The sequence below is a fragment of the Salmo salar genome, unplaced genomic scaffold (genome assembly GCF_905237065.1).
Source record: "Salmo salar unplaced genomic scaffold, Ssal_v3.1, whole genome shotgun sequence".
Lineage (NCBI taxonomy): Eukaryota > Metazoa > Chordata > Actinopteri > Salmoniformes > Salmonidae > Salmo > Salmo salar.
Window position 1 is genome coordinate 288,193 of NW_025550923.1, and position 144,179 is coordinate 432,371.

Here is a 144,179-nt window from a genome sequence, read left to right on the forward strand (position 1 = left end):
GGATTTTAAATAGTATCTGAACCCATGTCAGAAGGTGGGTGTAGCTGGTGCATGAAGTCAGGCGCAGGAGAGCAAAATGAGTGAGCAATGTACTTTACTCAAAAAATAAAGGCACAAGGTAACAAATACACTTGACCAATAACCAACGGTAAACATTACGCACGGTGAACACAGCACCCGTGGAAAAACCAGCCATCATGAACCGAACTGAACACAGAAACAATCACACAACAAACATGGGGGAAACAGAGGGTTAAATACATGAACATGGAATTGGATAATGAAAACCAGGTATGTAGAAAATAAAGACAAAACCAATCGAAAATGAAAGATGGATCAGCGATGGCTAGAAGACCGGTGACATCGACCGCCGAATGCCGCCAGAACAAGGAGAGGGACCGACCTCGGCGGAAGTCGTGACAACCCAGGTCTGATGGGATTTTAAATAGTATCTGAACCCATGTCTGAGGGGATTTTAAATAGTATCTGAACCCAGGTCTGAGGAGATTTTAAATAGTATCTGAACCCAGGTCTGATGGGATTTTAAATAGTATCTGAACCCAGGTCTGATGGGATTTTAAATAGTATCTGAACCCAGGTCTGAGGAGATTTTAAATAGTATCTGAACCCAGGTCTGATGGGATTTTAAATAGTATCTGAACCCAGGTCTGATGGGATTTTAAATAATATCTGAACCCAGGTCTGAGGGGATTTTAAATAGTATCTGAACCCAGGTCTGATGGGATTTTAAATAGCATCTGAACCCAGGTCTGATGGGATTTTAAATAGTATCTGAACCCAGGTCTGAGGGGATTTCAAATAGTATCTGAACCCAGGTCTGAGGGGATTTTAAATAGTATCTGAACCCAGGTCTGATGGGATTTTAAATAGTATCTGAACCCAGGTCTGAGGGGATTTTAAATAGTATCTGATCCCAGGTCTGATGGGATTTTAAATAGTATCTGAACCCAGGTCTGATGGGATTTTAAATAGTATCTGAACCCAGGTCTGAGGGGATTTTAAATAGTATCTGAACCCAGGTCTGATGGGATTTTAAATAGTATCTGATCCCAGGTCTGATGGGATTTTAAATAGTATCTGAACCCAGGTCTGAGGGGATTTTAAATAGTATCTGAACCCAGGTCTGAGGGGATTTTAAATAGTATCTGAACCCAGGTCTGATGGGATTTTAAATAGTATCTGAACCCAGGTCTGATGGGATTTTAAATAGTATCTGAACCCAGGTCTGAGGGGATTTTAAATAGTATCTGAACCCAGGTCTGATGGGATTTTAAATAGTATCTGAACCCAGGTCTGAGGGGATTTTAAATAGTATCTGAACCCAGGTCTGATGGGATTTTAAATAGTATCTGAACCCAGGTCTGATGGGATTTTAAATAGTATCTGAACCCAGGTCTGAGGGGATTTTAAATAGTATCTGAACCCAGGTCTGAGGGGATTTTAAATAGTATCTGAACCCAGGTCTGAGGGGATTTTAAATAGTATCTGAACCCAGGTCTGAGGGGATTTTAAATAGTATCTGAACCCAGGTCTGATGGGATTTTAAATAGCATCTGAACCCAGGTCTGATGGGATTTTAAATAGTATCTGAACCCAGGTCTGATGGGATTTTAAATAGCATCTGAACCCAGGTCTGATGGGATTTTAAATAGTATCTGAACCCAGGTCTGATGGGATTTTAAATAGTATCTGAACCCAGGTCTGATGGGATTTTAAATAGTATCTGAACCCAGGTCTGATGGGATTTTAAATAGCATCTGAACCCAGGTCTGATGGGATTTTAAATAGTATCTGAACCCAGGTCTGAGGGGATTTTAAATAGTATCTGAACCCAGGTCTGAGGGGATTTTAAATAGTATCTGAACCCAGGTCTGAGGGGATTTTAAATAGTATCTGAACCCAGGTCTGAGGGGATTTTAAATAGTATCTGAACCCAGGTCTGATGGGATTTTAAATAGTATCTGAACCCAGGTCTGATGGGATTTTAAATAGTATCTGAACCCAGGTCTGAGGGGATTTTAAATAGTATCTGAACCCAGGTCTGAGGGGATTTTAAATAGCATCTGAACCCAGGTCTGATGGGATTTTAAATAGTATCTGAACCCAGGTCTGAGGGGATTTTAAATAGTATCTGAACCCAGGTCTGAGGGGATTTTAAATAGTATCTGAACCCAGGTCTGATGGGATTTTAAATAGCATCTGAACCCAGGTCTGAGGAGATTTTAAATAGTATCTGAACCCAGGTCTGATGGGATTTTAAATAGTATCTGAACCCATGTCTGATGGGATTTTAAATAGTATCTGAACCCAGGTCTGAGGGGATTTTAAATAGTATCTGAACCCAGGTCTGATGGGATTTTAAATAGTATCTGAACCCAGGTCTGATGGGATTTTAAATAGTATCTGAACCCAGGTCTGATGGGATTTTAAATAGTATCTGAACCCAGGTCTGATGGGATTTTAAATAGTATCTGATCCCAGTTCTGGTGGGATTTTAAATAGTATCTGAACCCAGGTCTGATGGGATTTTAAATAATATCTGAACCCAGGTCTGAGGGGATTTTAAATAGTATCTGAACCCAGGTCTGATGGGATTTTAAATAGTATCTGAACCCATGTCTGAGGGGATTTTAAATAGTATTTGATCCCAGGTCTGTGGGCCGGTAAAGTACCAGCCTAGTAAATCCCTGTCTATGCCAACATAAGCCTGTGGGCTCACCGTGCCCAGCCTGGCCAGATCACACTGTTACTTCAGAGAGCATACACACACACATGCACACAGACACACACACATAAATATATACACACACACACACACACACACACACACACACACACACACACACACACACACACACACACACACACACACACTATTAAAGAGGTCTAGACACCAGCCCAGACCATAATATGGTATGTATTTCCTTTGTTTTGAACTGTACTAAACAAACATAGAGGCCAGAGCTGTAGAGGATGGAGCTGTAGAGGATGGAGCTGTAGTCTGTAGTGGATGGAGCTGTAGAGGATGGAGCTGTAGTGGATGGAGCTGTAGAGGATGGAGCTGTAGGGGATGGAGCTGTAGGGGATGGAGCTGTAGAGGATGGAGCTGTAGGGGATGGAGCTGTAGAGGATGGAGCTGTAGGGGATGGAGCTGTAGAGGATGGAGCTGTAGGGGATGGAGCTGTAGGGGATGGAGCTGTAGGGATGGAGCAGTGGATGGAGCTGTAGAGGATGGAGCTGTAGAGGATGGAGCTGTAGGGGATGGAGCTGTAGAGGATGGAGCTGTAGGGGATGGAGCTGTAGTGGATGGAGCTGTAGAGGATGGAGCTGTAGAGGATGGAGCTGTAGTGGATGGAGCTGTAGAGGATGGAGCTGTAGTGGATGGAGCTGTAGTGGATGGAGCTGTAGAAGATGGAGCTGTAGTGGATGAGCTGTAGGGGATGGAGCTGTAGAGGATGGAGGTGTAGTGGATGGAGCTGTAGAGGATGGAGCTGTAGGGGATGGAGCTGTAGAGGATGGAGCTGTAGAGGATGGAGCTGTAGAGGATGGAACTGTAGAGGATGGAGCTGTAGAGGATGGAGCTGTAGAGGATGGAGCTGTAGAGGATGGAGGTGTAGAGGATGGAGCTGTAGAGGATGGAGCTGTAGAGGATGGAGTTGTAGAGGATGGAGGTGTAGAGCCAGTAGATGGTAATTATAGCTACACATCAAACGGGGCGGCAGATAGCTCAGCGGTTAAGAGCGTTGGGCCAGTAGCCTAAAGGCCGACTAGGTGAAAAATATGTCTGTCTGTCTAAAGATTAGAGAATCAACAAAGTCTATATAGGTAATGTCTGTCTGTCTGTCTGTCTGTCTGTCTGTCTGTCTGTCTGTCTGTCTGTCTGTCTGTCTGTCTGTCTGTCTGTCTGTCTGTCTGTCTGTCTGTCTGTCTGTCTGTCTGTCTGTCTGTCTGTCTGTCTAAAGAGCAGAGAATCTATATAGGTAATCTGTCTGTCTGGAGGGATGGAGTGATGGAGGGATGGAAACCAGACTAAGGGGTAGAAGAGGAGTGGGTTGGATCGGGGGAGGCGGGGTGTGTGTGTGTGTGTGTGTGTGTGTGTGTGTGTGTGTGTGTGTGTGTGTGTGTGTGTGTGTGTGTGTTGAGCAATGCACAGGCACTGTACTCGAACCAGCGTATGGTGGTAACAGGATAAACACATCAGTGTATGGTGGTAACAGGTTAAACACACCAGTGTATGGTGGTAACAGGTTAAACACACCAGTGTATGGTGGTAACAGGATAAACACACCAGTGTATGGTGGTAACAGGTTAAACACACCAGTGTATGGTGGTAACAGGATAAACACACCAGTGAATGGTGGTAACAGGATAAACACACCAGTGTATGGTGGTAACAGGATAAACACACCAGTGTATGGTGGTAACAGGTTAAACACACCAGTGTATGGTGGTAACAGGATAAACACACCAGTGTATGGTGGTAACAGGATAAACACACCAGTGTATGGTGGTAACAGGATAAACACACCAGTGTATGGTGGTAACAGGATAAACACACCAGTGTATGGTGGTAACAGGATAAACACACCAGTGTATGGTGGTAACAGGATAAACACACCAGTGTATGGTGGTAACAGGATAAACACACCAGTGTATGGTGGTAACAGGATAAACACACCAGTGTATGGTGGTAACAGGATAAACACACCAGTGAATGGTGGTAACAGGATAAACACACCAGTGTATGGTGGTAACAGGATAAACACACCAGTGTATGGTGGTAACAGGATAAACACACCAGTGTATGGTGGTAACAGGATAAACACATCAGTGTATGGTGGTAACAGGATAAACACACCAGTGTATGGTGGTAACAGGTTAAACACACCAGTGTATGGTGGTAACAGGATAAACACACCAGTGTATGGTGGTAACAGGATAAACACACCAGTGAATGGTGGTAACAGGATAAACACATCAGTGTATGGTGGTAACAGGATAAACACACCAGTGTATGGTGGTAACAGGATAAACACATCAGTGTATGGTGGTAACAGGATAAACACACCAGTGTATGGTGGTAACAGGATAAACACACCAGTGTATGGTGGTAACAGGTTAAACACACCAGTGTATGGTGGTAACGTAGCTTGTCAGAGACCATTAGTAGTGATTAAAGCACAAACACACACACACACACACACACACACACACACAACACACACACACACACACACACACACACACACACACACACACACACACACACACACACACACACACACACACACACACACCCTTAATATTGTTAACGCATTATTAACTACTGCATAACACAGGACTCTCTCAGAGATCTTTAATAGGACTCTATTGGATTCTATAACATTATTTTAGACTCTTTTGGAGTCTATTGGACTCTATTGGACTCTACTGGACTCTATTAGACTCTACTGGACTCTATTAGACTCTATTGGAATCCATTGGACTCTACTGGACTCTATTGGACTCTATTGGACTCTATTGGACTCTATTGGAATCCATTGGACTCTACTGGACTCTATTGGATTCTATTGGACACTACTGGACTCTATAGGACTCTACTGGACTCTATTGGACTCCATTGGACTCTACTGGACTCTATTGGACTCTATTGGACTCTACTGGACTCTATTGGACTCTATTGGACCCTATTGGCGTCTGTTGTTCCAAGAATGACGTTTCATGTCTGACTCGTCAGAGCGCTGAACAACAGCGACCTCTTGTGATTTGTTTATGGAATGACATCGTCGTGGCATTCTGAGTGTCACTGTCGTCATGGATGGGCAGAAAGTAGTGAGTGTCGAAAATAAAACTCTTTGGTCTGTAAATTCTGATGTCAAAACCCACGTTAATTTTATTAACCAGTCAAAACAAAGCGCCCGAGCATGGTGGTTTTCTGAGTGAGTCCCTCCCTCATGCAACACAGCTTTCTGTCTTTCCTTTATTTAGTCTTTCTTGTTTTACTCAAATACTTGATCTGTATTAAGTTTAACATGTCATGTAATTCAGCTATGGGTTGAACCAAGAAGACAGTTCTACCCCAACAAAGCATTACTCAGCTATGGGCCTTTCCCAAATGTTGAATTGAATGAGTTATAGCCTAAACCTATTGTTCGTAACATTTCATTTCCCTCAATCTCATTCCACTCTCCGCAGCGCATCCATGGCTTTTCAGAGCCTCTCGAAATGGGGCGAAACTTTTAGCTAATCAGCAAGAAGTTTATCTGCCAGCAGCTGCCACCGAATATGAAGAGGATGGTCAGCCCAAGTTTCTGAATGTTGTCATAACTACACCAGGTGTGTCCCTCTCTATGTGCCTTCCATCAACCCCGTTGACAGACAGCTGTTATACACTACACTTCCTTGTGCTGTCGTTTCCTTTCCTCGTTGTCACCTAGATATAAAAGACTCTAACCAATAGTAGCATTGACATTTGCCCTGTCCCAGGCTACTATAGGCTGTTGTTTTATAAATGGTAGGCCTAGGCAACAGACAAGGAGGGTGTAGTGGCTTCCTTTCCTCTTGACCATAGCCACTGCCCTAGCCTGAAGCGGGGTCGTTTCCTACGCATACAGTCCACACTCTTTAAGTTTCCAAACAGCCAAAACATTCAATGAGATCCAGGGATATGGTGCAACAAAAAGGTTTATTCTTCTAATATCTAACAAAAAAAGGATTCTCCAATCAACTTAAATCAGAGATTACTGACATGGAAAATACATAATATGACCTGTCTGGGGGGGGGCAAAAACGAAGTTCCACTAACAACAAATGAATACATCTCAATCAGGTAAATATAAATCATAAAGGTACCTAATATTTCATCATATACATTCATATATTTACACTAATATACATGGAGCCCTGTGTGTTCTGTCTTTTATACAGATATGTCCACATGGGCTCTAACAGAGAGGAACACAACCTAAACTATTGACACTTCCCCTCAAGTTGTTGTTCGTGTCACCAGCCACACATGCGTTACTTATTTGGCATTTTACCCCTCAAAAAGTATTTTGATTGTTTCTTTCTGTGTTCCACTATTGTTTATAGTAGCCTGGGACCCAGATCCTTTTCTGATCTTGCCAACTCCTGATGGAATTGTCCTGACCAATAATTTGGCTTGGCAATGGAGTAGGCAAAAAGCACAATCAGACCTGGGACCAGTTCTGTCCAGGACTGTTGACAGACCTGGGACCAACTCTGTCCAGGAGTGTTGACAGACCTGGGACCAACTCTGTCCAGGACTGTTGACAGATATGAGACCAACTCTGTCCAGGAGTGTTGACAGATATGAGACCAACTCTGTCCAGGAATGTTGACAGATATGAGACCAACTCTGTCCAGGACTGTTGACAGATATGAGACCAACTCTGTCCAGGAATGTTGACAGATCTGGGACCAGTTCTGTCCGAGAATGTTGACAGATCTGGGACCAGTTCTGTCCATGAGTGTTGACAGATCAGGGACCAGTTCTGTCCGAGAATGTTGACAGACCTAGGACCAACTCTGTCCATGAGTGTTGACAGATCTGGGACCAGTTCTGTCCAAGAATGTTGACAGACCTGGAACCAACTCTGTCCATGAGTGTTGACAGATCTGGGACCAGTTCTGTCCAAGAATGTTGACAGACCTGGGACCAACTCTGTCCATGAGTGTTGACAGATCTGGGACCAGCTCTGTCCAGGAGTGTTGACAGATCTGGGACCAGTTCTGTCCAGGAGTGTTGACAGATGTGGGACCAGCTCTGTCCAGGAATGTTGACAGATGTGGGACAGGCTCTGTCCAGGAGTGTTGACAGATCTGGGACCAGCTCCTTCCAGGAGTTTTGACACATCTGGGACCAGCTCTATCCAGGAGTGTGTAAAAACACGTCAAGTTTCAAAGACGTCATTGTTTCTCTCTGTGTTCCAGTGTACTCTCTCCAGGAGTGTTGTCTGATGCTAATCCGTAATCTGGTAGAAGTGGAGGACTACGACAGACTGGACATCCCCGAGTCACTGAAGACAGACCTCAGACAACAGCCTGACTTACTGAAGGAGCTGGGAATAGGAGTGTTGACCTAGGATCAGTTGTATCATTTAGATCACAATGAATCAGATTACATGGACAGGGGGGGTGACCTGATCCTAGATCAGCTCTCATACTCTGAGAAGCTTTATGCATAACAGGCCACTGAATAATGGACTTTCTGTTGACCAAATGTAGCCTTTTCCCCTGCTCTGAACTCGTTGGTGGCTCTGGAACAGTGGCAGTCAAAGTCCGGTTTGGAGAACTGCAGTGGGGTCGCGAATTAAGAGTACTTATTATTATTAAGATTACATATTATTAAGATTACATATTGTATGGGACAAAAACAATTAAACATTTTAAGAAATATATATATATTTTTAATGTTTATTGAATAAATGTATTTGTTTGTTTCTTTTCATTTTGATGAGGGATGAAAACACAATGAATTTAAGGTTCTTTGGAGTGAGGTCGCAATACATTCTTGAGGAGAAAATGGGGTCCCCACTGAAACATTTTGAATACCATTGGTGACTCTAGAAGCTCAGAGCATCTGAATGGAACTTGTCCCTACCCTGAACTCATTGGTGACTCTAGAAGCTCAGAGCATCTGAATGGAACTTGTCCCTACCCTGAACTCATTGGTGACTCTAGAAGCTCAGAGCATCTGAATGGAACTTGTCCCTACCCTGAACTCATTGGTGACTCTAGAAGCTCAGAGCATCTGAATGGAACTTGGCCCTACCCTGGACTCATTGGTGACTCTAGAAGCTCAGAGCATCTGAATGGAACTTGTCCCTACCCTGAACTCATTGGTGACTCCAGAAGCTCAGAGCACTGATGGAAGCTACCTGGACTCATTGGTGACTCTAGAAGCTCAGAGCATCTGAATGGAACTTGTCCCTACCCTGGACTCATTGGTGACTCTAGAAGCTCAGTGCATCTGAATGGAACTTGTCCCTACCCTGAACTCATTGGTGACTCTAGAAGCTCAGAGCATCTGAATGGAACTTGTCCCTACCCTGAACTCATTGGTGACTCTAGAAGCTCAGAGCATCTGAATGGAACTTGTCCCTACCCTGAACTCATTGGTGACTCTAGAAGCTCAGAGCATCTGAATGGAACTTGTCCCTACCCTGAACTCATTGGTGACTCTAGAAGCTCAGAGCATCTGAATGGAACTTGTCCCTACCCTGAACTCATTGGTGACTCTAGAAGCTCAGAGCATCTGAATGGAACTTGTCCCTACCCTGGACTCATTGGTGACTCTAGAAGCTCAGAGCATCTGAATGGAACTTGTCCCTACCCTGGACTCATTGGTGACTCTAGAAGCTCAGTGCATCTGAATGGAACTTGTCCCTACCCTGAACTCATTGGTGACTCTAGAAGCTCAGAGCATCTGAATGGAACTTGTCCCTACCCTGGACTCATTGGTGACTCTAGAAGCTCAGAGCATCTGAATGGAACTTGGCCCTACCCTGGACTCATTGGTGACTCTAGAAGCTCAGAGCATCTGAATGGAACTTGTCCCTACCCTGAACTCATTGGTGACTCTAGAAGCTCAGAGCATCTGAATGGAACTTGTCCCTACCCTGATCTCATTGGTGACTCTAGAAGCTCAGAGCATCTGAATGGAACTTGTCCCTACCCTGAACTCATTGGGCACAGCGCTTTATGTCGACCAAATGTAGCCTTTTCCTAGCCTGGTCCCAGATCTATTTGTGCTGTCTTACCACCTCCTATGGCCATCAAGATGAGATGAGGCTAGCCTTTCCCATCCTCAAAACACTCAACGTTTGGAATGTATGAACAACATATTTAGGTTTAGAGCAGGTTGAATGGAACTTGTGACCAAACATTATAACAGAACCTATTAGCAACACAGTGGACCTGCTCCTACTTATCAGCCAAACATAGTTTATACCGGATGTTCAGTGCCTTGCAGAAGTATTCAGAACCCTTGGATTTAAAATTGATTAAAATAGATTTAATCATTTTTTTGTCAACAATCTACACAAAATACTCTTAAGGTCAAAGTGGAAGATTTAAAAAAAAATTTTGGGATTAATACATGTTTTTATAACTAAACTATAGTTGTTGCATAAGTATTCAGCTCCCTGAGTCAATACATGTTTGAATCACCTTTGGCATTGATTCCAGCTGTGAGTCTTTCTGGGTAAGTCTCTAAGAGCTTTACACACCTGGATTGTACATTTTACATTTTAGTCATTTAGCAGATGCTCTTATCCAGAACGACTTACAGTAGTGAATGCATACATTTCATACATTTTTTTTTCCCCCTCTCGTACTGGTCCCCCGTGGGAATCGAACCCACAAACCTGGCGTTGCAAACACCATGCTCTACCAACTGAGCCACACGGGACACAAAATTTGCCCATTATTATTAAAAAACATCTTCAAGCTCTGTCAATATGTTGGGGATCATGGCTAGACAACAATGTTCAAGTCTTGCCATGGATTCTTAAGCAGATTTAAGTCAAAACTAACTTGGTCACTCAGGAACATTCACCGTCTCCTTGGTAAGCAACTCCAGTGTAGATTTGGCTTTGTGTTGTAGGTTATTGTCCTGCTGAAAGTTGAATTCCTCTCAGTCTCTGGTGTAAAGCAGACTGAAGCAGGTTTTTTTTCCCTCTAGGATTTTGCCTGTGCTTAGCTCCATCCCGGTTCTTTTTATCCTGAAAAACTCCACAGTATTTGCCAATGGCAAGCATACCCATACCATGATGCAGACACCACCAGGCTTAAAGACAAGGAAGCAGTTGTTAACCTCCATTATTTCACACAGTGAGTCCATGTCACTTATGTGATTTGTTAAACCACATTTTACTCCTGAACTAATTTTAGGTTTGCCTAAACAAAGTGGCTGAATACTTATGCAACAATTATATTTTAGTTATGCATTTATTTTTCTTCCACTTTGACATTGCAGAGTATTTTGTGTAGATTATTGACAAAAAAATCACAAATCCATTTTAATTCCAATTTGTAACAATAAAAAGACACTGTCTAGTGGTGTCACCTGTCACTGTCACCTGGTCTAGTGGTATAACTGGTTCTATACAGGTGAGTGTTCACCTGGTCTAGTGGTATAACTGGTTCAGTAGAGGTGAGTGTTGTCTAGTGGTATAACTGGTTCTATACAGGTGAGTGTTCACCTGGTCTAATGGTATAACTGGTTCAGTATAGGTGAGTGTTCACCTGGTCTAGTGGTATAACTGGTTCAGTATAGGTGACTGTTCACCTGGTCTAGTGGTATAACTGGTTCAGTATAGGTGAGTGTTGTCTAGTGGTATAACTGGTTCTATACAGGTGAGTGTTCACCTGGTCTAGTGGTATAACTGGTTCAGTAGAGGTGAGTGTTGTCTAGTGGTATAACTGGTTCAGTATAGGTGAGTGTTGTCTAGTGGTATAACTGGTTCAGTATAGGTGAGTGTTGTCTAGTGGTATAACTGGTTCAGTATAGGTGAGTGTTGTCTAGTGGTATAACTGGTTCTATACAGGTGAGTGTTGTCTAGTGGTATAACTGGTTCTATACAGGTGAGTGTTGTCTAGTGGTATAACTGGTTCTATACAGGTGAGTGTTGTCTAGTGGTATAACTGGTTCTATACAGGTGAGTGTTGTCTAGTGGTATAACTGGTTCAGTATAGGTGAGTGTTGTCTAGTGGTATAACTGGTTCAGTATAGGTGAGTGTTGTCTAGTGGTATAACTGGTTCAGTATAGGTGAGTGTTGTCTAGTGGTATAACTGGTTCAGTATAAGGTGAGTGTTAGTCTAGTGGTATAACTGGTTCAGTATAAGGTGAGTGTACTGTCTAGTAGTATAACTGGTTCTATACAGGTGAGTGTTGTCTAGTGGTATAACTGGTTCAGTAGAGGTGAGTGTTGTCTAGTGGTATAACTGGTTCAGTATAGGTGAGTGTTGTCTAGTGGTATAACTGGTTCAGTATAGGTGAGTGTTGTCTAGTGGTATAACTGGTTCAGTATAGGTGAGTGTTGTCTAGTGGTATAACTGGTTCAGTATAGGTGAGTGTTGTCTAGTGGTATAACTGGTTCAGTATAGGTGAGTGTTCACCTGGTCTAGTGGTATAACTGGTTCAGTATAGGTGAGTGTTGTCTAGTGGTATAACTGGTTCAGTATAGGTGAGTGTTGTCTAGTGGTATAACTGGTTCAGTATAGGTGAGTGTTGTCTAGTGGTATAACTGGTTCAGTATAGGTGAGTGTTGTCTAGTGGTATAACTGGTTCAGTATAGGTGAGTGTTGTCTAGTGCTATAACTGGTTCAGTATAGGTGAGTGTTGTCTAGTGGTATAACTGGTTCAGTATAGGTGAGTGTTGTCTAGTGGTATAACTGGTTCAGTATAGGTGAGTGTTCACCTGGTCTAGTGGTATAACTGGTTCTATACAGGTGAGTGTTGTCTAGTGGTATAACTGGTTCAGTAGAGGTGAGTGTTGTCTAGTGGTATAACTGGTTCTATACAGGTGAGTGTTCACCTGGTCTAGTGGTATAACTGGTTCTATAGAGGTGAGTGTTGTCTAGTGGTATAACTGGTTCAGTATAGGTGAGTGTTGTCTAGTGGTATAACTGGTTCAGTATAGGTGAGTGTTCACCTGGTCTAGTAGTATAACTGGTTCAGTATAGGTGAGTGTTGTCTAGTGATATTACTGGTTCAGTATAGGTGAGTGTTGTCTAGTGGTATTACTGGTTCAACTGAGTTAGCGGGAGCAGACATACATGAAAATGTAAAACACTCAACTTTACAATTTAATCAAGAAATCAAAGCATATACAATTGATGGTGCATTCACAGTTCACCAAATAGATGTGCAACTATTTTACTTTCCACATGACAATTTGTATTGCACTTGCAGGTTTGTTAATAAATGAATGACTGAGGAAACAGAATATAGAGCCTAGTAAAATCCCTTCATAGTATTTACATGATCTCAACCTCTTGGTATTCAAATCTGTAGTGTTCTTCAGATTCCCTTTCCTGACAACTGATGTGGTATTATTCTACTGTACATTGTTCTGCCCACCAGGTAACTGGTTGAACATGTTTCCTGGTCCCAGAGCATCCCTCTGTTTGCTGGCATATCAAATCTCTGTCCCAAATGACCCATAGGGCTTTGGTCAAAAGTAGGGCACTATATAGGGAATGGGGTCCCATTTGGGACACGGCCTCTGGTCAAAAGTAGTGCACTATATAGGGAATGGGGGTCCCATTTGGGACAAGACCTCTGGTCAAAAGTAGTGCACTATATAGGGAATAGGTTGCTATGTGATACATTTTCTCAGGTGTCCTGGTTAAGTCAATAGTGGAGAATAGTGTATTTTATAAAACTTTACTGTGACTACTATTCAAGTCTTTCTAGAATGATCAGATCTCTACATTCAGTGGCCAGTTTATAAGGTACACCACCCCCGTTCACGAAAATGGTTCGTTCCTACAGTCAGTGAGTCACGTGGCCTTGGGCTTGTTATATAAAGCAGGCAGACAGGCATCAAGGCATTCAGTTACTGTTTGATTAAACGTTAGAATGGGCAAAACCAGTGACCTAAGTGAATTTGAGCGTGGTATGATCATCGTTGCCAGGCGAGCCGGTTCCAGTACCTCAGAAACAGCCGGCCACCCTGGCCTTTTCACGCACGACATTGCCTAGGGTTTACAGAGAATGGTGCGACAAACAAAAAACATCCAGTCAGCGGCAGTGCTGTGGATGAAAACAGCTCGTTGATGAGAGATGTCCAAGGAGGATGGCAAGAAATGTGCAAGCTAACAGGTGGAACACAAACAGGAAAATAACGGCGCAGAACAACGGCGTCTCGAAACCCACAACTCGTCGGTCCTTGTCACGGATTGGCTATTGCAGCAGACGACCACCCTGGGTTCCTATCAGCTAAAAACAAGAAGAAGATGCTCCAGTGGGCAGGCCATCACCAACACTGGGTTCCTATCAGCTAAAAACAAGAAGAAGATGCTCCAGTGGGCAGGCCATCACCAACACTGGGTTCCTATCAGCTAAAAACAAGAAGAAGAGGCTCCAGTGGGCAGGCCATCACCAACACTGGGTTCCTATCAGCTAAAAACAAGAAGAAGATGCTCCAGTGGGCAGGCCATCACCAACACTGGACAATTGAGGAGTGGAAAAACAAGAAGAATCGATGCTCCAGTGGGCAGGCCATCACCAACACTGGGTTCCTATCAGCGTAAAAACAAGGAGCATGAGTCATGGTCCCAGTGCCTGGCAGGCCATCAACGGTACAGGCTGATGGTGGAGCAGGATTTGAGTGTAAGAAGCATGTGCATGGTCCGACGAATCCCGATTCCTGTTGCGTCGCGTTGATGCCAGAGTCAGGATTTGGCGTAAGCAGCATGAGTCCATGGTCCCATCCTGCCTGGCGTCAACGGTACAGGCTGATGGTAGAGTCAGGATTTGGTGTAAGCAGCATGAGTCCATGGTCCCATCCTGCCTGGCGTCAACGGTACAGGCTGATGGAAGAGTCAGGATTTGGCGTAAGCAGCATGAGTCCATGGTCCCATCCTGCCTGGCGTCAACGGTACAGGCTGGGGGCGTTAGGTCCCTTGACATCAATTGTTTCCTTGCCTTAAAGAACTCAGACTGTTCTGGAGGCAAAGGGTGTCCGACCCGGTACCAGATGGACCTAATACACTGGCCACTGAGTTGATTTTTCTATTCCTACGGACAGTAACTAAGGGATGTTTTCATGCGTTGAAATTCAGAATACCAGCAAGCTAGGGGATGGAAGTTAGGAAAGTAGTTAATTCTACTTTAGTCTAAAAAATGTGTTATGCTATTTTACACCATCACCCAAAAACAACCTTACATAATCCGTATGCTTCAATATTCAGAAAGGATTCATTCATTGAGCGAGCAACCCAAAATTAAATATATATATTTTTTGTTTACATTAAGAATAATAAACAGTATAGAACAAAACAGCATAAGTCCAAAACACAACCAGTTCCAATGGCACAGGTTATAATATAATATTATCTCCGGGGTTAAACTTAGACGATGAGTTAACGTTTCACAATCACTGGTAGGATCTACAGCAGGGTTGTCTATCAGAGACTGGGGGCAAATCAGTTTTCAATTCAGGAGGTGAATCGATAAATGCCCATTTTTCTTTTCTATGAGGATTTTCTAAATAATTCCAAGAAAATGTTACTGAATTTAGAACTGAATCGATCCCAAGTCACCCTGTGAGCTAAGCAGCAGATCACTAATCGCCTGAGTCCCAAACCACACACTGTTCCCTTCACGGTGCACTACGTTCATACAGAGCCCTATGGGCCCTGGTCAAAACGTAGTGCACTAAATAGGGAATAGTGTGTAGTGCACTAAATAGGGAATAGAAGCTCAGTTTTTCTTCATGGAGTCCAGCATGCGGAGGATGTGCAGGAAGAGGTTAACGATGTCCAGGTACAGGTTAATGGAGGCCAGGACGTGTTCCTCAGGGGACAGCTGGTGCATCAGGAGGTGGGTGTCATAGATGATGAAGCCACAGAACAACAGAGCTCCTGCACCAGCAAATACCAGCTCCACTGTGTCGTTCTGGAAGAAGAGCTGGGAGGGGGAGAAGAGGAGGATGGGGAGAGGAGACTCAGATTAAACGCTGGATAGATGGATTGACTGACGGATAGATTAAGGATGTCTGAATGGACGGCTGATAGATGGATGACTGACTGACAAGGCATTAATGAGGAATGACTACTTAGAAGAAGAAAAAATGGATAATGAAGGGATAATGGATGTTGAAAAGAGTGGTAATGACCTACCTCTACTGTAGTAACCACTACCTGAAGGAAACCACCTCTACTGTAGTAACCACTACCTGAAACCACCTCTACTGTAGTAACCACTACCTGAAACCGCCTCTACTGTAGTAACCACTACCTGAAGGAAACCGCCTCTACTGTAGTAACCACTACCTGAAACCGCCTCTACTGTAGTAACCACTACCTGAAACCACCTCTACTGTAGTAACCACTACCTGAAGGAAACCACTTCTACTGCAGTAACCACTACCTGAAACCACCTCTACTGTAGTAACCACTACCTGAAACCACCTCTACTGTAGTAACCACTACCTGAAACCACCTCTACTGTAGTAACCACTACCTGAAACCACCTCTACTGTAGTAACCACTACCTGAAACCACCTCTACTGTAGTAACCACTACCTGAAACCACCTCTACTGTAGTAACCACTACCTGAAACCACCTCTACTGTAGTAACCACTACCTGAAACCGCCTCTACTGTAGTAACCACTACCTGAAACCGCCTCTACTGTAGTAACCACTACCTGAAACCGCCTCTACTGTAGTAACCACTACCTGGAAACCGCCTCTACTGTAGTAACCACTACCTGGGAAACCGCCTCTACTGTAGTAACCACTACCTGGAAACCGCCTCTACTGTAGTAACCACTACCTGAGAAACCGCCTCTACTGTAGTAACCACTACCTGAAACCGCCTCTACTGTAGTAACCACTACCTGAAACCGCCTCTACTGTAGTAACCACTACCTGAAACCGCCTCTACTGTAGTAACCACTACCTGAAACCACCTCTACTGTAGTAACCACTACCTGAAGGAAACCACCTCTACTGTAGTAACCACTACCTGAAACCACCTCTACTGTAGTAACCACTACCTGAAACCACCTCTACTGTAGTAACCACTACCTGAAACCACCTCTACTGTAGTAACCACTACCTGAAGGAAACCACCTCTACTGTAGTAACCACTACCTGAAGGAAACCACCTCTACTGTAGTAACCACTACCTGAAGGAAACCACCTCTACTGTAGTAACCACTACCTGAGAAACCACCTCTACTGTAGTAACCACTACCTGAGAAACCACCTCTACTGTAGTAACCACTACCTGGAAACCACCTCTACTGTAGTAACCACTACCTGAAACCACCTCTACTGTAGTAACCACTACCTGAAACCACCTCTACTGTAGTAACCACTACCTGAAACCACCTCTACTGTAGTAACCACTACCTGAAACCACCTCTACTGTAGTAACCACTACCTGAAACCACCTCTACTGTAGTAACCACTACCTGGAAACCACCTCTACTGTAGTAACCACTACCTGAAACCACCTCTACTGTAGTAACCACTACCTGAAACCACCTCTACTGTAGTAACCACTACCTGAAACCACCTCTACTGTAGTAACCACTACCTGAAACCACCTCTACTGTAGTAACCACTACCTGAAACCGCCTCTACTGTAGTAACCACTACCTGAAACCGCCTCTACTGTAGTAACCACTACCTGAAACCACCTCTACTGTAGTAACCACTACCTGAAACCGCCTCTACTGTAGTAACCACTACCTGAAACCGCCTCTACTGTAGTAACCACTACCTGAAACCACCTCTACTGTAGTAACCACTACCTGAAACCGCCTCTACTGTAGTAACCACTACCTGAAACCGCCTCTACTGTAGTAACCACTACCTGAAACCACCTCTACTGTAGTAACCACTACCTGAAGGAAACCACCTCTACTGTAGTAACCACTACCTGAAACCACCTCTACTGTAGTAACCACTACCTGAAACCGCCTCTACTGTAGTAACCACTACCTGAAACCGCCTCTACTGTAGTAACCACTACCTGAAACCGCCTCTACTGTAGTAACCACTACCTGAAACCGCCTCTACTGTAGTAACCACTACCTGAAACCGCCTCTACTGTAGTAACCACTACCTGAAACCGCCTCTACTGTAGTAACCACTACCTGAAACCGCCTCTACTGTAGTAACCACTACCTGAAACCGCCTCTACTGTAGTAACCACTACCTGAAGGAAACCACCTCTACTGTAGTAACCACTACCTGGAAACCGCCTCTACTGTAGTAACCACTACCTGAAACCGCCTCTACTGTAGTAACCACTACCTGAAACCGCCTCTACTGTAGTAACCACTACCTGAAACCGCCTCTACTGTAGTAACCACTACCTGAAGAAACCGCCTCTACTGTAGTAACCACTACCTGAAGGAAACCGCCTCTACTGTAGTAACCACTACCTGAAACCGCCTCTACTGTAGTAACCACTACCTGGAAACCGCCTCTACTGTAGTAACCACTACCTGAAACCGCCTCTACTGTAGTAACCACTACCTGAGAAACCGCCTCTACTGTAGTAACCACTACCTGAAACCGCCTCTACTGTAGTAACCACTACCTGGAAACCGCCTCTACTGTAGTAACCACTACCTGAAACCGCCTCTACTGTAGTAACCACTACCTGAAGGAAACCGCCTCTACTGTAGTAACCACTACCTGAAACCGCCTCTACTGTAGTAACCACTACCTGGAAACCGCCTCTACTGTAGTAACCACTACCTGGAAACCGCCTCTACTGTAGTAACCACTACCTGAAACCACCTCTACTGTAGTAACCACTACCTGAAACCGCCTCTACTGTAGTAACCACTACCTGAAACCGCCTCTACTGTAGTAACCACTACCTGAAACCGCCTCTACTGTAGTAACCACTACCTGAAACCGCCTCTACTGTAGTAACCACTACCTGAAAACCGCCTCTACTGTAGTAACCACTACCTGAAACCGCCTCTACTGTAGTAACCACTACCTGAAACCACCTCTACTGTAGTAACCACTACCTGAAACCACCTCTACTGTAGTAACCACTACCTGAAACCGCCTCTACTGTAGTAACCACTACCTGAAACCACCTCTACTGTAGTAACCACTACCTGAAACCACCTCTACTGTAGTAACCACTACCTGAAACCACCTCTACTGTAGTAACCACTACCTGAAACCACCTCTACTGTAGTAACCACTACCTGAAACCACCTCTACTGTAGTAACCACTACCTGGAAACCACCTCTACTGTAGTAACCACTACCTGAAACCACCTCTACTGTAGTAACCACTACCTGGAAACCACCTCTACTGTAGTAACCACTACCTGGAAACCACCTCTACTGTAGTAACCACTACCTGAAACCACCTCTACTGTAGTAACCACTACCTGAAACCACCTCTACTGTAGTAACCACTACCTGAGGAAACCACCTCTACTGTAGTAACCACTACCTGGAAACCACCTCTACTGTAGTAACCACTACCTGAAACCACCTCTACTGTAGTAACCACTACCTGAAACCACCTCTACTGTAGTAACCACTACCTGGAAACCACCTCTACTGTAGTAACCACTACCTGAGAAACCACCTCTACTGTAGTAACCACTACCTGAAACCACCTCTACTGTAGTAACCACTACCTGGAAACCGCCTCTACTGTAGTAACCACTACCTGAGAAACCGCCTCTACTGTAGTAACCACTACCTGGGAAACCGCCTCTACTGTAGTAACCACTACCTGAGAAACCGCCTCTACTGTAGTAACCACTACCTGAAACCGCCTCTACTGTAGTAACCACTACCTGAAACCGCCTCTACTGTAGTAACCACTACCTGAGGAAACCGCCTCTACTGTAGTAACCACTACCTGGAAACCACCTCTACTGTAGTAACCACTACCTGAAGGAAACCACCTCTACTGTAGTAACCACTACCTGGAAACCGCCTCTACTGTAGTAACCACTACCTGAAGGAAACCGCCTCTACTGTAGTAACCACTACCTGAAGGAAACCGCCTCTACTGTAGTAACCACTACCTGGAAACCGCCTCTACTGTAGTAACCACTACCTGAGGAAACCGCCTCTACTGTAGTAACCACTACCTGAAACCACCTCTACTGTAGTAACCACTACCTGAGAAACCGCCTCTACTGTAGTAACCACTACCTGGAAACCGCCTCTACTGTAGTAACCACTACCTGGAAACCGCCTCTACTGTAGTAACCACTACCTGGAAACCACCTCTACTGTAGTAACCACTACCTGGAAACCGCCTCTACTGTAGTAACCACTACCTGGAAACCGCCTCTACTGTAGTAACCACTACCTGAAACCGCCTCTACTGTAGTAACCACTACCTGAAGAAACCGCCTCTACTGTAGTAACCACTACCTGAAACCGCCTCTACTGTAGTAACCACTACCTGAGAAACCGCCTCTACTGTAGTAACCACTACCTGAAACCGCCTCTACTGTAGTAACCACTACCTGAAACCGCCTCTACTGTAGTAACCACTACCTGAAACCACCTCTACTGTAGTAACCACTACCTGAAACCACCTCTACTGTAGTAACCACTACCTGAAGGAAACCGCCTCTACTGTAGTAACCACTACCTGGAAACCACCTCTACTGTAGTAACCACTACCTGGAAACCACCTCTACTGTAGTAACCACTACCTGGGAAACCACCTCTACTGTAGTAACCACTACCTGGAAACCGCCTCTACTGTAGTAACCACTACCTGAAACCGCCTCTACTGTAGTAACCACTACCTGAAACCGCCTCTACTGTAGTAACCACTACCTGGAAACCGCCTCTACTGTAGTAACCACTACCTGGAAACCGCCTCTACTGTAGTAACCACTACCTGAAACCGCCTCTACTGTAGTAACCACTACCTGAAACCGCCTCTACTGTAGTAACCACTACCTGAAACCACCTCTACTGTAGTAACCACTACCTGAAACCGCCTCTACTGTAGTAACCACTACCTGAAACCGCCTCTACTGTAGTAACCACTACCTGAAACCGCCTCTACTGTAGTAACCACTACCTGAAACCACCTCTACTGTAGTAACCACTACCTGAAACCGCCTCTACTGTAGTAACCACTACCTGAAACCGCCTCTACTGTAGTAACCACTACCTGAAACCACCTCTACTGTAGTAACCACTACCTGGAAACCACCTCTACTGTAGTAACCACTACCTGGAAACCACCTCTACTGTAGTAACCACTACCTGAAACCACCTCTACTGTAGTAACCACTACCTGAAACCACCTCTACTGTAGTAACCACTACCTGAAACCACCTCTACTGTAGTAACCACTACCTGAAACCACCTCTACTGTAGTAACCACTACCTGAAACCACCTCTACTGTAGTAACCACTACCTGAAACCACCTCTACTGTAGTAACCACTACCTGAAACCACCTCTACTGTAGTAACCACTACCTGAAACCGCCTCTACTGTAGTAACCACTACCTGGAAACCGCCTCTACTGTAGTAACCACTACCTGAAACCACCTCTACTGTAGTAACCACTACCTGAAACCGCCTCTACTGTAGTAACCACTACCTGAAACCGCCTCTACTGTAGTAACCACTACCTGAAACCGCCTCTACTGTAGTAACCACTACCTGAAACCGCCTCTACTGTAGTAACCACTACCTGAAACCGCCTCTACTGTAGTAACCACTACCTGAAACCGCCTCTACTGTAGTAACCACTACCTGAAACCGCCTCTACTGTAGTAACCACTACCTGAAACCGCCTCTACTGTAGTAACCACTACCTGAAACCGCCTCTACTGTAGTAACCACTACCTGAAACCGCCTCTACTGTAGTAACCACTACCTGAAACCGCCTCTACTGTAGTAACCACTACCTGGAAACCACCTCTACTGTAGTAACCACTACCTGAAACCGCCTCTACTGTAGTAACCACTACCTGGAAACCGCCTCTACTGTAGTAACCACTACCTGAAACCGCCTCTACTGTAGTAACCACTACCTGAAACCACCTCTACTGTAGTAACCACTACCTGAAACCGCCTCTACTGTAGTAACCACTACCTGAAACCGCCTCTACTGTAGTAACCACTACCTGAAACCGCCTCTACTGTAGTAACCACTACCTGAAACCACCTCTACTGTAGTAACCACTACCTGAAACCGCCTCTACTGTAGTAACCACTACCTGAAACCGCCTCTACTGTAGTAACCACTACCTGAAACCGCCTCTACTGTAGTAACCACTACCTGAAACCACCTCTACTGTAGTAACCACTACCTGAAACCACCTCTACTGTAGTAACCACTACCTGAAACCACCTCTACTGTAGTAACCACTACCTGGAAACCGCCTCTACTGTAGTAACCACTACCTGGAAACCACCTCTACTGTAGTAACCACTACCTGAAACCGCCTCTACTGTAGTAACCACTACCTGAAACCACCTCTACTGTAGTAACCACTACCTGAAACCGCCTCTACTGTAGTAACCACTACCTGAAACCGCCTCTACTGTAGTAACCACTACCTGAAGGAAACCGCCTCTACTGTAGTAACCACTACCTGAAACCACCTCTACTGTAGTAACCACTACCTGAAACCACCTCTACTGTAGTAACCACTACCTGAAACCACCTCTACTGTAGTAACCACTACCTGAAACCGCCTCTACTGTAGTAACCACTACCTGAAACCGCCTCTACTGTAGTAACCACTACCTGAAACCGCCTCTACTGTAGTAACCACTACCTGAAGGAAACCGCCTCTACTGTAGTAACCACTACCTGAAACCACCTCTACTGTAGTAACCACTACCTGAAACCGCCTCTACTGTAGTAACCACTACCTGAAACCACCTCTACTGTAGTAACCACTACCTGAAACCACCTCTACTGTAGTAACCACTACCTGAAACCACCTCTACTGTAGTAACCACTACCTGAAACCACCTCTACTGTAGTAACCACTACCTGAAACCACCTCTACTGTAGTAACCACTACCTGAAACCACCTCTACTGTAGTAACCACTACCTGAAACCGCCTCTACTGTAGTAACCACTACCTGAAACCACCTCTACTGTAGTAACCACTACCTGAAACCACCTCTACTGTAGTAACCACTACCTGAAACCACCTCTACTGTAGTAACCACTACCTGAAACCACCTCTACTGTAGTAACCACTACCTGAAACCACCTCTACTGTAGTAACCACTACCTGAAGGAAACCACCTCTACTGTAGTAACCACTACCTGAAGGAAACCACCTCTACTGTAGTAACCACTACCTGAAGGAAACCACCTCTACTGTAGTAACCACTACCTGAAGAAACCGCCTCTACTGTAGTAACCACTACCTGGAAACCACCTCTACTGTAGTAACCACTACCTGGGAAACCGCCTCTACTGTAGTAACCACTACCTGAAGGAAACCACCTCTACTGTAGTAACCACTACCTGAAACCGCCTCTACTGTAGTAACCACTACCTGAAACCGCCTCTACTGTAGTAACCACTACCTGAAACCGCCTCTACTGTAGTAACCACTACCTGAAACCGCCTCTACTGTAGTAACCACTACCTGAAACCGCCTCTACTGTAGTAACCACTACCTGAAACCACCTCTACTGTAGTAACCACTACCTGAAACCACCTCTACTGTAGTAACCACTACCTGAAACCGCCTCTACTGTAGTAACCACTACCTGAAACCACCTCTACTGTAGTAACCACTACCTGAAACCGCCTCTACTGTAGTAACCACTACCTGAAACCGCCTCTACTGTAGTAACCACTACCTGAAACCGCCTCTACTGTAGTAACCACTACCTGGAAACCGCCTCTACTGTAGTAACCACTACCTGAAACCACCTCTACTGTAGTAACCACTACCTGAAACCACCTCTACTGTAGTAACCACTACCTGAAACCACCTCTACTGTAGTAACCACTACCTGGAAACCACCTCTACTGTAGTAACCACTACCTGAAACCACCTCTACTGTAGTAACCACTACCTGAAACCACCTCTACTGTAGTAACCACTACCTGAAACCACCTCTACTGTAGTAACCACTACCTGAAACCACCTCTACTGTAGTAACCACTACCTGAAACCACCTCTACTGTAGTAACCACTACCTGAAACCACCTCTACTGTAGTAACCACTACCTGAAACCACCTCTACTGTAGTAACCACTACCTGAAACCGCCTCTACTGTAGTAACCACTACCTGAAACCACCTCTACTGTAGTAACCACTACCTGAAACCGCCTCTACTGTAGTAACCACTACCTGGAAACCGCCTCTACTGTAGTAACCACTACCTGGAAACCGCCTCTACTGTAGTAACCACTACCTGAAACCGCCTCTACTGTAGTAACCACTACCTGAAACCGCCTCTACTGTAGTAACCACTACCTGAAACCACCTCTACTGTAGTAACCACTACCTGGAAACCGCCTCTACTGTAGTAACCACTACCTGGAAACCGCCTCTACTGTAGTAACCACTACCTGAAACCGCCTCTACTGTAGTAACCACTACCTGAAACCGCCTCTACTGTAGTAACCACTACCTGAAACCGCCTCTACTGTAGTAACCACTACCTGAAACCACCTCTACTGTAGTAACCACTACCTGGAAACCGCCTCTACTGTAGTAACCACTACCTGGAAACCACCTCTACTGTAGTAACCACTACCTGGAAACCGCCTCTACTGTAGTAACCACTACCTGGAAACCACCTCTACTGTAGTAACCACTACCTGAAACCGCCTCTACTGTAGTAACCACTACCTGAAGGAAACCGCCTCTACTGTAGTAACCACTACCTGAAACCGCCTCTACTGTAGTAACCACTACCTGAAACCGCCTCTACTGTAGTAACCACTACCTGAAACCGCCTCTACTGTAGTAACCACTACCTGAAACCGCCTCTACTGTAGTAACCACTACCTGAAACCGCCTCTACTGTAGTAACCACTACCTGAAACCACCTCTACTGTAGTAACCACTACCTGAAACCGCCTCTACTGTAGTAACCACTACCTGGAAACCGCCTCTACTGTAGTAACCACTACCTGAAACCGCCTCTACTGTAGTAACCACTACCTGGAAACCACCTCTACTGTAGTAACCACTACCTGAAACCACCTCTACTGTAGTAACCACTACCTGAAACCGCCTCTACTGTAGTAACCACTACCTGGAAACCGCCTCTACTGTAGTAACCACTACCTGAAACCACCTCTACTGTAGTAACCACTACCTGGAAACCGCCTCTACTGTAGTAACCACTACCTGAAACCACCTCTACTGTAGTAACCACTACCTGGAAACCACCTCTACTGTAGTAACCACTACCTGAAACCACCTCTACTGTAGTAACCACTACCTGAAACCACCTCTACTGTAGTAACCACTACCTGAAACCGCCTCTACTGTAGTAACCACTACCTGAAACCGCCTCTACTGTAGTAACCACTACCTGAAACCACCTCTACTGTAGTAACCACTACCTGAAACCGCCTCTACTGTAGTAACCACTACCTGAAACCGCCTCTACTGTAGTAACCACTACCTGGGAAACCACCTCTACTGTAGTAACCACTACCTGGGAAACCACCTCTACTGTAGTAACCACTACCTGAAACCACCTCTACTGTAGTAACCACTACCTGAAACCGCCTCTACTGTAGTAACCACTACCTGAAGGAAACCACCTCTACTGTAGTAACCACTACCTGAAGGAAACCACCTCTACTGTAGTAACCACTACCTGAAGGAAACCACCTCTACTGTAGTAACCACTACCTGAAACCGCCTCTACTGTAGTAACCACTACCTGAAACCGCCTCTACTGTAGTAACCACTACCTGAAGGAAACCGCCTCTACTGTAGTAACCACTACCTGAGGAAACCACCTCTACTGTAGTAACCACTACCTGAGGAAACCGCCTCTACTGTAGTAACCACTACCTGAAGGAAACCGCCTCTACTGTAGTAACCACTACCTGGGAAACCACCTCTACTGTAGTAACCACTACCTGAAACCGCCTCTACTGTAGTAACCACTACCTGAAACCACCTCTACTGTAGTAACCACTACCTGAAACCGCCTCTACTGTAGTAACCACTACCTGGAAACCGCCTCTACTGTAGTAACCACTACCTGAAACCGCCTCTACTGTAGTAACCACTACCTGGGAAACCGCCTCTACTGTAGTAACCACTACCTGAAACCGCCTCTACTGTAGTAACCACTACCTGAAACCGCCTCTACTGTAGTAACCACTACCTGAAACCGCCTCTACTGTAGTAACCACTACCTGAAACCACCTCTACTGTAGTAACCACTACCTGAAACCGCCTCTACTGTAGTAACCACTACCTGGAAACCGCCTCTACTGTAGTAACCACTACCTGGAAACCACCTCTACTGTAGTAACCACTACCTGAAACCGCCTCTACTGTAGTAACCACTACCTGGAAACCACCTCTACTGTAGTAACCACTACCTGAAACCACCTCTACTGTAGTAACCACTACCTGAAACCACCTCTACTGTAGTAACCACTACCTGAAACCACCTCTACTGTAGTAACCACTACCTGAAACCACCTCTACTGTAGTAACCACTACCTGAAACCGCCTCTACTGTAGTAACCACTACCTGAAACCGCCTCTACTGTAGTAACCACTACCTGAAGGAAACCGCCTCTACTGTAGTAACCACTACCTGGAAACCACCTCTACTGTAGTAACCACTACCTGGGAAACCACCTCTACTGTAGTAACCACTACCTGGAAACCACCTCTACTGTAGTAACCACTACCTGGAAACCACCTCTACTGTAGTAACCACTACCTGAAACCGCCTCTACTGTAGTAACCACTACCTGAAGGAAACCGCCTCTACTGTAGTAACCACTACCTGGGAAACCGCCTCTACTGTAGTAACCACTACCTGAGGAAACCACCTCTACTGTAGTAACCACTACCTGGAAACCACCTCTACTGTAGTAACCACTACCTGGGAAACCACCTCTACTGTAGTAACCACTACCTGGAAACCACCTCTACTGTAGTAACCACTACCTGAGAACCACCTCTACTGTAGTAACCACTACCTGAAGGAACCGCCTCTACTGTAGTAACCACTACCTGGAAACCGCCTCTACTGTAGTAACCACTACCTGGAAACCGCCTCTACTGTAGTAACCACTACCTGAAACCGCCTCTACTGTAGTAACCACTACCTGAAACCGCCTCTACTGTAGTAACCACTACCTGAAACCGCCTCTACTGTAGTAACCACTACCTGAAACCGCCTCTACTGTAGTAACCACTACCTGAAACCGCCTCTACTGTAGTAACCACTACCTGAAACCGCCTCTACTGTAGTAACCACTACCTGAAACCGCCTCTACTGTAGTAACCACTACCTGAAACCGCCTCTACTGTAGTAACCACTACCTGAAACCGCCTCTACTGTAGTAACCACTACCTGAAACCGCCTCTACTGTAGTAACCACTACCTGAAACCGCCTCTACTGTAGTAACCACTACCTGGAAACCGCCTCTACTGTAGTAACCACTACCTGAAACCACCTCTACTGTAGTAACCACTACCTGAAACCGCCTCTACTGTAGTAACCACTACCTGAAACCGCCTCTACTGTAGTAACCACTACCTGAAACCGCCTCTACTGTAGTAACCACTACCTGAAACCGCCTCTACTGTAGTAACCACTACCTGAAACCGCCTCTACTGTAGTAACCACTACCTGAAACCGCCTCTACTGTAGTAACCACTACCTGAAACCACCTCTACTGTAGTAACCACTACCTGAAACCGCCTCTACTGTAGTAACCACTACCTGAAACCGCCTCTACTGTAGTAACCACTACCTGAAACCACCTCTACTGTAGTAACCACTACCTGAAACCGCCTCTACTGTAGTAACCACTACCTGGAAACCACCTCTACTGTAGTAACCACTACCTGGAAACCGCCTCTACTGTAGTAACCACTACCTGAAACCGCCTCTACTGTAGTAACCACTACCTGAAGGAAACCGCCTCTACTGTAGTAACCACTACCTGAAACCGCCTCTACTGTAGTAACCACTACCTGAAACCACCTCTACTGTAGTAACCACTACCTGGAAACCGCCTCTACTGTAGTAACCACTACCTGAGGAAACCGCCTCTACTGTAGTAACCACTACCTGGAAACCACCTCTACTGTAGTAACCACTACCTGGAAACCACCTCTACTGTAGTAACCACTACCTGGAAACCGCCTCTACTGTAGTAACCACTACCTGAAGGAAACCGCCTCTACTGTAGTAACCACTACCTGAAACCACCTCTACTGTAGTAACCACTACCTGAAACCACCTCTACTGTAGTAACCACTACCTGAAACCGCCTCTACTGTAGTAACCACTACCTGAAACCGCCTCTACTGTAGTAACCACTACCTGAAACCACCTCTACTGTAGTAACCACTACCTGAAGGAAACCACCTCTACTGTAGTAACCACTACCTGAAGGAAACCACCTCTACTGTAGTAACCACTACCTGAAGGAAACCGCCTCTACTGTAGTAACCACTACCTGAAACCACCTCTACTGTAGTAACCACTACCTGAAGGAAACCACCTCTACTGTAGTAACCACTACCTGAAGGAAACCACCTCTACTGTAGTAACCACTACCTGAAACCACCTCTACTGTAGTAACCACTACCTGAAGGAAACCACCTCTACTGTAGTAACCACTACCTGGAAACCACCTCTACTGTAGTAACCACTACCTGGAAACCGCCTCTACTGTAGTAACCACTACCTGAAACCGCCTCTACTGTAGTAACCACTACCTGAAGGAAACCGCCTCTACTGTAGTAACCACTACCTGAAGGAAACCGCCTCTACTGTAGTAACCACTACCTGAAGGAAACCACCTCTACTGTAGTAACCACTACCTGAAACCACCTCTACTGTAGTAACCACTACCTGGAAACCGCCTCTACTGTAGTAACCACTACCTGGAAACCACCTCTACTGTAGTAACCACTACCTGAAACCGCCTCTACTGTAGTAACCACTACCTGAAACCGCCTCTACTGTAGTAACCACTACCTGGAAACCGCCTCTACTGTAGTAACCACTACCTGGAAACCACCTCTACTGTAGTAACCACTACCTGGAAACCACCTCTACTGTAGTAACCACTACCTGGAAACCGCCTCTACTGTAGTAACCACTACCTGAAACCGCCTCTACTGTAGTAACCACTACCTGGAAACCGCCTCTACTGTAGTAACCACTACCTGGAAACCGCCTCTACTGTAGTAACCACTACCTGAAACCGCCTCTACTGTAGTAACCACTACCTGGAAACCGCCTCTACTGTAGTAACCACTACCTGAAACCGCCTCTACTGTAGTAACCACTACCTGAGGAAACCGCCTCTACTGTAGTAACCACTACCTGGAAACCGCCTCTACTGTAGTAACCACTACCTGAAACCGCCTCTACTGTAGTAACCACTACCTGAAACCGCCTCTACTGTAGTAACCACTACCTGAAACCGCCTCTACTGTAGTAACCACTACCTGGAAACCGCCTCTACTGTAGTAACCACTACCTGAAACCGCCTCTACTGTAGTAACCACTACCTGAAACCGCCTCTACTGTAGTAACCACTACCTGAAACCGCCTCTACTGTAGTAACCACTACCTGAAACCGCCTCTACTGTAGTAACCACTACCTGAAACCGCCTCTACTGTAGTAACCACTACCTGAAACCGCCTCTACTGTAGTAACCACTACCTGAAACCGCCTCTACTGTAGTAACCACTACCTGAAACCGCCTCTACTGTAGTAACCACTACCTGGAAACCGCCTCTACTGTAGTAACCACTACCTGGAAACCGCCTCTACTGTAGTAACCACTACCTGAAACCGCCTCTACTGTAGTAACCACTACCTGAAACCACCTCTACTGTAGTAACCACTACCTGAAACCGCCTCTACTGTAGTAACCACTACCTGGAAACCTCTACTGTAGTAACCACTACCTGAAACCGCCTCTACTGTAGTAACCACTACCTGAAACCGCCTCTACTGTAGTAACCACTACCTGAAACCGCCTCTACTGTAGTAACCACTACCTGAAACCACCTCTACTGTAGTAACCACTACCTGAAACCGCCTCTACTGTAGTAACCACTACCTGGAAACCACCTCTACTGTAGTAACCACTACCTGGAAACCACCTCTACTGTAGTAACCACTACCTGGAAACCACCTCTACTGTAGTAACCACTACCTGGAAACCGCCTCTACTGTAGTAACCACTACCTGAAACCGCCTCTACTGTAGTAACCACTACCTGAAACCGCCTCTACTGTAGTAACCACTACCTGAAACCGCCTCTACTGTAGTAACCACTACCTGGAAACCACCTCTACTGTAGTAACCACTACCTGGAAACCGCCTCTACTGTAGTAACCACTACCTGGAAACCACCTCTACTGTAGTAACCACTACCTGAAACCACCTCTACTGTAGTAACCACTACCTGAAACCGCCTCTACTGTAGTAACCACTACCTGAAACCACCTCTACTGTAGTAACCACTACCTGAAACCGCCTCTACTGTAGTAACCACTACCTGAAACCGCCTCTACTGTAGTAACCACTACCTGGAAACCGCCTCTACTGTAGTAACCACTACCTGAAACCGCCTCTACTGTAGTAACCACTACCTGGAAACCGCCTCTACTGTAGTAACCACTACCTGAAACCGCCTCTACTGTAGTAACCACTACCTGAAACCGCCTCTACTGTAGTAACCACTACCTGAAACCGCCTCTACTGTAGTAACCACTACCTGGAAACCACCTCTACTGTAGTAACCACTACCTGAAACCACCTCTACTGTAGTAACCACTACCTGAAACCACCTCTACTGTAGTAACCACTACCTGAAACCGCCTCTACTGTAGTAACCACTACCTGAAACCACCTCTACTGTAGTAACCACTACCTGAAACCACCTCTACTGTAGTAACCACTACCTGAAACCACCTCTACTGTAGTAACCACTACCTGAAGGAAACCACCTCTACTGTAGTAACCACTACCTGAAACCACCTCTACTGTAGTAACCACTACCTGAAACCACCTCTACTGTAGTAACCACTACCTGAAACCACCTCTACTGTAGTAACCACTACCTGGAAACCGCCTCTACTGTAGTAACCACTACCTGAAACCGCCTCTACTGTAGTAACCACTACCTGAAACCACCTCTACTGTAGTAACCACTACCTGGAAACCGCCTCTACTGTAGTAACCACTACCTGGAAACCACCTCTACTGTAGTAACCACTACCTGAAACCGCCTCTACTGTAGTAACCACTACCTGAAACCGCCTCTACTGTAGTAACCACTACCTGGAAACCGCCTCTACTGTAGTAACCACTACCTGAAGGAAACCACCTCTACTGTAGTAACCACTACCTGGAAACCACCTCTACTGTAGTAACCACTACCTGGAAACCACCTCTACTGTAGTAACCACTACCTGGAAACCACCTCTACTGTAGTAACCACTACCTGAAGGAAACCACCTCTACTGTAGTAACCACTACCTGAGGAAACCACCTCTACTGTAGTAACCACTACCTGGAAACCACCTCTACTGTAGTAACCACTACCTGAAACCACCTCTACTGTAGTAACCACTACCTGAGAACCACCTCTACTGTAGTAACCACTACCTGGAAACCGCCTCTACTGTAGTAACCACTACCTGGAAACCGCCTCTACTGTAGTAACCACTACCTGGAAACCACCTCTACTGTAGTAACCACTACCTGGGAAACCACCTCTACTGTAGTAACCACTACCTGGAAACCACCTCTACTGTAGTAACCACTACCTGGAAACCGCCTCTACTGTAGTAACCACTACCTGAAGGAAACCGCCTCTACTGTAGTAACCACTACCTGAGGAAACCGCCTCTACTGTAGTAACCACTACCTGAAGGAAACCGCCTCTACTGTAGTAACCACTACCTGAGAAACCGCCTCTACTGTAGTAACCACTACCTGAAACCGCCTCTACTGTAGTAACCACTACCTGGAAACCACCTCTACTGTAGTAACCACTACCTGAGGAAACCGCCTCTACTGTAGTAACCACTACCTGAGGAAACCACCTCTACTGTAGTAACCACTACCTGAAACCACCTCTACTGTAGTAACCACTACCTGAAACCGCCTCTACTGTAGTAACCACTACCTGGAAACCGCCTCTACTGTAGTAACCACTACCTGGAAACCGCCTCTACTGTAGTAACCACTACCTGAAACCGCCTCTACTGTAGTAACCACTACCTGAAACCGCCTCTACTGTAGTAACCACTACCTGGAAACCGCCTCTACTGTAGTAACCACTACCTGAAACCGCCTCTACTGTAGTAACCACTACCTGGAAACCGCCTCTACTGTAGTAACCACTACCTGAAACCACCTGCTACTGTAGTAACCACTACCTGAAACCGCCTCTACTGTAGTAACCACTACCTGAAACCGCCTCTACTGTAGTAACCACTACCTGAAACCGCCTCTACTGTAGTAACCACTACCTGAAACCGCCTCTACTGTAGTAACCACTACCTGAAACCGCCTCTACTGTAGTAACCACTACCTGAAACCGCCTCTACTGTAGTAACCACTACCTGAAACCGCCTCTACTGTAGTAACCACTACCTGGAAACCGCCTCTACTGTAGTAACCACTACCTGGAAACCACCTCTACTGTAGTAACCACTACCTGGAAACCGCCTCTACTGTAGTAACCACTACCTGAAACCGCCTCTACTGTAGTAACCACTACCTGAAACCGCCTCTACTGTAGTAACCACTACCTGGAAACCGCCTCTACTGTAGTAACCACTACCTGAAGACCGCCTCTACTGTAGTAACCACTACCTGAAACCGCCTCTACTGTAGTAACCACTACCTGAAACCGCCTCTACTGTAGTAACCACTACCTGGAAACCGCCTCTACTGTAGTAACCACTACCTGAAACCGCCTCTACTGTAGTAACCACTACCTGGAAACCACCTCTACTGTAGTAACCACTACCTGGAAACCGCCTCTACTGTAGTAACCACTACCTGGAAACCGCCTCTACTGTAGTAACCACTACCTGAAACCGCCTCTACTGTAGTAACCACTACCTGAAACCGCCTCTACTGTAGTAACCACTACCTGGAAACCGCCTCTACTGTAGTAACCACTACCTGAGAAACCACCTCTACTGTAGTAACCACTACCTGGAAACCACCTCTACTGTAGTAACCACTACCTGGAAACCACCTCTACTGTAGTAACCACTACCTGAAACCGCCTCTACTGTAGTAACCACTACCTGGAAACCGCCTCTACTGTAGTAACCACTACCTGGAAACCGCCTCTACTGTAGTAACCACTACCTGAAACCACCTCTACTGTAGTAACCACTACCTGAGAACCGCCTCTACTGTAGTAACCACTACCTGGAAACCACCTCTACTGTAGTAACCACTACCTGAAACCACCTCTACTGTAGTAACCACTACCTGGAAACCACCTCTACTGTAGTAACCACTACCTGGGAAACCACCTCTACTGTAGTAACCACTACCTGGAAACCGCCTCTACTGTAGTAACCACTACCTGAGAACCGCCTCTACTGTAGTAACCACTACCTGGAAACCACCTCTACTGTAGTAACCACTACCTGAAACCACCTCTACTGTAGTAACCACTACCTGGAAACCACCTCTACTGTAGTAACCACTACCTGAAACCGCCTCTACTGTAGTAACCACTACCTGAAGGAAACCACCTCTACTGTAGTAACCACTACCTGAGAAACCACCTCTACTGTAGTAACCACTACCTGAAACCACCTCTACTGTAGTAACCACTACCTGGAAACCACCTCTACTGTAGTAACCACTACCTGAAACCGCCTCTACTGTAGTAACCACTACCTGGAAACCACCTCTACTGTAGTAACCACTACCTGGAAACCACCTCTACTGTAGTAACCACTACCTGGAAACCGCCTCTACTGTAGTAACCACTACCTGGAAACCACCTCTACTGTAGTAACCACTACCTGGAAACCACCTCTACTGTAGTAACCACTACCTGGAAACCACCTCTACTGTAGTAACCACTACCTGAAGGAAACCACCTCTACTGTAGTAACCACTACCTGAAACCACCTCTACTGTAGTAACCACTACCTGAGGAAACCACCTCTACTGTAGTAACCACTACCTGGAGAACCGCCTCTACTGTAGTAACCACTACCTGAGAAACCACCTCTACTGTAGTAACCACTACCTGAAGAACCACCTCTACTGTAGTAACCACTACCTGAAACCACCTCTACTGTAGTAACCACTACCTGAGAACCGCCTCTACTGTAGTAACCACTACCTGAAACCACCTCTACTGTAGTAACCACTACCTGGAAACCACCTCTACTGTAGTAACCACTACCTGAAGGAAACCACCTCTACTGTAGTAACCACTACCTGAAACCGCCTCTACTGTAGTAACCACTACCTGAAACCGCCTCTACTGTAGTAACCACTACCTGAAACCGCCTCTACTGTAGTAACCACTACCTGAAACCACCTCTACTGTAGTAACCACTACCTGAAACCACCTCTACTGTAGTAACCACTACCTGAAACCACCTCTACTGTAGTAACCACTACCTGAAGGAACCGCCTCTACTGTAGTAACCACTACCTGAAACCACCTCTACTGTAGTAACCACTACCTGGAGAACCACCTCTACTGTAGTAACCACTACCTGGAGAACCACCTCTACTGTAGTAACCACTACCTGAAGGAAACCACCTCTACTGTAGTAACCACTACCTGAAACCACCTCTACTGTAGTAACCACTACCTGAAGGAAACCACCTCTACTGTAGTAACCACTACCTGAAGGAAACCACCTCTACTGTAGTAACCACTACCTGAAGGAAACCACCTCTACTGTAGTAACCACTACCTGAAGGAAACCACCTCTACTGTAGTAACCACTACCTGAGGAAACCACCTCTACTGTAGTAACCACTACCTGAAGGAAACCACCTCTACTGTAGTAACCACTACCTGAGAACCACCTCTACTGTAGTAACCACTACCTGAGGAAACCACCTCTACTGTAGTAACCACTACCTGAGGAACCACCTCTACTGTAGTAACCACTACCTGAGAACCACCTCTACTGTAGTAACCACTACCTGAAACCGCCTCTACTGTAGTAACCACTACCTGGAAACCGCCTCTACTGTAGTAACCACTACCTGGAAACCGCCTCTACTGTAGTAACCACTACCTGGGAACCGCCTCTACTGTAGTAACCACTACCTGGAAACCGCCTCTACTGTAGTAACCACTACCTGGAAACCGCCTCTACTGTAGTAACCACTACCTGAAACCGCCTCTACTGTAGTAACCACTACCTGAAACCGCCTCTACTGTAGTAACCACTACCTGAAACCGCCTCTACTGTAGTAACCACTACCTGAAACCGCCTCTACTGTAGTAACCACTACCTGAAACCGCCTCTACTGTAGTAACCACTACCTGAAAACCGCCTCTACTGTAGTAACCACTACCTGAAACCGCCTCTACTGTAGTAACCACTACCTGAAACCGCCTCTACTGTAGTAACCACTACCTGGAAACCGCCTCTACTGTAGTAACCACTACCTGAAACCGCCTCTACTGTAGTAACCACTACCTGAAACCGCCTCTACTGTAGTAACCACTACCTGAAACCACCTCTACTGTAGTAACCACTACCTGGAAACCGCCTCTACTGTAGTAACCACTACCTGAAACCACCTCTACTGTAGTAACCACTACCTGGAAACCACCTCTACTGTAGTAACCACTACCTGAAACCACCTCTACTGTAGTAACCACTACCTGGAAACCACCTCTACTGTAGTAACCACTACCTGGAAACCACCTCTACTGTAGTAACCACTACCTGGAAACCACCTCTACTGTAGTAACCACTACCTGGAAACCACCTCTACTGTAGTAACCACTACCTGAAACCACCTCTACTGTAGTAACCACTACCTGAAACCACCTCTACTGTAGTAACCACTACCTGAAACCGCCTCTACTGTAGTAACCACTACCTGAAGGAAACCACCTCTACTGTAGTAACCACTACCTGAAACCACCTCTACTGTAGTAACCACTACCTGAAGGAAACCACCTCTACTGTAGTAACCACTACCTGAAACCACCTCTACTGTAGTAACCACTACCTGAAGGAAACCACCTCTACTGTAGTAACCACTACCTGAAGGAAACCACCTCTACTGTAGTAACCACTACCTGAAGGAAACCACCTCTACTGTAGTAACCACTACCTGAAGGAAACCACCTCTACTGTAGTAACCACTACCTGAGGAAACCGCCTCTACTGTAGTAACCACTACCTGAGGAAACCGCCTCTACTGTAGTAACCACTACCTGAGAACCACCTCTACTGTAGTAACCACTACCTGGAGGAAACCACCTCTACTGTAGTAACCACTACCTGAAGGAACCACCTCTACTGTAGTAACCACTACCTGAAGGAAACCACCTCTACTGTAGTAACCACTACCTGGAAACCACCTCTACTGTAGTAACCACTACCTGAGGAAACCACCTCTACTGTAGTAACCACTACCTGGAGGAAACCACCTCTACTGTAGTAACCACTACCTGGAAACCACCTCTACTGTAGTAACCACTACCTGAAGGAAACCACCTCTACTGTAGTAACCACTACCTGAAGGAAACCGCCTCTACTGTAGTAACCACTACCTGAAGGAAACCACCTCTACTGTAGTAACCACTACCTGAAGGAAACCACCTCTACTGTAGTAACCACTACCTGAAGGAAACCGCCTCTACTGTAGTAACCACTACCTGAGAACCGCCTCTACTGTAGTAACCACTACCTGGAAACCGCCTCTACTGTAGTAACCACTACCTGAAGGAAACCGCCTCTACTGTAGTAACCACTACCTGAAGGAAACCGCCTCTACTGTAGTAACCACTACCTGAGGAAACCACCTCTACTGTAGTAACCACTACCTGAGAACCGCCTCTACTGTAGTAACCACTACCTGAAACCGCCTCTACTGTAGTAACCACTACCTGAAACCGCCTCTACTGTAGTAACCACTACCTGAAACCGCCTCTACTGTAGTAACCACTACCTGAAACCGCCTCTACTGTAGTAACCACTACCTGAAACCACCTCTACTGTAGTAACCACTACCTGGAAACCGCCTCTACTGTAGTAACCACTACCTGAAACCGCCTCTACTGTAGTAACCACTACCTGAAACCGCCTCTACTGTAGTAACCACTACCTGAAACCGCCTCTACTGTAGTAACCACTACCTGGAAACCGCCTCTACTGTAGTAACCACTACCTGAAGGACCACCTCTACTGTAGTAACCACTACCTGAGGAAACCGCCTCTACTGTAGTAACCACTACCTGAGGAAACCACCTCTACTGTAGTAACCACTACCTGAAGGAAACCGCCTCTACTGTAGTAACCACTACCTGAAGGAAACCACCTCTACTGTAGTAACCACTACCTGGAAACCACCTCTACTGTAGTAACCACTACCTGGAAACCGCCTCTACTGTAGTAACCACTACCTGGAAACCACCTCTACTGTAGTAACCACTACCTGAGAACCGCCTCTACTGTAGTAACCACTACCTGAAGGAAACCGCCTCTACTGTAGTAACCACTACCTGAAGGAAACCACCTCTACTGTAGTAACCACTACCTGAGGAAACCACCTCTACTGTAGTAACCACTACCTGGGAAACCGCCTCTACTGTAGTAACCACTACCTGGAAACCGCCTCTACTGTAGTAACCACTACCTGGAAACCGCCTCTACTGTAGTAACCACTACCTGGAAACCGCCTCTACTGTAGTAACCACTACCTGGAAACCGCCTCTACTGTAGTAACCACTACCTGAAACCGCCTCTACTGTAGTAACCACTACCTGAAACCGCCTCTACTGTAGTAACCACTACCTGAAACCGCCTCTACTGTAGTAACCACTACCTGGAAACCGCCTCTACTGTAGTAACCACTACCTGAAACCACCTCTACTGTAGTAACCACTACCTGGAAACCGCCTCTACTGTAGTAACCACTACCTGAAACCACCTCTACTGTAGTAACCACTACCTGAAACCACCTCTACTGTAGTAACCACTACCTGAAACCGCCTCTACTGTAGTAACCACTACCTGAAACCACCTCTACTGTAGTAACCACTACCTGAAACCGCCTCTACTGTAGTAACCACTACCTGAAACCGCCTCTACTGTAGTAACCACTACCTGAAACCGCCTCTACTGTAGTAACCACTACCTGAAACCGCCTCTACTGTAGTAACCACTACCTGAAACCGCCTCTACTGTAGTAACCACTACCTGAAACCGCCTCTACTGTAGTAACCACTACCTGAAACCGCCTCTACTGTAGTAACCACTACCTGAAACCGCCTCTACTGTAGTAACCACTACCTGAAACCGCCTCTACTGTAGTAACCACTACCTGAAACCGCCTCTACTGTAGTAACCACTACCTGAAACCGCCTCTACTGTAGTAACCACTACCTGAAACCGCCTCTACTGTAGTAACCACTACCTGGAAACCGCCTCTACTGTAGTAACCACTACCTGAGAACCGCCTCTACTGTAGTAACCACTACCTGAAACCGCCTCTACTGTAGTAACCACTACCTGAAACCGCCTCTACTGTAGTAACCACTACCTGGAAACCGCCTCTACTGTAGTAACCACTACCTGAAACCGCCTCTACTGTAGTAACCACTACCTGGAAACCGCCTCTACTGTAGTAACCACTACCTGGAAACCGCCTCTACTGTAGTAACCACTACCTGAAGGAAACCGCCTCTACTGTAGTAACCACTACCTGAAGAAACCACCTCTACTGTAGTAACCACTACCTGAAGAACCGCCTCTACTGTAGTAACCACTACCTGGAAACCGCCTCTACTGTAGTAACCACTACCTGAAACCGCCTCTACTGTAGTAACCACTACCTGAAACCGCCTCTACTGTAGTAACCACTACCTGAAACCGCCTCTACTGTAGTAACCACTACCTGGAAACCGCCTCTACTGTAGTAACCACTACCTGAAACCGCCTCTACTGTAGTAACCACTACCTGAAACCGCCTCTACTGTAGTAACCACTACCTGAAACCGCCTCTACTGTAGTAACCACTACCTGGAAACCGCCTCTACTGTAGTAACCACTACCTGAAGGAAACCACCTCTACTGTAGTAACCACTACCTGGGAAACCGCCTCTACTGTAGTAACCACTACCTGAAACCGCCTCTACTGTAGTAACCACTACCTGAAACCGCCTCTACTGTAGTAACCACTACCTGAAACCGCCTCTACTGTAGTAACCACTACCTGAAGAAACCGCCTCTACTGTAGTAACCACTACCTGGAAACCACCTCTACTGTAGTAACCACTACCTGAAACCGCCTCTACTGTAGTAACCACTACCTGAGGAACCGCCTCTACTGTAGTAACCACTACCTGGAAACCGCCTCTACTGTAGTAACCACTACCTGAAACCGCCTCTACTGTAGTAACCACTACCTGGAAACCACCTCTACTGTAGTAACCACTACCTGGAAACCACCTCTACTGTAGTAACCACTACCTGAAACCACCTCTACTGTAGTAACCACTACCTGAAACCGCCTCTACTGTAGTAACCACTACCTGAAACCGCCTCTACTGTAGTAACCACTACCTGGGAAACCACCTCTACTGTAGTAACCACTACCTGAAACCGCCTCTACTGTAGTAACCACTACCTGAAACCACCTCTACTGTAGTAACCACTACCTGGAAACCACCTCTACTGTAGTAACCACTACCTGAAACCACCTCTACTGTAGTAACCACTACCTGAAACCACCTCTACTGTAGTAACCACTACCTGAAACCACCTCTACTGTAGTAACCACTACCTGAAACCGCCTCTACTGTAGTAACCACTACCTGAGGAAACCACCTCTACTGTAGTAACCACTACCTGAGAAACCACCTCTACTGTAGTAACCACTACCTGAAACCACCTCTACTGTAGTAACCACTACCTGGAAACCACCTCTACTGTAGTAACCACTACCTGGAAACCACCTCTACTGTAGTAACCACTACCTGAGGAACCGCCTCTACTGTAGTAACCACTACCTGAGGAACCACCTCTACTGTAGTAACCACTACCTGAAGGAAACCACCTCTACTGTAGTAACCACTACCTGAAGGAAACCACCTCTACTGTAGTAACCACTACCTGAGAAACCACCTCTACTGTAGTAACCACTACCTGAAGGAAACCGCCTCTACTGTAGTAACCACTACCTGGAAACCGCCTCTACTGTAGTAACCACTACCTGAGGAACCACCTCTACTGTAGTAACCACTACCTGGAAACCGCCTCTACTGTAGTAACCACTACCTGAAGGACCACCTCTACTGTAGTAACCACTACCTGAAACCGCCTCTACTGTAGTAACCACTACCTGGAAACCGCCTCTACTGTAGTAACCACTACCTGAGAACCACCTCTACTGTAGTAACCACTACCTGAAACCGCCTCTACTGTAGTAACCACTACCTGAGGAAACCGCCTCTACTGTAGTAACCACTACCTGAAGGAACCGCCTCTACTGTAGTAACCACTACCTGAAGGAAACCACCTCTACTGTAGTAACCACTACCTGAAGGAAACCGCCTCTACTGTAGTAACCACTACCTGGAAACCGCCTCTACTGTAGTAACCACTACCTGGGAAACCGCCTCTACTGTAGTAACCACTACCTGGAAACCGCCTCTACTGTAGTAACCACTACCTGAAACCGCCTCTACTGTAGTAACCACTACCTGAAACCGCCTCTACTGTAGTAACCACTACCTGAAACCGCCTCTACTGTAGTAACCACTACCTGAAACCGCCTCTACTGTAGTAACCACTACCTGAAACCGCCTCTACTGTAGTAACCACTACCTGAAACCGCCTCTACTGTAGTAACCACTACCTGAAACCGCCTCTACTGTAGTAACCACTACCTGAAACCACCTCTACTGTAGTAACCACTACCTGAAACCGCCTCTACTGTAGTAACCACTACCTGAAACCACCTCTACTGTAGTAACCACTACCTGAAACCGCCTCTACTGTAGTAACCACTACCTGAAACCGCCTCTACTGTAGTAACCACTACCTGAAACCGCCTCTACTGTAGTAACCACTACCTGGAAACCGCCTCTACTGTAGTAACCACTACCTGAAACCGCCTCTACTGTAGTAACCACTACCTGAAACCGCCTCTACTGTAGTAACCACTACCTGAAACCGCCTCTACTGTAGTAACCACTACCTGAAACCGCCTCTACTGTAGTAACCACTACCTGAAACCGCCTCTACTGTAGTAACCACTACCTGAAACCGCCTCTACTGTAGTAACCACTACCTGAAACCGCCTCTACTGTAGTAACCACTACCTGAAACCGCCTCTACTGTAGTAACCACTACCTGAAACCGCCTCTACTGTAGTAACCACTACCTGGAAACCGCCTCTACTGTAGTAACCACTACCTGAAACCGCCTCTACTGTAGTAACCACTACCTGAAACCGCCTCTACTGTAGTAACCACTACCTGAAACCGCCTCTACTGTAGTAACCACTACCTGAAACCGCCTCTACTGTAGTAACCACTACCTGAAACCGCCTCTACTGTAGTAACCACTACCTGAAGGAAACCACCTCTACTGTAGTAACCACTACCTGAAGGAAACCACCTCTACTGTAGTAACCACTACCTGAAACCACCTCTACTGTAGTAACCACTACCTGAAACCGCCTCTACTGTAGTAACCACTACCTGAAACCGCCTCTACTGTAGTAACCACTACCTGAAACCACCTCTACTGTAGTAACCACTACCTGAAGGAAACCGCCTCTACTGTAGTAACCACTACCTGAAACCACCTCTACTGTAGTAACCACTACCTGAAACCACCTCTACTGTAGTAACCACTACCTGAAACCACCTCTACTGTAGTAACCACTACCTGAAACCACCTCTACTGTAGTAACCACTACCTGAAACCGCCTCTACTGTAGTAACCACTACCTGAAGGAAACCACCTCTACTGTAGTAACCACTACCTGAAGCCACCTCTACTGTAGTAACCACTACCTGAAACCACCTCTACTGTAGTAACCACTACCTGAAACCACCTCTACTGTAGTAACCACTACCTGAAACCACCTCTACTGTAGTAACCACTACCTGAAACCACCTCTACTGTAGTAACCACTACCTGGAAACCACCTCTACTGTAGTAACCACTACCTGAAACCGCCTCTACTGTAGTAACCACTACCTGGAAACCACCTCTACTGTAGTAACCACTACCTGGAAACCACCTCTACTGTAGTAACCACTACCTGGAAACCACCTCTACTGTAGTAACCACTACCTGGAAACCACCTCTACTGTAGTAACCACTACCTGGAAACCGCCTCTACTGTAGTAACCACTACCTGAAGGAAACCGCCTCTACTGTAGTAACCACTACCTGAAGGAAACCACCTCTACTGTAGTAACCACTACCTGAGGAAACCGCCTCTACTGTAGTAACCACTACCTGAAGGAAACCGCCTCTACTGTAGTAACCACTACCTGGAAACCACCTCTACTGTAGTAACCACTACCTGGAAACCGCCTCTACTGTAGTAACCACTACCTGGAAACCACCTCTACTGTAGTAACCACTACCTGGAAACCGCCTCTACTGTAGTAACCACTACCTGAAACCGCCTCTACTGTAGTAACCACTACCTGAAACCGCCTCTACTGTAGTAACCACTACCTGAAACCGCCTCTACTGTAGTAACCACTACCTGAAACCGCCTCTACTGTAGTAACCACTACCTGAAACCGCCTCTACTGTAGTAACCACTACCTGAAACCGCCTCTACTGTAGTAACCACTACCTGAAACCGCCTCTACTGTAGTAACCACTACCTGAAACCGCCTCTACTGTAGTAACCACTACCTGAAACCGCCTCTACTGTAGTAACCACTACCTGAAACCGCCTCTACTGTAGTAACCACTACCTGAAACCGCCTCTACTGTAGTAACCACTACCTGAAACCGCCTCTACTGTAGTAACCACTACCTGAAACCGCCTCTACTGTAGTAACCACTACCTGAAACCGCCTCTACTGTAGTAACCACTACCTGAAACCGCCTCTACTGTAGTAACCACTACCTGAAACCGCCTCTACTGTAGTAACCACTACCTGAAACCGCCTCTACTGTAGTAACCACTACCTGAAACCGCCTCTACTGTAGTAACCACTACCTGAAACCGCCTCTACTGTAGTAACCACTACCTGAAACCGCCTCTACTGTAGTAACCACTACCTGAAACCGCCTCTACTGTAGTAACCACTACCTGAAACCGCCTCTACTGTAGTAACCACTACCTGAAACCGCCTCTACTGTAGTAACCACTACCTGAAACCGCCTCTACTGTAGTAACCACTACCTGAAACCGCCTCTACTGTAGTAACCACTACCTGAAACCGCCTCTACTGTAGTAACCACTACCTGAAACCGCCTCTACTGTAGTAACCACTACCTGAAACCGCCTCTACTGTAGTAACCACTACCTGAAACCGCCTCTACTGTAGTAACCACTACCTGAAACCACCTCTACTGTAGTAACCACTACCTGAAGGAAACCACCTCTACTGTAGTAACCACTACCTGAAACCACCTCTACTGTAGTAACCACTACCTGGAAACCGCCTCTACTGTAGTAACCACTACCTGAAACCACCTCTACTGTAGTAACCACTACCTGAAACCACCTCTACTGTAGTAACCACTACCTGAAGGAAACCGCCTCTACTGTAGTAACCACTACCTGAAACCACCTCTACTGTAGTAACCACTACCTGAAACCACCTCTACTGTAGTAACCACTACCTGAAACCACCTCTACTGTAGTAACCACTACCTGAAACCGCCTCTACTGTAGTAACCACTACCTGAAACCGCCTCTACTGCAGTAACCACTACCTGAAGGAAACCACCTCTACTGTAGTAACCACTACCTGAAGCCACCTCTACTGTAGTAACCACTACCTGAAACCACCTCTACTGTAGTAACCACTACCTGAAACCACCTCTACTGTAGTAACCACTACCTGAAACCACCTCTACTGTAGTAACCACTACCTGAAACCACCTCTACTGTAGTAACCACTACCTGAAACCGCCTCTACTGTAGTAACCACTACCTGAAACCGCCTCTACTGTAGTAACCACTACCTGAAACCACCTCTACTGTAGTAACCACTACCTGAAGGAAACCACCTCTACTGTAGTAACCACTACCTGAAGGAAACCGCCTCTACTGTAGTAACCACTACCTGAAACCACCTCTACTGTAGTAACCACTACCTGAAGGAAACCACCTCTACTGTAGTAACCACTACCTGAAGGAAACCACCTCTACTGTAGTAACCACTACCTGAAGGAAACCGCCTCTACTGTAGTAACCACTACCTGAAGGAAACCGCCTCTACTGTAGTAACCACTACCTGAAGGAAACCACCTCTACTGTAGTAACCACTACCTGAAGGAAACCGCCTCTACTGTAGTAACCACTACCTGAAGGAAACCGCCTCTACTGTAGTAACCACTACCTGAAGGAAACCGCCTCTACTGTAGTAACCACTACCTGAAGGAAACCGCCTCTACTGTAGTAACCACTACCTGAAGGAAACCGCCTCTACTGTAGTAACCACTACCTGAAACCGCCTCTACTGTAGTAACCACTACCTGAAGGAAACCGCCTCTACTGTAGTAACCACTACCTGAAGGAAACCGCCTCTACTGTAGTAACCACTACCTGAAACCGCCTCTACTGTAGTAACCACTACCTGAAACCGCCTCTACTGTAGTAACCACTACCTGAAACCGCCTCTACTGTAGTAACCACTACCTGAAACCGCCTCTACTGTAGTAACCACTACCTGAAACCGCCTCTACTGTAGTAACCACTACCTGAAACCGCCTCTACTGTAGTAACCACTACCTGAAACCGCCTCTACTGTAGTAACCACTACCTGAAACCGCCTCTACTGTAGTAACCACTACCTGAAACCGCCTCTACTGTAGTAACCACTACCTGAAACCGCCTCTACTGTAGTAACCACTACCTGAAACCGCCTCTACTGTAGTAACCACTACCTGAAACCGCCTCTACTGTAGTAACCACTACCTGAAACCGCCTCTACTGTAGTAACCACTACCTGAAACCGCCTCTACTGTAGTAACCACTACCTGAAACCGCCTCTACTGTAGTAACCACTACCTGAAACCGCCTCTACTGTAGTAACCACTACCTGAAACCGCCTCTACTGTAGTGACCACTACCTGAAACCGCCTCTACTGTAGTGACCACTACCTGAAACCGCCTCTACTGTAGTGACCACTACCTGAAACCGCCTCTACTGTAGTGACCACTACCTGAAACCGCCTCTACTGTAGTAACCACTACCTGAGGAAACCACCTCTACTGTAGTAACCACTACCTGAAGGAAACCACCTCTACTGTAGTAACCACTACCTGAAACCACCTCTACTGTAGTAACCACTACCTGAAGGAAACCACCTCTACTGTAGTAACCACTACCTGAAACCACCTCTACTGTAGTAACCACTACCTGAAGGAAACCACCTCTACTGTAGTAACCACTACCTGAAGGAAACCGCCTCTACTGTAGTAACCACTACCTGAAACCACCTCTACTGTAGTAACCACTACCTGAAGGAAACCGCCTCTACTGTAGTAACCACTACCTGAAGGAAACCACCTCTACTGTAGTAACCACTACCTGAAACCGCCTCTACTGTAGTAACCACTACCTGAAACCGCCTCTACTGTAGTAACCACTACCTGGAAACCGCCTCTACTGTAGTAACCACTACCTGAAACCGCCTCTACTGTAGTAACCACTACCTGAAACCGCCTCTACTGTAGTAACCACTACCTGAAACCGCCTCTACTGTAGTAACCACTACCTGAAACCGCCTCTACTGTAGTAACCACTACCTGAAACCGCCTCTACTGTAGTAACCACTACCTGAAACCGCCTCTACTGTAGTAACCACTACCTGAAACCGCCTCTACTGTAGTAACCACTACCTGAAACCGCCTCTACTGTAGTAACCACTACCTGAAACCGCCTCTACTGTAGTAACCACTACCTGAAACCGCCTCTACTGTAGTAACCACTACCTGAAACCGCCTCTACTGTAGTAACCACTACCTGAAACCGCCTCTACTGTAGTAACCACTACCTGAAACCGCCTCTACTGTAGTAACCACTACCTGAAACCGCCTCTACTGTAGTAACCACTACCTGGAAACCGCCTCTACTGTAGTAACCACTACCTGAAGGAAACCACCTCTACTGTAGTAACCACTACCTGAAACCACCTCTACTGTAGTAACCACTACCTGGAAACCGCCTCTACTGTAGTAACCACTACCTGGAAACCACCTCTACTGTAGTAACCACTACCTGGAAACCACCTCTACTGTAGTAACCACTACCTGGAAACCACCTCTACTGTAGTAACCACTACCTGGAAACCACCTCTACTGTAGTAACCACTACCTGAAACCACCTCTACTGTAGTAACCACTACCTGAAACCACCTCTACTGTAGTAACCACTACCTGAAACCACCTCTACTGTAGTAACCACTACCTGAAACCGCCTCTACTGTAGTAACCACTACCTGAAGGAAACCACCTCTACTGTAGTAACCACTACCTGAAGGAAACCGCCTCTACTGTAGTAACCACTACCTGAAACCACCTCTACTGTAGTAACCACTACCTGAAACCACCTCTACTGTAGTAACCACTACCTGAAACCACCTCTACTGTAGTAACCACTACCTGGAAACCGCCTCTACTGTAGTAACCACTACCTGAAACCGCCTCTACTGTAGTAACCACTACCTGAAGGAAACCACCTCTACTGTAGTAACCACTACCTGAAACCACCTCTACTGTAGTAACCACTACCTGAAGGAAACCACCTCTACTGTAGTAACCACTACCTGAAACCACCTCTACTGTAGTAACCACTACCTGAAGGAAACCGCCTCTACTGTAGTAACCACTACCTGAAGGAAACCGCCTCTACTGTAGTAACCACTACCTGAAGGAAACCGCCTCTACTGTAGTAACCACTACCTGAAGGAAACCGCCTCTACTGTAGTAACCACTACCTGAAGGAAACCGCCTCTACTGTAGTAACCACTACCTGAAGGAAACCGCCTCTACTGTAGTAACCACTACCTGAAGGAAACCGCCTCTACTGTAGTAACCACTACCTGAAGGAAACCGCCTCTACTGTAGTAACCACTACCTGAAGGAAACCGCCTCTACTGTAGTAACCACTACCTGGAAACCGCCTCTACTGTAGTAACCACTACCTGGAAACCGCCTCTACTGTAGTAACCACTACCTGGAAACCGCCTCTACTGTAGTAACCACTACCTGGAAACCGCCTCTACTGTAGTAACCACTACCTGAAACCGCCTCTACTGTAGTAACCACTACCTGAAACCGCCTCTACTGTAGTAACCACTACCTGGAAACCGCCTCTACTGTAGTAACCACTACCTGAAACCGCCTCTACTGTAGTAACCACTACCTGAAACCGCCTCTACTGTAGTAACCACTACCTGAAACCGCCTCTACTGTAGTAACCACTACCTGAAACCGCCTCTACTGTAGTAACCACTACCTGAAACCGCCTCTACTGTAGTAACCACTACCTGAAACCGCCTCTACTGTAGTAACCACTACCTGAAACCGCCTCTACTGTAGTAACCACTACCTGAAACCGCCTCTACTGTAGTAACCACTACCTGAAACCGCCTCTACTGTAGTAACCACTACCTGAAACCGCCTCTACTGTAGTGACCACTACCTGAAACCGCCTCTACTGTAGTGACCACTACCTGAAACCGCCTCTACTGTAGTGACCACTACCTGAAACCGCCTCTACTGTAGTGACCACTACCTGAAACCGCCTCTACTGTAGTGACCACTACCTGAAACCGCCTCTACTGTAGTAACCACTACCTGAAACCGCCTCTACTGTAGTGACCACTACCTGAAACCGCCTCTACTGTAGTAACCACTACCTGAAACCGCCTCTACTGTAGTAACCACTACCTGAAACCGCCTCTACTGTAGTAACCACTACCTGAAACCGCCTCTACTGTAGTAACCACTACCTGAAACCGCCTCTACTGTAGTAACCACTACCTGAAACCGCCTCTACTGTAGTAACCACTACCTGAAACCGCCTCTACTGTAGTAACCACTACCTGAAACCGCCTCTACTGTAGTAACCACTACCTGAAACCGCCTCTACTGTAGTAACCACTACCTGAAACCGCCTCTACTGTAGTAACCACTACCTGAAACCGCCTCTACTGTAGTAACCACTACCTGAAACCGCCTCTACTGTAGTAACCACTACCTGAAACCGCCTCTACTGTAGTAACCACTACCTGAAACCGCCTCTACTGTAGTAACCACTACCTGAAACCGCCTCTACTGTAGTAACCACTACCTGAAACCGCCTCTACTGTAGTAACCACTACCTGAAACCGCCTCTACTGTAGTAACCACTACCTGAAACCACCTCTACTGTAGTAACCACTACCTGAAACCACCTCTACTGTAGTAACCACTACCTGAAACCGCCTCTACTGTAGTAACCACTACCTGAAACCGCCTCTACTGTAGTAACCACTACCTGGAAACCGCCTCTACTGTAGTAACCACTACCTGAAACCGCCTCTACTGTAGTAACCACTACCTGAAACCGCCTCTACTGTAGTAACCACTACCTGGAAACCGCCTCTACTGTAGTAACCACTACCTGGAAACCGCCTCTACTGTAGTAACCACTACCTGAAACCGCCTCTACTGTAGTAACCACTACCTGAAACCGCCTCTACTGTAGTAACCACTACCTGAAACCGCCTCTACTGTAGTAACCACTACCTGAAACCGCCTCTACTGTAGTAACCACTACCTGAAACCGCCTCTACTGTAGTAACCACTACCTGAAACCGCCTCTACTGTAGTAACCACTACCTGAAACCGCCTCTACTGTAGTAACCACTACCTGGAAACCGCCTCTACTGTAGTAACCACTACCTGGAAACCGCCTCTACTGTAGTAACCACTACCTGAAACCGCCTCTACTGTAGTAACCACTACCTGAAACCGCCTCTACTGTAGTAACCACTACCTGAAACCACCTCTACTGTAGTAACCACTACCTGAAACCACCTCTACTGTAGTAACCACTACCTGGAAACCGCCTCTACTGTAGTAACCACTACCTGAAACCGCCTCTACTGTAGTAACCACTACCTGAAGGAAACCGCCTCTACTGTAGTAACCACTACCTGAAGGAAACCACCTCTACTGTAGTAACCACTACCTGAAACCACCTCTACTGTAGTAACCACTACCTGAAACCGCCTCTACTGTAGTAACCACTACCTGAAACCACCTCTACTGTAGTAACCACTACCTGAAACCGCCTCTACTGTAGTAACCACTACCTGAAACCACCTCTACTGTAGTAACCACTACCTGAAACCGCCTCTACTGTAGTAACCACTACCTGAAACCGCCTCTACTGTAGTAACCACTACCTGAAACCACCTCTACTGTAGTAACCACTACCTGAAACCGCCTCTACTGTAGTAACCACTACCTGAAACCGCCTCTACTGTAGTAACCACTACCTGAAACCGCCTCTACTGTAGTAACCACTACCTGAAACCACCTCTACTGTAGTAACCACTACCTGAAACCGCCTCTACTGTAGTAACCACTACCTGAAACCACCTCTACTGTAGTAACCACTACCTGAAACCACCTCTACTGTAGTAACCACTACCTGAAACCACCTCTACTGTAGTAACCACTACCTGAAACCGCCTCTACTGTAGTAACCACTACCTGGAAACCACCTCTACTGTAGTAACCACTACCTGGAAACCACCTCTACTGTAGTAACCACTACCTGAAACCACCTCTACTGTAGTAACCACTACCTGAAACCACCTCTACTGTAGTAACCACTACCTGAAACCACCTCTACTGTAGTAACCACTACCTGAAACCACCTCTACTGTAGTAACCACTACCTGAAACCACCTCTACTGTAGTAACCACTACCTGAAACCACCTCTACTGTAGTAACCACTACCTGAAACCACCTCTACTGTAGTAACCACTACCTGGAAACCACCTCTACTGTAGTAACCACTACCTGAAACCACCTCTACTGTAGTAACCACTACCTGAAACCACCTCTACTGTAGTAACCACTACCTGAAACCACCTCTACTGTAGTAACCACTACCTGAAACCACCTCTACTGTAGTAACCACTACCTGAAACCACCTCTACTGTAGTAACCACTACCTGAAACCACCTCTACTGTAGTAACCACTACCTGAAACCGCCTCTACTGTAGTAACCACTACCTGAAACCACCTCTACTGTAGTAACCACTACCTGAAACCACCTCTACTGTAGTAACCACTACCTGAAACCACCTCTACTGTAGTAACCACTACCTGAAACCACCTCTACTGTAGTAACCACTACCTGAAACCACCTCTACTGTAGTAACCACTACCTGAAACCACCTCTACTGTAGTAACCACTACCTGAAGGAAACCACCTCTACTGTAGTAACCACTACCTGAAACCACCTCTACTGTAGTAACCACTACCTGAAGGAAACCACCTCTACTGTAGTAACCACTACCTGAAACCACCTCTACTGTAGTAACCACTACCTGAAACCACCTCTACTGTAGTAACCACTACCTGAGAAACCACCTCTACTGTAGTAACCACTACCTGAAACCACCTCTACTGTAGTAACCACTACCTGAAACCACCTCTACTGTAGTAACCACTACCTGAAACCACCTCTACTGTAGTAACCACTACTTGAAGGAAAACAGATTTGAACAGTAAACAGAAACTGTAAAAAGGACGAAACTCACCTTCATGAAACCAGCGATGATCAGGATCCACAGGCCGGAGAACAGTCTGGAACACAGTGAAGATTCAGATTCTGTTCCTAGTGTTCCACCAGCGGCTACCTATTACACGTTGTCTGTAGTTGACAACCATACAGTTGTGGATACAGCTGTGTGTGAATCTTTATCAAGAAGGGGCGTTAGTGGCTCCTATGGTCGTTGTCATCAAGACAGCACTTACAAACCTGAGACCATGCTTGGTGTTTAGAAATAACCTCTAAAAATACATAGGTAATGTATCTGTAACCGTGTAGCAGCTATAATAAATAGTTCATATATCTGTAGCAGCTATAATAAATAGGTAATATATCTGTAGCAGCTATAATAAATAGTTAATATATCTGTAGCAGCTATAATAAATAGGTAATATATCTGTAGCAGCTATAATAAATAGGTAATATATCTGTAGCAGCTATAATAAATAGGTAATATATCTGTAGCAGCTATAATAAATAGTTAATATATCTGTAGCAGCTATAATAAATAGTTAATATATCTGTAGCAGCTATAATAAATAGTTAATATATCTGTAGCAGCTATAATAAATAGGTAATATATCTGTAGCAGCTATAATAAATAGTTAATATATCTGTAGCAGCTATAATAAATAGTTAATATATCTGTAGCAGCTATAATAAATAGGTAATATATCTGTAACAGTGTAACAGCTATAATAAATAGTTAATATATCTGTAACAGCTATAATAAATAGGTAATATATCTGTAACAGCTATAATAAATAGGTAATATATCTGTAACAGCTATAATAAATAGGTAATATATCTGTAGCAGCTATAATAAATAGGTAATATATCTGTAACAGTGTAACAGCTATAATAAATAGGTCATATATCTGTAGCAGCTATAATAAATAGGTAATATATCTGTAACAGCTATAATAAATAGGTAATATATCTGTAGCAGCTATAATAAATAGGTAATATATCTGTAACAGTGTAACAGCTATAATAAATAGGTCATATATCTGTAACAGCTATAATAAATAGGTAATATATCTGTAGCAGCTATAATAAATAGGTAATATATCTGTAGCAGCTATAATAAATAGGTAATATATCTGTAACAGCTATAATAAATAGGTAATATATCTGTAGCAGCTATAATAAATAGGTAATATATCTGTAACAGCTATAATAAATAGTTAATATATCTGTAGCAGCTATAATAAATAGGTAATATATCTGTAACAGTGGAACAGCTATAATAAATAGGTCATATATCTGTAGCAGCTATAATAAATAGGTAATATATCTGTAACAGCTATAATAAATAGGTAATATATCTGTAGCAGCTATAATAAATAGGTCATATATCTGTAACAGTGAGCTGCTAACAGGTACGTTTGCATCCAAAATGGAACCCTGACGCTATTCCCTACATAGTGCACTACTATTGAAAAAGAGGGTGTTATTACAGACACAGCCAGGTCTACGACAGGAGTTTAAGGCCTCTTACCCAGCTCCCAGTTTACTGAAGTCTCTCTTAGACTGGAAGGTGTAGGCAGTCAGCCCAAGGAACACAGCGGCTGTGAGGAAGAAGGCCTGGAGCACGATGGAGTACTCATAGAAGGTCACTACAGAGACAACAACACAAACACATGCCTGATTCACAATGTATAGGAGGGAACAAACAACGTGGACTGCGTCTGAAATTGAAACGTATTTCCTAAAAGGGCACTAATTAGTGCACCCTATTCCCTATAAAGGGCACTAATTAGTGCACCCTATTCCCTATAAAGGGCACTAATTAGTGCACCCTATTCCCTATAAAGGACACTAATTAGTGCACCCTATTCCCTATAAAGGACACTAATTAGTGCACCCTATTCCCTATAAAGGACACTAATTAGTGCACCCTATTCCCTATGAATAGGATGCCATGTCGGATGCAGGCAGGGAGTGTAGCCTGTGGTGTTGCTATGGAAACACTGTAGAGGGTCGATATTTCCTGAGGGGAATAATAAGCTATGAATAATCATATTACTAATGAGATCAGAGGTGTCTCACAGTAGATGAACTAATTTATTATTTATTGAGACATGAATAGAATGAATTGGATGTAATTTATATAGAGGCGGTGGATATTTTGAACTAAACATAAAATAAGTTTTCAAAAGATGAATCAACATCAATCAAAGCAGAACTCACCTGCAGTAGCAACAGACACCGACTCCAACAGAGTCTGAAAGACAGAAAGAAAACAATGTTAGGTTAAACAAATTCATTACATAGTGAACTACTTTTAACCGGGGCCACTATTCCCTATATAGTGCACTACTTTTGACCAGAACCCTATGGGCCCTGGTCAAAAGTAGTGCACTATATAGGGAATAGGGTGCCGTTTGGGACGCAACCTGTGCAAACCAGAACTTACGAATGCGGCAAGCAGGTATAGGTTAATGGGGTGTTGATGTCTGTAGAAGGCCAGGGCAATGATCAACACCAGGGAGCCAATGGCTGACATCAACACAACCGCTGGACTGTGGGGGACAGAACCAATGAGAGAGTCAGAACCAAGCCAAGCCAACCAGGCAGCGTGTTGGACAGATTATACTATTGCACATCTGGTTGGGCTCTTGTCACTTGCATAATCCATTGAAAGTTCCATAAGGAGTTGGCAAGACGGCAGACACAGACTGACACCCAGGCTGGAGAGATTAGTATAATAGTAATTTGATGTCATCGTAGCCAAAATACATGTCTCCTTACAGTATATGAATACATGCACAATACTGGTGTATAGGGCTATTTAGGGGGTGGAGGATTGGCATACATTCATTTTCCCCCCAAAAAATGTACGCCTATTTTAATGTTTTTGGCTGTTATTTGATTTTTTTCCTGACGGTCTTCATCCATTATCGTTACAGCCCTAGTGGAGTATGCATTCAACTATCTGAATTTACTAATATCTATCATAACGATATCATTACCCAGATGGGTATCATTTACTAATATCAATCATAACAATATCATTACCCAGATGGGTATCATTAACTAATATCCATCATAACAATATCATTACCCAGATGGGTATCATTAACTAATATCCATCATAACAATATCATTACCCAGGTGGGTATCATTTCCTAATATCCATCATAACAATATCATTACCCAGGTGGGTATCATTTACTAATATCCATCATAACAATATCATTACCCAGGTGGGTATCATTTACTAATATCCATCATAACAATATCATTACCCAGGTGGGTATCATTTACTAATATCCATCATAACAATATCATTACCCAGGTGGGTATCATTTCCTAATATCCATCATAACAATATCATTACCCAGGTGGGTATCATTTACTAATATCCATCATAACAATATCATTACCCAGGTGGGTATCATTTACTAATATCCATCATAACAATATCATTACCCAGGTGGGTATCATTTGTGGAATGTTCCAACAGGAATCTGTTCCAGAAACTTTGTAAATAACAAGGATGCCAACAAACAACACATACAAAGTAGTATGATCAATTCACCTAGCTGACTAGCTGCCGAATAGGCATCAACTCACCACGTAGCTTATTCTTAATGTTTGTCCATAGGCTACCAGAGAGAGGACAGACACTTTTCCAGAATAAACGTGGTGAGTTAAAAAAGTAATGAAATAGCCCACCCTCTACCTGGTATCTTATTCTGCCGATATACCTCTTTGTATACGTTGTTTGTTGGCAACGTTTTTGAAACAGATTCCCGTTGGAACATTCCACAAATTATACCCACCCTCATTACCCTTCTACCACAGTGTTTCCCAGATATGCCCATTGAATGATGCAGGCCTACTAATAGTTCACAATTTACCTTGAATGGACAAAGTCCTTGATGGTGTCACAGAACATGAAGAGAGCAGAAGTAGCCGTGGTCAGGATGATCTGAAGAGACAGGATGGTGTACACCTTGCGCAGGAAATCTGTTCCGGGGAGAGAGAATAAATAGATAGACAGCTAAGTAGGCTTATTGAAATCATGATTTATTTAATTAAATTCTATAGCAGCAGATTTATTTGATTCTGTCATTTAGTTAGTTACCACCACAATAAATATCACATAGTTTTATTTCATTTGGCAAGGCATGATCTAGACATATTGATAAGATGGCTTGCTAGTTAGCAACCATCATCGGCTAGGCTAGCTAGCTAGGTAAATAGACTAGAACGGGTCTTCTCTTACCCATCCGGATTTGCACACTCGCAGTCGCAACGTTTGTCCCATAGTTGAAATCATCTTCAATTGAAGACCTAGGATATTTTTCAGGTGTAGTCATCTTGATCCAGCTTTAATTCAGACTAAAATACTGTGTGATGTTTTCTGTTTTGGGCCCTTGCACAGCTGTTCCTGTTGACGTGCGTCAGTTCACTCCACTTCCGGCTTCCGGCTTGGTTTGTCATGTGACATGTCTCGTGATTTCTGTGAAACCTGCAATAGCACAACACACCACCTACTGTTGACAAAGGGTCATTTTCAGGGAACTATTAAAGCGGTAGAGTAGACTATGCTCAACTTTATGCTAAAACTCAAAACAAAAACCTTAATTAAAAGAGGTATGTGTATTGTGGCCTAGGGTGGTCTAGTGGTCTATGCCGCACGTCTACGGTGTCGGCCTGGGTTCAAATCCGGCGTACTGCCTGATATAAACTATCTTTCCCCACTGTCATCCTCACTCTGTTCAATAAAATCTGAAAATACCGTATAAATACACATATATTTTTAAAGAGATACATGCATTGTTATATTGGATTAAGTAATGGTGTGTAACCATTCTAGCAACTTTTCACTGTAATGACTAATATATTTGGGCTCCCGAGTGGCGCAGCAGTCTAAAGGTACTGCATCTCAGTGCAAGAGTCCCTGGTTCGAATTAAGGCTGTATCACATCCCATAGGGCGGCGCACAATTGGTCCCAGCGTCGTCCGGGTTTGGCCGGGGTAGGCCGTCATTGTAAATAAGAATTTGTTCTTAACTGACTTGCCTAGTTAAATAAAGTTTCAATAAATACAAATTACAATTAGATCAACAGAGACACAAAATATTGAAAAGGCAAAACAACTATTCTATTCTATATTTTTTGATTCTCAAAACGGATGCCTAGGTGAAATAACATTATCTCATGACATACATGTTAAATCGAAATTGTTATTATGGTAGCTCGCCTGGATTTCAGGTTATTTCCAGACTATAGTCCTCCCCAATAAACTACCTAACCTGTGAGGCTTTCTTTAGCCTAACAACAGAAATATACCACTTTTGATTGGCTTTTAAAATAGAGAGGAGGCGGTCCTGGAGAGCATTTATACGACTATCTGCCTTACTTTCAGTTAGGTTATTTCCACAGACAGACACAGACAGACCGATCTGTCCATTATCTAGTTTAGTTGACTACGAATAATTCCGAATTAGACCAAATATGAAGTCTATTCTGTCAATCGTTGTACTTGTGCTCATTTACAGCGCGGTGGAGTCCAAAGAATGTAAGTGTCTTGTTTTATAAAGTCACCGCAACGTTTGGAAAAGCACGTCTTTATCGATTTCTTACCATCAGTTTGTTTGTACGCTATTTATATTTTAGTTGTACGTTTTTTACTAGGATATTTATTTAAATACCAAATGTATACTTTTGTTGTTTATATAACACTGTTTCTTGTAAACCCTACATTGTCATATCATGTGGGACGAAGGACACCACAACCTCCAGCCCTAGCTAAATCATTTGCATTAACCTTTTGCCATTTTTGCCAGATAATCGTTATTTCTACATCCTAATCATTGATTGTTTATGTAGGCCTGGCCTGTAACTTGTTGTGAGATGTGTGATGAGCATGTCACCTAATGTAAAGTTTTTAACGTGACCAGAATGTAACGTTAAGGGATTGTTTCAGTAGATAGGTTATAGACTACCTTGTATAGACCAACAATGACGCCACATTTTGTTATGGTTGGAAATCCCCTCCAGATTTTACTTTCACTTTTAATGAAATGGCTGCTGTCTTTGGCAGTCAGTATGGTTCCAGAGCCATAATAAATGGCTGATAACTCAGACCTTTTTCCCTAAGTGCACTTTGCTAGGAAATAACTTTGTTAAAATATATATAGCCTACCTGTGTGAAATGTAAATTAATATATTTATGTATTCCAATACCTACAAATGGCATAATTTAAACTTTAACTGATGAAAACCTATGAATCTTCCTGTGGCATTTCCTTTCGTATTTCTACCAGCTCCCCCCAAGGTGCAGGTGTACAGCCGTAACCCTGGCAACTTTGGAGATAAGAATACCCTGATCTGTCACGTGAGTGGCTTCCACCCCCCTGACATCAGCATCCAGCTCCTGAAGAATGGTGTGGAGATCCCAGACGCCAAGCAGACAGACCTGGCCTTCGAACAGGGATGGCAGTTCCACCTCACCAAGAGTGTTGGATTCACACCAGACAGCGGAGAGGAGTACACCTGCAGAGTCCGCCACCTGAAGAATCTGAAGACCTACACCTGGGGTGAGTTACTAGTGTAGTTAGTAGTTAGAGGAGTACACCTGGGGTGAGTTACTAGTGTAGTTAGAGGAGTACACCTGGGGTGAGTTACTAGTATAGTTAGTAGTTAGAGGAGTACACCTGGGGTGAGTTACTAGTATAGTTAGTAGTTAGAGGAGTACACCTGGGGTGAGTTACTAGTATAGTTAGTAGTTAGAGGAGTACACCTGGGGTGAGTTACTAGTATAGTTAGTAGTTAGAGGAGTACACCTGGGGTGAGTTACTAGTATAGTTAGTAGTTAGAGGAGTACACCTGGGGTGAGTTACTAGTATAGTTAGTAGTTAGAGGAGTACACCTGGGGTGAGTTACTAGTATAGTTAGTAGTTAGAGGAGTACACCTGGGGTGAGTTACTAGTATAGTTAGTAGTTAGAGGAGTACACCTGGGGTGAGTTACTTAGTATTTCCACCTCCTTGATTAACCCTGGCTCCTGTGTTTGTGTGACTGTCACCTGCAGAAGCCAACCACTAGACCTGGGCCCTGTACAGAAGCCCCTACTCCCTAGAGTCACTTGTGGAGAACTGAAAGGATTTGGTTTAGGTTGAACCTGTCCTTCTGATAGGCTAGGTGGAATTTTCTTGACATATTGACTACAATTCAAGTTTGTACTTTATTTGTCCCAGAGAGGGCAGTTGGTTTTGTAGCAGAGGAGCACGTGACATAAAAATCATATCAAATCTACATGGATTACAATGCTACTGAGTACAGTGGGCTAGTACATCAGTCATGAGCTGACTGGCCTATCCTCTCACATCCACAAGTTTCTAGGGAGGAAGTACAGGGGTTGTTTCTGGACAGGGCCGTGGAGAGCTAGGTGCATTATGTGGTCATTGATTTAGATACCAATTGATGAGCCATTAGTTACACTAAGAGACTGATATCATGTAGACATGTAGTTTGTGGAAATCTGTAAAACAGTAACAATGCTTTCTTTGTTGTTTTCTCCAGAGGCAGATATGTAAGGATCTGTCTGGAGCAGGACTTAATGGTAGGTATTCAGCTGAATTTATTTACATTTATTTGTTGAAACTGTATCTAATTACATTAACTGTAACTTAACTAGATTAAATCAGAATTAAAACTCATACCTTTACCCTTCTTTCTTAACAGGCGGCCATTCCATCTGGGGTTGTCCAATCCGTGCCAGCCTTAAACTAGACCTGAGATGACTAACTTGGGCTTTTGTTTTCATTTTTGGTAACACTTTGTGCGACGGTGCCAGTTTCAAGGGTTTTGAATTGAAAATCATTACTAAACACTTAGACACAAAATTATTAGATTTTGGGCAAGCTATTGTTAATTGACAAATGGCACAGCTTCTGATGAACATTCTCATTCTCTTTTAAAACAAAGGCTTTATCAAGTATTTTATTTTTAGATTAAGAAAACCTTTAATTTCCTTGAAATTGGTACCATTAGATTTGAACACTTTCTCAAAATGGAAATAAATTAACTCCATAACTTGCACTATTTGAATGTGGTTTTAGCTATAAAGTCTGATATTTGATCAGCATTTTATTTTTTTAAGTCCAAATTATTTTTAGAGGAAGCCCATGTGATATGTATTTGTGTGACCTGTAAATATCAACGTTCATTTTGGTTTGAAGTCATTTATCAATATAACATCTAATCTTCTGTCTATCCTTCAACATTCCTGTAAATGACCAATTATCAACAGTAATAAATGGGGTCTTTTTACAGGCACATTTTGCTAAGTAGAGAACTGTATTTTCATTACTTAAAAAAAAAGATATGTTCTGTCTTTCGGTGTATTATACAACACTTTTCTGTTCCGTTTGATAAAAAAATTAATGGTAAACCACTGACATCGGACAACTATTTGACTAAATATTTTTAATTTAAAGAAATACAAAATCATTGTGACCAAAAATGCACTTTTTATGATATTTCTTGATTAAATGTCTCTAACTGTAAGAACTTGTTGTGATCGACTCAGTAATGTTCAAAAGTCCATTTTGATAAGTTATATTAATCATTCAATCAGTAATGTACTTGTAATAAGCTACTCACATTAGAGGTCGACCGATTAATTGGAATGTTCGATTAATTAGGGCCGATTTCAAGTTTTCATAACAATCGGTAATCGGTATTTTTGGGCACCGATATGGCAATTTTTTTTTTTTTTATTTTTTTTTTTATTAATTATTATTTTTTGTTTTTATTTGTATTTTTTTTTTAAATTTAATATTAAACATTTTTTTTGTTTGTCTGCAAGGCAGTTAAGAACACATTCTTATTTTCAATGACGGCCTAGGAACGGTGGGTTAACTGCCTTGTTCAGGGGCAGAACGACAGATTTTTACCTTGTCAGCTGGGGTATTCAATCTTGCAACCTTACGGTTAACTAGTCCAACGCTCTAACCACCTGCTTTACATTGCACTCCACGAGGAGCCTGCCTGTTACGCGAATGCAGTAAGAAGCCAAGGTAAGTTGCTAGCTAGCATTAAACTTATCTTATAAAAAACAATCAATCAATCATAATCACTAGTTAACTACACATGGTTGATGATATTACTAGTTTATCTAGCCTGTCCTGCGTTGCATATAATCGCTTAGGTACACGTTGCTCCAACCATAAACATCAATGCCTTTCTTAAAAGCAATACACTGAAGTATATATTTTTAAACCTGCATATTAAGCTAAAAGAAATCCAGATTAGCAGGCATTATTAACCAGGTGAAATTGTGTCACTTCTCTTCCGTTCATTGCACGCAGAGTCAGGGTATATGCAACAGTTTGGGCCGCCTGGCTCGTTGCGAACTAATTTGCCAGAATTTTACGTAATTATGACATAACATTGAAGGTTGTGCAATGTAACAGGAATATTTAGATTTAGGGATGCCACCCGTTAGATAAAATATGGAACGGTTCCGTATTTCACTGAAAGAATAAACGTGATACTTTCCGGATTCGACCATATTAATGACCTAAGGCTCGTGTTTCTGTGTGTTATGTTATAATCAAGTCTATGATTTGATAGAACAGTCTGACTGAGCGATGGTAGGCACCAGCAGGCTCGTAAGCATTCATTCAAAACAGCACTTTAGTTTTGCCAGCAGCTCTTCGCTGTGCTTCAAGCATTGCGCTGTTTATGACTTCAAGCCTATAAACTCCCAAGATTAGGCTGGTTTAACCGATGTGAAATGGCTAGCTAGTTAGCCGGGTGCGCGCTAATAGAGTTTCAAATTATCACTCGCTCTGAGACTTGGAGTAGTTGTTCCCCTTGCTCTACATGGGTAACGCTGCTTCGAGGGTGGCTGTTGTCGATGTGTTCCTGGTTCAAGCCCAGGTAGGAGCGAGGAGAGGGACGGAAGCTATACTGTTACACTGGCAATACTAAAGTGCCTATAAGAACATCCAATAGTCAAAGGTATATGAAATACAAATCGTAAAGAGAGAAATAGTCCTATAATTCCTATAATAACTACAACCTAAAACTTCTTACCTGGGAATATTGAAGACTCATGTTAAAGGGAACCACCAGCTTTCATATGTTCTCATGTCCTGAGCAAGGAACTTAAACGTTAGCTTTCTTACATGGCACATAATGCACTTTTACTTTCTTCTCCAACACTTTGTTTTTGCATTATTTAAACCAAATTGAACATGTTTCATTATTTATTTGAGGCTAAATTGATTTTATTGATGTATTATATTAAGTTAAAATAAGTGTTCATTCAGTATTGTTGTAATTGTCATTATTACAAATAAATAAATAAAAATCGGCCGATTAATCGGTATCGGCCTTTTTGGTCCTCCAATAATCGGTATCGGCGTTGAAAAATCATAATCGGCCGGCCGCTAACTCACATTGCCAAGGCAGGTAGGCAATGCATGCAGAGCACAGTAGTCAACAGCATTATATTGGGTGATGATACGATGTTGACATTTCAGATCATACACTATACTTTATTACCATACCTTCTCTCAATGCAATGCATGTCCAGCATTGTAACTGGTAAAATGAAGATTGCGTCAACTTTGTAACAGACTGTCATGGCTAGAAGGGATACATACAGCTTTTGTCAAATTCAAGTCATTTAAAAAAAAAAAGTTTTGTTCTTTTGCATTTCAGCAAACCCTTTTCCAAACCTTATCCAAATTCTCCTAACCTGCTACAAAAAGTCAATTCTCACGTTCATTTCACAAAAGCTGTTTCTCTTCTAGCCCTGTAACCTTTTGGGTCTCAATTTAAGGTTAGGCACAAAGTTAACAGTGTGGTTAAGGTTGAGTTTAAATCAGATAAATTGTGGAATTGGGTGGAAATGGGTGGGGTTTAGCCATAATTATTACTTTGTGGCTGTATTAACTAGTGACGACCCTGGATCAGCCTAGAGAAACATCGAGAGGTGAAGCCTGCATAGCAACTGTGAAGTACGATTTTCAATTGGCGCATCAATCGAAGTGGGTGCGGCTTTAGTACATTTCAGGAAGAATATATATTTCACTTTCATCAGACACCATCTGCAAAGTCTGTTTTGTTCTGTTTGGCGCAGTTGTATATTTTTTCAGCCTTGGAAAGAAATCATGAAAACTGTTTTGTCCGTGATCGCTTTCTGCGTCTTCCTGGGGTTCATAAACGCCAAAGAATGTAAGTAGTTAAAGTTATCACTTTGTCATTATAATTATTGATGGGATTGTCTTTGTCACCCATGATGACGTTCGTGAAAACAATTAGATATTTCCTTTACATTGTTTTAAGTAAACAATAAACCTAGCATTAGGCAACTATTATTACTTGATAAAATATTGAATTTGATGTTTACTATTAGTGCCCAAAGATACGCATTGAATAACATATTGTTAACTGCTGTTTCATTACAATATTCTGAAATGGCAAAAAACGTCTAAAAATAAATCGTAAGGTTTGGAAGTGTTTGTTTTATATCTATATATCATTTAACCCCCCTATTTTTGTTGGAACAAAACTACCTCCATACTTCCATTCGTTTGTATGGGTTGAAGAGTCATGACACTTATTGGGGGGGGGGGTAATAGAGCAAAACGTGTTTGTGAGAGTCTCCCCTTTCCATAGAGGGGTCATAATATACTGCTCAAAAAAATAAAGGGAACACTTAAACAACACAATGTAACTACAAGTCAATCACACTTCTGTGAAAACAAACTGTCCACTTAGGAAGCAACACTGATTGACAATAAATTTCACATGCTGTTGTGCAAATGGAATAGACAACAGGTGGAAATTATAGGCAATAAGCAAGACACCCCCAATAAAGGAATGGTTCAGCAGGTGGGGACCACAGACCACTTCTCAGTTCCTATGCTTCCTGGCTGATGTTTTGGTCACTTTTGAATGCTGGCGGTGCTTTCACTCTAGTGGTAGCATGAGACGGAGTCTACAACCCACACAAGTGGCTCAGGTAGTGCAGCTCATCCAGGATGGCGCATCAATGCGAGCTGTGGCAAGAAGGTTTGCTGTGTCTGTCAGCGTAGTGTCCAGAGCATGGAGGCGCTACCAGGAGACAGTCCAGTACATCAGGAGACGTGGAGGAGGCCGTAGGAGGGCAACAACCCAGCAGCAGGACCGCTACCTCCGCCTTTGTGCAAGGAGGAGCAGGAGGAGCACTGCCAGAGCCCTGCAAAATGACCTCCAGCAGACCACAAATGTGCATGTGTCTGCTCAAATGGTCAGAAACGGACTCCATGAGGGTGGTATGAGGGCCCGATGTCCACAGGTGGGGGTTGTGCTTACAGCCCAACACCGTGCAGGACGTTTGGCATTTGCCAGAGAACACCAAGATTGGCAAATTCGCCACTGGCGCCTTGTGCTCTTCACAGATGAAAGCAGGTTCACACTGAGCCCGTGACAGACGTGACAGAGTCTGGAGACGCTGTGGAGAATGTTCTGCTGCCTGCAACATCCTCCAGCATGTCCGGTTTGGCAGTGGGTCAGTCATGGTGTGGGGTGGCATTTCTTTGGGGGGCCGCACAGCCCTCCATGTGCTCGCCAGAGGTAGCCTGACTGCCATTAGGTACCGAGATGAGATCCTCAGACCCCTTGTGAGACCATATGCTGGTGCGGTTGCCCTGGGTTCCTCCTAATGCAAGACAATGCTAGACCTCATGTGGCTGGAGTGTGTCAGCAGTTCCTGCAAGAGGAAGGCATTGATGCTATGGACTGGCCCGCCCGTTCCCCAGACCTGAATCCAATTGAGGACATCTGGGACATCATGTCTCGCTCCATCCACCAACACCACATTGCACCACAGACTGTCCAGGAGTTGGCGGATGCTTTAGTCCAGGTCTGGGTGGAGATCCCTCAGGAGACCATCCGCCACCTCATCAGGAGCATGCCCAGGCGTTGTAGAGAGGTCATACAGGCACGTGGAGGCCACACACACTACTAAGCCTCATTTTGACTTGTTTTAAGGACATTACATCAAAGTTGGATCAGCCTGTAGTGTGGTTTTCCACTTTAATTTTGAGTGTGACTCCAAATCCAGACCTCCATGGGTTGATAAATTGGATTTCCATTGATTATTTTTGTGTGATTTTGTTGTCAGCACATTCAACTATGTAAAGAAAAAAGTATTTAATAAGATTATTTCATTCATTCAGATCTAGGATGTGTTGTTTAAGTGTTCCCTTTATTTTTTTGAGCAGTGTAGTTTACAAAGGTAAAGACAGTTTCAAGTTGGATATTCGACGGATATTTGCGCTTTCAAACCTCAATAGCTTTCAAACCACTTGAGCCACAGACTCCAAATAAGTGTCATGATATTGGAAAAAATGCGCACAACATTGCACAGGTCTTATTTTCACAATTTTGACATTAATTCACTTTCCAAAGCTAATAAACATGTGGAAATGTGACTAAAATGTTGTATTCCTAGTTGAATTAGTTATGGAGCGTAAACAAAGTAAAAACTTTTTTTACATTCGAATTTCAATAGCTCCTTGGTCATGTGACCTAATGACTTCAAACAAGGTGCAGAATGTCCACTGACTACCCTTCTATATTGCATACTCTTATTTGTGTACTGTAAAATCACACGGTGTAATTGACATTTTTCATAGTTTTAAATGTCAATAACTCCTTGGTCCCTAAGAAGCGTGCATTGGATATACACCCATATTGCATAACCTCTAGTCATGTATCTTCTATATTGTTGTACATTACATTTACATTTACGTCATTTAGCAGACGCTCTTATCCAGAGCGACTTACAAATTGGTGCATTCCCATTAATATTAGTTTGACAATTAGGGGGTTCAGTCCAGTGTTGTGTTTACCCTTGTCTTTAATATTTATCTATAATAATTGATAGTTCTAAGTACTTATTTTCCCAGATTTTTATTTTTCCACAGTATTTAACAGCGGTACATAATAGGAGAGAGACAGATAATATCTCCTTTTGTCGTTAATATCAACCATAAAGGAAAATGGTAAAGTACGAGAGTCATGCTATTAATTGTCCAAAGCAGGGATAGAGAGTGAGCTAGTGAGGTAGGCTGCAGTGGGTTTGCTGGTCAATACATATACAGTGGGGGGGAAAAGTATTTGATCCCCTGCTGATTTTGTACGTTTGCCCACTGATAAAGAAAGGATCAGTCTATAATTTTAATGGTAGGTTTATTTGAACAGTGAGAGACAGAACAACAACAAAAATATCCAGAAAAACACATGTAAAAAATTATATAAATTGATTTGCATTTTAATGAGGGAATCAATAAATCATTCTCTCTACTATTATTCTGACATTTCACATTCTTAAAATAAAGTGGGGATCCTAACTGACCTAAGACAGAGAATATTTTACTAGGATTAAATGTCAGGAATTGTGAAAAACTGAGTTTAAATGTATTTGGCTAAGGTGTATGTAAACGTCCGACTTCAACTGTACCAGACATTTTTAGTATATCCTCAGCCATTTCTTTTCGCTGTTGCTCCATGTGTTTTTGTGAAGGTTTTATATCAATTTGGAATGTTGGGGATGTTCTGTGCAACTTCCTTGGCCATCTACACCAAAAAATAAAATAGAGTTTTTGACCTAATTGTCACATAACAGCTAACCATTCATTACTGAAATATAACTATCAAACCTGCATTACAAAGACCCTGCAGCTGAAGGTGTCCTGCTGCATGGTGGGAGTTATTTCCCCTCCTTTCCACTGGGTGGACACCCAGTCCTCTTTTCCATGGCAGGATCTTCTCATTTTGAAGTATTCTCTTTTTTATGTAAACATAATGGAATTCTGATTAGTTTATAGGCAAATGAATACACAGGCCAAAACTGTATGCTGTTTTCCTTATCACTATAATCTAGTAGAGGTAATTTCCTTTATGCCCCATTCCACACACAGCCTAAATTATAGCCACTGAACCATTTACAGGACAATAATAAAAGTAGCATACAGGATCCAACCCTATCACAGAGAGAATACATGTAGAGCGTTTGTAGACTTTAAGAAACAAATATTAAGTGACAGTTTCATACATTTTTTTTATTTTTTTTCGCATTGATCCATTGTGTCTTCTAAGTGTCCAAGAATAGGATCCAAAGTGTTAGGAAATATTTGTTCCCATAAATACAAAGGAGGATGTCTCTCCTCATAACACTGGCACTTTAGTCAGACTGCCAGACTGCGCACCACAGAGCCAATCAGGAGAGAATACATACAGGTCAACGGTGCCAATAGAAAGTCAAGGGGTGTGTCTGTGCCTTTTGGATTAATCTCTATTTACAGAGAACCCCTGTGGTTCAAGTCAAGAGCTACCTTTCCTCGTTCAGTCTGCTCTGCGCATGTCTGAAAGTGACAGAGCCAGCAGCCAAGAGAGTTTTTCACAGTATGTCATAAAAAATTATTACACTTATGAATGTATGTAAAATGCTTATATGTATTAGATCCAGTACAATGGAATAACTAGGACCTGAATTAGAATGCAGCGTGTTCCAATTCCTCCTTCTCTTCCTGTCCAGCAGGGTCAACCAAAAACACACAGCCTGATGGTTCATGCAGATACTGGGGAAGCAAATATAGAAATGTATTGAACCCTTAAATGATTTTACTATTAAATGACCCATATCACAACCCTCATACCTCTTCACAAAAATGTACCTAAATCAATTTAGGAAAAAAAGGATTTTACTCACAATGAACTTCCAGTGGTTCTGGTTCACATTGAAGAAACTCATGACAGCGTTGTAGTTACTGAAGTTCACCTGAAATAAATACATTCACATGCTTTCCACTAACACAAAAAAATGGATCAAGAGTTAATCCTTTAAAATTACACCAACAGATTGTATTAGTACCTCGGCAGACTTTGCTCGCTCACTAAACTTCTTTCTCCATTTAGAATGACTTGGTCTGAGTAGTGATTTAGGATGTATATCTTTGTCCCGTGACCGCAGTTTTTTGTGTTTGCTTTTGAAAGTACCATTCGATTGTCTGTATAAGGAGAGAAAGTAAAACCACAAATGCTTTGAATGTGAAGAACATTACACAAATAATTAAGCATAAACTAAAATACATAGACATTTCAGAGAATATTGGTTAGTTAGAAGGATTGTTTATTGAGATTTAAAACAAACGTAATTACATTTGCCTTTTGTTTTTATTTGTCTAATATATTCTGGCTACATGCAATTTAATGGGTCATTGTCACATACTGTATACCGTAATTTCCAGACTATTAAGCGCACCTGAATATAAGCCGCACCCACTGAATTAATTTTTTAAATATATTTTTTAACATAAATAAGCTGCACATGTCTATAAGCCGCAGGTGCCTACCGGTACATTGAAACAAATTAACTTTACACAGGCTTTAACGAAACACGGCTTGTAACAAAAAATAAATAGGCTTTAACGAAACACGGCTTGTAACAAAAAATACAAAATTAGCAGTAAACAATAGCCTACCAAGAAAGTCATTGCTCCAGACCAAGCTCCCGTGCAGCAGCTCTATTTCCTTTTCCATCAATTGCCTTCAACTTGAAAGCTGCATCATATGCATTTCTCCGTGTCTTTGCCATGATGAGGGTGACAAAATGACTACCGTAATCAGAATGATGGGAAGTTTGAGCGCACTCGATTTAATCTAAACAGTAAACAATAAAGTTGTTTGACCTTAACCCGTTCGGAAATTTTATTGGTCTAATGAAAGCTTCATGCCGGCAAAAAACTGAGCACGTCACAGAATGTATTTTTATAAAAAAAAAATGTAATTTGAAAGCGGGAAAAATCCATATATTAGCCGCGTCATTGTTTAAGCCGCGAGGTTCAAAGCCTGGGAAAAAAGTAGCGGCTTATATTCCTGAAATTACGGTATATGCTTTGTTAGGGAGATTTAAGTATCATACATAAGGTGTTATGTAGTCAAAAAACGGTGTTATTGCTGACAGTACTGTGTTTACGTGATGACACATCTTCCCCATATACTTTAAAGTGACAGAATAAAGGGCCATAAATATTCACGTGTACTTCATCAGATACATTCACCTCCAATTCCAGTTATCTACATAATGATATTACATGTCCTTAGACTTGGTTACGTGCACATCTAATGTACTTCTATGTTCATCCTTCATACTGTATGAAGACGTTTAGAATTGTGATTTAAAAAATAAATGCTTATTGTCATGTTATGGCTAGTATTTATTACCTCACTCACAAGCCATTTGTGGGGCTGCAGAGTTTTAAACTCTGAAGGATGGAGAAGGAAAGGGGACTTTTTGTCTGTAGACCTCACAACAGCAACCAACACCTCGCAATTGTTTCTTCGCCACAGAGCTGTGACCTGCAATATGCAAATGAAACACATTTAGAAGAGTTATTGTCCTCTTAAACATGAACTGAAAACAAACTATCACAATCCTTTAACATTTGGAGAGAAAAAACGTCACTTTGTGCTTGTGTGTCATCTTTCCTGTCCTCTAGAGTCTCTCTGCCTCATCTTTCCTGTCCTCTAGAGTCTCTCTGCCTCATCTTTCCTGTCCTCTAGAGTCTCTCTGCCTCGTCTTTCCTGTCCTCTAGAGTCTCTCTGCCTCGTCTTTCCTGTCCTCTAGAGTCTCTCTGCCTCGTCTTTCCTGTCCTCTAGAGTCTCTCTGCCTCGTCTTTCCTGTCCTCTAGAGTCTCTCTGCCTCGTCTTTCCTGTCCTCTAGAGTCTCTCTGCCTCATATTTCCTGTCCTCTAGAGTCTCTCTGCCTCATCTTTCCTGTCCTCTAGAGTCTCTCTGCCTCCTCTTTCCTGTGCTCTAGAGTCTCTCTGCCTCGTCTTTCCTGTCCTCTAGAGTCTCTCTGCCTCGTCTTTCCTGTCCTCTAGAGTCTCTCTGCCTCATCTTTCCTGTCCTCTAGAGTCTCTCTGCCTCCTCTTTCCTGTCCTCTAGAGTCTCTCTGCCTCATCTTTCCTGTCCTCTAGAGTCTCTCTGCCTCATCTTTCCTGTCCTCTAGAGTCTCTCTGCCTCATCTTTCCTGTCCTCTAGAGTCTCTCTGCCTCATCTTTCCTGTTCTCTAGAGTCTCTCTGCCTCCTCTTTCCTGTTCTCTAGAGTCTCTCTGCCTCATCTTTCCTGTCCTCTAGAGTCTCTCTGCCTCATCTTTCCTGTTCCCTAGAGTCTCTCTGCCTCATCTTTCCTGTCCTCTAGAGTCTCTGCCTCATCTTTCCTGTCCTCTAGAGTCTCTCTGCCTCATCTTTCCTGTCCTCTAGAGACTCTCTGCCTCCTCTTTCCTGTCCTCTAGAGTCTCTCTGCCTCCTCTTTCCTGTTCTCTAGAGTCTCTCTGCCTCGTCTTTCCTGTCCTCTAGAGTCTCTCTGCCTCATCTTTCCTGTCCTCTAGAGTCTCTCTGCCTCCTCTTTCCTGTCCTCTAGAGTCTCTCTGCCTCGTCTTTCCTGTCCTCTAGAGTCTCTCTGCCTCGTCTTTCCTGTCCTCTAGAGTCTCTCTGCCTCGTCTTTCCTGTCCTCTAGAGTCTCTCTGCCTCGTCTTTCCTGTCCTCTAGAGTCTCTCTGCCTCGTCTTTCCTGTCCTCTAGAGTCTCTCTGCCTCGTCTTTCCTGTCCTCTAGAGTCTCTCTGCCTCATCTTTCCTGTCCTCTAGAGTCTCTCTGCCTCATCTTTCCTGTCCTCTAGAGTCTCTCTGCCTCATCTGCCTCTCTGCCTCATCTTTCCTGTCCTCTAGAGTCTCTCTGCCACATCTAGCAGTTAGTAGGTCCCGTGTGGCTCAGTTGGTAGAGCATGGTGTTTGCAACGCCAGGGTTGTGGGTTCGATTCCCACGGGGGACCAGTACGGGGAAAAAATGTATGAAATGTATGCATTCACTACTGTAAGTCGCTCTGGATAAGAGCGTCTGCTAAATGACTAAAATGTAAATCTTTCCTGTCCTCTAGAGTCTCTCTGCCTCTCCTCTAGAGTCTCTCTGTTTCCTCTTTCCTGTCCTCTAGAGTCTCTCTGCCTCATCTTTCCTGTCCTCTAGAGTCTCTCTGCCTCATCTTTCCTGTCCTCTAGAGTCTCTCTGCCTCATCCTTCCTGTCCTCTAGAGTCTCTCTGCCTCATCTTTCCTGTCCTCTAGAGTCTCTCTGCCTCATCCTTCCTGTCCTCTAGAGTCTCTCTGCCTCATCCTTCCTGTCCTCTAGAGTCTCTCTGCCTCACCTTCTGTCCCTCTCTCTCTGGAGTAATGATCTAGTTGGTGTTGACTGAATTTCTGGCCGTCATCAATATTTCCATTGTCATCTTTATTTGCCGGTTTCATGACACGCTCTGTTTCTAATGTGTCGTTACCTCGATTATTTTGTTGTTGCTGTATGGTTTTCTGTAAAGACATTAAAAGTTAATTAATCACTATGTCGATACCTTTACGTCACTCAGAAATACAAAAAAAAAAACCTATCAAACTGTAAGTTGATCACTGCACAGGAAAAAAAAAACTGTAGTTGTAACGTGTAGTTGTGGTTGGAGTGTTATACATTTTGGTGTTACAACAAAAGACATAGGAATTTATTTTTCCAGTTAGAAATAGAAGGCCATGCATCAAATAACTATTTTCATCAGAAAAAGGAACCCTCAAATGCAGGCGGCTTGTTGTGAATGCACTCAAATATCAAGTCATTATCAGGTAATGTAAACGGTGTTCTAATACTCACAGTAGAAGGATTTGTCTTAATGTACAGTAATATCAAAGTGATGCTATGAAAAGGATTATTTCACGTTATCAAGCTCACTCTGACTGACAAATCCCTGCCTATTACTGTGATTAAAAATAACATATGAAACATTGTTTTTCATGAGGTCTACCTGTGCACCTTATTTTATTTTATCTTTATTTAACCAGGAAGGCTAGTTGAGAACAAGTTCTCATTTACAACTGCGACATGGCCAAGATAAAGCAAAGCAGTGCGACACAAACAACAACACAGAGTTACACATGGAGTAAAACAAACATACAGTCATTAATATAGTAGAACAAAAGTCTATATTCAGTGTGTGCAAATGATGTAGGATAAGGGAGGTAAGGCAATAAATAGGCCATGGTGGCAAAATAATTACAATATAGCAATTAAATACTGGAGTGATAGATGTGCAGAAGATGAGTGTGCAAGTAGAGATACTGGGGTGCAAAGGAGCAAGATAAAATAAAATAAATAACAGTATGGGGATGAGGTAGTTGGATGGGCTATTTACAGATGGGCTATGTACAGGTGCAGTGATCTATGAGTTGCTCTGACAGCAGGTGCTTAAAACTAGTGAGGGAGATATGTCTCCAGCTTCAGTGATTTTTGCAGTTCGTTCCAGTCATTGGCAGCAGAGAACTGGAAGGAAAGGCGGCCGAAGGAGGAATTGTCTTTGGGGGCGACCAGTGAAATATACCTGCTGGAGCGCGTGCTACGGGTGGGTGCTGCTATGGTGACCAGTGAGCTGAGATAAGGCGGGGCTTTACCTAGCAAAGACTTAGATGACCTAGAGCCAGTGGGTTTGGCGACGAGTATGAAGCGAGGGCCAGCCAACGAGAGCACACAGGTCGCAGTGTGTCACGTCCTGACCAGCAGAGGGAGTAATTGTATTAGTTTTGGTCAGGGCGTGGCAGAGGATTTGTGTTGTGTATGTATTTCTATGTTCTGTCTAGTTTAGTTTTTCTATGTTTAGGATTGGGTGTTGGACTCTCAATTGGAGGCAGGTGTTTCTAGTTGCCTCTGATTGAGAGTCCTATATAGAGGTGTGTGTTTGGTTTGGTTATTTTGTGGGTAGTTGATTTTGCACTGCTGTATGTAAGTACCTAGCCTGTAAAACTGTCGGTCTGTCGTTCTCTTTTGTTTATTGTTTTTTCGTGTTCACGTGTATTGAATAAATTATCATGATGAGCACGCAACCCGCTGCGCCTTGGTCTTCTCTCCAGTACGACAACCGTTACACAGTGGTGGGTAGTATATGGGGCTTTGGTGACAAAACAGATGGCGCTATGATAGACTGCATCCAGCTTGCTGAGTAATGTTGGAGGTTATTTTGTAAATGACATCGCTGAAGTCAAGGATCGGTAGGATGGTCAGTTTTACGAGGGTATGTTTGGCAGCATGAGTGAAGGCTGCTTTGTTGCAAAATAGGAAGCCGGTTCTAGATTTAATTTTGGATTGGAGATGCTTAATGTGAGTCTGGAAGGAGAGTTTACAGTCTAACCAGACACCTAGGTATTTGTAGTTGTTCACATATTCTAAGTCAGAACCGTCCAGAGTAGTGATGCTGGACGGGCAGGCGCTGCTATCGGTTGAAGAGCACGCATTTAGTTTTACTTGCATTTAAGAGCAGTTGGAGGCCACGGAAGGAGAGTTGTATGGCATTGAAGCTTGTCTGGAGGTTAGTTAACACAGTGTCCAAAGAGGGGCCAGAAGTATACAGAATGGTGTCATCTGCGTATAGGTGGATCAGAGAATCACCAGCAGCAAGAGCGACATCATTGATGTATACAGAGAAAAGAGTCAGCCCAAGAATTTAACCCTGTGGCACCCCCATAGAGACCGCCAGAGGCCCGGACAACAGGCCCTCCGATTTGACCCACTGAACTCTGTCTGAGAAGTAGTTGGTGAACCAGGTGAGGCAGTCATTTGAGAAACCAAGGCTGTGGAGTCTGCCGATAAGAATATGGTGATTGACAGAGTCGAAAGCCTTGGCCAGGTCGATGAATACAGCTGCACAGTATTGCCTCTTATCGATGGAGGTTAAGATATCGTTTAGGACCTTGAGCGTGGCTGAGGTGCACCCATGACCAGCTCGGAAACCAGATTGCATAGCGGAGAAGGTACGGTGGGATTCGAAATGGTCGATGATCTGTTTGTTAACTTGGTTTTCGAAGACCTTAGAAAGGCAGGGTAGGATGGATATAGGTCTGTAACAGTTTGGGTCTAGAGTGTCTCCCCCTTTGAAAAGGGGGATGACCGCGGCAGCTTTCCAATCTTTGGGGATCTCAGACGGTACGAAAGAGAGGTTAAACAGGCTAGTAGTAGGAGTTGCAAGAATTTCGGCAGATAATTTTAGAAAGAGAGGTTCCAGATTGTCTAGCCCGGCTGATTTGTGGGGCTCCAGATTTTGCAGCTCTTTCAGAACATCAGCTATCTGGATTTGGGTGAAGGAGAAATGGTGGAGGCTTGGGCAAGTTGCTGTGCGGTGTGGCCAGCCGTAGAAAAATGCTCATTGAAATTCTCAATTATCACGGATTTATCGTTGGTGACAGTGTTTCCTATCCTCTGTGCAGTGGGCAGCTGCAAGGAGGTGTTCTTATTCTCCATGGACTTTACAGTGTCCCAGAACTTTTTGGAGTTTGTGCTACAGGATGCAAATTTCTGTTTGAAAAAGCTAGCCTTTCCTTTCCTAACTGCCTGTGTATATTGGTTCCTAACTTCACTGAAAAGCTGCATATTGCGGGGGCTATTCGATGCTAATGCAGTACACCACAGGATGTTTTTGTGCTGGTCAAGGGCAGTCAGGTCTGGAGTGAACCAAGGGCTATATCTGTTCCTGGGTCTAACGGAATGAGGTCAATATCCTTCCAGGATACCCGGGCCAGGTCGATTAGAAAGGCCTGGTCGCTGAGGTGTTTTAGGGAGCGTTTGACAGTGATGAGGGGTGGTCGTTTGACCGCAGACCAATTATGGACGCAGGAAATGAGGCAGTGATCGCTGAGATCCTGGTTGAAGACAGCAGAGATGTATTTGGAGGACAGGTTGGTTAGGATGATATCTATGAGGGTGCCCGTGTTTACGGATTTGGGGTTGTACCTGGTAGGTTCATTGATAATTTGTGTGAGATTGAGGGCATCAAGATTAGATTGTAGGATGGCCGGGGTGTTAAGCATGTCCCAGTTTAGGTCACCTAACAGTACTAGCTCTGAAAATAGATGGGGGGCAATCAATTCACATATTGTGTCCAGGGCACAGCTGAGCTTAGAAGGTGGTCTATAGCAAACGGCAACGGTGAGAGACTTGTTTCTGGAAAGGTGGATTTTTAAAAGTAGAAGCTTTAAAAGTAGAAGCCTTCCTTTAAGCACCTCTGTTCGAACACCTCTCCTGTCCTTGATCCATACCACATACAGCCATTTCCAGATCTTTTCAGTGTCCATGTGAAAGATAGTTATTGTGAGGCTGGAACATTTGTTAACTTCAACAACAAAAAATAACACCCATGTAAAATGAAGGCCTGCAAATCTTACAGATGTAAGTCTAATAGCATGAGATGAAAGTAGACAAACATCAGTGTGCGATATGAAGGTATAGTCAGTGGACATTCTGAACCTTGTTTGAAGTCAGTAGGTCACATGACCAAGGAGCTATTGAAATGTAAAATTTTGAAAGATTCATGTAAAATCATGTGACCTGACTGGCTGACTGTACCATTCCCTCCTCCCCCTGTAGCTCCCCCCAAGGTGCAGGTGTACAGCCGTAACCCAGGGGAACATGGGAAGGACAACACCCTGATCTGTCACGTGAGTGGCTTCCACCCCCCTGACATCAGCATCCAGCTCCTGAAGAATGGTGTGGAGATCCCAGACGCCAAGCAGACAGACCTGGCCTTCGAACAGGGATGGCAGTTCCACCTCACCAAGAGTGTTGGATTCACACCAGACAGCGGAGAGGAGTACACCTGCAGAGTCCGCCACCTGAAGAATCTGAAGACCTACACCTGGGGTGAGTTACTAGTATAGTTAGTAGTTAGAGGAGTACACCTGGGGTGAGTTACTAGTATAGTTAGTAGTTAGAGGAGTACACCTGGGGTGAGTTACTAGTATAGTTAGTAGTTAGTAGCAGTTAGTAGTTAGAGGAGTACACCTGGGGTGAGTTACTAGTATAGTTAGTAGTTAGAGGAGTACACCTGGGGTGAGTTACTAGTATAGTTAGTAGTTAGAGGAGTACACCTGGGGTGAGTTACTAGTATAGTTAGTAGTTAGTAGCAGTTAGTAGTTAGAGGAGTACACCTGGGGTGAGTTACTAGTATAGTTAGTAGTTAGAGGAGTACACCTGGGGTGAGTTACTAGTATAGTTAGTAGTTAGTAGCAGTTAGTAGTTAGGAGTACACCTGTAGAGCCCGCCACCTGAAGAACCTTGAGATCAAACCCGGTGTGAGTTAGTTCCCCCTCCTAAATGAAATCTGGCTCCTGTGTTTATGTGTGACCATCATCACCTGCAGACAGCCAACTGTTTAGGTGATGAGCAGCTTGACCCTGTCCTTCTATTCTATGGAGCTATTTAGGTGATGAGCAGCTTGACCCTGTCCTTCTATTCTATGGAGCTATTTAGGTGATGAGCAGCTTGACCCTGTCCTTCTATTCTATGGAGCTATTTAGGTGATGAGCAGCTTGACCCTGTCCTTCTATTCTATGGAGCTATTTAGTTGATGAGCAGCTTGACCGTGTCCTTCTATTCTATGGAGCTATTTAGGTGATGAGCAGCTTGACCCTGTCCTTCTATTCTATGGAGCTATTTAGGTGATGAGCAGCTTGACCCTGTCCTTCTATTCTATGGAGCTATTTAGTTGATGAGCAGCTTGACCCTGTCCTTCTATTCTATGGAGCTATTTAGGTGATGAGCAGCTTGACCCTGTCCTTCTATTCTATGGAGCTATTTAGGTGATGAGCAGCTTGACCCTGTCCTTCTATTCTATGGGGCTATTTAGGTGATGAGCAGCTTGACCCTGTCCTTCTATTCTATGGAGCTATTTAGGTGATGAGCAGCTTGACCCTGTCCTTCTATTCTATGGAGCTATTTAGGTGATGAGCAGCTTGACCCTGTCCTTCTATTCTATGGGGCTATTTAGGTGATGAGCAGCTTGACCCTGTCCTTCTATTCTATGGAGCTATTTAGGTGATGAGCAGCTTGACCCTGTCCTTCTATTCTATGGAGCTATTTAGGTGATGAGCAGCTTGACCCTGTCCTTCTATTCTATGGAGCTATTTAGGTGATGAGCAGCTTGACCCTGTCCTTCTATTCTATGGGGCTATTTAGGTGATGAGCAGCTTGACCCTGTCCTTCTATTCTATGGAGCTATTTAGGTGATGAGCAGCTTGACCCTGTCCTTCTATTCTATGGAGCTATTTAGTTGATGAGCAGCTTGACCCTGTCCTTCTATTCTATGGGGCTATTTAGGTGATGAGCAGCTTGACCCTGTCCTTCTATTCTATGGAGCTATTTAGGTGATGAGCAGCTTGACCCTGTCCTTCTATTCTATGGAGCTATTTAGGTGATGAGCAGCTTGACTCTGTCCTTCTTTATGTTTATTTGATTGTCGGGTTAAAATACTAAATCCCATTTTACTGGCATAAACCATGGTAGGATTGTAGTTAGTGGGGAGTCTGAATGTAAAAACAATAACAATGCTTTCTGTGTTTTTGTCTCCAGAGTCAAATATGTAAGGATCTGGAGCAGGACTTAATGGTAGGTATTCAGCCAAATTTATTTATATTTATTTATAATAATAATATATGCCATTTTGCAGATGTTTTTATCCAAAGTGACTTACAGTCATGCGTGAATATACACAACCGTTCAAAAGTTTGGGGTCACTTAGAAATGTCCTTGTTTTTAAAGAAAAGCTATTTTTTTGTCCATTAAAATAACATCAAATTGATCAGAAATACAGTGTATACATTGTTAATGTTGTAGCTGGAAACAGCTGACTTAAAAAAAAAATTGAATATCTACATAGGCGTACAGAGGTCCATTATCAGCAACCATCACTCCTGTGTTCCAATGGCATGTTGTGTTAGCTAATCCAAGTTTATAATTTTAAAAGGCTAATTGATCATTAGAAAACCCTTTTGCAATTATTTTAGCACAGCTGAAAACTGTTGTTCTGATTAAAGAAGCAATAAAACTGGCCTGTAGACTATTTGAGTATCTGGAGCATCTGCATTTGTGGGTTCGATTACAGGCTCAAAATGTCCAGAAACAAATAACTTTCTTCTGAAACTCGTCAGTCTATTCTTGTTCTGAGAAATGAAGGCTATTCCATGCGAGAAATTGCCAAGAAACTGAAGATCTCGTACAACACTGTGTACTACTCCCTTCACGGAACAGCGCAATCTGGCTCGAACCAGAATAGAAAGAGGAGTGGGAGGCCCCAGTGCACAACTGAGCAAGAGGACAAGTACATTAGAGTGTCTAGTTTGAGGTGCTTCAGGAAGCATGGGGTGAAATCTTTTCAGATTACCTCAACAAATTGACAACTATAATGCCAAAGGTCTGCAAGGCTGTAAAAAGCAAAGTTTGAAGGACACAATTATTATTTCAATTAAAAATCATTATTTAAAACCTTGCCAACGTCTTGACTATATTTCCAATTCATTTTTTCAATTAATTTCATGTCTGTTTTCATGGAAAACAAGGACATTTCAAGTGACCCCAACTTTTGAACGGTAGTGTTTGTTGAAACTGTATCTAATTAGATTAACTGTAACTAGATTAAATCATAACTAAAACTCATACCTTTACCCATCTTTCTTAACAGGGGGGCGTTCCATCTGTGGCCAGCCCTACACTAGAGCTGAGATGACTGTAATTTCCCCTCTCAACATGGGCTTTCGTTTTCATTTTTGATAACACTTTGTGCCAAGGTGCCAGTTTCAAGGGTTTTGAGTTTTAGAGAATCATTACTAAACACTTAAATGATTAAAGTTGTGTAGGTGACCTCTTCTAGAAAAGCTGCCAGTATTTCTGGCTGAGAATCGCATTCTCTTCTTTAAAAACAATAATTAATGATTGATCAAGTATTTTCATTGTATTTTTTTTAGATGTGTGGGGACTCCTTGTAGTCCTTTAATATCCTTGAAGTTGGTACCATTAAGTGTGAGCACAACATTTTTACATAATTTTAAACACCTATGTTAATGTGGTTTTAGTTACAAGCACAAATTGTCAACAATGTCAAATCTGATATTTGATTAAAAATATATTTAAAAGCCCAAATAATTTGCAGAACATCCGTTGTTGTATTTGCGTGACTTGTAAATATAAATGTCCTTTTTGCTTTGGAGTAATTTTTTCATCAACACCATGAAATCAAATCTTATGTCTATCCTTCAATGTTTGTGTAAATTACCAGTTATCAACAGTCTAATAAAAGGGGATTTTTTTTTTTAAAGGAATATTGTTGATAATTAAGAACTGTATTTTTATGATGGTTTTCTTTAAAAAGCAGCGTCTGTTTTTCAATCTTTGAGTGATACTGAACCAGGGTCAGTCCCCAGGGGACTGGAGTTGCCTATCCCTGGTCTACAGTGTTGAAAGAATTTTTATTTTAGGAACGCCCATCTATGTATGTCCATACCGTTTGTAAAACACAAATTTAAGAAAAGATGGCCGTTCTGGACAAGACCAAAAGAAAGACGTTAGTGCGTTCTTACTGGGGTGTAGCCTACCATGTCCTGCAATGGAATTTTATGAATGCTCACCGTTTGTAAAACAGTTTGTTGCATTGGATGTATTGGTCCCAATTCCTGTTGACAAATCAATTTGGATACAAACTTGAAACCACTGACCATGACATTTTAAACTACTGGACAGCCGTTGTGAGTAGCCTGGTTTTCCATTTTACTATGACCTGTCCTGTTTTTAGAATATGTTTGTTAACATGTCAGCACATTTTTTTATTTTTTGATTGAGCGTGATATAGGTCAGGCTATTTGATCAGAGAAACCTGCATGATGTAAAACGTTTTCGGCTCATTGCATTGTCATACATTTTTATCTCCACTCCAGCCTGTAGGCTACAGAAAAGGCCACATACTCTTTCTACCAGATGCTATATCTGATGGAATGTGGAGCGCCGTAGCACTGCATCTCTCCAACAGCACCCTGGAGAGGCATGCTGGGAATGGACTAGATAAATATTTGGAGTCCCTGCCTTTGACTAAGTGGGCACTTCTTATCACAGGGCGGCATCAGCGCTCACCTAAAAATAAACATATGCCACTGGTTGAGAGAAGTTGTCATTGTTGTTGGTGGTGCGTCTTGGTCAGTTTACCTCAGACAATGTTTACCTCTCATCAATCTGCCGCCATAGACCTCATCCTGCCTAATGAGAGGGCCAGCCTTGCTCTCACCTCATCCTGCCTAATGAGAGGCACTGGTCTCACCTCATCCTGCCTAATGAGAGGCACTGGTCTCACCTCATCCTGCCTAATGAGAGGACCAGCCCTGGTCTCACCTCATCCTGCCTAATGAGAGGACCAGCCCTGGTCTCATCTCATCCTGCCCAATGAGAGAGTCCCTGGTCTCACCTCATCCTGCCTAATGCGAGGACCAACCCTGGTCTCACCTCATCCTGCCTAATGAGAGGACCGGCCCTGATCTCACCTCATCCTGCCTAATGAGAGGACCAGCCCTGGTCTCACCTCATCCTGCCTAATGAGAGGACCGTCCCTGGTCTCACCTCATCCTGCCTAATGAGAGGCCCTGGTCTCACCTCATCCTGCCTAATGAGAGGACCAGCCCTGGTCTCACCTCATCCTGCCTAATGAGAGGACCGTCCCTGGTCTCACCTCATCCTGCCTAATGCGAGGCCCTGGTCTCACCTCATCCAGCCTAATGAGAGGACCGTCCCTGGTCTCACCTCATCCTGCCTAATGAGAGGACCAGCCCTGGTCTCACCTCATCCTGCCCAATGAGAGGACCAGCCCTGGTCTCACCTCATCCTGCCCAATGAGAGGACCAGCCCTGGTCTCACCTCATCCTGCCTAATGAGAGGACCAGCCCTGGTCTCACCTCATCCTGCCTAATGAGAGGACCAGCCCTGGTCTCACCTCATCCTGCCTAATGAGAGGACCAGCCCTGGTCTCACCTCATCCTGCCTAATGAGAGGACCGTCCCTGGTCTCACCTCATCCTGCCCAATGAGAGGACCAGCCCTGGTCTCACCTCATCCTGCCTAATGAGAGGACCAGCCCTGGTCTCACCTCATCCTGCCTAATGAGAGGACCAGCCCTGGTCTCACCTCATCCTGCCTAATGAGAGGACCAGCCCTGGTCTCATCTCATCCTGCCCAATGAGAGGACCAGCCCTGGTCTCACCTCATCCAGCCTAATGAGAGGACCAGCCCTGGTCTCACCTCATCCTGCCCAATGAGAGGACCAGCCCTGGTCTCACCTCATCCTGCCTAATGAGAGGACCGGCCCTGGTCTCACCTCATCCTGCCTAATGAGAGGACCGTCCCTGGTCTCACCTCATCCTGCCCAATGAGAGGCCCTGGTCTCACCTCATCCAGCCTAATGAGAGGACCGTCCCTGGTCTCACCTCATCCTGCCTAATGAGAGGCACTGGTCTCACCTCATCCTGCCTAATGAGAGGCCCTGGTCTCACCTCATCCTGCCTAATGAGAGGACCAGCCCTGGTCTCACCTCATCCTGCCCAATGAGAGGACCAGCCCTGGTCTCACCTCATCCTGCCTAATGAGAGGACCGGCCCTGATCTCACCTCATCCTGCCCAATGAGAGGCCCTGGTCTCACCTCATCCTGCCTAATGAGAGGACCAGCCCTGGTCTCACCTCATCCTGCCCAATGAGAGGACCAGCCCTGGTCTCACCTCATCCTGCCTAATGAGAGGACCGTCCCTGGTCTCACCTCATCCTGCCCAATGAGAGGACCGTCCCTGGTCTCACCTCATCCTGCCCAATGAGAGGCCCTGGTCTCACCTCATCCTGCCTAATGAGAGGGCCTTGCACAGAACACTGTTCTGTTGAGTTTTATAAAAAACAAAATTGTAAACTATTGACATGACTTACTTAGTCCTTTTGGTTCTTATGTGGAACTTCGGGCTTCCAGGGAGACAGAGCCACTGCTGCTGCTCTTCTGCCTTTTGGGGAGGGGTTTCTACGACAGGACATTAATTGGCCTCTATTTGACTAAAGATTTTTTAAAGGAATCAAAAATCCTTGTGAACAAAAATGCACATGATTGATATCTCTTGATGAAATATCTCTAAAGATCTCAGTCATTGTCAACGGTCATTTTTTGAGAAGTTATATTTCTACTTTATTATCAATGAGTAAATCAGTAAAATACTTGTAATAAGCTAGTCAAATTGCCAAGGCAGGAAGGCAATGAATGCAGAGCAGTAATCTACAGCAGTGGTCACCAACATTTTTCTGAGCCCAGATCACATTCTTGAGTCAAAACGCAAGCCGATGATCTACCGCTGAGATTTCTTTTATAAACATGACTTAAAAAACATAAGCCTATTGTCGTAGGGAATTTTCTATCCTAATGATAATAATTAACAATCAATAAGCTTTGACTAATCCCCAAGGTTTGTAAGACAATGGGTTAATAATAATTAGTCAAAGACTCAGCATCTGCATAAGGTTCGTACAGTTTATTCAGAGAACGTTCTGAAGAACATTACACAAAGAGCTTCATTTTATGCCCCCTCTCGCTTACGCACACACCTACACACAAACAGTAGATATCCTACACACATACATACACACAAACAGTAGGTGAAATGTATCCCTCCCCGGACTTCTCACCACTGTTACTCACTACCCAGCGCTGTCTGTTCCTTTCCCCAGAGATTAGGGGGACCTTGAAGGTTACTCCCGGTTTTCTCCAAAGTCTCTCCAGGTTAGGTCAACCACATGTCTACAGTTCTCTTAGCTAATACACACATTTCTCTCCCTCTCCGGTCTCTACTAGACCTTATGGGACTTACGTTCAGTACTTTAATTATTCATTACACATGCTACATAACTACTAATTACTAATCAGTTACGTTTCAGGTATGGATTCTTTATTAATTTACCTTTATTATATAATTTCCTTATCACCTATGCAACATTAACCAATTAAAAACAGTTGTGTAGCAATGCGGTTTGTGCAGTAGGCTGTAGGCCCAATAAATTATCACTGCATATTGGGCTACGCTTCAATTGCCCTGCCAATGTTGTTCTTCTCAGACCATTTTAGAAATTATATTTCAACATGTCAGCTACAGTATATGTTCACACTGGTAATAGATTATTTGTTATATTGCTTCTTGTGAGGCACAGCTGAGTGAGGATAATAATTAGCGTTTTTTTTTTTTACTGGACTTGGCCTGGATCTGATGGTCAGTCTGAGGGGAGGGAGAGAGCAGTGGTGAGGCTGCCTGTCACCCGACTCACCGTCCCTCCTATCTCCCACCCTCCACTGAAAAGAAGCCCCAACAGTGTCCAGCTGTGACATCATCTCTCAGAACAGTGCATCTCTCAGGGTTTCTATGCTGCCACCTACTGTGACATCATCTCTCAGAACAGTGCATCTCTCAGGGTTTCTATGCTGCCACCTACTGTGACATCATCTCTCAGAACAGTGCATCTCTCAGGGTTTCTATGCTGCCACCTACTGTGACATCATCTCTCAGAACAGTGCATCTCTCAGGGTTTCTACGCTGCCACCTACTGTGACATCATCTCTCAGAACAGTGCATCTCTCAGGGTTTCTACGCTGCCACCTACTGTGACATCATCTCTCAGAACAGTGCATCTCTCAGGGTTTCTATGCTGCCACCTACTGTGACATCATCTCTCAGAACAGTGCATCTCTCAGGGTTTCTACGCTGCCACCTACTGTGACATCATCTCTCAGAACAGTGCATCTCTCAGGGTTTCTACGCTGCCACCTACTGTGACATCATCTCTCAGAACAGTGCATCTCTCAGGGTTTCTACGCTGCCACCTACTGTGACATCATCTCTCAGAACAGTGCATCTCTCAGGGTTTCTACGCTGCCACCTACTGTGACATCATCTCTAATAATTACAATTTAGCATTAACACTGGAGTGATAGACGTGCAGATGATGATGTGCAAGTAGAGATACTGGGGTGCAAAAGAGCAAGAGGATAAATAATAAATAACAAATAATAATATTTTTGTGACCTTTTACCCCAGCACAAGGTGCACCTGTGCAATTATCATACTGTTTTATCAGCTTCTTGATATGCCACACCTATCAGGTGGATAGATTATCTTGGCAAAGGAGAAATGCTCATCAATAGGGATGTAAACAAATGTGTGTACATCAATTGAGAGCAGTAAGCTTTTGTGCCCATGGATAATTTCTGGGATCTTTTATTTCAACTCATGAAACATGGGACCAACACTACATATTGCTTTTATATTTTTGTTCACCATACTTTATTATGGCTATACTGTACCTAGCCTTTCACCATACTTTATTATGGCTATACTGTACATGACCTACCTAGCCTTTCACCATACTTTATTATGGCTATGCTGTACGTGACCTACCTAGCCTTTCACCATACTTTATTATGACTATACTGTACCTAGCCTTTCACCATACTTTATTATGGCTATACTGTACATGACCTACCTAGCCTTTCACCATACTTTATTATGACTATACTGCCCCTAGCCTTTCACCATACTTTATTATGGCTATACTGTACATGACCTACCTAGCCTTTCACCATACTTTATTATGACTATACTGTACCTAGCCTTTCACCATACTTTATTATGACTATACTGTACATGACCTACCTAGCCTTTCACCATACTTTATTATGGCTATACTGTACATGACCTACCTAGCCTTTCACCATACTTTATTATGACTATACTGTACCTAGCCTTTCACCATACTTTATTATGGCTATACTGTACATGACCTACCTAGCCTTTCACCATACTTTATTATGACTATACTGTACCTAGCCTTTCACCATACTTTATTATGGCTATACTGTACATGACCTACCTAGCCTTTCACCATACTTTATTATGGCTATACTGTACCTAGCCTTTCACCATACTTTATTATGGCTATACTGTACATGACCTACCTAGCCTTTCACCATACTTTATTATGGCTATACTGCCCCTAGCCTTTCACCATACTTTATTATGGCTATACTGTACATGACCTACCTAGCCTTTCACCATACTTTATTATGGCTATACTGTACCTAGCCTTTCACCATACTTTATTATGGCTATACTGTACATGACCTACCTAGCCTTTAACCATACTTTATTATGACTATACTGCCCCTAGCCTTTCACCATACTTTATTATGGCTATACTGTACATGACCTACCTAGCCTTTCACCATACTTTATTATGACTATACTGCCCCTAGCCTTTCACCATACTTTATTATGGCTATACTGTACCTAGCCTTTCACCATACTTTATTATGGCTATACTGCCCCTAGCCTTTCACCATACTTTATTATGGCTATACTGTACGTGGCCTTTCTAGCCTTTATTATGACTATGCTCTACGTGACCTAACTAGCCTTTCACCATATTTTATTATGACTATACTGTACATGACCTTGCCTTTCAACATACTTTATCTCAATGTATTATGTGTGCAACATTGTAACTAATAAAATGAAGACTGCATCAACTTTGTCACTGACTGCATCAGGCTGCCTAAAGAAGCATCAAGAGGAGAAGACTGCATAGCAACTGTGAACTAGGATTTTCAATTGGTGCATAAATCGAAGAGGGTGCGGCTTTACTACATTGAGTAAAATATATATTTTACTTTCAGTTTCATTTCTTCGTTTGCGACTGTTGGTTTGGTCCAGTTTCATATATTTTTCAGCATTGGAAAGACTTGGAAAAATAAATCATGAAAACGGTTTTGTCCGTAGTTGCTTTCTGCGTCGTGTTGGTGACCATAAACGCAAAAGAATGTAAGTAATGTATAAGAATTACTTTGTAATTATGATTAGCCTATATTGATGGGATTGTGTTGTGTACGAACTTAATTTGAAAGGCCTCACCCACGACGTTCCTGAAAACAATTATATATTTCCTTATATCTTAACTTATATCTTAAGTCGACAGCAAATGTGTACTTTATATGGGTTACGCTTCTAAGCAAATGTATATTGAGCAGAGAGATTACTATTTTGTTTTTATAGTGAGAATAAGATAATCAACTTCTGTGATACTGCATATGTGTGTGCGGGCGCCTGCCTGACTGTGCCATTCCCTCCTCCCCCTGTAGCTCCCCCCAAGGTGCAGGTGTACAGCCGTAACCCAGGGGAACATGGGAAGGACAACACCCTGATCTGTCACGTGAGTGGCTTCCACCCCCCTGACATCAGCATCCAGCTCCTGAAGAATGGTGTGGAGATCCCAGACGCCAAGCAGACAGACCTGGCCTTCGAACAGGGATGGCAGTTCCACCTCACCAAGAGTGTTGGATTCACACCAGACAGCGGAGAGGAGTACACCTGCAGAGTCCGCCACCTGAAGAATCTGAAGACCTACACCTGGGGTGAGTTACTAGTATAGTTAGTAGTTAGAGGAGTACACCTGGGGTGAGTTACTAGTATAGTTAGTAGTTAGAGGAGTACACCTGGGGTGAGTTACTAGTATAGTTAGTAGTTAGAGGAGTACACCTGGGGTGAGTTACTAGTATAGTTAGTAGTTAGTAGCAGTTAGTAGTTAGAGGAGTACACCTGGGGTGAGTTACTAGTATAGTTAGTAGTTAGAGGAGTACACCTGGGGTGAGTTACTAGTATAGTTAGTAGTTAGAGGAGTACACCTGGGGTGAGTTACTAGTGTAGTTAGTAGTTAGTAGCAGTTAGTAGTTGGAGTACACCTGTAGAGCCCGCCACCTGAAGAATCTGAAGACCTACACCTGGGGTGAGTTACTAGTATAGTTAGTAGTTAGAGGAGTACACCTGGGGTGAGTTACTAGTATAGTTAGTAGTTAGAGGAGTACACCTGGGGTGAGTTACTAGTATAGTTAGTAGTTAGTAGCAGTTAGTAGTTAGAGGAGTACACCTGGGGTGAGTTACTAGTATAGTTAGTAGTTAGAGGAGTACACCTGGGGTGAGTTACTAGTATAGTTAGTAGTTAGAGGAGTACACCTGGGGTGAGTTACTAGTATAGTTAGTAGTTAGAGGAGTACACCTGGGGTGAGTTACTAGTATAGTTAGTAGTTAGTAGCAGTTAGTAGTTAGAGGAGTACACCTGGGGTGAGTTACTAGTATAGTTAGTAGTTAGAGGAGTACACCTGGGGTGAGTTACTAGTATAGTTAGTAGTTAGAGGAGTACACCTGGGGTGAGTTACTAGTATAGTTAGTAGTTAGTAGCAGTTAGTAGTTAGAGGAGTACACCTGGGGTGAGTTACTAGTATAGTTAGTAGTTAGAGGAGTACACCTGGGGTGAGTTACTAGTATAGTTAGTAGTTAGTAGCAGTTAGTAGTTAGGAGTACACCTGTAGAGCCCGCCACCTGAAGAACCTTGAGATCAAACCCGGTGTGAGTTAGTTCCCCCTCCTAAATGAAATCTGGCTCCTGTGTTTATGTGTGACCATCATCACCTGCAGACAGCCAACTGTTTAGGTGATGAGCAGCTTGACCCTGTCCTTCTATTCTATGGAGCTATTTAGGTGATGAGCAGCTTGACCCTGTCCTTCTATTCTATGGAGCTATTTAGGTGATGAGCAGCTTGACCCTGTCCTTCTATTCTATGGAGCTATTTAGGTGATGAGCAGCTTGACCCTGTCCTTCTATTCTATGGAGCTATTTAGGTGATGAGCAGCTTGACCCTGTCCTTCTATTCTATGGAGCTATTTAGGTGATGAGCAGCTTGACCCTGTCCTTCTATTCTATGGAGCTATTTAGGTGATGAGCAGCTTGACCCTGTCCTTCTATTCTATGGAGCTATTTAGTTGATGAGCAGCTTGACCCTGTCCTTCTATTCTATGGAGCTATTTAGGTGATGAGCAGCTTGACCCTGTCCTTCTATTCTATGGAGCTATTTAGGTGATGAGCAGCTTGACCCTGTCCTTCTATTCTATGGAGCTATTTAGGTGATGAGCAGCTTGACCCTGTCCTTCTATTCTATGGGGCTATTTAGGTGATGAGCAGCTTGACCCTGTCCTTCTATTCTATGGAGCTATTTAGGTGATGAGCAGCTTGACCCTGTCCTTCTATTCTATGGAGCTATTTAGGTGATGAGCAGCTTGACCCTGTCCTTCTATTCTATGGAGCTATTTAGGTGATGAGCAGCTTGACCCTGTCCTTCTATTCTATGGAGCTATTTAGGTGATGAGCAGCTTGACCCTGTCCTTCTATTCTATGGAGCTATTTAGGTGATGAGCAGCTTGACCCTGTCCTTCTATTCTATGGAGCTATTTAGGTGATGAGCAGCTTGACCCTGTCCTTCTATTCTATGGAGCTATTTAGGTGATGAGCAGCTTGACCCTGTCCTTCTATTCTATGGGGCTATTTAGGTGATGAGCAGCTTGACCCTGTCCTTCTATTCTATGGGGCTATTTAGTTGATGAGCAGCTTGACCCTGTCCTTCTATTCTATGGAGCTATTTAGGTGATGAGCAGCTTGACCCTGTCCTTCTATTCTATGGAGCTATTTAGGTGATGAGCAGCTTGACCCTGTCCTTCTATTCTATGGAGCTATTTAGTTGATGAGCAGCTTGACCCTGTCCTTCTTTATGTTTATTTGATTGTCGGGTTAAAATACTAAATCCCATTTTACTGGCATAAACCATGGTAGGATTGTAGTTAGTGGGGAGTCTGAATGTAAAAACAATAACAATGCTTTCTGTGTTTTTGTCTCCAGAGTCAAATATGTAAGGATCTGGAGCAGGACTTAATGGTAGGTATTCAGCCAAATTTATTTATATTTATTTATAATAATAATATATGCCATTTTGCAGATGTTTTTATCCAAAGTGACTTACAGTCATGCGTGAATATACACAACCGTTCAAAAGTTTGGGGTCACTTAGAAATGTCCTTGTTTTTAAAGAAAAGCTATTTTTTGTCCATTAAAATAACATCAAATTGATCAGAAATACAGTGTATACATTGTTAATGTTGTAGCTGGAAACAGCTGACTTAAAAAAAAATTGAATATCTACATAGGCGTACAGAGGTCCATTATCAGCAACCATCACTCCTGTGTTCCAATGGCATGTTGTGTTAGCTAATCCAAGTTTATAATTTTAAAAGGCTAATTGATCATTAGAAAACCCTTTTGCAATTATTTTAGCACAGCTGAAAACTGTTGTTCTGATTAAAGAAGCAATAAAACTGGCCTGTAGACTATTTGAGTATCTGGAGCATCTGCATTTGTGGGTTCGATTACAGGCTCAAAATGTCCAGAAACAAATAACTTTCTTCTGAAACTCGTCAGTCTATTCTTGTTCTGAGAAATGAAGGCTATTCCATGCGAGAAATTGCCAAGAAACTGAAGATCTCGTACAACACTGTGTACTACTCCCTTCACGGAACAGCGCAATCTGGTTCGAACCAGAATAGAAAGAGGAGTGGGAGGCCCCAGTGCACAACTGAGCAAGAGGACAAGTACATTAGAGTGTCTAGTTTGAGGTGCTTCAGGAAGCATGGGGTGAAATCTTTTCAGATTACCTCAACAAATTGACAACTATAATGCCAAAGGTCTGCAAGGCTGTAAAAAGCAAAGTTTGAAGGACACAATTATTATTTCAATTAAAAATCATTATTTAAAACCTTGCCAACGTCTTGACTATATTTCCAATTCATTTTTTCAATTAATTTCATGTCTGTTTTCATGGAAAACAAGGACATTTCGAAGTGACCCCAACTTTTGAACGGTAGTGTTTGTTGAAACTGTATCTAATTAGATTAACTGTAACTAGATTAAATCATAACTAAAACTCATACCTTTACCCATCTTTCTTAACAGGGGGGCGTTCCATCTGTGGCCAGCCCTACACTAGAGCTGAGATGACTGTAATTTCCCCTCTCAACATGGGCTTTCGTTTTCATTTTTGATAACACTTTGTGCCAAGGTGCCAGTTTCAAGGGTTTTGAGTTTTAGAGAATCATTACTAAACACTTAAATGATTAAAGTTGTGTAGGTGACCTCTTCTAGAAAAGCTGCCAGTATTTCTGGCTGAGAATCGCATTCTCTTCTTTAAAAACAATAATTAATGATTGATCAAGTATTTTCATTGTATTTTTTTTAGATGTGTGGGGACTCCTTGTAGTCCTTTAATATCCTTGAAGTTGGTACCATTAAGTGTGAGCACAACATTTTTACATAATTTTAAACACCTATGTTAATGTGGTTTTAGTTACAAGCACAAATTGTCAACAATGTCAAATCTGATATTTGATTAAAAATATATTTAAAAGCCCAAATAATTTGCAGAACATCCGTTGTTGTATTTGCGTGACTTGTAAATATAAATGTCCTTTTTGCTTTGGAGTAATTTTTTTCATCAACACCATGAAATCAAATCTTATGTCTATCCTTCAATGTTTGTGTAAATTACCAGTTATCAACAGTCTAATAAAAGGGGATTTTTTTTTTTAAAGGAATATTGTTGATAATTAAGAACTGTATTTTTATGATGGTTTTCTTTAAAAAGCAGCGTCTGTTTTTCAATCTTTGAGTGATACTGAACCAGGGTCAGTCCCCAGGGGACTGGAGTTGCCTATCCCTGGTCTACAGTGTTGAAAGAATTTTTATTTTAGGAACGCCCATCTATGTATGTCCATACCGTTTGTAAAACACAAATTTAAGAAAAGATGGCCGTTCTGGACAAGACCAAAAGAAAGACGTTAGTGCGTTCTTACTGGGGTGTAGCCTACCATGTCCTGCAATGGAATTTTATGAATGCTCACCGTTTGTAAAACAGTTTGTTGCATTGGATGTATTGGTCCCAATTCCTGTTGACAAATCAATTTGGATACAAACTTGAAACCACTGACCATGACATTTTAAACTACTGGACAGCCGTTGTGAGTAGCCTGGTTTTCCATTTTACTATGACCTGTCCTGTTTTTAGAATATGTTTGTTAACATGTCAGCACATTTTTTATTTTTTGATTGAGCGTGATATAGGTCAGGCTATTTGATCAGAGAAACCTGCATGATGTAAAACGTTTTCGGCTCATTGCATTGTCATACATTTTTATCTCCACTCCAGCCTGTAGGCTACAGAAAAGGCCACATACTCTTTCTACCAGATGCTATATCTGATGGAATGTGGAGCGCCGTAGCACTGCATCTCTCCAACAGCACCCTGGAGAGGCATGCTGGGAATGGACTAGATAAATATTTGGAGTCCCTGCCTTTGACTAAGTGGGCACTTCTTATCACAGGGCGGCATCAGCGCTCACCTAAAAATAAACATATGCCACTGGTTGAGAGAAGTTGTCATTGTTGTTGGTGGTGCGTCTTGGTCAGTTTACCTCAGACAATGTTTACCTCTCATCAATCTGCCGCCATAGACCTCATCCTGCCTAATGAGAGGGCCAGCCTTGCTCTCACCTCATCCTGCCTAATGAGAGGCACTGGTCTCACCTCATCCTGCCTAATGAGAGGCACTGGTCTCACCTCATCCTGCCTAATGAGAGGACCAGCCCTGGTCTCACCTCATCCTGCCTAATGAGAGGACCAGCCCTGGTCTCATCTCATCCTGCCCAATGAGAGAGTCCCTGGTCTCACCTCATCCTGCCTAATGCGAGGACCAACCCTGGTCTCACCTCATCCTGCCTAATGAGAGGACCGGCCCTGATCTCACCTCATCCTGCCTAATGAGAGGACCAGCCCTGGTCTCACCTCATCCTGCCTAATGAGAGGACCGTCCCTGGTCTCACCTCATCCTGCCTAATGAGAGGCCCTGGTCTCACCTCATCCTGCCTAATGAGAGGACCAGCCCTGGTCTCACCTCATCCTGCCTAATGAGAGGACCGTCCCTGGTCTCACCTCATCCTGCCTAATGCGAGGCCCTGGTCTCACCTCATCCTGCCTAATGAGAGGACCGTCCCTGGTCTCACCTCATCCTGCCTAATGAGAGGACCAGCCCTGGTCTCACCTCATCCTGCCCAATGAGAGGACCAGCCCTGGTCTCACCTCATCCTGCCCAATGAGAGGACCAGCCCTGGTCTCACCTCATCCTGCCTAATGAGAGGACCAGCCCTGGTCTCACCTCATCCTGCCTAATGAGAGGACCAGCCCTGGTCTCACCTCATCCTGCCTAATGAGAGGACCAGCCCTGGTCTCACCTCATCCTGCCTAATGAGAGGACCGTCCCTGGTCTCACCTCATCCTGCCCAATGAGAGGACCAGCCCTGGTCTCACCTCATCCTGCCTAATGAGAGGACCAGCCCTGGTCTCACCTCATCCTGCCTAATGAGAGGACCAGCCCTGGTCTCACCTCATCCTGCCTAATGAGAGGACCAGCCCTGGTCTCATCTCATCCTGCCCAATGAGAGGACCAGCCCTGGTCTCACCTCATCCAGCCTAATGAGAGGACCAGCCCTGGTCTCACCTCATCCTGCCCAATGAGAGGACCAGCCCTGGTCTCACCTCATCCTGCCTAATGAGAGGACCGGCCCTGATCTCACCTCATCCTGCCCAATGAGAGGCCCTGGTCTCACCTCATCCTGCCTAATGAGAGGACCAGCCCTGGTCTCACCTCATCCTGCCCAATGAGAGGACCAGCCCTGGTCTCACCTCATCCTGCCTAATGAGAGGACCGTCCCTGGTCTCACCTCATCCTGCCCAATGAGAGGACCGTCCCTGGTCTCACCTCATCCTGCCCAATGAGAGGCCCTGGTCTCACCTCATCCTGCCTAATGAGAGGGCCTTGCACAGAACACTGTTCTGTTGAGTTTTATAAAAAACAAAATTGTAAACTATTGACATGACTTACTTAGTCCTTTTGGTTCTTATGTGGAACTTCGGGCTTCCAGGGAGACAGAGCCACTGCTGCTGCTCTTCTGCCTTTTGGGGAGGGGTTTCTACGACAGGACATTAATTGGCCTCTATTTGACTAAAGATTTTTTAAAGGAATCAAAAATCCTTGTGAACAAAAATGCACATGATTGATATCTCTTGATGAAATATCTCTAAAGATCTCAGTCATTGTCAACGGTCATTTTTTGAGAAGTTATATTTCTACTTTATTATCAATGAGTAAATCAGTAAAATACTTGTAATAAGCTAGTCAAATTGCCAAGGCAGGAAGGCAATGAATGCAGAGCAGTAATCTACAGCAGTGGTCACCAACATTTTTCTGAGCCCAGATCACATTCTTGAGTCAAAACGCAAGCCGATGATCTACCGCTGAGATTTCTTTTATAAACATGACTTAAAAAACATAAGCCTATTGTCGTAGGAATTTTCTATCCTAATGATAATAATTAACAATCAATAAGCTTTGACTAATCCCCAAGGTTTGTAAGACAATGGGTTAATAATAATTAGTCAAAGACTCAGCATCTGCATAAGGTTCGTACAGTTTATTCAGAGAACGTTCTGAAGAACATTACACAAAGAGCTTCATTTTATGCCCCCTCTCGCTTACGCACACACCTACACACAAACAGTAGATATCCTACACACATACATACACACAAACAGTAGGTGAAATGTATCCCTCCCCGGACTTCTCACCACTGTTACTCACTACCCAGCGCTGTCTGTTCCTTTCCCCAGAGATTAGGGGGACCTTGAAGGTTACTCCCGGTTTTCTCCAAAGTCTCTCCAGGTTAGGTCAACCACATGTCTACAGTTCTCTTAGCTAATACACACATTTCTCTCCCTCTCCGGTCTCTACTAGACCTTATGGGACTTACGTTCAGTACTTTAATTATTCATTACACATGCTACATAACTACTAATTACTAATCAGTTACGTTTCAGGTATGGATTCTTTATTAATTTACCTTTATTATATAATTTCCTTATCACCTATGCAACATTAACCAATTAAAAACAGTTGTGTAGCAATGCGGTTTGTGCAGTAGGCTGTAGGCCCAATAAATTATCACTGCATATTGGGCTACGCTTCAATTGCCCTGCCAATGTTGTTCTTCTCAGACCATTTTAGAAATTATATTTCAACATGTCAGCTACAGTATATGTTCACACTGGTAATAGATTATTTGTTATATTGCTTCTTGTGAGGCACAGCTGAGTGAGGATAATAATTAGCGTTTTTTTTTTTTTACTGGACTTGGCCTGGATCTGATGGTCAGTCTGAGGGGAGGGAGAGAGCAGTGGTGAGGCTGCCTGTCACCCGACTCACCGTCCCTCCTATCTCCCACCCTCCACTGAAAAGAAGCCCCAACAGTGTCCAGCTGTGACATCATCTCTCAGAACAGTGCATCTCTCAGGGTTTCTACGCTGCCACCTACTGTGACATCATCTCTCAGAACAGTGCATCTCTCAGGGTTTCTACGCTGCCACCTACTGTGACATCATCTCTCAGAACAGTGCATCTCTCAGGGTTTCTATGCTGCCACCTACTGTGACATCATCTCTCAGAACAGTGCATCTCTCAGGGTTTCTACGCTGCCACCTACTGTGACATCATCTCTCAGAACAGTGCATCTCTCAGGGTTTCTACGCTGCCACCTACTGTGACATCATCTCTCAGAACAGTGCATCTCTCAGGGTTTCTATGCTGCCACCTACTGTGACATCATCTCTCAGAACAGTGCATCTCTCAGGGTTTCTATGCTGCCACCTACTGTGACATCATCTCTCAGAACAGTGCATCTCTCAGGGTTTCTATGCTGCCACCTACTGTGACATCATCTCTCAGAACAGTGCATCTCTCAGGGTTTCTACGCTGCCACCTACTGTGACATCATCTCTCAGAACAGTGCATCTCTCAGGGTTTCTACGCTGCCACCTACTGTGACATCATCTCTCAGAACAGTGCATCTCTCAGGGTTTCTACGCTGCCACCTACAGTGACATCATCTCTCAGAACAGTGCATCTCTCAGGGTTTCTATGCTGCCACCTACTGTGACATCATCTCTCAGAACAGTGCATCTCTCAGGGTTTCTACGCTGCCACCTACTGTGACATCATCTCTAATAATTACAATTTAGCATTAACACTGGAGTGATAGACGTGCAGATGATGATGTGCAAGTAGAGATACTGGGGTGCAAAAGAGCAAGAGGATAAATAATAAATAACAAATAATAATATTTTAGTGACCTTTTACCCCAGCACAAGGTGCACCTGTGCAATTATCATACTGTTTTATCAGCTTCTTGATATGCCACACCTATCAGGTGGATAGATTATCTTGGCAAAGGAGAAATGCTCATCAATAGGGATGTAAACAAATGTGTGTACATCAATTGAGAGCAGTAAGCTTTTTGTGCCCATGGATAATTTCTGGGATCTTTTATTTCAACTCATGAAACATGGGACCAACACTACATATTGCTTTTATATTTTTGTTCACCATACTTTATTATGGCTATGCTGTACGTGGCCTACCTAGCCTTTAACCATACTTTATTATGGCTATGCTGTACGTGACCTACCTAGCCTTTCACCATACTTTATTATGGCTATACTGTACATGACCTACCTAGCCTTTCACCATACTTTATTATGGCTATACTGTATACCTAGCCTTTCACCATACTTTATTATGGCTATACTGCATGACCTACCTAGCCTTTCACCATACTTTATTATGACTATACTGTACATGACCCCTAGCCTTTCACCATACTTTATTATGGCTATACTGTACATGACCTACCTAGCCTTTCACCATACTTTATTATGGCTATACTGTACCTAGCCTTTCACCATACTTTATTATGGCTATACTGTACATGACCTACCTAGCCTTTCACCATACTTTATTATGGCTATACTGTACCTAGCCTTTCACCATACTTTATTATGGCTATACTGTACATGACCTACCTAGCCTTTCACCATACTTTATTATGGCTATACTGTACCTAGCCTTTCACCATACTTTATTATGGCTATACTGTACCTAGCCTTTCACCATACTTTATTATGGCTATACTGTACATGACCTACCTAGCCTTTAACCATACTTTATTATGGCTATACTGCACCTAGCCTTTCACCATACTTTATTATGGCTATACTGTACCTAGCCTTTCACCATACTTTATTATGGCTATACTGTACATGACCTACCTAGCCTTTAACCATACTTTATTATGACTATACTGCCCCTAGCCTTTCACCATACTTTATTATGGCTATACTGTACATGACCTACCTAGCCTTTCACCATACTTTATTATGACTATACTGTACCTAGCCTTTCACCATACTTTATTATGGCTATACTGTACGTGGCCTTTCTAGCCTTTATTATGACTATGCTCTACGTGAACTAGCCTTTCACCATATTTTATTATGACTATACTGTACATGACCTTGCCTTTCAACATACTTTATCTCAATGTATTATGTGTGCAACATTGTAACTAATAAAATGAAGACTGCATCAACTTTGTCACTGACTGCATCAGGCTGCCTAAAGAAGCATCAAGAGGAGAAGACTGCATAGCAACTGTGAACTAGGATTTTCAATTGGTGCATAAATCGAAGAGGGTGCGGCTTTACTACATTGAGTAAAATATATATTTTACTTTCAGTTTCATTTCTTCGTTTGCGACTGTTGGTTTGGTCCAGTTTCATATATTTTTCAGCATTGGAAAGACTTGGAAAAAGAAATCATGAAAACGGTTTTGTCCGTAGTTGCTTTCTGCGTCGTGTTGGTGACCATAAACGCAAAAGAATGTAAGTAATGTATAAGAATTACTTTGTAATTATGATTAGCCTATATTGATGGGATTGTGTTGTGTACGAACTTAATTTGAAAGGCCTCACCCACGACGTTCCTGAAAACAATTATATATTTCCTTATATCTTAACTTATATCTTAAGTCGACAGCAAATGTGTACTTTATATGGGTTACGCTTCTAAGCAAATGTATATTGAGCAGAGAGATTACTATTTTGTTTTTATAGTGAGAATAAGATAATCAACTTCTGTGATACTGCATATGTGTGTGCGGGCGCCTGCCTGACTGTGCCATTCCCTCCTCCCCCTGTAGCTCCCCCCAAGGTGCAGGTGTACAGCCGTAACCCAGGGGAACATGGGAAGGACAACACCCTGATCTGTCACGTGAGTGGCTTCCACCCCCCTGACATCAGCATCCAGCTCCTGAAGAACGGTGTGGAGATCCCAGACGCCAAGCAGACAGACCTGGCCTTCGAACAGGGATGGCAGTTCCACCTCACCAAGAGTGTTGGATTCACACCAGACAGCGGAGAGGAGTACACCTGCAGAGTCCGCCACCTGAAGAATCTGAAGACCTACACCTGGGGTGAGTTACTAGTGTAGTTAGTAGTTAGAGGAGTACACCTGGGGTGAGTTACTAGTATAGTTAGTAGTTAGAGGAGTACACCTGGGGTGAGTTACTAGTGTAGTTAGTAGTTAGAGGAGTACACCTGGGGTGAGTTACTAGTGCAGTTAGTAGTTAGAGGAGTACACCTGGGGTGAGTTACTAGTGTAGTTAGTAGTTAGAGGAGTACACCTGGGGTGAGTTACTAGTGTAGTTAGTAGTTAGAGGAGTACACCTGGGGTGAGTTACTAGTATAGTTAGTAGTTAGAGGAGTACACCTGGGGTGAGTTACTAGTGTAGTTAGTAGTTAGAGGAGTACACCTGGGGTGAGTTACTACTAGTATAGGTAGTAGTTAGAGGAGTACACCTGGGGTGAGTTACTAGTGTAGTTAGTAGTTAGAGGAGTACACCTGGGGTGAGTTACTAGTATAGTTAGTAGTTAGAGGAGTACACCTGGGGTGAGTTACTAGTATAGTTAGTAGTTAGAGGAGTACACCTGGGGTGAGTTACTAGTGTAGTTAGTAGTTAGAGGAGTACACCTGGGGTGAGTTACTAGTATAGTTAGTAGTTAGAGGAGTACACCTGGGGTGAGTTACTAGTATAGTTAGTAGTTAGAGGAGTACACCTGGGGTGAGTTACTAGTATAGTTAGTAGTTAGAGGAGTACACCTGGGGTGAGTTACTAGTGTAGTTAGTAGTTAGAGGAGTACACCTGGGGTGAGTTACTAGTATAGTTAGTAGTTAGAGGAGTACACCTGGGGTGAGTTACTAGTGTAGTTAGTAGTTAGAGGAGTACACCTGGGGTGAGTTACTAGTATAGTTAGTAGTTAGAGGAGTACACCTGGGGTGAGTTACTAGTGTAGTTAGTAGTTAGAGGAGTACACCTGGGGTGAGTTACTAGTATAGATAGTAGTTAGAGGAGTACACCTGGGGTGAGTTACTAGTATAGTTAGTAGTTAGAGGAGTACACCTGGGGTGAGTTACTAGTGTAGTTAGTAGTTAGAGGAGTACACCTGGGGTGAGTTACTAGTGTAGTTAGTAGTTAGAGGAGTACACGTGGGGTGAGTTACTAGTATAGTTAGTAGTTAGAGGAGTACACCTGGGGTGAGTTACTAGTATAGTTAGTAGTTAGAGGAGTACACCTGGGGTGAGTTACTAGTGTAGTTAGTAGTTAGAGGAGTACACGTGGGGTGAGTTACTAGTATAGTTAGTAGTTAGAGGAGTACACGTGGGGTGAGTTACTAGTATAGTTAGTAGTTAGAGGAGTACACCTGGGGTGAGTTACTAGTATAGTTAGTAGTTAGAGGAGTACACCTGGGGTGAGTTATTAGTATAGTTAGTAGTTAGAGGAGTACACCTGGGGTGAGTTACTAGTGTAGTTAGTAGTTAGAGGAGTACACCTGGGGTGAGTTACTAGTGTAGTTAGTAGTTAGAGGAGTACACCTGGGGTGAGTTACTAGTGTAGTTAGTAGTTAGAGGAGTACACCTGGGGTGAGTTACTAGTGTAGTTAGTAGTTAGAGGAGTACACCTGGGGTGAGTTACAAGTATAGTTAGTAGTTAGAGGAGTACACCTGGGGTGAGTTACTGGTGTAGTTAGTAGTTAGAGGAGTACACCTGGGGTGAGTTACTAGTGTAGTTAGTAGTTAGAGGAGTACACCTGGGGTGAGTTACTAGTATAGTTAGTAGTTAGAGGAGTACACCTGGGGTGAGTTACTAGTGTAGTTAGTAGTTAGAGGAGTACACCTGGGGTGAGTTACTAGTGTAGTTAGTAGTTGAAGTACACCTGCAGAGTCCCTCACCTGAGGTGAAAACCCACACGTTGCTAAGTTCTCTTTCAGAATCTGACTTCAGGGTGGTGTGTGTGTGTGTGTGTGTGTGTGTGTGTGTGTGTGTGTGTGTGTGTGTGTGTGTGTGTGTGTGTGTGTGTGAGTTAATCATAATATATATATGCCATTGACTAACAGAAACCAACTTTTCCTATTTCCTCTACAGAACCAGATATGTAAGGCTTCGGTGCTCATCGCTGCAGGTGTGTATGTCTGATCATTTCATTTGTAGAGAAACACTCTATTTAGATGGCAGTTCTTTAGCTTTGGTCACTAACAACTGGTGGTTATTGTTATACTGTGTAGAGAACTGAATAGTGCTGGACAATATGGTAGGGCTGGGCGATATGGTAGGGCTGGACAATATGGTAGGGCTGGACAATATGGTAGGGCTGGGCGATATGGTAGGGCTGGGTGATATGGTAGGGCTGGGCGATATGGTAGGGCTGGGCGATATGGTAGGGGTGGACAATATGGTAGGGCTGGGCAATATGGTAGGGCTGGGCGATATGGTAGGGCTGGGCGATATGGTAGGGCTGGACGATATGGTAGGGCTGGACAATATGGTAGGGCTGGGCGATATGGTAGGGCTGGACAATATGGTAGGGCTGGGAGATATGGTAGGGCTGGGCGATATGGTAGGGCTGGACAATATGGCAGGGCTGGACGATATGGTAGGGCTGGACGATATGGTAGGGCTGGACAATATGGTAGGGCTGGACAATATGGTAGGGCTGGACAATATGGTAGGGCTGGGGGATATGGTAGGGCTGGACAATATGGTAGGGCTGGGAGATATGGTAGGGCTGGACAATATGGTATGGCTGGGCGATATGGTAGGGCTGGACAATATGGTAGGGCTGGGGGATATGGTAGGGCTGGGGGATATGGTAGGGCTGGGCGATATGGTAGGGCTGGACAATATGGTAGGGCTGGGCGATATGGTAGGGCTGGACAATATGGTAGGGCTGGACAATATGGTAGGGCTGGGCGATATGGTAGGGCTGGGCGATATGGTAGGGCTGGGAGATATGGTAGGGCTGGGGGATATGGTAGGGCTGGGCGATATTTAACAATAAATCAAATGATCCATGTTACATTGTTGACAGCACATTGTTTAAAGTTGTGCACTTTAAATGTAGCCTACAGCTCTGAGGACAAAGTAATTGTCTTATCTTCAAGCTAATGTTTCTCTCATGGCCTATCGGGTTGCATTTTACATGAACAGGTGTTTTACTATCATAGCATTTAGCCCTTTGGTCAGCCCTGACAATGGTATGCTGTCTTCCCCACTTCAAATAACGGTTAGCCTACAGCACCAACGGAGGGTCCACAACACTGACACAGGTCAACACAAAACACTCAACACAAAACGTTTTTTTGAAACAGAATCAGTTCTATGACTTCTTTCACTGTTGATGTTAGCCTAGGCTACTGTTAGCCAAACACTGTTGCTGTTAGCCTAGGCTACTGTTAGCCAAACACTGTTGCTGTTAGCCTAGGCTACTGTTAGCCAAACACTGTTAGCCAAACACTGTTGCTGTTAGCCTAGGCTACTGTTAGCCAAACACTGTTGCTGTTAGCCTAGGCTACTGTTAGCCAAACACTGTTGCTGTTAGCCTAGGCTACTGTTAGCCAAACACGGTTGCTGTTAGCCTAGGCTACTGTTAGCCAAACACTGTTGCTGTTAGCCTAGGCTACTGTTAGCCAAACACTGTTGCTGTTAGCCTAGGCTACTGTTAGCCAAACACGGTTGCTGTTAGCCTAGGCTACTGTTAGCCACACTGTTGCTGTTAGCCTAGGCTACTGTTAGCCAAACACTGTTGCTGTTAGCCTAGGCTACTGTTAGCCAAACACTGTTGCTGTTAGCCTAGGCTACTGTTAGCCAAACACTGTTGCTGTTAGCCTAGGCTACTGTTAGCCACACTGTTGCTGTTAGCCTAGGTTACTGCGGAATAGCATGTAATTTAACAAACCTAACATTGAAATACCTTTATAGAAGGTAAAGTAAAAACCCAAACTGGTCCATGCATCAATACCGGTATATAGTCAAATATGGTATATCGCCCAGCCCTAGTACTGCATACTGTGTAATATATAAGCTTTAATGAAGTAAGCATGAACCATTGTGGAAATGAAACGTGGATGAGATGAATGACCTCTTGTTGATGTTGTTGTTGACAACCACAGAATACACCAGCCTCCGAGAATCTCCACTCCAGATGCTGTGGATATTCCTGGGAATCATCTTCACAACACTATCCTATCAAAACTAATCTTCACAACACTATCCTATCAAAACTCATCTCCACAACACTGTCCTGTCAAAACTAATCTTCACAACACTGTCCTGTCAAAACACTGCAGGTGAAATCTGTAATGACTCTCTGCACATTGTGACTTATCATTGACATTGAACTTAAATTGTATTGTATTTGAACAGGGCTTGATTTGTGTGGTATTTGATGTGTGTAAGTAATGAAGCTCGTATCTGTGTGATTGTAAATCTGCACCAGAGGAAAACACCCTAATTGCAGCCAGGCTTGTCATGTCAACCTATACAGTAGAACCTGGGTTATGTAATGTGTCAATCTATACAGTAGGACCTGGGTTATGTAATGTGTCTATACAGTAGGACCTGGGTTATGTAATGTGTCAACCTATACAGTAGGACCTGGGTTATGTAATGTGTCTATACAGTAGGACCTGGGCTATGTGGGCTTATCTCTTAGCTATGATCTGGAAATAAGTACAACTGATCAACAATCAAGATGTGATTGATGAGAAGAAATGTAGAACTTTAATCTGTTTTTAAATAGTGTAGATTATAAAGTGCTTTCTCTTTGGTTTTTAAAATCACATCACCAAAATAAATAAAGTCTGACTTGATTGCCTTTGAACTACCAGTTACTTCCTGTTCTATTCTTGTCTAAAAAAAGCTACATGATATTTGTATGCAGTATATGTCATAGTATTCTGCTAATTTATCACTTTACTGAAACTTGATTATGTAAAAGTCATGTACCACTGTCTCACCTTGTACTGTTTAGAGCAGACCATCCAATCTAATGTTGAAGAGCGGGTTGCCTCCTCTGCTGTAGTTGAGGGCTAAATCACCATGGAGATATTTCTATATAAATCACAAGCTCTACAGCCAGGACATTAGACCAAATGCAGGATGACAATATTACTGTCGACTCTAAATGGATTCATGTTATTTCTCCTCAAGTTCCATGGTCTCTGCCCGTTTAATGATCAGACACCATTGTGTGGTCACAGTCATGTGATCAGACACACCATTGTGTGGTCACAGTCATGTGATCAGACACACCATTGTGTGGTCACAGTCATGTGATCAGACACACCATCGTGTGGTCACAGTCATGTGATCAGACACACCATTGTGTGGTCACAGTCATGTGATCAGACACACCATTGTGTGGTCACAGTCATGTGATCAGACACACCATTGTGTGGTCACAGTCATGTGATCAGGCACACCATCGTGTGGTCACAGTCATGTGATCAGACACACCATTGTGTGGTCACAGTCATGTGATCAGACACACCATCGTGTGGTCACAGTCATGTGATCAGACACACCATTGTGTGGTCACAGTCATGTGATCAGACACACCATTGTGTGGTCACAGTCATGTGATCAGACACACCATTGTTTGGTCCACTTGCAATAAGAAGCAATAAGCAAGCTGTAATTGTCACATTTATTGATTAGTCTGTCACTAGTTTTATGCATGGTTGTTTTCATTTCATGAGTTATAACAATTTCAACATGATACAGAATTCCAATGTAATAATAGTTACCACATTGTATCCATGATTAACTTTAACAAGCTACATTGTCAAAACCAAGAAAGCAGAATGATGGATCCATGAAGTAATATAATAATATACCATTTAGCAGACGCTTTTATCCAAAGAGACTTACAGTCACACTGCATAAAATATTGTTTTGTAAGTATGGGTGGTCCCAGGAATCTAACCATCCTCTACCAACTGAGCTACAAAGGACCTGAAGTTACTGGGAAGTCACCGTCTCAGAAGAGTACAAAAGTAGTGAGCCATGACTATTCAACATGACTCTTATTCCACATGATATTTTGAGACACGTTAAAGCAAAGACAAGTGATCAAAATGTAGAACAAAATAAAACCATATTTAAATTGTTACAATCTGATCTAGGTAGATGTCTTAATCTATTAAATGTTTATTTTTGCAGGGAAGGCCCACTGAGACCAAAGTTTATTTTTCAAAGGAAACCATGCTTCACAGAAATGCAGCGTACTTCATAAGGAACAGGTGATGAGAATTACAGAAAACAAAGGTGCATGAGAGATAAAACAATACAAATGATTAAAAAAACATGTACCTTTGACCTAGGACAAGTAATCTATCAATGCCCAAAAGGCACTAGTGGAATGGTTGAACAGAAATACTGACATTACAGTATTTGCAGCCTACCTCTGAATTCTAAATAGACATTGTTGTGTTGTTCCCAGGTCAACCACTGGGTGGCATTGTTGTGTTGTTCCCAGGTCAACCACTGGGTGGCGTTGTTGTGTTGTTCCCTGGACAACCACTGGGTGGAATTGTTGTGTTGTTCCCAGGACAACCACTGGGTGGCATTGTTGTGTTGTTCCCAGGACAACCACTGGGTGGCATTGTATTAGCTGTATTTGCAACAATCTCCTACGACATATCCATAGGCTCATGACCACACGTTTTGAAAAGAGCCTCAAACAGGAAGAGGTTTTTCTGTGCCTCTTCCTGAACTCTTGTCAAAACTGCCTGATTGTTGTCCTCCTTCAAACGGATGACAAAGTTCTGTAATATGGTGAACAGAGGGAGGGCGTACTCTAACACACTCTGTGTGCTCTGAGTGCGCTTATCCTTATAGTCAAAGCCACCAGTATGCATGCCAAACACTCGACCAAGGTCATCGAAGACTGGAGAGCCAGAAGATCCATGGAAGAAGGAGGTGTTATAGGTCACAAAGTCGTCCTTGTTCTCCTGCATCACGTCCTCGTGGCGCTTTTTGTTTTCTTCAACGGCATCATTTATTGTGAAGATTGCATGTCCATTTTCCCGTTTATATTTATTCGCAGCCTCCTCTCTTATTTCACTGCCAATGATGGAGGTGGGGTCCATTTGTTTCACCAGTCCACCTGGGTGTCCAATGAGGCAGGCCCCACCGCATGCTGGAACTGGGCCATATTCACGGAGGAGACCAGGAGGGACCTTTTTCTGTTGCTTGTTTTTCGGAGGTTCCATCTCCAGTATGGCATAGTCCATGTAATGTTTTCCCTGAAGTCCATGTTGAAAGTCGATCAGCAGGGTTTTTGCTTTGATCACGTTCACATCGGATCCATTTGGATTTTCATAGTTGAACTTCACAGATACGTCAACTAACAGCTGCATGTTTTTTCTTACATTTTCACCAAACAAATGTCCATTTGTTAGGATGTAGTTATCAAACAGCACGAAGCCTGTCCCCTGAACACCCTGAACACCCTCAACAATCACCTGACAAACGGAGGCACCAAGTTTAATCAATTTCTTCACTCTGTGAACCTCCGAGAACTTCTGTCTGATTTTCCCGAATTCCTGCTTCATCAGATCCAACTCTTCAGGAAGTGTCTTCTTTTGGCTGTCCTCCCTCCTACTTTCCATCTGCTTCACCAGATCATCAAACTGGTTGCGAAGGATCGTCAATATTTCACCATGGTCTGGCATGGGATTGCTTTTCCGTTTCTGCTTTCTTCTCGAAGAGGACTCCCCTACATCTGATGTTTCAGTTGTTAGCGTCGATGGAGTCATCTGTGTTCTATCTCCTTCAGAGTTTACAAGGGTTTTTATTGTGGAGTCAGATGTTTCCATCTTGGTTTCCGTTTCCTCCTTCCGTTTTGTCAGACAGATTTCAAAGTTTCGACCATTAAGTTTTTTTGCTATTTGCCCCATTGAAACCTTGCTCCCTGTTAATCGCTCAGAGAGCTGACATTTTTGTTCAAACACAATGTCAGAGAAGCGCCCATCATTTCGTAGAGCCTTCTTCACTTCCTCCTTCTGTTTTGCATAGATACATAGAGGTCGGTAGGACTGAAGTTGTTTGTTTCTAAGTATTGGTTTTGATTTGCTGTTTTTCCCTCCTGTTGTCTCAATAGAGAAAGTGACATAATTGTCTGTTTCCTCATCCGTGTCCCCTGCAGTTTCATCTGTGGCATATGTGACCATCTCAATAGTGAGAAGGTCATCCTCTTTGATCAGCCAACATGGAAAGTGCTTCACTATGTACCCCTTATAACTCTTGATGACAATGTCTTTCCCTTTCAGTGTCTTATTGTCCATTTGGTTTAACTCCTTGAATGTGTCATTAGTTTTAAGTGCTCTCAATATTGTTCCAGGTTTGGTGCAGGTGATTTCCTCTTTAGTTATTTTATGAGTTGAGCAACTGAAGGAGAACGAGTGACAGTGTTCCGTTTCTGGATAAATCTGTAAAAGAAAATCGAACATCAATATTCTCATGTTACTGGTGTTACTGAAATGGTGAGCATAAAGTATTCTGAGATACTCTGCAGTATATTTTCATCATATTGAGAAACAGTATAAATATATACACACACGATAAGATCCCTCTGTCCTTGATTGCTGATGATGCTTTTATTATGTGACCCATCAAAGTCATGCTTAAAGTAAAATAACTTCACTTACATTGCTCTCAAGCGGCTCAGACTTCACCGTGGCTGCCATTGGACCTGTGAAATGACCTGTGAAATGATTCAACATTATTAAGTCTATTGTGGTTGATAAAAGGGTCATTCCATCAATAGTGCATTTTAGGTAATTTGGTTTAAAACAACTATTTATGTCACCTAATTGTAACATTGTCATAAAGAGCACGTTCAACTTCATAAAGAAACATGTTTTCCCATCTCAAGAGGTTAAAGGTAGACTCAGTGAAATGACGTAGCAACGAGCAGCTGACTAGGTATCCCCTTTCCCCTTCCCCAGCTCACCGGCTTTTACACTATAACTATTAGATGTTTCATGTTTCTTTTGAAACATTTTTTATAAAGGAATAGTTTCACCATATTAAAATGAGAGTTCAGTTCACGTACCTAACAGGGTTTGATCTTGAAACGAGGGACAAATGTTACTTCATCACTAATGACGTTATCCTCTTAGGGCTAGGGGGCAGTATTTACACCGCCGGATAAAAAACGTACCGATTTAATCTGGTTACTACTCCTACCCAGTAACTAGGATATGCATATACTTATTAGATATGGATAGAAAACCCCCTAAAGTTTCTAAAACTGTTTGAATGGTGTCTGTGAGTATAACAGAACTCATATGGCAGGCAAAAACCTGAGAGATTCCTTTACAGGAAGTGGCCTGTCTGACCATTTATTGGCTTTCTTTGACATCTCTTTCCAAAACAAAGGATCTCTGCGGTAACGTGACACTTCCCACGGCTCCAATAGGCTCTCAGAGCCCGGGAAAAAGCTGAATGTCGTCATTCCAGCCCCAGGCTGAAACACATTATCGCCTTTGTCAAGTGGCCGATCAGGGGACAGTGGGCTTAGGCGTGTGCACTGGTCGCCCCCATCTTTCTTTTTTTTCCTCTATTTACCGAAACGCAGATTCCCGGTCGGAATATTATCGCTTTTTTACGAGATAAATTGCATAGAAATTGATTTTAAACAGCGGTTGACATGCTTCGAAGTACGGTAATGGAATATTTAGAAATTTTTTGTCACGAAATGCGCCATGCTCGTAACCCTGATTTACCATTTCGGATAGTGTCTAGAACGCACGAACAAAACGCCTGTAACGGCTGTCTTCTGTAGAAATGGACCAAGGCGCAGCAGGTATGTGAATACTCATCTTTAATTAAAATAAAGGAGTAAAGCATCCACTTAACAATGCAAACAAAGTAACAACAGCTACAGTTCTGCAGGCTAGAAACGCAGTGCAAAAAACAACCACCCACAACCCCAAAGAAAAACACACACACCTATATAGGACTTCCAATCAAAGGCAACTATACACACCTGCCTTCAATTGGAAGTCCCAATCATCCACCCAACATTTAACCAATACAAACATGCCACGTCCTGACCCCAAAACTAAAACACTAGCTCCATCTGCTGGTCAGGACGTGACAACGCCTCTGTTTGGATATAACGATGGATTATTTGGGACCAAACCAACATTTGTTATTGAAGTAGAAGTCCTGGGAGTGCATTCTGACGAAGAACAGCAAAGGTAATAACATTTTTGTTATAGTAAATCTGATTTTGGTGAAGGCTAAACTTGCTGGGTGTCTAAATAGCTAGCCCGTGATGGCTGGGCTATCTACTTAGAATATTGCAAAATGTGCTTTCACCAAAAAGCTATTTTAAAATCGGACATATCGAGTGCATAGAGGAGTTCTGTATCTATAATTCTTAAAATAATTGTTATGCTTTTTGTGAACGTTTATCGTGAGTAATTTAGTAAATTGTTAGTAAATTCCCTGGAAGTTTGCTAGTTCTGAACGTCACATGCTAATGTAAAAAGCTGTTTTTTTGATATAAATATGAACTTGATTGAACAAAACATGCATGTATTGTATAACATAATGTCCTAGGTGTGTCATCTGATGAAGATCATCAAAGGTTAGTGCTGCATTTAGCTGTGGTTTGGGTTTATGTGACATTATATGCTAGCTTGAAAAATGGGTGTCTGATTATTTCTGTCTGGGTACTCTGCTGACATAATCTAATGTTTTGCTTTCGTTGTAAAGCCTTTTTGAAATCGGACAGTGTGGTTAGATTAACGAGAGTCTTGTCTTTAAATAGCTGTAAAATAGTCATATGTTTGAGAAATTGAAGTAATAGCATTTCTAAGGTATTTGAAAATCGCGCCACAGGATTCAACTGGCTGTTACGTAGGTGGGACGATTTGGTGCCACCTAGCCCAGAGAGGTTATATAATAAAACATCTTAAAAAATGACTGTCAAAGCAACAAAGTAACTAGGCTTTACAATGATGGTCAAAACGTGGCGTAATGTTGTGGGTTAAAATCATCCTAGAAATAGAAAGAACAGAAGGATGCAAAATTGGTGCACATTTCTACTTAAAATATAAAAAGGGCAAAAGGCACTCTACTTGTGAGAACGACCGAGAACAGGTAGACGGAAGAAGAACAGGGAAGAAGACGGCCCAGAGAGGGCATTCAATAAAGACCCAAACACAAGATAAACCAGTACCTTCTCTCTTTGGCTTGTAAAATAGTCACCCTACCGGTGGTTCACAAGAACAAGCCAGATCCAATGGTACTCAATGACCAGCTAAGCTTTGATTAAATGAATCTAGAAAAATCAGTTGTGATAGTGTAGTAGCCTACTGCTATGGCAACCACGTCTAAACCAGAGACTGTTGGTGATCACTGCATACAGTATATAGGGTACTGTATATTGCATATATAGCGTACTGAGCGTAACATACCCCACCCTCAACTTCTGGAGAGGTCCTGTCTAAATCAGAGACTGTTGGTGATCACTACATATATAGGGTACTGTATAAATGCCCCACCCTCAACTTCTGGAGAGGCCCTGTCTAAATCAGAGACTGTTGGTGATCACTACATATATAGGGTACTGTATATTGCATATATAGCGTACTGAGCGTAACATACCTGCCCCACCCTCAACTTCTGGAAAGGTCCTGTCTACACCAGAGACTGTTGGTGATCACTGCATATATAGGGTACTGTATATTGCATATATAGCGTACTGAGCGTAACATACCTGCCCCACCCTCAACTTCTGGAAAGGTCCTGTCTAAACCAGACGGTAGTAATATAATAAAGCAACTGTCTTTTTGGTCAGGCTATAGAAGGTAATGGAGAGAGATATAATTATAATAACAATTAGAAAATTACCTTGTTTTACATTTTACAATTTAGTTGAGTAGACAGTCATATGTGAAAATGCCAAATGATTAGTGAAATGTGAGCCAAACAGTCTCTTATGATGACATGATTGATAAGCTTGTGTTATTACCTCCCTACTAGTACGTACAACAGGTGTGTTCAAAAGACAGTGGTCAATTATTGAAAGGTTTTGGATTGATAAACTTGTGTTATTACCACCACACTATTGTGTAACAACACAGGGTGTGTTCATAAATTCAATCTGGAGTGCCAGAGTGCACGCTGGGCGTTCGTAAATTCAGAGCTTTGTCAGTTTATCCGGTCATAAATTCAGAGCGTTTTGCTCTCAGAGGGTTCAGAGATCTCACTGGATGCTCTGGCCGTGGAGTAGGGTTGATCCGAGCGTTCTGGCTTCACAACGGCAATCAAGCTAACAGGCTAACGTTGGCTAGCTTGCAAGCTACTTCCAGACACAAATGAGAGAACACCTCACACTGATAATTTTACTCGCCCTAGCAGACCTGGTTAGGCTGTTTTCATGTTGTCCAGAGCGGTGGTGACTAACTGTGCTGCTGGTGTAACCAACTTCACATAACCCCCCCAGAAGAAAGGCACATGGACAACCACACTTCAGGTTGACTTGGTTTTTATCTGCAGTAAAAGATATCAAAGTGACGACAGGCATCGACAGGACGGTCACAGCCACATGTTCACTGCTCTCAGAATATCTCTCTCTGACTCAATCCACAAAGTGATTGTATAGTATACATGAGTTGTGTTTAAAAAATAAAATAAAAATACAGAAAAGCATACCTGCAGTAAAAGATATCAAACAGTGATGACAGGCATTGACAGGACGGTAACAGCCACACGTTCACTGGTTAGGTAGGACACAAGATATATTTTAGATAGGAGCAACAGTAATGATACATGGCCTCAATGTGAAGTGACATTAATCCATAAATACAGAGCACAAGTACAACCGTTTTTACATAAACTTTTTTTTAAGGTAGTAAGAAAATAAACATTAACTTAATATTTCAATAAATCACCTGCTAGCAGTAGCTAGCGAGACATTGTAGCGCAGTGACCGACGGTGTTAGTTAGCTCGTCATTAACATGGCAAGCTAAGCCAGCAAAAACTTGGTTAACTTACCGAAACAGGTCTTACATACATTAACGGCTAAATAAATATATACAAAGTCACATTCGCTATTGACTTTAGGATACATGAACCCGTTTTCCAAAGACACTATTGTGTTATACAGTTTAAAAAACAGTTGTTTATATACAGAGGAAGGAGACACCAACCTGTTCTCAGAAAATCTCTCTCAGACTGAGCAGCAGGCAGACCAACTTCCCAAATAGGGGAGAAGTACTCAAAACCCACTAGTTGTACATTCAAAGAAAATAAAACAAAAATGGTACGTCCGAAGACCTCTCGTATTGCCAACCTTACTACAATGGCAGCAAATTATTATTATGAATTCAACAACACATAATGAAAGGAAACTTTATTTATATCACACCTTTTCCTGAAGTGAATGGTTTCACCCACGACTCTACCCGCGAACTGCGGGGTTCTTTCTTTGACATTTAAATTGCGCGCGAAGTTGACGGAAACTCAACGTTTTCATTTTGTCACATTGGCAACAATGTAATTACGCGCTCTTTTTTGCCGCCTTTTACTGACACCGGCCATATTCACCTTTCTTAAATTCATCCGTTACGCTTCGAACACACCGACTGTGTTTTTGCGTTTCAATACACCAGAAGTACATTCATTTCCAATGGAACGCTGCGTTTGCCTTGCAGCATTGCGTTGCAGAGGCAGTTGTTGCACGTTCTGTGTGGTCAAATTGTATGTGTAGACTTGACAGAAAGTAGCAAAATGTGAATGTTGAATTTTTGTTGCACACATGGGTGTAGAATGAGTTGAGTCAGTGAAGGTAATCTGTAGTGGGCTTGTGATGTGTACTTCTTCCTCCCAGAGGGAGCTGGCGATCAATATCAGCAACTCGGGACCAGATCGGTTGTTTGCTTTGATCTTAGGAACAGGGCGCCATTTAAAGGAATGATTTACTGGGGGAGCTGGAAATGTGAAGGAGAACCAGTTGAAGGGGAAGATTCCCACCTCGTCGTTTGTTGCGATGTAGGCAGGATGGAGTGAAGGGACAGAAGAGTCACTAGCTCTATTCGGACACAATTCGTTTTACTATATTTACAATTTTTGTCATTTAGCAGAAACTCTTGTCCAGAGCGACTTACAGTAGTGAATGCATACATTTCATACAATTTCATACATATCATAAAAAAAATTCTGTGCTGGCCCCCCGTGGGAATCGAACCCACAACCCTGGTGTTGCAAACACCATGCTCTACCAACTGAGCTACAGGGAAGGCTACTGATGGGCTATTTTGAAAATATTGTAGCGACCCGCACAGACAGTTGTGGGTTATGTGTTAGGCTATTAGTGGGTTGTGTCGTACTTACCAGTGTTCGTGGGGTCATGCCAATCAACCTGCTATCTGCCAATCACGGGAATGCCTGGAATGTTAGGATACCGGGCAGAGTGGCGTGAAGGGGGGTTGGGCAGGGGGATGGAGCATTGGAAGTTAAGACCGGGTTTAGCCATTGTTCTCTCTCTTACATCTGGGCTTCACAAGAGAAGGTCACGGTTCGTTTTGTAGTGTACCTTTCATTCATTTGGCGTGGGCTACGGCCAAACAGTAGCCTGTGTTAAGTTGTGTTAATAAACCGTCCATTCGTTAACTCCATCCTCCGTCTGGACAATTGTTCCTTCATGATCTAGTCAGGTCGTTACAATATGATTATATTAAATGTATGCACAATTATTTATGATAATATTTATTTGTAGATTACAATTTTAATGGTTTGGCATTATAATAAGTAGTGTGAAAATATATTTAGAAATTTCCATGGATAACATTGGCACAATGTTTTCTGTTAGAGAGTGGAGAGGAAGGAGAGGAGGAAGACTGGATAGGAAGAAGAGAGAAAGAGAGAGAGGAGGAAAGGTAAAGATATGATTACAGAGCCTGACAATTTATTATTCCAAACAATGTTTTTGAAATAAAATACAAAAATGAGGCAAGCAATGGGAATCTGTTAACCAAAGTATTTTAATCTAATAGTGTACTATTTATTATTAAAGATTGGAGAGGAAGGAGAAGGAAAAATGAAGGGAGTAAAAAGAGTGAAGCGAGGAGATTGTAGAAGATTGAGGTGGAAATTTGAAGAGAAGGAAAGGAAGAAAGAGCAGTAAGATGAGTGGAGAAAAGAGGAGAAAGATTGGAGCGGAAGAAAAAGTTAAGAGAGTAAGAAGAGCCGAGGTACAATGGCTCTTTCCAAGAAACGGAATCAATGATATATTGACAGCAGCAAGAAATAGGTTCACTGTTCCTACCATCAAGGCCATGCTTATTGTGAAGACAAACTTCAATCTCTCCTGCCAGGAGTTCATGGAGAAGCTGGCCAAAGACAGACATTTTTTCAGAGAAATATACAGATTAGGTTGGTATGAGATATATCCCCCTGTGGCTCAGTTGGTAGAGCATGGTGTTTGCAATGCCAGGGTTGTGGGTTCGATTCCCACGGGGGGGCAGTACGGAGAAAAGAAAAAAGAAATGTATTCACGACTGTAATTCGCTATGGATAAGAGTTCTGTTGTGGATGGTCTGTGTTCTGTTAGAGATGGTTGCTGTGTTCTGTTAGAGATGGTCGCTGTGTTCTGTTGGGGATGGTCGCTGTGTTCTGTTGGGGATGGTCGCTGTGTTCTGTTGGGGATGGTCTGTGTTCTGTTAGAGATGGTCTGTGTTCTGTTGGGGATGGTCTGTGTTCTGTTGGAGATGGTCTGTGTTCTGTTGGGGATGGTGCTGTGTTCTGTTGGGGATGGTCTGTGTTCTGTTGGGGATGGTCTGTGTTCTGTTGGGGATGGTCTGTGTTCTGTTGGGGATGGTCTGTGTTCTGTTGGAGATGGTCTGTGTTCTGTTGGGGATGGTCTGTGTTCTGTTGGAGATGGTCTGTGTTCTGTTGGGGATGGTCTGTGTTCTGTTGGGGATGGTCTGTGTTCTGTTGGGGATGGTCTGTGTTCTGTTAGAGATGGTCGCTGTGTTCTGTTGGGGATGGTCTGTGTTCTGTTAGAGATGGTCGCTGTGTTCTGTTGGGGATGGTCGCTGTGTTCTGTTGGGGATGGTCTGTGTTCTGTTGGGGATGGTCTGTGTTCTGTTAGAGATGGTCTGTGTTCTGTTGGGGATGGTCTGTGTTCTGTTGGGGATGGTCTGTGTTCTGTTGGGGATGGTCTGTGTTCTGTTGGAGATGGTCTGTGTTCTGTTGGGAATGGTCTGTGTTCTGTTGGGGATGGTCTGTGTTCTGTTGGTCTGTGCTGTGATCAGTGAATCTGGAGACCAGGCTCCACAGAACACCAGGGGCTGTATGTATTAAACCTCTGAGAGTAGGGCTGATCTAGGATCAGTTTTATTGATTATATGGACAGATCCTAGATCAGCACTCCTACTCTGAGACTCTTTGTGGATGAGGGCCCAGGTCCCCCCCCCGTTCTGTAATCTTATTCATTGTGATCTTAAATGCAAAACTGATCCTAAATCAGCACTCCTTCTCTGAGACGCTTTATGACATCTGTCACGGATCCCTCCGGAACGTTCATTATGCACACCTGTCCCCTATTCCCACTGAGTAGTACTTGTATAAGTGCACCCTTTGTTACAATGTCTGTTGGTGCTGTGAGTACCTGTGCTGTGTGTTTTGGGCTTTCGTGCCATTGTGGCGTGCTCAGATGATTGCGGGTCTCATCCCGTGTGTTTATCATCGTGTGCGTGTGTTATTTATTCGAGGTACTCCTCCCTCTTTTGTTTGGGTTTCTACCCTGGGTTTTTGTATAGTGTTTGTTTGGTCTTCGTCCCCGTGCCTTTACACGGCACGCCGTAATCTGGGTACAATAAAAAAAACTATTACGCATTCCTGTGCCTGTCTCCCGAATCATTCATACCAACGTGACAACATCTCTATCGGCTGGCCTAGCTACCCTTCCTCCTAGACTTTGATTGTTGCTTTCATGATATGGTTATTTCTATTGATTTATTTATTTTAAATTCTAGTTTATCTTTTATTTCATGTACTTTGAGATTTTTTTGTGTAATGTAAAGCGCTTTTGCAAATGTAACATTTATTATTATTATTATTATTACGTAGCATATTTCTATCTGAACATTCCAAAATGTTGCTTTCCGCTGAACGCGCCCCAGAACAGCAGAGTGGAGGAGGAGAGTCAGGATGTGTTTAAGTAAAAACCATCTTCCCTCCTCTGATGGTTTCACCACCATTTTGGTGGTTGTGGACAGATTCTCTAAATCATGCCGTTTCATCCTTCTCTCTGGTCTCCCTACTGCTCTCCAGGTCTCTGAGGCACTGTTCCAGCAGGTCTTCCAGTACTATGGCCTTCTGGAGGATATACTCTCCGATCGTGGCCCCCAATTCACATCACGTGTATGGAAGGCTTTCATGGAGAAGCTGGGGGTCACGGTCAGCCTCACTTCTGGGTACCGGCTTCAATCTAACGGGCAGGTGGAGAGGATGAACCAGGAGCTGGGGAGGTTCCTGACGAGTCACTGCCAGGACCTGCAGGGGGAGTGGTCACGATTCCTTACTTGGGCTGAATACGCCCAGAATTCATTGTGACACTCCTCCACTAGCCTAACTCCCTTGCAGTGTGTTATGGGTTATCAGATGGCTCCTGGCTCCGTGGACCCAGAGCCAGACCGAAGCTCCTAGGGTGGATGAGTGGTTCAGGCTCTCTGAAAGAGGTATGGAACGATGCCCACGTGAGACTCCAACGTGCCGTCCGCCATCAGAAAGAGCAGGCTCCCGTGTTCCATCCTGGTGATCACGTCTGGCTCTCACCAGGTACCTCCCACTCCACCTGCCCTGTAAAGAAGCTGAGTCCCTGTTTGTTTGTGGGGCCGTTCAAGGTCCTCCGCAGGGTCAGCGAGGTAACTTACAGATTACAACTCCCCACTAACTACTGGATATCACCATCTTCTCATGTTTCATGTTTCTCTAATGAAATATGTTGGAGAGATATTCCTTAAACATATAACATGGACATAATATAAAGTATGAAAGGGCTTATTTTTATCATTCATCATATTTGTATATGTTTTATTATACTTTTATTGTGTACTAGATAATATGGGTTGAAGTGTTTATTGTGTACTAGATCATATGGGTTGAAGTGTTTATTGTGTACTAGATCATATGGGTTGAAGTGTTTATTGTGGACTAGATCATATGGGTTGAAGTGTTTATTGTGTACTAGATCATATGGGTTGAAGTGTTTATTGTGTACTAGATCGTATGGGTTGAAGTGTTTATTGTGTACTAGATCATATGGGTTGAAGTGTTTATTGTGTACTAGATCATATGGGTTGAAGTGTTTATTGTGTACTAGATCGTATGGGTTGAAGTGTTTATTGTGTACTAGATCATATGGGTTGAAGTGTTTATTGTGTACTAGATCATATGGGTTGAAGTGTTTATTGTGTACTAGATCATATGGGTTGAAGTGTTTATTGTGGACTAGATCATATGGGTTGAAGTGTTTATTGTGTACTAGATCATATGGGTTGAAGTGTTTATTGTGTACTAGATCATATGGGTTGAAGTGTTTATTGTGTACTAGATCGTATGGGGAAACATGTTTTTTTTCTCAGACATACAGTGTACGTGGAAAGTATTCAGACCCCTTGACTTTTTACACATTTTGTTACATTACAGCCTTATTCTAAAACAGATCAAATAGTTTTTTCCCTCATCAATCTACACACAATACCCCATAATGACAACGCAAAAACAGGTTTTTAGCAGTTAGATGTGTACGCCTGGGGTGAGTTACTAGTATAGTTAGTAGTTAGATTAGTACACCTGGGGTGAGTTACTAGTATAGTTAGTAGTTAGAGGAGTACACCTGGGGTGAGTTACTAGTATAGTTAGTAGTTAGAGGAGTACACCTGGGGTGAGTTACTAGTATAGTTAGTAGTTAGATTAGTACACCTGGGGTGAGTTACTAGTATAGTTAGTAGTTAGAGGAGTACACCTGGGGTGAGTTACTAGTATAGTTAGTAGTTAGAGGAGTACACCTGGGGTGAGTTACTAGTATAGTTAGTAGTTAGGAGTACACCTGGGGTGAGTTACTAGTAAAGTTAGTAGTTAGAGGAGTACACCTGGGGTGAGTTACTAGTATAGTTAGTAGTTAGAGGAGTACACCTGGGGTGAGTTACTAGTATAGTTAGTAGTTAGAGGAGTACACCTGGGGTGAGTTACTAGTATAGTTAGTAGTTAGAGGAGTACACCTGGGGTGAGTTACTAGTATAGTTAGTAGATAGAGGAGTACACCTGGGGTGAGTTACTAGTATAGTTAGTAGTTAGAGGAGTACACCTGGGGTGAGTTACTAGTATAGTTAGTAGTTAGAGGAGTACACCTGGGGTGAGTTACTCGTATAGTTAGTAGTTAGAGGAGTACGCCTGGGGTGAGTTACTAGTATAGTTAGTAGTTAGAGGAGTACGCCTGGGGTGAGTTACTAGTATAGTTAGTAGTTAGAGGAGTACACCTGGGGTGAGTTACTAGTATAGTTAGAAATGACCTGTGAAATGATTCCAATATCAAATCCAATTTATTGGTCACATACAGATGTTATTGTGAGTGAAGTGAAATGCTTGTGCTTCTAACTCCGACAGTGCAGTAATATCTAACAAGTAATATCTAACAGTTTCACAACATATACCCCAAAATACACGTAAATCTAAGAACCGGAGCCGCCTCCTCTGTTGGAGGATCCGCGGGATGAGAAGGTTATGTGTACTGTACCAGAGCCGCCATAGACAGTAGTTACCCACCCTACCCTCCCTTTTTTTAGGGGGGGGGGGGTTGTTGTTGTTGTTTTGTTTAGGTGCATTCGGAGTCCGCACCTTTGGGGGGGGTACTGTCACGTCCTGACTGTAGAAAGATGTTATTTTCTATGGTAGAGTAGGTCAGGGCGTGACGGGGGTTTTCTAGTTTAGTTTTTCTATGTTGTTACGTTCTAGTTTTGTATTTCTATGTTGGGTTTTGTTTGGGATGATCTCCAATTAGAGGCAGCTGGTCCTTGTTGTCTCTAATTGGAGATCATACTTAAGTAGGGTTTTTTTCTACCTGGGTTTGTGGGAGATTGTTTTTGAGTTTGAGTAAGTTGCGCGTCATGGTTTGTTGTTTCCGTTCTTTAGTTTATTTATGTATTGCATAGTTTCACAGTGAAAATAAAATGTGGAACGACACACACGCTGCACTTTGGTCCGCTCCTTCCTACGACAGCCGTGACAACTAATTTAATTTGACTGTGTAACTTTGCTCTCTCGCTCTCGTTCTCCTCGCTGAGCCCGGCCGGGTGGGCATTTCCCCTTTATATCCAGAATGTGGGCATGTAGAGTATCTGGCGAGTAAAGTAATGCTTGTAGTGATGACATAGGGATCTAACAACAACAGAGATGCTGCATTCAAAACAACTGGGAACTCTGAAATCACCGACTTCCAGAGTCAGTGCATTCAAGATAACTAAGAACTCTGGAAATAAAGAAACTGACTGGCAAAATCGTTTTGAACGGTCATCCAGCTCTGAATTAAAAGTCGGAAACTCTGGCATCTTTCTAAAGCTCCGACTTCCTGAACAGAAGATCATTGACGTCATTGTTTTACATCATTTTCCCCCTGAGTTCCCTGTTGTCTTGAAAGCACCAAAAAAAAACTCTGGTTTATAACAACAACAAGCATGGCGTCGCACAATTACGCAAGGAACACAGCATGTGAAAAGTGAAGGGTCTGTTGCAGTCTCTGTCTGCTGAAGAGAGTCTTGAAAAGTTCCATGTAATTTTGGAGTGGAAAGAAGATGGTTCCTCAATGGTAGGGAAAAGTGATTACATCGGGTGTTTGTAGTTGGTACCAAATGGGGAAGACAACAGTCCATGTGGATGGCTGGACAGGCTGTATGCCTACGAATTGTTCTCCTCCTTTTTTCAAGTGATATTTTTGTCATCCTAGGCTGCCTGTCATCTATGCATAGTCACTTCACCCCTACCTACAGGTACAAATGACCTCGACTAACCTGTACGCCCACACACTGACTCTGTACCGGTACTCACTGTATATAGCCTCGTTATTGTCATGTTAATGTTACTTTTTATTATTTTAGATGATTTAGTAAATATTTTCTTAACTCTTTCTTGAACTGCACTGTCGGTTAAGGGCTTGTAAGTAAGCGTTTCAAGGTAAGATCTACACACGTTGAATTCGGCGCATGTGACAAATAACGTTTGATTTGATTTCACATCAACTGATTTGTAAAAAAAAAGATATTTGACTGTGTAAATTCATTGGGTAGGCCTATAGGCTATTCACTGTAGTACTATTCCTTATCATTCCTCTTTAGCTCTTGGAGTCCCTGGACATCAACCACCCGAGCCACTGCCTGTTCACACCGCTACCATCCAGAAGGAGAGGTCAGTACAGGTGCATCAAAGCTGGGACCCAGAGACTGAAAAACAGCTTCTATCTCAAAGGCCATCAGACTGTTAAACAGCAATCATTAACTCAGAGAGGCTACTAGAAGCACAAGCATTTCGCTACACTTGCATAAACATCTGTATGTGACAAATACAATTTGATTTGAAAAGCTACACTAGGCATACAATAGCTTGTTGTCCACTTACTCCAGCTTGCTCTTGCTTGCTGAATGTAAAACACAGAAACCAAAGGAACTGGGGTGTATTCATTACACAGTTTCTGTTGCAAAACTGTTCTTAAAAGGAAGGAAATGGGGAGGGACCTTCCTGAATTTTTCCAATAGAAACTCTGGTTTTACTCTGTGTGCTTCCATTTGGTTATAAACGGTCAACTGTTTATGTAATGAATACGCCCCTGGCTAGTAAGGAGAGAGAGAGGCTGTATGGTACTGGTACCCTCTGTATATAGCTCCACATTGATCTGGTACTGGTACTTCCTGTATATAGCTCCACATTGATCTGGTACTGGTACTCCCTGTATATAGCTCCACATTGATCTGGTACTGGTACTTCCTGTATATAGCTCCACATTGATCTGGTACTGGTACTCCCTGTATATAGCTCCACATTGATCTGGTACTGGTACTCCCTGTATATAGCTCCACATTGATCTGGTACTGGTACTTCCTGTATATAGCTCCACATTGATCTGGTACTCCCTGTATATAGCTCCACATTGATCTGGTACTGGTTCTTCCTGTATATAGCTCCACATTGATCTGGTACTCCCTGTATATAGCTCCACATTGATCTGGTACTGGTACTCCCTGTATATAGCTCCACATTGATCTGGTACTCCCTGTATATAGCTCCACATTGATCTGGTACTCCCTGTATATAGCTCCACATTGATCTGGTACTGGTACTCCCTGTATATAGCTCCACATTGATCTGGTACTCCCTGTATATAGCTCCACATTGATCTGGTACTGGTACTCCCTGTATATAGCTCCACATTGATCTGGTGCTCCCTGTATATAGCTCCACATTGATCTGGTACTGGTACTCCCTGTATATAGCTCCACATTGATCTGGTATTCCCTGTATATAGCTCCACATTGATCTGGTACTGGTACTCCCTGTATATAGCTCCACATTGATCTGGTACTGGTACTCCCTGTATATAGCTCCACATTTATCTGGTACTGGTACTTCCTGTATATAGCTCCACATTGATCTGGTACTGGTATTCCCTGTATATAGCTCCACATTTATCTGGTACTGGTACTTCCTGTATATAGCTCCACATTGATCTGGTACTGGTACTCCCTGTATATAGCTCCACATTGATCTGGTACTGGTACTCCCTGTATATAGCTGCACATTGATCTGGTACTCCCTGTATATAGCTCCACATTGATCTGGTACTGGTACTTCCTGTATATAGCTCCACATTGATCTGGTACTGGTACTCCCTGTATATAGCTGCACATTGATCTGGTACTGGTACTCCCTGTATATAGCTCCACATTGATCTGGTACTCCCTGTATATAGCTCCACATTGATCTGGTACTTCCTGTATATAGCTCCACATTGATCTGGTGCTCCCTGTATTAAGCTCCACATTGATCTGGTACTGGTTCTCCCTGTATATAGCTACACATTGATCTGGTACTCTCTGTATATAGCTCCACATTGATCTGGTACTGGTACTCCCTGTATTAAGCTCCACATTGATCTGGTCCTCCCTGTATATAGCTCCACATTGATCTGGTACTCCCTGTATATAGCTCCACATTGATCTGGTACTGGTACTCCCTGTATATAGCTCCACATTGATCTGGTACTCCCTGTATATAGCTCCACATTGATCTGGTACTGGTACTTCCTGTATATAGCTCCACATTGATCTGGTACTCCCTGTATATAGCTCCACATTGATCTGGTACTGGTACTTCCTGTATATAGCTCCACATTGATCTGGTACTGGTACTTCCTGTATATAGCTCCACATTGATCTGGTACTTCCTGTATATAGCTCCACATTGATCTGGTACTGGTACTCCCTGTATATAGCTCCACATTGATCTGGTTCTCCCTGTATATAGCTCCACATTGATCTGGTACTGGTACTCCCTGTATATAGCTCCACATTGATCTGGTACTGGTACTTCCTGTATATAGCTCCACATTGATCTGGTACTGGTACTTCCTGTATATAGCTCCACATTGATCTGGTACTGGTACTTCCTGTATATAGCTCCACATTGATCTGGTACTGGTACTTCCTGTATATAGCTCCACATTGATCTGGTACTGGTACTTCCTGTATATAGCTCCACATTGATCTGGTACTGGTACTTCCTGTTTATAGCTCCACATTGATCTGGTACTGGTACTTCCTGTATATAGCTCCACATTGATCTGGTACTGGTACTCCCTGTATATAGCTCCACATTTATCTGGTACTGGTACTTCCTGTATATAGCTCCACATTGATCTGGTACTGGTACTTCCTGTATATAGCTCCACATTGATCTGGTACTGGTACTTCCTGTATATAGCTCCACATTGATCTGGTACTGGTACTTCCTGTATATAGCTCCACATTGATCTGGTACTGGTACTTCCTGTATATAGCTCCACATTGATCTGGTACTGGTACTTCCTGTATATAGCTCCACATTGATCTGGTACTGGTACTTCCTGTATATGCAGTACCAGTCAAATGTTTGGATACATCTACTCATTCAAGGGTTTGTTTTTCTTTTTACACAGTTGCAGCTACAGTATGCTTAACAGTTCTAATATTATGGTACAGCTAGACGGACTCTTCATCGTCATGGTGCTTTTTGATAAGGTACGTTTACAAACATTGGTTGTGGTACAGTGCCAGGACCGGCAGGGGGATTGGGCCTGAACCTTCCCTGGGAGGAACACACCCAGAACTCACTTCGTCACCCCTTCCAGTGCGTCCTAGGAACGCCGCCCACGTGTGGCCCCAGTGCGCCGTCTGCCGTCAGAAGGATCAGGTGGACTGCCACTGCAGTGAGGCTCCCGTGTTCCATACTGGTGACCGCGTCTAGCTCTCCACCAGGAACCTTCCCCCTGCCCTGTCGGAAGCTGAGCCCCTCAATGTCCTCCAGAGGGTCAATGAGGTAACCTATTGTTTAGAACTCCCCACCAACTACCGAATCTCACCCTGTTTTCATGTTTCCCTCCTCAGGCCGGTGGTTCCTGGTCCCCTGGCTGATGGCGTCCCCCACGACACCCCTCCGCCTCCCTTGGACATCAAGGGGAGCCCCGCACTGTCATGCCTACTCCTGCTCCCTCCTTCCGGCGCTCGTCTAATCACCGGTCCTGGCAACCCACATTGTACACATCTGGCAACCATCATTGCGCAGCACACCTGGTCCCCATCGTTAAGCACACCTGGACTTCATCACCACCCTGATTAGTCTCCCTTCATTTAGCCCTCAGTAGCTTCAATCATCAGGCAGTATTGGTTTTGGTTACATTCAGCACGCTGCTCCTGTTTTGTATTTTCTTCTGCACATGCTTCCTGACTCACTGCGTATACATTACAGAATACGAGAAGTTACAGAATACGAGTTTGGGGGCTAAAATTATTAAATATTAAAGCATTAAACCTCTCACTAAAAGCATCATTCATACATAAGTTATACTTAAACCCAAAATGGTTCTCCAGTCGATTATTAAGATAGGATCATCCTTTTCTCAAAAATTGCCTTTTTGCCTTTATACAGATTATAACTTCTAATTTCCGACTAATTGAAAATGAAACTTTGTTTAAAATATCTCGGATTTACATACAGAATAATACAAAATGGTCTGAGACCAGGTTGGTTCCAATGGCCCGGACCATAATGACTGAAGGCAGCCACACCCCCAAAAAAATTAAACAAATGTTTTCAAACGTTGCGTCCTGCTGTACACGCCAGAGAACGGCAGAGTGGAGGAGAAGAGTCAGGATGTTATAGGAGATTAAGTCAAAACTCAAACATGAAAATAACCATGCTCCAGGACACATGGAGGTAGAATAATGTCATGTTTTATCTGAAAAGGTTTTATATAAGAGAAATGTAAATATAATGAAATGTACAAAAAGACTTGTGTGATTTTATTGCAAACTGATTTTATTGCAAACTGATTGTAATTCTTAAGGATATTTCCATTGAGATGAATGCATTGTACACTTGTAGGCAGTGTGACAACAGATACAGAACTTTATAACTACATAACCACCCTGTTTAATTTGTTAGGAAAGACAACATAGATGAGGTAAACCAGTATCAGTATCTATAGTCAAATCAAGATGAATGCATATGAGTATATTATTTAAGCCCCTAGAGTTGATGCACCGGTGTGTCAATCTAAATTTACATAACAAAAACAATCCACATCAAAAATCATCAGTTTAACATAGAGATCTCAATCCACCGCATCTGCCAGTGTCTCACTTCCTCATCTGCCAGTGTCTCACTTCCTCATCTGCCAGTGTCTCACTTCCTCATCTGCCAGTGTCTCACTTCCTCATCTGCCAGTGTCTCACTTCCTCATCTGCCAGTGTCTCACTTCCGCATCTGTGGTGAAAGGTGGCAGAACTAGAGCGGTGTTTGTCAGACCACGAGTCATCCCGAAAATTGGAAGTACATCGGATCTATATAAATTGGATCTATATTGATTATATATATATATATCAATATAGATCCAATTTATATAGATCCCCTAAAGGGGGTCCTAAAATTCAAAATCAAATAACTAAATGATCCATAGTATGACCATCTTAAAACAAGTCCATGTCAGCTTAGTACACCCCCCCCCCAACATCTTGGACTCTAAGGAATTATAGCATGTAAGGTCAAGCAAATATTCAATAGTCAAGAATTTTGTTTAAAATAATTCAGTGGTTAATCACCAACCGCAGTAGACCGTCTCCTTTAAAGAACACCTCTAACAATAGCCTGTGGCTTTAATTTAGCCATGATAAAAATCTTCTCCAAGTCTGCCTTCACACTTTTTGCTGAATAATGTAAGAAACTTAATTTTGAAATATATATATATATATATATATAGATCTGGAGTCTCTAAGACAGTATGAAGTATTCTCTCTGACTGATTAGTTCGACCAGATTTTCCCTGACTTCCCTGAAATGCTCTCGCACCTGTATAATTTGATGATATTTTAAAATGTCATCATGCAATGCCTTTACTATTTCTCGTGGATGAGGCCAAAGGTTTGGAGGATATTTGGGAGCATAAAATGATCCACTCAAAAGAGATTGACCAATGTCTTCATCCACAATATCGCATACGAGATAGGGCAGCAAACGCGGTGATTTCCCATGGTATATTTTCCAACGATAGTCTTAGATTTAGATTCCTTGTACTTAAGGAGCAGCTGCTCCAGGTTTTTCTGGTAGATTAAGACGGCTGCTAGCGCTTGGTGGCTGTCAGCCCCCTCCTCCAGTCGAGCCAGGTGAATCAGCAACTGGACATGGAAGGCTGCTCCGTTGACCCAGATCTTGAGTGAACGAGTCTTCATGTGGTCATGTAACATGGAGTTCTTCAGAGTTGTCAGCGCAACACTAAGTCTGCGCTCCACATACACGATGCCGCTCTTCATCTTAGCCTCATTATTTATGTTCATCGTACATCTCTTGAGGGCTTCCTCCATTTCATTGTACACCGTGGACGCCTTCTCTTCTGCAAATACACGGCGCAGAATGTCTGCGCTGTTCTCTTCTGGGATCAGGTCCTTGATGGAAGCCGTGACTATGTCTATCACTATAGATATGATTAAAGCCCCGAAGCCTGATGCTTTTGGTATACGGGTGAGTCCCCCTAAGTATGTCACTAGGCTCTTAGTCCAGATTGGTATGTCGCTGACCACTTCCAGTTTTCGTCCATTGTACTGCTTGTTCAGATTATCCAGGGCGTTCGGGGTAAAGAATGTCTGGAAAGTATGGTCAATTCCCAAATCCCAGGGAGTGGTGTTGAAAATATGTGTGACTGCTGTAGATGCAGTGTTCTCTGAGCTTGTTGCTGAGTTTCCCATTGTTTCTAAGTTTCTGAATAGAGTTTTTAAGAAGTCACCTCTAAATTAGGCTACTGTGGGCTCTTCTTGATGTTGTTAGGAGAATGTGACTGTGGAAGAATGGCTGTTGCTGTCTCTTTATGTTGCTTTTCTAAATGTAATCAAAAGTAAATTCATGTAAATAGAATGTTTGAACAGGGTTGGACTTTGCAGGGTTTTACTGGAAACCTCTAAATGCCTGCTTATGTCCGCAAATGCGGCCCCGGTGTGTTTACTGACAGGGTAAGCACACACACACACGCGCACGCACGCCGCGCACACACACACACACACACACACACACAGTAACGGCTGTCTTTAGAGAGAGTGGACCAAAATGCAGCGGAGTTAGTGTTCATTATATATTTAATGATCAAACGGACACTATACAATACAAAACAATAAACAGACAACCAAAACAGTCCTGTCACGTTTAACACAGTAACAAGAACAATTACCCACAAACCCCAAAGGAAAAGTAGGCTACTTATGTGTGACTCCCAATCAGCAATAACCCTCTACAGCTGTGCCTGATTGGAAGCCACACGGCCAAAATAAAGGAAACAAACCAACCTACACACTTCTCTTCTGCCACGTCCTGACCCAACTACACCCTCTACTGGTCAGGACGTGACACACACGCACACACACAAGTGCTGTCTCCTAGGCTGCGTGCCGCCCCAAGAGCAGAACCAATCACATGCCAAGAACTATGTTTTTCCCCCCATCGAGCCACATTCAAACAGAGCAGGACAGACAGGTTCCAATCCAAGTGCCAATTCAGTTTATCTCCAGGGGTTTAGACTTGCTGGATGATTTGAAAATAGCTTTTTGTCGACACCAGTGGTGGGCTTTGTGTAGAAAGAAAGATACATATGAAGAAAAGAACCCCATACCTACTGTGAAATATGGTGGTGGATCTTTGATGTTATGCGTCTATTTTGCTTCCTCTGGGGCCCTTGTCAAGGTCAACGGCATCATGAACTTTACCCGGTACCAGTACATTTTGCCAAAAACCTGGTTGCCTTGACCGCAAGTGGATCTTCCAGCAAGGAAATTACGCCAAGCACACATCAAAGTCAACATTTTGCAATGGCCATTTCAGTGTCTGGACTTGAACCCCATTGAAATCCTGTTGGTTTGAATTAAAGGGGGCAGTCCATAAGTGCAGACAAAGGATATCAAGAATCTAGAAATGTTCTCTATGGAGGAATGGTCTTAGATCCCTCCCAATGTGTTCTCCCATTTCATTACCAGTTTTTGTTAATGAGGAAGATCAGTGTGAGAAGGGGCGAAGAGTGAGTGTGTAGGGGACGAAGAGTGTGTGTGTGTGTGTGTGTGTGTGTGTGTGTGTGTGTGTGTGTGTGTGTGTGTGTGTGTGTGTGTGTGTGTGTGTGTGTGTGTGTGTGTGTGTGTGTGTGTTTAGGGGGCGAACAGTGTGTGTGTGTGTAGGGGTGATTTTCTAATTGTTATTATAATTATATCTCTCTCCATTACCTTCTATAGCCCGACCAAAAAGACAGTTGCTTTATTAATTTACAATCATTTAGTGTAGACAGGGCCTTTCCAGAAGTTGAGGGTGGGGTATGTTACGCTCAGTACGCTATATATGCAATATACAGTACCCTATATACTGTATGCAGTGATCACCAACAGTCTCTGGTTTAGACGTGGTTGCCATAGCAGTAGGCTACTACACTATCACAACTGATTTTTCTAGATTCATTTAACCAAAGCTTAGCTGGTCATTGAGTACCATTGGATCTGGCTTGTTCTTGTGAACCACCGGTGGGGTGTCTATTGAACTGAATTCTTATTTCAATATGGTGAAACTATTCCTTTATAAAAAATGTTTCAAAAGAAACATGAAACATCTAATAGTTATAGCGTAAAAACAGGTGAGCTGGGGAAGGGGAAAGGGGATACCTAGTCAGCTGCTCGTTGCTACGTCATTTCACTGAGTCTACCTTTAACCTCTTGAGATGGGAAAACATGTTTCTTTATGAAGTTGAATGTGCTCTTTATGACAATGTTACAATTAGGTGACATAAATAGTTGTTTTAAACCAAATTACCCAAAAGGCACTATTGATGGAATGACCCTCTTATCAACCAATGGACTTCATAATAATGATATGGTGAATGAGTTTATCAGGAAGTGCATAGGAGATGTTGTACCCAATGTGACTATTAAAACCTACCCCAAGCAGAAACCATGGATAGATGGGAGCATTTGCGCAAAACTGAAAGCGCGAACCACCGCATTTAACCAGGGCAATAAGACTGGGAATATGGAAGACTACAAACAGTGTAGTTATTCCCTCCGCAGAGCAATCAAGCACGCTAAACGTTGGTATAGGGACAAAGTTGAGACTCAGTTGAAAGGCTCAGACACGAGACGTATGTAGCAGGTGTTGGGGTAGGTTCCTTGTTCCTTATCAATCATTGGCTTATTGGTGAAATCAGCAATCGGACAATATCTTCTTTAAGTAAATCAATTAAACCTTTATTAATGCAATTGCAGACAGAAGTTGACAACGGAAACACAGCAGGCATGTTTCAGAGTAAGTTCTGCAAAATAAAAAAAGGTCAAAGTTGCTTTAATACGCTTGCAGTCGAACCCCTAGTGATGTAACTGCCTACGTCAACACCTTCTACTCATGAGACCAAGCCCATGCATATACAGTTATACAAAATTGCAGGAGAGAACAATAGTTCCAGTGTTTTCTAAGGGCTCAGCAGTAATTTTACAGTGGTATGTCTGACTTGTCTCTTATCTCTTTACTCCCCTGCAGGGTTCTGTGTCTATGTATCTCTTTTGGTCTTGAGGCGCTTTCTCACAGACACCCTGTTTTGACTTCAATAACTCACACATCTCTCAGACCGTTTCTATAAAAGGCAGAGACTAGAAATGAACTGTGGAACAGTATTAAACCTTATAATGAATATATATATTGCTAATCTGTGGTCCAGGACCCTGTAAATTAAGTGGGGGAGGGGTCTTATAGCCCTTCCCCTTCTATTAATACAAAATAAGCATAATCAATTATTATAAATCATCAATCATTTGGTGCAGCCCCTATCATGACCCCAAGGTGAACCCCATCACAGGGTCTACAGACAATCACGGATTATAAAGGGAAAACTAGCGACCAGGACACCGACGTCTTGCTTCCCGGACAGGCTGAACACCTTCTGCGTTTGCTTTGAGGATAATACAGTGTCACTGACGCAGTCCGCTATCAAGGACTGTGGACTCTCCTTCTCCATGGCCGAAGTGAGTAAGACACTTAAGAGTGTTAACCCTCGCAAGGCTGCCTGCCCAGATGGTATCCCTAGCCACATCCTCAGAGCATGCGCAGACCAGCTGGCTGGTGTGTTTACAGATATATTCAATCTCTCCCTATCCCAGTCTGTTGTCCCCACATGCTTCAAAATGGCCACCATTGTCCCTGTACCTAAGAAAGCAAAGGTAATTGAACTAAACTACTATCGCCCCGTAGCACTCACCTCTGTCATCGTGAAGTGCTTTGAGAGACTAGTCAAGGATCATATCACCTCCACCTTACCTGTCACCCTAGACCCACTTCAATTTGCTTACTGCCCCAATAGATCCACAGATGATGCAATCGCCGCCACACTGCACACTGCCGTATCCCATCTGGACAAGAGGAATACCTATGTAAGAATGCTGTTCATTGACTATAGCTCAGCATTCAACACCATAGTACTCTCCAAGCTCATCATCAAGCTCTATGTCCTGGGTCTGAATCCCGCCCTGTGAAACTGGGTCCTGGACTTCCTGACAGGTCGCCCCCAGGTGGTGAAGGTAGGAAACAACACCTCGTCTTTGCTGATCCTCAACACTGGGGCCCCACAAGGGTGCGTGCTCAGCCCCCTCCTGTACTCCCTGTTCACCCATGACTGTGTGGCCAAGCACGCCTCCAACTCAATCATCAAGTTTGCAGACGACACTACAGTGGTAGGCTTGATTACCAACAACGATGAGACAGCCTACAAGGAGGAGGTGAGGGCCCTCGGAGTGTGGTGTCAGGAAAATAACTTCTCACTCAACGTCAACAAAACTAAGGAGATGATCGTGGAAACAGCAGAGGGTGCACCCCCCATCCACATAAATGGGACCGCAGTGAAGGTTGAAAGCTTCAAGTTCCTCGGCGTACACATCACTGACAAACTGAAATGGTCCACCCACACAGTCAGTGTGGTGAAAAAGGCACAACAGCGCCTCTTCAACCTCAGGAGGCTAAAGACATTTGGCTCGGCACCTAAAACCCTCACAAAATTTTACAGCTACACAATTAAGAGCATCCTGTCGGGCTGTATCACCGCCTGGTACAACAACTGCACCGCCCACAACCGCAAAGCTCTCCAGAAGGTGGTGCGGTCTGCCCAACGCATTACCGGGGACAAACTTCCCGCCCTCCAGGACACCTACAGCACCCGATGCCATAGGAAGGCCAAAAAGATCATCAAGGACATCAACCATCCGAGCCACTGCCTGTTCACCCCGCATTCATCCAGAAGGCGAAGTCAGTACAGGTGCATCAAAGCTGTGACCGAGAGACTGAAAAACAGCTTCTATCTCAAGGCCATCAGACTGCTAAACAGCCCATCATTAGCACATCAGAGGCGGCTGCCTATAGACAGACATAGAAATCACTGGCCACTTTTAGAAATGGATCATTAGCCACTTTAATAATGTTTCTGTATCTAGCATTACTCATCTCATATGTATAAACTGCACTCTACACTATTCTACGGTATCTTAGTCACTTTTAATTGTGTTTAAATATTGCATCACCCATTTCTTATGTATATACTGTATTGTATTCTATACTACACCACTGACTGTTAAACAGCATCTCCAGCACATCAGAGGCTGCTGCCTATAGACATAGATTAGAAATCACTGGCCACTTTAAGGAAATGAAACAATAGGCACTTTAATGTTTCTGTATCTTGCATTACTCATCTCATATGTATAAACTGTAATCTATACTATTCTACGGTATCTTAGTCACTTTAATTCTGTGTAAATATTGCATCACCCATCTCATATGTATATACTGTATTCTATACTATTCTACAGTATCTTAGTCACTTTAATTCTGTGTAAATATTGCATCACCCATCTCATATGTATATACTGTATTCTATACTGTGCCACTGTATCTTAGTCCAATGCTGCTCTGACATATGTATATATTCTTAATCCATTCCTTACCTAGATTTACGTGTATTTTGGGGTAAATGTTGTGAAACTGTTAGATATTACTTGTTAGATATTACTGCACTGTCGGAGTTAGAAGCACAAGCATTTCACTACACCCGCAATAACATCTGCTAAACACGTGTATGTGACCAATACATTGGATTTGAATCATTTCACAGGTCATTTCTAACTACTAACTATACTAATAACTCACCCCAGGTGTACTCCTCTAACTACTAACTATACTAGTAACTCACCCCAGGCGTACTCCTCTAACTACTAACTACACTAGTAACTCACCCCAGGTGTACTCCTCTAACTACTAACTATACTAGTAACCCACCCCAGGTGTACTCCTCTAACTACTAACTATACTAGTAACTCACCCTAGGTGTACTCCTTTAACAACTAACTATACTAGTAACTCACCCCAGGTGTACTCCTCTAACTACTAACTATACTAGTAACTCACCCCAGGTGTACTCCTCTAACTACTAACTACACTAGTAACTCACCCTAGGTGTACTCCTTTAACTACTAACTATACTAGTAACTCACCCCAGGTGTACTCCTCTAACTACCTACTAACTATACTAGTAACTCACCCCAGGTGTACTCCTAACTACTAACTATACTAGTAACTCACCCCAGGTGTACTAATCTAACTACTAACTATACTAGTAACTCACCCCAGGTTTACTCCTCTAACTACCTACTAACTATACTAGTAACTCACCCCAGGTGTACTCCTAACTACTAACTATACTAGTAACTCACCCCAGGTGTACTAATCTAACTACTAACTATACTAGAAACTCACCCCAGGTGTACACATCTAACTGCTAAAAACCTGTTTTTGCGTTGTCATTATGGGGTATTGTGTGTAGATTGATGAGGGAAAAAACAATTTAATCTGTTTTAGAATAGGGCTGTAATGTAACAAAATGTGTAAAAAGTTAAGGGGTCTGAATACTTTCCACGTACACTGTATGTCTGAGAAAAAAAACATGTTTCATCCCATATGATCTAGTCCACAATAAACACTTCAACCCATATGATCTAGTACACAATAAACACTTCAACCCATATGATCTAGTTCACAATAAACACTTCAACCCATATGATCTAGTACACAATAAACACTTCAACCCATATGATGTAGTCCACAATAAACACTTCAACCCATATGATCTAGTCCACAATAAACACTTCAACCCATATAATCTAGTACACAATAAACACTTCAACCCATATGATCTAGTACACAATAAACACTTCAACCCATACGATCTAGTCCACAATAAACACTTCAACCCATATGATCTAGTCCACAATAAACACTTCAACCCATATGATCTAGTCCACAATAAACACTTCAACCCATATGATCTAGTACACAATAAACACTTCAACCCATATTATCTAGTACACAAACACTTCAACCCATATGATCTAGTACACAATAAACACTTCAACCCATATGATCTAGTCCACAATAAACACTTCAACCCATATGATCTAGTACACAATAAACACTTCAACCCATATGATCTAGTCCACAATAAACACTTCAACCCATATGATCTAGTACACAATAAACACTTCAACCCATATGATCTAGTACACAAAAACACTTCAACCCATATGATCTAGTACACAATAAACACTTCAACCCATATGATCTAGTCCACAATAAACACTTCAACCCATATGATCTAGTCCACAATAAACACTTCAACCCATATGATCTAGTACACAAACACTTCAACCCATATGATCTAGTACACAATAAACACTTCAACCCATATGATCTAGTACACAATAAACACTTCAACCCATATGATCTAGTACACAATAAACACTTCAACCCATACGATCTAAGTATTTTCATACTTTATATTATGTCCATATATAGTTATGTTTTAGGAAAATGTACCCAAAATATTTCACCTTCTTTACGACTTTACCAAACATATCATGACATTAGTGATCGTCAAAATCTGTTACATTTGTCAATGTCTAAATCAACATTTGGGCCATTTAGACAGCGTGTGTTACTCCTATAGACAAGGGGAGAAGGGCTATGTAAAGGGTCTAAATCAACATTTGGGGTATTTAGACAGCGTGTGTCCCTGCTATAGACAAGGGGAGAAGGACTATGTAAAGGGTCTAAATCAACATTTGGGCCATTTAGACAGCGTGTGTCCCTGCTATAGACAAGGGGAGAAGGACTATGTAAAGGGTCTAAATCAACATTTGGGCCATTTAGACAGAGTGTGTCCCTGCTATAGACAAGGGGAGAAGGACTATGTAAAGGGTCTAAATCAACATTTGGGCCATTTAGACAGCGTGTGTCCCTGCTATAGACAAGGGGAGAAGGACTATGTAAAGGGTCTAAATCAACATTTGGGCCATTTAGACAGCGTGTGTCCCTGCTATAGACAAGGGGAGAAGGGCTATGTAAAGGGTCTAAATCAACATTTGGGCCATTTAGACAGTGTGTGTCCCTGCTATAGACAAGGGGAGAAGGACTATGTAAAGGGTCTAAATCAACATTTGGGCCATTTAGACAGCGTGTGTCCCTGCTATAGACAAGGGGAGAAGGGCTATGTAAAGGGTCTAAATCAACATTTGGGCCATTTAGACAGCGTGTGTTACTCCTATAGACAAGGGGAGAAGGACTATGTAAAGGGCTCCATTTTGTTGTTCTGTAGCATATGCAATGTGTCTGCCTCCAACATAAAACATTTCTTTACTTCCACACATAATTACTTCTTTATTTATTTTAGGTTTAAGGAAGTGTGTAGGTCGCATTCTTTATTGTAGAGCTATGAAAGTTATATATTTAGATTCAACTGCTCGAGACAAATTCAGCAATTGCTTTGCCGTGTCTGTGCTGTGAAGCAGTCGAGTTGGATAAATGTTTTTCTAAGGACTGCCCCAATTTGATGTGACGTCGGAGTGAAGTGATACACATTGATGTAATGATGCAGCCGACCACCAGAGGGAGGTAGATACATGTTTATCCGACAAAGGACCTTTACATGGTCCTAGAAAGGTCGATTTCAGTCTTTTGACTTAAAAAACTGCAGGGATTTTATAAAATAAGTAATGTAAACATATACATCTTTTTTTGAAGTAATCCTAGTGCCCGATTTCAGGTTGCGGTCAGCTTTTAAGGAGAAGTTCTTTCAGGTTGTTCTGGTAGGTTGAGATGGCTGCATGCGCTGAGCAGCCATCAGCCCCCACCTCCAGTCGAGCCAGCTGGATCAGCATCTGGACATGGAAGGGGTCATGTCCATGATCTGGTTGATCCAGATCTTGAGAGGACGAGTCTTCATGTGGCCATCTTCCAGCATGGAGTTCTTCAGTTGCGTCAATGGAAACACAACGTTTGCATCTCTTCATCTTTTCCACATCATGTTCATCTTCCGTCTCTTCAGGCCTTCCTCCATGACATCATCTTCAGGCCTTCCTCTATGACATCGTCTTCAGGCCTTCCTCCATGACATCGTGTTCAGGCCTTCCTCCATGACATCGTGTTCAGGCATTCCTCCATGACATCGTCTTCAGGCCTTCCTCCATGACATCATCTTCAGGCCTTCCTCTATGACATCGTCTTCAGGCCTTCCTCCATGACATCATCTTCAGGCCTTCCTCCATGACATCGTGTTCAGGCCTTCCTCCATGACATCGTGTTCAGGCATTCCTCCATGACATCGTCTTCAGTCCTTCCTCCATGACATCATCTTCAGGCCTTCCTCTATGACATCGTCTTCAGGCCTTCCTCCATGACATCGTGTTCAGGCCTTCCTCTATGACATCGTCTTCAGGCATTCCTCCATGACATTTACATTTACATTTTAGTCATTTAGCAGACGCTCTTATCCAGAGCGACTTACAGTAGTGAATGCATACATTTCATACAATTTCATACATTTTTTTTCTGTGCTGGCCCCCGTGGGAATCGAACCCACAACCCTGGTGTTGCAAACACCATGCTCTACCAACTGAGCTACAGCTACATGACATCGTGTTCAGGCCTTCCTCCATGACATCGTGTTCAGGCCTTCCTCCACGACATCGTGTTCAGGCCTTCCTCCACGACATCGTCTTCAGGCCTTCCTCCATGACATCGTGTTCAGGCCTTCCTCCATGACATCGTGTTCAGGCCTTCCTCCACGACATCGTCTTCAGTCCTTCCTCCATGACATCGTCTTCAGGCCTTCCTCCACGACATCGTGTTCAGGCCTTCCTCCACGACATCGTCTTCAGTCCTTCCTCCACGACATCGTCTTCAGGCCTTCCTCCATGACATCGTGTTCAGGCCTTTCTCTATGACATCGTCTTCAGGCCTTCCTCCATGACATCGTCTTCAGGCCTTCCTCTATGACATCATCTTCAGGCCTTCCTCTATGACATCGTCTTCAGGCCTTCCTCTATGACATCGTCTTCAGGCCTTCCTCCATGACATCGTCTTCAGGCCTTCCTCCACGACATCGTCTTCAGGCCTTCCTCTATGACATCGTCTTCAGGCCTTCCTCTATGACATCGTCTTCAGGCCTTCCTCCATGACATCGCTCACAGAGGACGCCTCATCTGCAAACACACGGTTCAGAACGTCTTCCATGCTCTCTTGAGAGGTCAGGGTCTTGAAGGCAAACGTGATTATATCTATCAGTATAGATATTGCTAAAGCCCCGAAGCCTGCTACCTCTGGTACAGTAGTGTTTGCTCTCTAGGTCCTCAGTCCAAGCTGGTATGTAGCTGCATTAATCCAGTTTCTGCTCATGGGACTGCTCGTTCACATTATCCAGTTTTGGCTTAAGAATGTCAGGAAAGTATTGTCAATAGAAACACAGACAGTAGAAACCCAGACAGTAGAAACCCAGACAGTAGAAACCCAGACAGTAGAAACACAGACAGTAGAAACCCAGGCAGTAGAAACTCAGGCAGTAGAAACACAGACAGTAGAAACCCAGACAGTAGAAACCCAGGCAGTAGAAACACAGGCAGTAGAAACACAGGCAGTAGAAACCCAGGCAGTAGAAACACAGGCAGTAGAAACACAGGCAGTAGAAACACAGACAGTAGAAACACAGACAGTAGAAACACAGGCAGTAGAAACACAGACAGTAGAAACACAGGCAGTAGAAACACAGACAGAAGACAGTAGAAACACAGACAGTAGAAACACAGACAGTAGAAACCCAGACAGTAGAAACCCAGTCAGTAGAAACACATGCAGTAGAAACACAGACAGTAGAAACACAGACAGTAGAAACACAGACAGAAGACAGTAGAAACACAGACAGTAGAAACACAGACAGTAGAAACCTAGGCAGTAGGACAAAACACATCATATTCTTCAGCGTTCAGACACCTGTTACACAGACAACCGTGGGACTGGAACCAGCAGCCATGAGAACTGCATGTGGCTACGTACCAAATGACACCCCTATACCCTATATAGTGCACTACCTTGGGTCCTGGTCAAAAGTGCACTATAAAGGGGATAGGGTGCAATTTCAGATGGAAGCCAGTAATTTAGGGCTGTGCAGCCCTTATGGTTAGCAAAAATGTATGACATAAGTCAAAATGATAAATCCAGATGTCATTGAGATTCATGCAGCACCTCTTTTGGTGGTGTTCTTAAAATCAAAGAGATTTCACTGAATTTAACCTAGTTATTCATTTAAAAAATGGAAAGAATTAGGACTTGATGGTTGTTGAACTGCCTACCAATCATTTCCTGTTCTGTTCTAGTCTAAAACGTTACACAATATCTGTATGTATCATTATTTATTGTACTTTTCTGCTTATTTATCACTTCACTGAAAGTATTGATTATGTAATAGACATGTACCACTGTCTCACCCTACACTGTTTAGTGCCAAAGAAAGGGTTGCCTCTTCTGCTGTAGTTGAGGGCTAAATCACCATGGAGATATTTCTATATAAATCACAAGCTCTACAGCCAGGACATTAGACCAAATGCAGGATGACAATATTACTGTCGACTCTAAATGGATTCATGTTATTTCTCCTCAAGTTCCATGGTCTCTGCCCGTTTAATGATCAGACACCATTGTGTGGTCACAGTCATGTGATCAGACACACCATTGTGTGGTCACAGTCATGTGATCAGACACACCATTGTGTGGTCACAGTCATGTGATCAAACACACCATTGTGTGGTCAAAGTCATGTGATCAAACACACCATTGTGTGGTCACAGTCATGTGATCAGACACCATAGTGTGGTCACAGTCATGTGATCAGACACACCATTGTGTGGTCACAGTCATGTGATCAAACACACCATTGTGTGATCACAGTCATGTGATCAGACACACCATTGTGTGGTCACAGTCATGTGATCAGACACACCATTGTGTGGTCACAGTCATGTGATCAAACACACCATTGTGTGGTCACAGTCATGTGATCAGACACACCATTGTGTGGTCACAGTCATGTGATCAGACACACCATTGTGTGGTCACAGTCATGTGATCAGACACACCATTGTGTGGTCACAGTCATGTGATCAGACACACCATTGTGTGGTCACAGTCATGTGATCAAACACACCATTGTGTGATCACAGTCATGTGATCAGACACACCATTGTGTGGTCACAGTCATGTGATCAGACACACCATTGTGTGGTCACAGTCATGTGATCAAACACACCATTGTGTGGTCACAGTCATGTGATCAAACACACCATTGTGTGGTCACAGTCATGTGATCAGACACACCATTGTGTGGTCACAGTCATGTGATCAAACACACCATTGTGTGGTCACAGTCATGTGATCAGACACACCATTGTGTGGTCACAGTCATGTGATCAGACACACCATTGTGTGGTCACAGTCATGTGATCAAACACACCATTGTGTGGTCAAAGTCATGTGATCAAACACACCATTGTGTGGTCACAGTCATGTGATCAGACACACCATTGTGTGGTCACAGTCATGTGATCAGACACACCATTGTGTGGTCACAGTCATGTGATCAAACACACCATTGTGTGGTCACAGTCATGTGATCAAACACACCATTGTGTGGTCACAGTCATGTGATCAGACACACCATTGTGTGGTCACAGTCATGTGATCAAACACACCATTGTGTGGTCACAGTCATGTGATCAGACACACCATTGTGTGGTCACAGTCATGTGATCAGACACACCATTGTGTGGTCACAGTCATGTGATCAGACACACCATTGTGTGGTCACAGTCATGTGATCAGACACACTATTGTGTGGTCACAGTCATGTGATCAGACACACCATTGTGTGGTCACAGTCATGTGATCAGACACACCATTGTTTGGTCCACTTGCAATAAGAAGCAATAAGCAAGCTGTAATTGTCACATTTATTGATTAGTCTGTCACTAGTTTTATGCATGGTTGTTTTCATTTCATGAGTTATAACAATTTCAACATCATACAGAATTCCAATATAAAGACAATTACCACCTTCTACAAAGAAATTATGAAGACATTCTCAGAAGAGTACAAAAGTATCGTCAAAATGAAAAAGTATTGAGCTATTATCTTTAAAAAAAAGTGTGACAAGTGAAACCAAAGACAAGTGACCAAAACTCAAAGTAACAAAAATGTAGAACAGAATAATACATTTTTTTTATTATATTTTGACAGTTGCATCTACAAAGTTCCCTCTATCTATTTATTGAACCTTTTCCCAAAGTCTCAGAAAAATGCAGAAAATACAAAGGACATCATAAGGTACCAGACAATTACAGCAAACAGCTGTATGTGTTACGTGTGTGTGTTACGTGTGTTACGTGTGTTATGTGTGTGTTACGTGTGTTACGTGTGTTACGTGTGTGTTGTGTGTGTTGTGTGTGTTGCGTGTGTTGCGTGTGTTGCGTGTGTTGCGTGTGTTGCGTGTGTTGCGTGTGTTGTGTGTGTTGTGTGTGTTGCGTGTGTTGCGTGTGTTGTGTGTGTTGTGTGTGTTGTGTGTGTTGTGTGTGTTACGTGTTGTGTGTGTTGTGTGTGTTGTGTGTCCACCCTGCAACCAGGCACCGACATCTGACTGCCACTGTGGGTAGAGTTAAGTCACTGGGGTAACTTGACAAGATCATTTTTCAACATGAACTCTTTCAAAGCTTCATTTTCTGCTTTCTGAATTTTTTCCAGTACTGCCTCCTTTTCTGAAATGATCCGTGTTCTAAGATGTTCTTTAAATCTTAGATGGTTCTCATTTTCCTCAACTGCTTCCCAGACTGCTGTCAAGGCTGCACTGAATGAGGGCTTCCGTTCATTTACCAGGTGTATGATAAAATTGTAAATGAAATCATGCAAATGGGGGCATGTCAAGGCTTCTCTGGTGAACTTGGTCAGTATTTCAACATTGTTTCTGTCCTTCATCTTGATCAGAAAGTTCTCCAGTATGGTGAGGAGAGGGATGGCATACTCAATCACACTCTTCACTCCTTCAACTTTGTAGGGAAACCCTCCAGTGTGCATGGCTATCACCTGGCAGGATTCATCAAAGACTGGGGAGCCAGAAGCTCCATGGAAGAGGCAGGTGTCATAGGTCACTTCAGTGTTGTCTGGATTCATGAGCATGTCATACTTCACTTTATTCTCTTCTATGGATGTATTGATCAGCATATCCATTCTGTCATTATTCCCAAACTCTCTTTGGAAAGCCTCACCTCTTCTTTCTCTCTCAATAATGGTGGTGGGGTCTGTTCTTTTCACTCCTCCACCTGGGTGTCCAATGAGACAGACTCCACCTTTCTTTGGATCTGGGCTATATCTACGGAGAAGACCGATTGAGGTATCAATGTCCTGAAGCTCTAGTACAGCAAAGTCCACATGTCGATTGTAGGGGTCAGATCCCCATTGAAAGTCAATGATCTCTGATTTCACCTCAATCACCTTCAGATCTGACCCATTGGGATTTTCTTTGTTGAATGTGGCAGTTACTTTGGCTAAGATATTCTGGTAATTTCCATCAACATACAAGATGCCATCTTTAATAAACAAATGTGCATTTGTCAGAATGTAATGATCAAACAGCAGGAAGCCAGTGCCTTGCTTAACTCCCTCAACAATGATCATACAGACTGAGTCACTCAGTTCCATCAACTTCTTTACTGTGTAGACTTCAGAGAACCCCTGGGTGCTCTTTCCAAATTCCCCGCTTAAATGACTTAGCACCTCAGAATATTTATTCTTTTCGTACCTCTTCTTCATCTGTTTCACCAAATCAGCAAACTGGTGGCGAAGAATCTTCAAAATCTCAGCAGAATCTGGCACTGTGACTAGATGTTTCTTATTTTTGTGGGGTTCCCCTGCAGCTGATGTTTCAGTGCTTGTGTTAGACATGGGGAGTTGTATGGAGTTACTCTCATCTTCTTTCTGAAGGTTAGAACCAGCTTGTGCAGGGGCAGTTGCAGCCTGTGTTGTGTTTTCCTCTTCCAGGATCATTTTGAAGGTTTGTTTATCCAGACAGTGAACTAGTACATTCATCTCAACACAACTCGGTGGATCTGAGTCTGATTCAACGAGAATGCAAGTTTTAGTGAACACATTGTCATGGAAGCGTCCATCTCTTGTTAGTGCTGTCTCCACTGTCTCTCCACAGATGCCGTAGATGCAAAGAGGGCTAAAAGGTTCAAGGTTTTTGTTTTTGAGCAGTTGCTTGGTTTTGGTTTTCTTACCACCTTTAGATTCAATGTAAAAAATGACATATTGCTTATTTCCTGTATAAATCTGTGTGGGTTCAGCTGTGGCCTCTCCACTATCATTGGAAATGGTTGATATGGTGAGTATTTGACCATTCTCAAGCAGATGACAAGGGAAGTGTGTTGCTATTGGTTTCTTTCCTTTTGTTGTTTGTATAACAAGGTCTTGTCTTTGATTTGTCTTCTCTTGTTGTCTTGTCTTCATCTTCTGTTTCCAAGTCTTTTCCTTTAGTTTATAGAATTTGGAACTTCTTTCAAGAGCCTGTAACACGCTGCAATGGCTTTTACAGCGGATTCTAAAATGGACTCCTTTATCAGGGAATTCGAAGAACAAAAAATGGTGATGATGTCCCTTCTGTGAGGAAATCAATGAAAATGACATTAATATGAATACACATACACTGCCTTCAGAAAGTATTCAGACCCCTTGACTTTTTCCACATTTTGTTACGTTTCAGCCTTATTCTAAAATGGATTAAATAAAACAGATCCTCAGCAATCTACACACAATACCCCATAATGACATCACAATACCCCATAATGACATCACAATAGCCCATAATGATGAAGCAAAAACAGGTGCAGAAATGTTAGCAAATTTATTGAGAAAAAAATTACTGAAATACCTTATTTACATAAGTATTCAGACCCTTTGGTATGAGACTCAAAATTGAGACAGAATTGTGTCGAAGCACAGATCTTAGGAAGGGTACCAAAACATTTCTGCAGCATTGAAGGTCCCCGAGAACACAGTGGCCTCCATCAATCTTAAATGGAAGAAGTTTGGAACCACCAAGACTCTTCATAGCGCTGGCCGCCTGGCCAAACTGAGCAATCGGTGGAGAAGGGCCTTGGTCGGGGAGGTGACCAAGAACCCTATGGTCACTCTGACAGAGCTCTAGAGTTCCTCTTTGGAGATGGGAGAACCTTCCAGAAGGACAACCATCTCTGCAGTACTCAACCAATCAGGCATTTATGGTAGAGTGGCCAGACGGAAGCCACTCCTCAGTAAAAGGCACATGACAGCCAGCTTGGAGTTTGCCAAAAGGCACCTAAAAACTCTCAGACCATGAGAAAAAAGATTATTTGGCCTGAATGCCATGCGTCACTTCTGGAGGAAACCTGGCACCATCCCTATGGTGAAGCACTGTGGTGGTGGCAGCATCATGTTGTGGTGATGTTTTTCAGCGGCAGGGACTGGGAGACTAGTCAGGATCGAGGGAAAGATGAACGGAGCAAAGTATAGAGAGATCCTTGATGAAAACCTGCTCCAGAGCGCTCAGGATCTCAGACTGGGGTGAAGGTTCACCTTCCAACAGGACAATGACCCTAAGCACACAGCCAAGACAACGCAGGAGTGGCGATGGGACAAGTCTCTGAATGTCCTTGAGTGGCCCAGCCAGAACCCAGACTTGAACCCGATCGAACATCACTGGAGAGACCTGAAAATAGCTGTGCAGCAACGCTCCCCATCCAACCTGACAGAGCTTGAGAGGATCTGCAGAGAAGAATGGGAGAAACACCACAAATACAGGTGTGCCAAGCTTGTAGCATCATACCCATGAAGACTTGAGGCTGTAATCGCTGCCAAAGGTGCTTCAACAAAGTACTGAGTGAAGGGTCTGAATACTTATGTAAATGTGATATTTCCAGTTTTCTTTTTTTAAATATAAATTAGCAACAATTTTGAAAAACATTTTCACTGTCATTATGGGGTATTGAGTGTAGATTGATGAGAAGAAAAAAAACAATTTAATCCATTTGAGAATAAGGCTGTAACCTACCAAAATGTGGAAAAGGTCAAGGGGTCTGAAAACTTTCTGAAGGCACTGTATGTACACTTACATTGACACATAGGTGTATACTGAATATACATGACTACACAGAAATAAACAAATTGCAATGCACTTATTTTAACTCATATCTATAGTATGTATCTATAATATTTATATTGTAGACTGGCAATAAACATGTTTTTTATTTTTATATGACTTAAAAGCAATATAGTCAACAAATAGCTAATTTTGTATTGCCCTCATACAGTTGAAATCAGAAGTTAACATGCACTTAGGTTGGAGTCATTAAAACTCATTTTTCAACCGCTCCACAAATTTCTTGTTAACAAACTATAGTTTTGGCAAGTCGGGTTAGGACATCTACTTTGTGCATGACACAAGTCATTTTTCCAACAATAGTTTACAGAGATTATTTCACTGTATCACAATTCCAGTGGGTCAGAAGTTTACATACACTAAGTTGACTGTGCCTTTAAACAGCGTGGAAAATTCCAGAAAATGATGCCATGGCTTTAGAAGCTTCTGATAGGCTAATTGACATCATTTGAGTCAATTGGAGGTGTACCTGTGGATGTATTTCAAGGCCTACCTTCAAACTCAGTGCCTCTTTGCTTGACATCATGGGAAAATCAAAAGAAATCAGTCAAGACCTCAGAAAAAAAATTGTAGACCTCCACAAGTCTGGTTCATCCTTGAGAGCAATTTCCAAACGCCTGAAGGTACCACATTCATCTATACAAACAATAGTACGCAAGTATAAACACAATGGGACCATGTAGCCATCATACCACTCAGGAAGGAGATGCGTTCTGTCTCCTAGAGATTAACGTACTTTGGTGCGAACAGTGCAAATCAATCCCAGAACAACAGCAAAGGACCTTGTGAAGATGCTGGAGGAAACAGGTACAAAAGTATCTATATCCACAGTAAAACGAGTCCTATATCGACAAAACCTGAAAGGCCGCTTAGCAAGGAAGAAGCCACGGCTCCAACAACCACCATAAAAAAGCCAGACTACGGTTTGCAACTGCACATGGGGACAAAGATCGTACTTTTTGGAGAAATGTCCTCTGGTCTGATGAGTCAAAAATAGAACTGTTCGGCCATAATGACCATCGTTATGTTTGGAGGAAAAAGGGGGAGGCTTGCAAGCCGAAGAACACCATCCCAACCGTGAAGCACGGGGGTGGCAGCATCATGTTGTGGGGGTGCTTTGCTGCAGGAGGGACTGTTGCACTTCACAAAATAGATGGCATCATGAGGAAAGAAAATTAGGTGGATATATTGAAGCAACATCTCAAGACATCAGTCAGGAAGTTAAAGCTTACTTCCAAAGTTGTGGCAAAATGGCTTAAGGACAACAAAGTCAAGGTATTGGAGTGGCCATCACAAAGTCCTGACCTCAATCCCATAGAAAATTTGTGGGCAGAACTGAAAAAGCGTGCGCGAGCAAGGAGGCCTACAAACCTGACTCTGTTACACCAGCTCTGTCAGGAGGAATGCAAAATTCACCCAACTTATTCTGGGAAGCTTGTGGAAGGCTACCCAAAACGTTTGACCGAAGTTAAACAATTTATAGGCAATGCTACCAAATACTAATTGAGTGTATGTAAACTTCTGACCCTCTGGGAATGTGATGAAAGAAATAAAAGCTTAAATAAATCACTCTCTAAAATTATTCTGACATTTTACATTCTTAAAATAAAGTGTGGATCCTAACTGATCTAAGACAGGGAATTTTTTCAAGAATTAAATGTCAGGAATTGTGAAAAACTGAGTTTTAATGTATTTGGCTAAGGTGTAGGGAAACTTCCGACTTCAACTGTACATACTATTTGTATGGCTCTACTTCCTGCTGGAGAGTAGTGACTTCCTACTCATGGTGGAATCATTTAGAGCTACAGAGCCTTCAGAAAGTATTCTATTCATACCTGTTGACTAATTCCACATTTTGTTGTGTTACAGCCTGATTTCAAAATGGATTCATTTTATGTTTTTTTCTCAACCATCTACACACAATACCCCATAATGACAAAGTGAAAACATGTTTTTAGACATTTTTACAAATGTATTGAAAATGAAATACAGAAATCTCATTTATATGAGTATTCACACCCCTGAGTAAATACTTTGTAGAAGCACCTTTGGTGGATATTACAGCTTTGAGTCATCTTGGTTATGCCTGTATCAGCTTTGAATATCTGGATTTGGGAATTGTCTCCCATTCTTCCTTGCAGATTTTCTCAAGCTCTGTTAACTTAGATGGGGAGCAGCGGTGAGCAGCAAATCATCAAGTGTTTCCACCAATTTCCAATGGGATTCAAGTCTGGGCTGTGGCCGGGCCACTCAATGACTTTAACATTCTTGTTCTGAAGTCATTCCAGCGTTGCTTACAGCGTTGGCTGTATGCTTGGGGTCATTGTCCTACTAGAACGTAAATCTTTGCCCCAGTTTAAGGTCATTTGCACTCTGAAGCAGGTTCTCATCAGGCCAAAGAGTAAAATGTTTGTCTCAGACCACAGAATCTTTTGCCTTATGATCTCAGAGTCTTTCATGTGCCTTTTGGCAAACTCCAGGCCTACTGTCACATGCCTTTTGGAAAACTCCAGGCCTGCTGTCACGTGCCTTTAGGCAAACTCCAGGCCTGCTGTCACGTGCCTTTTGGCAAACTCCAGGCCTGCTGTCACGTGCCTTTTGGCAAACTCCAGGCCTGCTGTCACGTGCCTTTTGGCAAACTCCAGGCCTGCTGTCACGTGCCTTTTGGCAAACTCCAGGCCTGCTGTCACGTGCCTTTTGGCAAACTCCAGGCCTGCTGTCATGTGCCTTTTTCTCAGGAGTGTCTTCCGTCTGGCTACTCTCCCATAAAGCCCAGATTGGTGAAGTGCTGTAGAGACTGTTGTCCTTCTGGCAGGTTCTCCCATCTCAGCCAAGGAACTCTGTAGTTCTGTCAGAGTGGTCATTGAGTTGTTGGTCAGCTCCATGACCAAGGTCCTTCTTGCCCGGTTGCTCAGTTTGTTTTAGTTCCATATTTTTTCCATTTCCTAATGATGGAGACCACTGTGCTCTTGGAAACTTTCAACATTCTAGAAATTATTTTATACCCTTCCCCAGATATATGCCTCATTACAATTCTATCTTGGAGATCTACGGACAGTTCCTTGGACTTCATGGTTTAGTTTCTGCTCTGACATGCACTGTGAACTGTGGGACCTTAGACTTGTTTTTCTTTCTAAATCAAGTCCAAACAATTTAATTGGCCACAGGTGGACTCCAATGAAGTTGTAGTGATCTCAAGGATAATCAAAGTAAATTGGATGCACCTGAGCTCAGTTTGGAGTGTCATAGCAAAGGGGAATGAATACTTACAGTATGTAAATTAAATATTTCAGTATTATATTTTCAATACATTTGTACATTTTTTCGAAAAACATGTCTTCACTTTGTCATTATGAGGTACTGTGTTCAGATGGGCGAGAAAAAACTAACAATTTAATCCATTTTGAATTCAGGCTGTAACACAACAAAATGTGGAATAAGTCAAGAGGTATGAATACTTCCTGTATATGTTTCCAGCTCATGCATATCAATATAGCATGTGCTT

The 144,179-nt window shown here is 43.5% G+C and overlaps 6 protein-coding genes and 1 long non-coding RNA gene across 10 annotated transcripts; 5 read left to right on the forward strand and 2 right to left on the reverse strand.

Annotated features, from left to right (window-relative positions):
• The first annotated feature begins 5,808 nt into the window (after positions 1-5,808).
• Positions 5,809-8,441, forward strand: LOC106593888 (von Hippel-Lindau disease tumor suppressor). Its single transcript, XR_006768238.1, has 4 exons — positions 5,809-5,960; positions 6,070-6,092; positions 6,217-6,357; positions 7,975-8,441. It is a non-coding gene; the product is annotated as a von Hippel-Lindau disease tumor suppressor (long non-coding RNA).
• Positions 8,442-14,611: 6,170 nt separating this feature from the next.
• Positions 14,612-55,628, reverse strand: tmbim4 (transmembrane BAX inhibitor motif containing 4). The gene is made up of 7 exons (XM_045714028.1): positions 55,383-55,628; positions 55,015-55,123; positions 53,568-53,673; positions 53,342-53,375; positions 52,650-52,767; positions 51,138-51,183; positions 14,612-15,680 (listed from the first exon to the last, which is right to left on the reverse strand). Exons 1-7 carry the CDS (start codon positions 55,474-55,476, stop codon positions 15,474-15,476), a joined length of 714 nt encoding a protein of 237 aa, XP_045569984.1. The 5' UTR covers positions 55,477-55,628; the 3' UTR covers positions 14,612-15,473.
• A 925-nt stretch (positions 55,629-56,553) lies between these two features.
• LOC100136933 (beta-2-microglobulin) lies at positions 56,554-59,672 on the forward strand. The gene is given in 4 exon segments (NM_001123699.1): positions 56,554-56,680; positions 57,429-57,701; positions 58,686-58,725; positions 58,848-59,672. Coding segments are annotated over 3 exon segments (351 nt in total). The 5' UTR covers positions 56,554-56,616; the 3' UTR covers positions 58,700-58,725; positions 58,848-59,672.
• A 2,593-nt stretch (positions 59,673-62,265) lies between these two features.
• Positions 62,266-78,160, forward strand: LOC100329141 (beta-2-microglobulin). The gene is given in 4 exon segments (NM_001245913.1): positions 62,266-62,351; positions 74,615-74,887; positions 76,595-76,630; positions 77,703-78,160. Coding segments are annotated over 3 exon segments (351 nt in total). The 5' UTR covers positions 62,266-62,287; the 3' UTR covers positions 76,609-76,630; positions 77,703-78,160.
• Positions 78,161-84,621: 6,461 nt separating this feature from the next.
• Positions 84,622-89,363, forward strand: LOC106609830 (beta-2-microglobulin). The gene is made up of 4 exons (XM_045714029.1): positions 84,622-84,894; positions 85,212-85,484; positions 87,799-87,834; positions 88,906-89,363. The coding sequence occupies exons 1-3, from the start codon at positions 84,831-84,833 to the stop codon at positions 87,810-87,812; spliced, it is 351 nt and encodes a 116-aa protein (XP_045569985.1). The 5' UTR covers positions 84,622-84,830; the 3' UTR covers positions 87,813-87,834; positions 88,906-89,363.
• A 6,120-nt stretch (positions 89,364-95,483) lies between these two features.
• Positions 95,484-101,106, forward strand: LOC106576676 (beta-2-microglobulin). Its single transcript, XM_045714032.1, has 4 exons — positions 95,484-95,772; positions 96,090-96,362; positions 98,373-98,409; positions 100,397-101,106. The coding sequence occupies exons 1-3, from the start codon at positions 95,709-95,711 to the stop codon at positions 98,384-98,386; spliced, it is 351 nt and encodes a 116-aa protein (XP_045569988.1). The 5' UTR covers positions 95,484-95,708; the 3' UTR covers positions 98,387-98,409; positions 100,397-101,106.
• Positions 101,107-101,917: 811 nt separating this feature from the next.
• On the reverse strand, positions 101,918-109,661 carry LOC106576675 (serine protease FAM111A). 4 transcript variants are annotated; one of them, XM_045714031.1, is made up of 5 exons: positions 109,455-109,632; positions 108,957-109,020; positions 104,936-104,991; positions 102,877-104,716; positions 101,918-102,840 (listed from the first exon to the last, which is right to left on the reverse strand). In XM_045714031.1, the coding sequence occupies exons 3-4, from the start codon at positions 104,972-104,974 to the stop codon at positions 102,917-102,919; spliced, it is 1,839 nt and encodes a 612-aa protein (XP_045569987.1). In that variant the 5' UTR covers positions 104,975-104,991; positions 108,957-109,020; positions 109,455-109,632; the 3' UTR covers positions 101,918-102,840; positions 102,877-102,916. The 4 variants fall into 4 exon arrangements, with proteins under 4 accessions (XP_045569987.1, XP_014009391.2, XP_045569986.1 ...); XM_014153916.2 differs by having other exon boundaries at positions 101,918-104,716; positions 109,455-109,661; XM_045714030.1 differs by lacking the exon at positions 109,455-109,632 and adding an exon at positions 109,300-109,425 and having other exon boundaries at positions 101,918-104,716.
• Positions 109,662-144,179: the final 34,518 nt, after the last annotated feature.

What these genes read in the sequence shown, in the direction of transcription:
- tmbim4 (XM_045714028.1), bottom strand. Translation starts at nt 55,476, where the DNA reads ATGACTACACCTGAAAAATATCCTAGGTCTTCAATTGAAGATGATTTC. An exon ending in GAGTGTGCAAATCCGGATGG is followed by an intron (nt 55,124 to 55,382) that starts GTAAGAGAAGAC and finishes TCCCCGGAACAG; the next exon opens with ATTTCCTGCGCAAGGTGTAC. An exon ending in GGTGTCTGTTGCTACTGCAG is followed by an intron (nt 52,768 to 53,341) that starts GTGAGTTCTGCT and finishes TTGTCTCTGTAG; the next exon opens with TGACCTTCTATGAGTACTCC.
- LOC106609830 (XM_045714029.1), top strand. Translation starts at nt 84,831, where the DNA reads ATGAAAACGGTTTTGTCCGTAGTTGCTTTCTGCGTCGTGTTGGTGACC. An exon ending in GACCATAAACGCAAAAGAAT is followed by an intron (nt 84,895 to 85,211) that starts GTAAGTAATGTA and finishes CTCCCCCTGTAG; the next exon opens with CTCCCCCCAAGGTGCAGGTG.
- LOC106576676 (XM_045714032.1), top strand. Translation starts at nt 95,709, where the DNA reads ATGAAAACGGTTTTGTCCGTAGTTGCTTTCTGCGTCGTGTTGGTGACC. An exon ending in GACCATAAACGCAAAAGAAT is followed by an intron (nt 95,773 to 96,089) that starts GTAAGTAATGTA and finishes CTCCCCCTGTAG; the next exon opens with CTCCCCCCAAGGTGCAGGTG.
- LOC106576675 (XM_014153916.2), bottom strand. Translation starts at nt 104,974, where the DNA reads ATGGCAGCCACGGTGAAGTCTGAGCCGCTTGAGAGCAAT. An exon ending in CTGAGCCGCTTGAGAGCAAT is followed by an intron (nt 104,717 to 104,935) that starts GTAAGTGAAGTT and finishes TTTCTTTTACAG; the next exon opens with ATTTATCCAGAAACGGAACA.